This window comes from Mastacembelus armatus, chromosome 3 (assembly GCF_900324485.2).
Source record: "Mastacembelus armatus chromosome 3, fMasArm1.2, whole genome shotgun sequence".
NCBI lineage: Eukaryota > Metazoa > Chordata > Actinopteri > Synbranchiformes > Mastacembelidae > Mastacembelus > Mastacembelus armatus.
The window spans coordinates 9,761,895-9,877,939 of record NC_046635.1 but is presented as its reverse complement, the minus strand read 5'-3'; the positions used below and the strand labels follow the sequence as shown (position 1 = coordinate 9,877,939).

General features: G+C 39.0%; 5 protein-coding genes across 5 annotated transcripts; 2 read left to right on the top strand and 3 right to left on the bottom strand.

Moving 5' to 3' along the window:
- Positions 1–766: 766 nt before the first annotated feature.
- rras2 (RAS related 2) lies at positions 767–24,892 on the bottom strand. The gene is made up of 6 exons (XM_026319961.2): positions 24,450–24,892; positions 7,295–7,382; positions 7,028–7,130; positions 5,005–5,113; positions 3,526–3,644; positions 767–2,814 (listed from the first exon to the last, which is right to left on the bottom strand). The coding sequence occupies exons 1-6, from the start codon at positions 24,549–24,551 to the stop codon at positions 2,727–2,729; spliced, it is 609 nt and encodes a 202-aa protein (XP_026175746.1). The 5' UTR covers positions 24,552–24,892; the 3' UTR covers positions 767–2,726.
- A 2,375-nt stretch (positions 24,893–27,267) lies between these two features.
- copb1 (COPI coat complex subunit beta 1) lies at positions 27,268–36,191 on the bottom strand. The gene is made up of 22 exons (XM_026320425.1): positions 36,055–36,191; positions 34,513–34,641; positions 33,892–34,121; positions 33,112–33,281; positions 32,913–33,027; positions 32,713–32,805; positions 32,481–32,618; positions 32,220–32,339; positions 31,969–32,076; positions 31,708–31,854; positions 31,461–31,606; positions 30,869–30,965; positions 30,619–30,779; positions 30,363–30,483; positions 30,031–30,258; positions 29,601–29,780; positions 29,116–29,260; positions 28,849–28,968; positions 28,583–28,728; positions 28,297–28,386; positions 27,936–28,091; positions 27,268–27,659 (listed from the first exon to the last, which is right to left on the bottom strand). The coding sequence occupies exons 2-22, from the start codon at positions 34,601–34,603 to the stop codon at positions 27,600–27,602; spliced, it is 2,862 nt and encodes a 953-aa protein (XP_026176210.1). The 5' UTR covers positions 34,604–34,641; positions 36,055–36,191; the 3' UTR covers positions 27,268–27,599.
- A 3,002-nt stretch (positions 36,192–39,193) lies between these two features.
- On the top strand, positions 39,194–79,965 carry pde3b (phosphodiesterase 3B). Its single transcript, XM_026319848.1, has 16 exons — positions 39,194–40,232; positions 69,140–69,190; positions 69,893–70,141; positions 71,101–71,252; positions 71,941–72,041; positions 72,147–72,378; positions 72,484–72,575; positions 73,663–73,826; positions 74,098–74,232; positions 74,924–75,035; positions 75,209–75,322; positions 75,732–75,931; positions 77,679–77,882; positions 78,084–78,245; positions 78,659–78,917; positions 79,022–79,965. The coding sequence occupies exons 1-16, from the start codon at positions 39,345–39,347 to the stop codon at positions 79,234–79,236; spliced, it is 3,330 nt and encodes a 1,109-aa protein (XP_026175633.1). The 5' UTR covers positions 39,194–39,344; the 3' UTR covers positions 79,237–79,965.
- Positions 79,966–83,495: 3,530 nt separating this feature from the next.
- Positions 83,496–86,445, bottom strand: cyp2r1 (cytochrome P450, family 2, subfamily R, polypeptide 1). Its single transcript, XM_026320178.1, has 5 exons — positions 86,209–86,445; positions 85,510–85,651; positions 84,758–85,390; positions 84,274–84,603; positions 83,496–83,958 (listed from the first exon to the last, which is right to left on the bottom strand). Exons 1-5 carry the CDS (start codon positions 86,443–86,445, stop codon positions 83,744–83,746), a joined length of 1,557 nt encoding a protein of 518 aa, XP_026175963.1. The 3' UTR covers positions 83,496–83,743.
- Positions 86,446–92,360: 5,915 nt separating this feature from the next.
- Positions 92,361–94,713, top strand: calca (calcitonin/calcitonin-related polypeptide, alpha). Its single transcript, XM_026320218.1, has 4 exons — positions 92,361–92,440; positions 92,714–92,845; positions 94,128–94,309; positions 94,581–94,713. Exons 1-3 carry the CDS (start codon positions 92,361–92,363, stop codon positions 94,288–94,290), a joined length of 375 nt encoding a protein of 124 aa, XP_026176003.1. The 3' UTR covers positions 94,291–94,309; positions 94,581–94,713.
- The last annotated feature ends 21,332 nt before the right edge of the window (positions 94,714–116,045 follow it).

Sequence of the window (116,045 nt, the reverse complement as noted above, 5' to 3'; positions counted from 1 at the left end):
CCTGTACGGACCAGTGAATCCAGATGTTGAAACTCCAGTTATGTAGCGTGATCACAGCCAAGGTTTTAATGTACAAATGCTGCAAATGCACATAGTCATCTGCATAAAGCACTCTCTAAAAACAAAATCACTAAGGTTTCAAAGCACAGTAAATGAAAATAAACTGAATCTTAGTAGTGGCACACACAAAAATTGCTAAGGAGCTTTGAAGCAGTTCATGATGACCTCACACTTTACTGGCACTCTTATGCTGCATGTTCTTCTTTAGTCACCCGTCCATTTGTCTTCATGTTATGTGTTCTATATCATACCCCCTAGTAGTTCAAGAAGAAGAAGATGTTTGTTGGGTTTATTAATCATTTTTATATTATTCTAGTATTCATCGAACTCTCCAGCTCTTGGGGGGAAGTCAGGGGATTGTTGAATTTGTACCTGTCAGTAATATTCAGAAAGCTAATACTACACCAAGTTTTGCTCTCATAGTACAGTAATATATACATTATATTATTTACATACATAAGTATGTATCATATAATTAAGGTGCAACTTAAAATAATGTGAATTGATGTAAAACTGGACTAACCAACAGCATTATAAAGAGATTGCAAAAAATATGATCAGATACTCTGAATAATAATGGGATAGTCCATGAATTTTTCAAATCCATCACGGATTGACTGCAGCACTCTCACTGACACAAGGCTCTGTATGTCAGGTTCAGCTCTTTGCAGCTTTTTGAATCTAAAAAATAAAAGATTCTACCCCATCTGGCTCAATGACAGATTTTATTTTAGCACCAAAAGCTAGACACATGGCAAAAGACACTGATATGGAATTAAAAGAATAAAACAGTATGATTTGGATGTACACTAGAATTTGACTTAAGAAGGGAAATGGGTGTTTCGGATCATCAGTTATATAATAAGTCATTTGTTTGGTTTAAAGCTCCTCTCTAAGGAGCAGATTTATTTCTAAAACTGCCTCCCACCTGACCTGACATTTTACACTGTGAGCATTTGGTGAACACCTCAAAATATATATATTCTCCATTATTAAGCCACAATAAGAAAAACATTCTTGATTACATCTGGGTGATGAATCCAATTTTTCAAATTTGGGCCAACAGTCTCCTTCAATTTAAAATAAGAGAATTAAAGATTCCTCTTTACATATATACACAGCTGGGCTGTGAACATGTATTCACTTATAAACATATAAAAATACTTGTCAACTAGTTTGATAAGAAAATAATGTATAAAAGTAGAGTAGAAACATTTAATCAAGTCCATTACTTCCATCATCATGATTTTCTTGTTTTATATTACAAGATGATGATATGAGAAACAAACTGCAGACTTCATTTTTATGCCCAAACAGAAGTATAGAAATGGAAAGGGATGGCAGAACAGTATTTTGCTGTCTGTGGCGATGATAGCTCCACAGGTGGCAGGTCCGGTGAGTTCATGTTTAATTGGAGATGGGGTTTTTTCATGATGTGCATCTAAATGCTTCCACTTGTCCTGGTGTTCCAACTGGCAGGTCATTGGGGAAAAAAAGTTGTATGACAGAATAATTCAAAGACACAAAACAAAGGCATTGTCACTGTGTTACTGGAATGACATAACAGTAATTTCATCTATATTGTAGACTAAATGTTTGACAGAAATGATGCATTACATTGGAATGATTTCAACTAAACTGAGTTTTGAAAGGATCTTGATTTGCAAATGGATTTGCTAACATTACTTTTCAAAAGTTGAGTATAGAGCATACAGTGTTCAGTGTTTTGATCCAAAATCATGTTAGTATTCAAAGCTACACGATGTGCTATCAATAATTTTCTCTTTGCTGCTTCTTAGAAATCTGAAACAATGTACTGCATGATGTCCAGCTTTGACTGAACCACCACCTTCGAGGAAAGAAATTCAGACAGATTTGCTACTTTCGGTACATTGAGGAGCTGGCAAAGGATAAGAGTCCTTCAAACTCTAAGACTTTTAAAATCTAATACAGTAGACACTCCATATGTAGCAATTGAGATGAAAGCAGAAATCACAGACAAAGTAAAGAATCCACTGTTCTACCACTGTAGCTTTAAGGTCCGTCTAGGCATTATATTTATATACATAATTATATATTCACTTTCATAGACGTAAAACCAAACTCAACCTCACGCACTGTACTGTGGTGATTTAATAGGTCATTAGAAATACACTTCCAAAATCACAACAAATGTCACTTATGTACAGTAGCAGATTAGCACATGGGAGTAACGGTGGATATGGCACAACATACACAAAGCTTCATTAGATAATCTCTCTGCTCTGGCCAGACACTGGAAACTAAAGAGAGTCATTAACATTCTGGATATATAGTTTTCATTCAATCTCGGTAGCAAGTACAAATATCACTACAAGGCAAGAGGAGTCCTTCAGAGTACAAAACATTAATTTGTCAGACTGATTTAGAAGGCAATGTTTAGTGTTGGGACTCTCATGTGAATTAGATTATGGCTGAAGGTAGAGTGGTGTTCAATTTTGGCATTGTCAGTTGTCCATAGTGATGTCCTGGGGACAGCAGTTCCTGGTCAAAGTATCTCAGAAAAGGCTGTCTGAAGTCATGCACGTGGAGAAGGCAGCGGTCAGTCATCCATTGAGGATGTGCTGTCAGGCAGAGTGGGTGGGGTGGTAGAGAGTAGCTGCATGAGTTACAGTGATAAGGCCGACTCAGACGATCACACAGTGGCAGCCGCTCTTGTCTTTCTCTTTTCTTGTGGGTTCTGGCGACGGTGGACATTCCTGTTCTTGGAATTTCCTAGGAGTTGGGAGAGAGACAACTATCAGGACAGACTGAACTGTGTGCTTCTGCAATGATTGCTTTTGTTTCATTTCAACAGAAACCAAAACAGGACAATTTGATCTTTTTAAAAAGCCTTTAGCTTTTCATATGATTGAAGGTGCATGGTTGAAGTACAGGTGGAAAACAGTGATGTGACATACATCCATGCAGAATTTAGTCTTATTTCTATTAAAATGTGATGACAGGGCCTGTTGCTCATGTTGCAAGGTATCACTATCATGAGATCTGATCAAATCACATCCACAGTCTTACTAAAGCAAATATCAGTTTTAAACTGATGATTAGAAACACCTAAAGATGTTTTAAGTTTGATTGTCAAATAAATAAATAAATAAATAAAGTCAAATCCTTAAATTTGATTATTGACTGTTTAATCATGATTTTATTTATTATTTTTAAAGGAGGAATTTATACTTTTGTCATGCAGGCAACAGCAGAGAAATGGTTGACAAATGAGAGAGAGAAACAGAGACTGAGAATTCAACAATGGTCCAGGAACTGAGTGTTCTGTTTATGGCCTAGGACACCAAGGTGCCACACTGAGTTGTGAAAAGTACCTTAATGTTCATCCTTTTAACGACTATATACCTTTGAAAACTCCTAAGTTAAGCTGTGGGAAAAATCCACATAAGGGCGCTATTTGAGATGCCTTTAGAAATCACCTACCTGATTACCCTAACCAGCTCGTGAAAAGCCTGGTCTACGTTCATACGGATTTTTGCTGAAGCCTCCATATATGTCACCTTTAACTGCCTGGCCAGCTGCTGGCCCTCGTCCTGGCTTACCTGAAGCAAGAGGAAGAAAAACAAATGGCTGAAATCTGAATGTAAATTAAAGTCTACATGTAAAAAGGACAGTCACTCAAAGCAAACCATGCTTTTATGAGACAGACACCAAATGTTTTAGTGTGCAAAGTAACATTTCCTGCAGCAAAATGAAACTATCAAACACAAATTCATTATTTGTGCAGGGGAAAGAGCTATAGTATTTACTGTAATACTGCTGTCATGCTAATGAGTGTTAGTGCATGACTTTTTTAGGTTCAGACTTTCACATCCAAGTGAAAGTGACCCTTAATACTGAAAGAAGAACTTTGTTACTTTCCAGTGTAGCTCCTTTGGTCAGCTAAAAGATACACTGACGCATGACAGTATTAATTATTTACAATTTTAGTTAAATTTTTCCAACACTGCTACTTCTCGCATTTTAATTTCCATCCACTTGTTCAAAAATGTCCCCTTACCAGGCTTTCTCCTGAGCCTTCACAATACCACCCACTATTGTTTTTGGCTCTATGGATCTCCTTCCCTTTCAACGCCACAAAAGAGCCAATTGTTACACTCATGTTCCATTTTTAATTGCATTTCATTTTTAATTTCTCAAGTGCAGACTTACTACACACTTAAATTAGCATGCAGAATGCATGTGGGACACAGCTGAAATCTGCCTCCACCCTCTCTGTGACAGCTGTGCATATAATCTGAGGCTGAATAAAAGCTGAATAAAGCTAAAAGTAAACAGGTCCTAGGTTAGATTAGGCTATACAGAGCAGCAAAGGATAACAAAGGCCCTAAAAATGTATGTGAAATACTGAGCAACCTTTGAATATTTGGGTTGATACATCGGCCTACCAGTTTTGGTGGTTATTATTATTATTACTATTCAGCACACTATTTTTTTATAGTATTCAAGTTATGGTTCAGCTATCCAATATAATGTCTTGAGGAAAAATGTAAAAAAAAAAAAAAAAAAAAATGCAGAAAAAGGAAAAACTGTCCCATTCATATTAATTAGCTAAATGTGCTTGTAAGATCCCTTTTCGCCATAAGGGGGTACTGTGGACTCACTGGAGTGAAGTGATGAGCGAATGCATACCAACAGCCAGAAAATTCATCATTCATCACACTCCCTTTTCTCTCCATCCATCCTTCCCTCCTAATACCACAGTTTCTACAGTCTCTCTTTTATTCTTTCACTCACATCCTGATGTATCTTAGCAGCTATGCTGCAGCTGCAACATTTGCGTCCACGTTCAAATATGCAAATGTGAATCTTCCAGGCTGGATGATTATCTCTCTCTTCATGATCAAACAGGGTGGATGTTTGTCAGTCAGTTGACGCATCTCTACAATCTGTCGGACTTACTTGTCTCTGTGATTCCAGATCTGCTTTGTTTCCTACGAGGATCATAGGGAACTCATCTCTGTCTTTGACCCGGAGAATCTGTCTTTGGAATTTGTAGATTTCTTCAAAGCTGTGAAACATATGGCATAAGATGTTATAGGGTCTTTTCTGAACAATCAGGAGACTGAACAGGTGTTTTTATGTGTCGATGCATATATCCCTCTAACGATGCATGTGAAGCCTCTAAGTGAAGTAGCTAAATGACACCCCCACACACAAACACACCCATTGCCTAAAAGTTAGGGACACTACCACTATAGATTGAATCATGGAACGTGTCGGCAAAGAAGTAAAAGTCAGTGACAGTATTGCAGAAACATAAAATGTTTGTCTGAGCCTCTGCGCTGTGCACTGACCTGACTGTTGTCCCACTGTAAAGTAAATGCCATGTGCACTTTTTCAACCAAACAGCAAGTAAAAATGTCAGTCTGCAGGAAAAAAAGAGGTAGGATTCGACCACAAAACCCAGGACGGCATTCCAGCCACGGGCCCACAGACAGCTTGGTGAGCACATAGTAAATCTGGAAAGACTTGACTAATATAAATGGAGGAAGGAAAGACTGTTTACAACATAAACATTGGGAGGGAGTGTTGGTGGGGGCAGGGGAATGCAGCTCACTGCGCTGCTGGGCATGGACACAAAGGCAGGGAGGATGGGGTGTGACAGACTGATTACAAAAAGAATCTATATAGTGTAATGTGAAAAATACTTTCAAGGTGAGTTCAACCCTGAGTTCAACCCCGAAGTAAAATCACTGAAAGCCGAACCTTTTTAACCACTTATCATCTAGTTTACCCCTTTTATTTATCCCACTTTAAGTTATAATGTTAAAGATTTTCATGAAATGAAGCCCAATTTTTGATCTTGTGTCTATTCAATGCATTTAACATTTTCTAAATATTTCTCTATATAGTATTCTTTCTTGGTAATTGCGGATTCTGCCATTCCCATTCTGGATTCAGTTTTCCTACCCAAAGCACCAATGATTCACTGGAAAACAATGCACACATGCAAAACAGTACAATTTTATCTCACTGATAACAGACTTACTGTTTCCTGTTCACTCTCTTTGCATTATTAAAATATCAACCAAAGGTGCTAACGTGCCATATACACATAGACAATTGCCCTTCTACTCTATTAGTAAAGAATCAGCTAGAACAGTGCTTGCTGTAGTATTAAACCTGGTATTATTATTACCCTATTACCCTGCGACATATAAAATTTAAAATTATAGCTGTAAATTAGAAAAAAATCATCTTATTCCAGATTTGTTCTACTGAGTGTGGTTTGGTTTTGTCCGCTTCTTTATGAGTCATGTTTACACATGACTACGCAAAAACCTGTGAATGAACCCTTACGTGGACATATTCTGGATATCTTCTGCATCATTTTATAGGCATTTCCTTAAAATTCAATCTGGGATATTTGGTACCTTTGGCACTTTAAAAAGTTTTTTTTAATTTTAAACAAATTTTAGCTGTACAGCATGAGTTAAGACTTTCCAGCAGGTCAGCAGGGTTTAAAGGGTTAAACGATTTTTAGTACCTGTACATACTGTGCATAACGTCAAGAGTAAAACAGTTACCATATTCTTGTCAAGTGAATGAAGTTTTAAATGTGAATGCAAATATCTCTATTCTACTACACATACTACTATTTCAAAAGCATACTGGCTTTAAATAGAAAGCGAGGGTACGTGAATAAGTGAAGTCGAGAGAACAGGATGAGGGAGGAAGTTCTGCGAACAAAAGAAAACGACAACAAGAACAACAGGGTCCGGAAGTATAAGCAGCAACAAGTGAGAGTATCAGTGCAAGATTTATGGTTTTTAGTAGAGTGAGAGGCAGAGAAGGGGAGAAACAGAGGGTGTAATTGTGAACAGTAAACAGAGATGTGCAAACAGAAAAAAAAAAAAAAAGAGGAAAGACAGAGAGGGTGCGTATGGCTGTGAGTTTGCACATGAGGAGAACTGTCACTCACCTTCCTCTGTCAGTGACTGAGAAGACGAGCAGGAAGCCCTCCCCTGTCCTCATGTATTGTTCTCTCATGGCTCCAAATTCTTCCTGTCCAGCCGTGTCGAGGACTAAAGAGTGTGCACACACATAAACACAAATCAAACGGGCAGAATAACTGCAAGCAAAACAGACTCCTCAGGTTCCTTAAGTACAATATAATGCAACAGAAACATACGTGTGTGTTTGTGTGTATTTTGGCTCTGGTCATGTTTGTTCAGCAAACTGCACTTACTGTCGAGCCTGGCCGCCCTTTCGTCAATCACACACTGTTTGGTATAGGAGTCTTCAATTGTGGGGTCATAGTCAGTGACAAAGTATGACTGCAGGAGACAAAGAAAGGACAAGAGAAGAGCTTGTCAATATGCCTGCGTTCATATTGCATTTTTACATCACAAGCCGTGAGACACAAGCCATGATATTTATCATGCTACTTCTATACAGTATTCACTATATATTGATCTTTGCATTGGATATACAAGAAACCAATGTGCTTTTGTGTTTTATACTAACAGGAAATGAAGCGATACATGCACAATGCAATGGGACTGGAACTGCAACCACGTAACACTCCCATGTCTATTTGTCTATTTTTTTTTGCAGCTGAGCAGATCTTCTACTACTATATACACTGAGATCATGCATTTGGTGGTTATGTACTGTGAATTGGGACAAAGCTACAGTGGCTAAACCCAGCTGGCTTCAAAACGGATGGCTATGAAGACAACAGTCACTATGGTCCTTGTGTTTTTGGTTAAAACAGCACAGACAGCCTCGCTGACCTCTACCTTTATTACCTTACTGCAAACAGGAAGTAAACACGCTGCCTAACGTAACACCCACAAGCTTAGGTTTAGACAGCGGGCCGGTTTTCATCCCCACAGTGCATTTATGAAACGTTTCCTCAGCTGCAAAAGTCCCACCGCTCACTCCCGAAGGCTTTGATTCTTTCATCCGGGGGGCAATATCAGGTCTCCTAGTAACCTAAACTGGAAGGGTGGGGCCAGGGAGCCTGGAGGAGGAGGAGTAATGCATTTTTTACATTTTTCCCATGTTTTGTTGTTCTCACTCTCCTTGGGGACTAGTTAAGTGGTGACAGCTGAGGGGAGTGCTCAGGGAATGTCAAACCAACACCCTAAAACATAGAGTGATCACGAGAAAATAAAATCCAGACAAGATTCCCTGTCATTTTAACAAGTTTTACAGTCATGTTATTTGTGTGTGGAGATGGAAGAAGGCCTGCTTTATGTACATCTTTGAGGAATATGCAGATGGTCGACGCAGATGAAAAAAGCAGATGAATCACTGATGCAAGACACATATTATCAACCAACACACCTTACAGCTATAAAATGCCTTTAGTAAGTGTCAATGTGATATTTTAAATTTCTTGTCTATAGCTCTGTTACCTGAAAAAACACCCTGCTAAGTACATATTCTATCTTGGTACAAACCAAGTGTTAAAGTCATTGACCAAAACAGCACCTCAGAAATAGCCTCAAAAATCTGCCAGACAAAATGAGTCAAGCTTTGCTATAGACATGTGAATGTGCTTCTAGTTAGTCTTCTGTTTCCCCATCCTCCAGATTCTTTTTCCCACCTGCAGCTCTCTGTTGTTGCAGGAGGTTGCAGGTAATTTCCCCCTCTCACTTTTCTGTTGCTCTGCACCATGCAAGTATACTAGTCTGTGTCACATCCACTCACCACTGTTAAATAATTCATCAGTATTACTGTGCATGCAAGAACGTGCTTCACTGCACCGCACTGTCAGTGTGCCTTCAGACAACCAGACACAGACAGAAAAGGAGAGGGGTTAAAAAAGCTGCTTGTGTATCTTGTTCCTCCCACCACCACCGCCGCCTCTCTCCCAGCCATAACTTTAGCATGTGACCTCAGCTTCCCGTCAACCTCTTATTCCTGAGCACCACGTTCCTGAGCACCACGTTCCTCTGGCTATTCCTCCCCTCCCTCCACATGCATGGGCAGCGTAGCTGCTGAGCTCTGTTCAGGCCGAGCTGATTCTCCCGGAGTCGTTTCCAGTGATAGATGAGGCTGTTTTGCAGTGCCAGCAGCACCACAGCCAGCACTAGCAGGAGCTGTGGCTCGGCCTAGCCAGGCTTCAGCTGGACAGAGACATAGCGATGGGGTATATGGGCGAGCGCAACATGACTCAGGAGGACTGCTGATTACTGTGTGACATAAGGCAGCCTGAATCACGTCCAATATGACGTAAAAATCCTTTTATCAGTCTATGACTTCATCAGATGCAACAGCACAATGAATCAGGCTGTATGAGTCAAACAGAGCTGCCGCAGGGATTTGCGAAGCAATAGCACCCACAAATTATTCATCCCCCACCAGCAACTACTGCTGCGGGGGGAAGTCTAACCTCAGTACTTTCTGGCCACTGAATAAAATGTGTGAAATATCAAAGTGTCGAGTATCAAGTTTCCCAAATATTAGGACTGAAAGCTCTTAATCGAAAAATGAAACAATGAATAGATTATCAACATATGCAGATTACTGCAGTAATGTTATCTCTGCTGAGGTATTCATATCAAAAACCAAGCACTGCATTGATGTAAGTATGGAAACACTAGATGATTATCCAGCCCATGTCAGCTGTGACGTCAGCATGTTAAGTATTAGCTGGCACACTCTTTCACAGATACATACTGACTATTCCCAAACACATTTCTATTAAAATATGTCACAGCTGCCAAGAGGAGACAGCTGACATTCACAGTGGGGTCAATAGGCATGTTCTAGACCAGCATCACCACCCAAAGCAAATCACTATTTAAAACAGGCCCAACTTGTGGCAAAACAAATTGCATGAACACCACTGTTGGTATATGTAGTTCTGAGCTATAAAAACCAGGATCATTAACATCCTTGGAGTTTTGTCTCTGCTTAGCAGGATTTGAGATAAACTTTATTTGAACTGGATTGTCACACCAGTGTCTTAACTTCACATTGTAAAAGAAAGTCAGTACAGTATGTACTCAAGCAAAAATTGATAGATCATTTGGAAAAAAAAAAAAAACAAACAAACAAAAAAAAAAAATGCCCAAAACAATGAGAATGAAATGCATTGGCCTGCAGTACAGCTTAGATGTTGGTGGCAAGGTGGGTCAGGCTACACTCAGCCCCGGTCAGCTCTGCAGGAAGGAAACTCCACCTCTGCAGCAGGCAGCTGGTCTGGCCGAGCCCTCGGGTAGCGGTGATGTCACAGACGACATGTTCCCTTACCCGGCCCACCTACCAAAGTCCAAACGTGTCATTCAATTCCTCTTCGGCATTCCAACTATACATCCCAGCCCTCCACCCACACAGCACATGCACGCTCACAGGAGGAAAACATTAGAGGCCTGTTTTCCCCACAAATGCATGGTGGTGGATGAGTCTCAGCTGCAACACAGCTTTTTGTGCCAGGTAAAAGTAACAAAATTAGGGCTGCAACTACTGATTATTTTCAGTACTGATTATTGTCTTTGTTATTATTTTAGATTATTCAATTAACTTTGGTTTAATGCCATCAAATAGTAAAAAAGAATGCCCATCACATTTTTCTCTAAGTTGATGTCTTCAAATTGATTATTTTATTTGACATAGTTCAAATGACAAATATTGCAGCAAGAAGGAAACTGCAACTCATCACATGTGAGAAACTGGGACCAGAAAAATAAATGTAAAATGATGTAAATTGTCAATTGGTTATCAAAGTTGTTGACAAACTTAAAGTAGGTCAACTAACTGACAAACAACAAGCGGTGACACATTTAAGAATGACTAGATTGGATAGATCTTTGCCAAATACTCCACAAAGATTGCATCGAAATCAGTCTGTGGTTTTATTTGTCTGAGTATCAAATGACCTACATGGTCCAGTGTAAAAGGTTTCGCAGTTTCACTTTACACATATATTGCTTTCAAGCACTTGGTCAGGTTTCATTTTCAGCTGACTGCTCTTCAGTTGAGACATGAAGCAATAAATGTCTGTCTCTTACAACTGCTGGTTTCCAGCCTCAAGCAAAGCAAGAATGGGTGATATGTGTGGGCGTGTAATCAACATCATGCTTGCACTATGCAACCACTTCCTCTCCATACAAACAGCTTTACTAACACTAAATATAGATACTTTTCCATCTCTTCAGTTATCCTGCTTGTTTGGTTAGAGCCGCCTCTTTACTGTTAACCAATATAGCAGCATTAACTACACAGAGCTCAAAAACCACTGCTTTAGCACCGACACAGAGAAAACGGAGACCGTCAGAGAAAAACCTCAGGCGATTAATTAAGAGAAACATACTATACCTACAAAGATGAGTGGAAACGGTGTGTCTTCCTACAAAACCATTATTATGAGAGGGAATGTTGAGCTTAAACAAATAGTCATCATCATGGTTAGGAGTTAATTATCATCTGCTTATGGCCCGATGCCCATGAGAATTCACAGACCCTGGCTTGAAAATCATCAGCCATAGTTATTCTTTAATTAAAGTAAACATGTAAATTGACTGCCATTATATTTTGTTAATCCAGGAAAAATTCTGTCAGCATGTGCAGATTTAAAACAGACCCCGACCTCCTAATCCCCACACATCACGCCCTACCTCAACATTTTCCTCTGCTACTGCTGATAGATACTACAAGAGATGCAGTCATTTGGAGGGGTGGAAGCCCTCACACATAAGCATTTCCACCAATCTTATGTCTTTGAGTGCATGATTTGACAAAGTACCAGCATCAAACATTACTGGATTCAAGTTCTTACAGACCCTGGGACCATCACTCAGGCTCACTTGTTTTTCTGCATATTGTGGACTAACAAAAATGAAAGGATGTAAAAATAGCTCTTGATGGAGGAGTGGGTGTGAAAGTTTGAGCTGAGCATTGTTTCATGAGTTTTGCAAAGGACTCAGAAGGTGAGCAACAACTGGCTCAAACACATTCTCAGCTACTATTTGTTCAAGTTAACGCTCTGTTCATGAAAAGATGGGAGAGAAAGTGATTTTGCAAGAAACGTTTTGAACGTTGCATCTTTGTAAACATCATCACTGCTTTTCAACAGGACTCATCGCCCACTGGTTTTTCATGGTGTTAGAGTCAATGAGCAGCCTTTCCACACTATAGAACAGATAAAGACAAATACATCTACAACAGTCAGGAAAAACTAGAATCCTTCTATAGTGAATGTTCAGCTTAACCTTTACCAAACTGGTCCTTGCAAGAGACACCAGTGCCAAGAAGGAGTGGCCCCCCGCACAAGGCGAGGGTTGAGGTGGTGGTGTCAGGGGCTGCCTTCCAGCTGACAGGTGAAACATGCCGTTTGTAAGACTTGTTCAGTGGGCCAGAGCAGAAATTTCAATTAGACACAAACCCTATGCCAGACAGCCTGGAGCCTGCCAACTTGCAGCCTCAGCTACGCAGCAGCGGAATGTGACAGATCATGATGATCGATTCCTGATATCATCATGACATTACCGACTCACACACAGTACACAGTTATAAATGCATCAAGTCTGCTTTTCAAAGATTTCATCTGAGTTACTGAATTACTGATAATTCTCTAAACGTTTCATCTTTTTTGCACATTTAGACTTGGAACTTTTCAGGGTAAAGCTCAGTGCACTGAAATACGTGTGCAGGTCAAATGGTTACCTCAGTATTACACATCAGTGTAGTGCAGCATGGGACGCTGATCTAAGAAAGCAAAAATCTGTCTGGGGGTATCTGTGTGTCACTTTCTGTCCTCAAACCCACACGGATTTAACTTTTGCTGAGACTGGACTCCACACGGCTGCCGGTGATCAAATAGTCACCATCAGGGTTTAATGTTAAACAGATAAAGATCAATTTTTTTTTTTTGTTGTTTTGTATTTTTATATTGTCTGCCCTCCTCCTTCAGTGCATTTCTTCCCATGATTCACAGGGTTTCACACAAGTGACAAGAATTTGTTCAAGGAGCATTGTTTGTTGAGTACTTAAGGGTGCTTGATGTGAGAAATAGTGGAAAAAAATAAGCCAGAATGAAAGGTTTGAGGGGGTGGGAGACTGTAGGCTACATGGAGAGGGAGAGCAAGAGAAAAAGGGGGGGAGGGAAAGGCATTAACTTCCTGTGGAAACACCCACTTTTCCCATGAGCTCATACAAACCAGAAAGGTCATTTATTCAATACCTAATAGACATTGAGAGAAACGGAGCACACAATGAATCCCCTGCCTTTAAGGGCCACTGGGAAGCATTCTGTTAAAGCTGGGAAAGCTTTAAGACACAACACACTGCTACAAGAGTTACTCAATAATAAGGAGTCATTTTCAAAAGTTTGAAATGACTGTAAAGTTGAATGATCTTACAGCACGATCAACATCCACAGTAACAACATTTTGATTGAATGTTTACAGAGAATGCAGTCTGGGTCTAGCACTAAACCTTGGCTTGATGCCGAATTAAATGAACCCATGCATATCACTCGTACAAGCTCTCTTCCTCCTAATGCACAACTGATCAATAGCCTGTCCCTTTAATCATTGCCTTGTCCTTACGTGCTGGCAGACCAGTGAAACTCTTAGTTTAAGGATAATTCCATTTTTATGAGAAGGTCCCCTAACAATGTTCTATATTTAGCATTTATATACATTCATAAATATTCAATAAATATCTTGTTCTTTGTTACTGTCCTTAGTTACTTTCTTTGCAGACTTGAAAGGTGTACACTCTCAAAATACTGATATACATTAATGTATATATATATATGTGTATTATAGATAGACAGACAGACAGATAGATAGATTAACCAGATTGATAGATTGATTAACCATTGACATTCAAATTGCACTTGGCTTTATTGCAGCTATGCTAGGCACATTAGTGTTCTACAGTTGCATAGAGCTGAATGGCCCAGCAAGCTATATGAGCCAGTGAGGTTGTATAGCTGGGGATAGCTCTCAAGCAGAGAATAAAGCAGAGGATAAATGTCCCACCAAGCAGGCCAACTCCTGGCGCAGTCCACCCCCTGTTCTCCTCTACCCTCTCTGGCATTAAGACTTCAATCGCCCGGCTAAATATCAATGTGTACTGGACTCTGAACACTTTTGAACCAGCTCAAAGGCACAGAATCAAAGAGATGCCATTTAAAAGCCTTTTTTTTTCACAAGATCACTGGGCTCGAACCTGTTTGCTCTAAAGTGGTCACACTGCAAACTACTTGTTTATCATCTTTTCAAAAGTACATTTTTTTTAATTATACGTGGAGACCTGTTTAAATAAAATAAAACAATCTAAAGTGCCCACAAACTGATTAAACACTGTAACAACCAACCACTATGAATTGTGTCAACTGCCCTTCTTGTTCTAATTGATCATGTTTTCCCTTTCCCCACACTAAGCCTGCCCCAAGTCCTGCCATTGATGGGTTATCGATGCTGTTTTCTCTCCAGCTCTTGCTTGTTTTACTGGGAGGGACAGGAAATAAAGATTTATTTTGATAAGAGTTACTCTCTAAAGAGACATGGTGATTTCCCCTGACTGTATTTTGCTCTGGTGATTCTGCTTATACGGAGGTGGGGATAACCTAGGCCTATGTGTGGGTGTATGAAAATTGACACAAATTAAATGGAACAGATAAAGAGGATAATGAAGCATGATTGAGTATAATAAAATAAACCAGACATAGTAAATCACAAACTTGCCGCATCTGTAGTTCATCATCTGCCAAAAATATCAAACACAAAGAACACAGTGACATAAATAAAGCCTTGTTCAGACCCATGGTCAGACAGTAGTGTTTGCATATGCTTTTTTTTTTTTTTTTTTACATTCTAGGCTTTATTCACTTTTTCTTCTGCTTGTCTTTGTGCAGAAGTAGTACTGCACATGCTCACATCAACAAAGAATTACTGTGATGGCTCAGTGAGAAGACACCAGCTACTGCCTTGGCTGTGTGGACAGAGAACCTACTGTGTGACTTTCAAAAACCCATACAACGTCACTCATCGGAGTGTGGCTAACAGTGTATAGTCAGTGGTTTTTGGGAAAACTGTATGACGGGCCAATTAATGAGATGCTGATCAACCCTGGAAAACGAAGCGCAATCAGAAGATCCAGTGGGTTGGATTGCAAATTAATCATTTATACTGTACCTAAACAAAAAAAAAAAAAAAGTATGAATGCTGATAGCTGACATTATACACTATAACAAACAATTCATACTGCTACAGACTGATTCTTAGCATGAGGCAATATGTCAAAGTAAATGGGGGCCACTCGCTGGCGTCATGACAGATACACAGCTGCATTACTGTTGTGGGCTTTTAAGTCATCCGTCCAACAACGCAAGCAGCAGAAATGTTATTACTTTAACAGACAACTCCTCATAAATAATACCTAATGGACACATCTTCTCTCTGCTATCTGATGGTTTCCTGACTTCCTGTTCTGTCAACATCATTAAAAATCCTTTTACATGGGGTAAAAAAAAATTATGATAATCAACACTGGTGTATCACAAGTACAATTTTTTGCAAGAAGACAAATACAAATGGGTATAAAAATTACAAAACAAAACCAGAATAAAGGATTGGAGAAGGTTGACAAATGCAATGCTATGTATAAAGTGTTTCTAGATTAACAATAAAAATCATATGCAAATATGAATCACCAGAATAATATACATATATGCATATCCTGCAAATTCCCACAGTTAGCAAGCTAGATAACATGGAGACCTTTCTTCTCCTTTCAACAACTCTTGAATGAAATGAAATGAGAAAAATGCCAGCAAACAGCACAGTACACAGAAGCAGTTAGCTCAGGAGGTTATCAACTAGTCCTGTCAGTAGTCTACGTCACCAAGTTACTTTAAGCAAATATTTTGCAAAAACACAAAGATGAATTTTGCTGCATCACTTTCTGCAGACGCCACCCTTATCAAAATGCCAAATGACTATCTTTTAGGAGAATGGCTTAGAAAAATCTATGCCAAGGTGCAGTGAAGGTTTTCTGGAAGCTCATGATGGCCTAAACTGCATTCGAACAAAATGCAACTTTTAAAATCAGAGACCAGCTTGTCAACAAGGTACATGTCTTCTATGAATGCAGGGGTCTGAATGCCACAGGAGTGGCCATGAGAGGACAATGTTTTGGTTAGGCATACCAAACACACTTTTAGGCAGCTGTTGACACGATGTGCACTGATCTGTGGCAATTTCAAATTCTACACTGGGTTTGCCCACGCCAACTGGTGCTGAGGACACAGTGTCGCATACAGCTGCCTGGTGTGTTAGATCAGCATGACAGTCACACAACAGCTGTGTCAGTGAGTCAACCAAACTCAAATGTTCCTCAGCATGTCAGCACACACCTGATGCTTACTGCACAGCCTTTCTGATTATGATCTGGTATCTTACAGTGGGAGGGAGACGCAGATGCTCATTTGTCTGGGACACAAGTCACACTTGGCCATTGTCACCAGCACATTTGGACAGTGAGTCGTGCTATACTGTCACCTGTTGAGGGGTTGTCTCATTCTATGCCTCACCTCCCCCTGATGGACAGCAGGTGCAACACAGGCCTCTGGACACTGTCTGCACCCTACGTACCAAATGTCCACCAACTGCCTGGCAGGCAGCTCGGGAGGTTTTCTATCAAATCACATTAAAATTCTCTCCTTCAAATGTGGCACATTACAGAACGCACTACTACTGCCAATAATATCACAGACAACACTCAGAAATCCATAATAAACTTTAGTCTATATAATCAACACGAACATCAGTAGTATTCTTACTAAATACAGCTTAATCACATAAAAAGGTATATAAATTTGGGTCAGAGATGGGAATGAGTGGTTAGAATAAGCAGCATGTCAGTTTCCCATAGCTAAAGTTGTTGTTATATGACTCGGAGATGTGAGACCTGATACTGTGGCCAGTTATTCTGAAGCAGACAGATGTGTGAACAACTGTACAATAGCAAAAAACAACAGAGAGGAACCCACTGCCCTCTATGTCTGTCTGACTATCTGAGGGGCAGGGACCAGAAAACAAGTAGGGTTGTTGCCATTGAACACAGGATTTTTTTTTGTTTTATCTTTCAGAAGGAAATGCTCACACCAATTTGAAAGGTGAACTCAGATATAAACAATTATTGTATCGCTCACAGTGCTATCATTGAAATGTATTTTTTTTATGGTAAAATACAAAACCCAATTTCATTTGCCATATTGGGCATATACTGGCTTTATACAATTATCTGCTGTTATGTATAAAACTCATAAAGCAGCAGGTAAAAATCTTTTGAGATCAGGTGCTAAAAAAGAAGATTGCTTCCAAAAAATTGCTGCTGAATTGTTTGTTTTATTCTATTAACACAAGGGACACAAATACCGACTTTTAGAGGTTACATTTGATTTATTTTTTAAAAAGTATGAAGATCATTTATATTAAAAACATTTATTTTCTTCCTTATGTCAGTAATAAAAAGAATTACCTAAACTAATGGAGCTACTTTAGTTTCTTCCTTATTATCATAGTTATACAACTGGCCACTGAACAGTGCAGTGGGACAGTGTGAGGATGAACTGCCTTGCATATGTTACGATAAATGAACAATTAAACAGACATGCTCAGCAGGCGTTTATGTGGACACACTCAGGTAGATCATCTGACGGTTGCCCTTGCTGGTGGTGACTTGCAGGGCCTATAGCTTGTACCAGCAGGAACTCCCCACTCCAGTCCCCCACTGTTTTCTATGTAAACAACATAAATGTTCACGGAGGAAATGCAGCTTAGAGGTAAAACCTAAGACAAAGCAGAAACCTTCTCATATCGAACAGTTTAGTTTTGTTTTCTCTGAGTTACGTTTCTTCTTTGAAGGTATTTTGATCATGTAAATGGGAGATGGGTTTTATGTAGCAAGATCACTGTCACTTTATTCAGATAATCCATGACTAATAGTCTGTAAGTATTTGAAGTGGTATTTATAGTTCTGATTTGACATCGTCATCTCCCACTGCAGATGTGAAGTCAGACTTTAGTTTCCCTTACAATCGGCATCATTATTACTGTTCTAAACTTTTCATTTTTGCTGTTTTTCAAAACTAGAATTATCCTACAAAAAAAGTCACATAAAAACATTTCACAAAGAGCTAAGCAATTTATTTAAGTGAATGTTGTGCAAAGCATGTAGTAAATTTTAAATATTAAAAATATATAAATAAAATCTGCATGAACTAAGAAATAAAATTCAAATTTGTGTAATAGAGGAAGTATACAGGCTGAAAATATTGTAAGGTGTTAAAATTTATTGTATTAATTTATTTATTGTATTAATTTATTTATTGTATAAATTGATTTTCTAGCTCATCACCTTGAAAAATATACCCTTTTAATATAAGCTTTACAAATGATAATAGTTCACTTCAGCTTCCCTGTAACGGTTTTCACTCAGAGCCCTTCTTTCTTTTGCATGCATAGCTGCATATGAGTCAGGGTGTGATTGAATGATGGATATATTCCGATAATCACTTCCACTTTTCTTCACTCGTGGAGAACGTCATACGCTCACATCTGCCAGTTAATAAACCCACTACAGCCTGACGCCGGGGCTAAAGCTCGATTTTCCATGAACAAGGAAATGACTGTGTAAATACTAACGTGATTCTCCAAAAGAACATTGCAAGAGTTATTTTGGAAAATCAAAACAGAGAACTATTTTCTAACAACCACACGTGATAACCAATGCAACAAAGAAGTAAGCAGCATGAGGAAGCGCACTTTCCAACAAAGGTGAACGATTTCAGGTACAAACATACAAGCTTGGATCCAAGCCAACTTTAGTCAGCGTGAGTAAACAGATAAAGGACACTCAAAAGTCACACAAGAAAGGAAAGTGAAATGGTAATAAAACCTGTGTAGAATCACTTGCGTAACAGTATCTCTTCTAATCTCACTGAGTGACTTTAAAACCCTGGTAAAACTAAATGGAATCAACCACAAAAATATAAAATAATCCAGTTGTACCTCATGTTCTAATAATGTCCTTATTTTCATTCAGCTATTACTGATTTAAAGCTGTCTTCCTCCCGTGATGGTCATTAGTTTCTCATTAGCTTGGAGCAAAAAGGATGACCTGCTAGTCTCTGGAGCTTTCCTGGATGAGTGGGAGGGTCTTTACAGAACCCAAACTCCCTTTTGGATGAACATTCCTATAGTGTGCTGCATGGCATTTTGCCAAATTCAAGTAAATCACCTCAGCAACAGGATTGTAATTGTCCATGTGTTTAAAACAAGATTAGAAATGTTAATCCTCACTAGCAGCCCTGGGTGCTGCAATGTTCATCATATCCCACAGTACAAAAATTGGACAGCACTAACTATACACTGATTACACCATACCCAATTACACAGCAGGGGTGGTAGTAGAGGAAATCTCATGGGGTGCATCTTCTTGGCAGCATGAATATACTATCTACATGTACAGTAACACAATGCAAATTTCACTCATGGCAGGGTGTCAAATTATAGGACCTCTTGATGACATTTTTGTCTGAAAGTGGCATAAGAGAAAAAGCTTATAGTGTCCAAATGGAAACCATTTGGAAATGGTTTACCTGGAGTTCAGTATATTTCACGCATTAGATTTAAACATTGCTGATGCACATTTTGGGATGGTGGTGAAAACAAGGCATATGGTCCTGTTGGGTACAAGATATTCTTTCAAATACCACTGTTATTGAGTGCACAAACAGTGTAGCACCACACAGGCACCTTACAGTGGATCCCAGAAAGAACTGACAGTGTTTTGCTTTCAAGCTTCATGATATACACACTGCAAGCTGTTTATGGAAGCATAGAAGTAGTTTTCTTTCATTTTTGTGCGTGTGGACACTGTCAGTTGAATGGATGATTCATAGTCATACCATTAACAAAAAAAAAGAGTAAAAGAGTAGATCTGTGGGCATTAATCATGCTTAAAATATTTTGTAAAAGTCACCGCTTGCAATTTGAAGAGGCCCACTTTATTCTTTAGGTGACATGGTGCTGAAAGTTTTGCTCCTGTATCTTCAAATATAATATTTGATGTTTATAGATTCACGTATACATTTTTGAAACACTGGGGTTAAAATTCCTGTTGTGAAATCCAACAACTTTTGTTCAGAGTATTTGCTCTCATTATGGTTCTGCTCTGTGAGAAATCAACAGGTGACACTCCTACAGAGCTAAACAAACATGATCACCGTCTCTCTCCCCCCCCCAACACACACACACACACACACCCACACACACCTGCCACGGCTGTAAACCCTACACTGAAATAGGAGCTTCTTTTCATATACTTCGGTCTTCTATTAAAAACAACAACAAGAACTATCTCATCACGATAAAGAAGCACTGGTCAGAATAAAAATGGACTTGTTTGCACTCAGCAGTATGGCATGTGACATATTACTGAGCCAGGCAGAAAGTTACAGAACAGCCTGTATCCAAAAATGGACTGAGAGGTACACTGTGTTTAGTGTTACATACAACCAAGTCTCAAACGCACATGCAAGTGTCGCTGCAAATGCTTTGTCTAACCACCTGTGGCTGTTTCTGAGAAACGCATATGAAACAATGCCCACCACAATGTGCACCAACACTAGTATCATTACCACACCTCGACTCCACATGCCTGAAGAGGGCTGCCCTTATAATTCATGTTTATTCTGTAGAATTACTCCTAATGACAACCTTTTATCAAAATGACCTCAAGTCTAAGCATTCAAAGCCATGCTAGAAAATATGTGAGATATGTGGAAAATGAATCAGTGTTTAAAACAGAAAGATTCACTTATGCACTTTAGCTGTAAATCCTGCTGAGGTCTACAAAAATCCTGAACTAATCTGTCTGGACTTGATCAGCCAGGATGTTTTGCTCTTGTGCATTAATCTCCATTGCTGAGGGCTGCCACAACACAACGAATATTAGCAAGCATGTGAGCAAGCATCACCATGCTTTCCAACCAGCAACATTTCATTACAGGGCCATCTCAACACAGTAGCATCTTTTGACTATTAGGCATGTTTTAACAGCTAATTATTACTACTGAGATAAAAGCAAACTTATAGACACTCATAGCACCCCACATGCAGTCTTCACATGGCCAACATGAGTCATGTTTTCCCTTAGATGGGATGCTTCCTCCCTCACAGACGTCACGTTAAACAACACACTGTGTTCCACAACTTTTGTCAGATGACTCAATGTTATGTCACCCAAACGCTATTTCTGCTTGAGTCAACTGCTTGGCATCAGGGTGGTCAGCAGCTCCAAGGGACCTGCCACTCTTTTATTGCCAGCGACATCATCTTTCATCCTCGGACTACCAAAAATCCTGCTTCAGCACTGGGTATCGAGCCTTAGTACTTCTGAGAAATGGCTGAAGAGAATTGAGTATCAAGAACTGTACCAGAAGTTGGAATCAAATGAGTCACTGTGTTATTTACTTACTTGGTCATACTTCCTGATCTAAATCATAACATTTTTACTGTACAGCTGCTGGTGGTGGTAACACAACTTTAAACAGTAAAGCTGACATTGTAAATATTCTGCTGAACTATTTAGACTGAAACATGCTTCTTAAAATGGTTCATGTGTTGTGATCACCTACAACCACTGGTCTATGTGAGATAATAACTGCTCCCCAGACCTGATAACAAGTGATCAAATGACAATAATGATTGTCTCACCAGCAAGAAAGATTAAATAATTTCTCTAGTAATGAGGATGATGGGAACCATAAATCCATAAGAAATGAAAGTAAACACTGGTGGCGGAAAAAGTGTTGCAAGAGATTTTGTCAGCAGCCATCGCTGCAGCAAACCAACCGAGAGATTCAAAGAAATGTTTTTGTTATAAAGAAACATTTAAGTGCTTCTACGAGCACCAAGTTTTAAAATGTATGACATTTAATAATGTGTAATACTGCAGTAATTCTTGGTGAAAGTTATATTAAGTATGTGATATTTTTGGCAATACACAATCTAATACTCTGTAAAGATTACTACTCAGACAAACACACACACACAATCCAGTGATTCAGGAAGCAGGTTGTGTTTTTCCATACAAAACTAGGAGGTCCTAAGAGCAGCAGTAGAGGGACTTCCTTTGCCAAAGGGCCAAATTCCACATGGTCCACGACCATTAACCCACCCAGGCTGACCAGACCCCACCCCCCCCCAACCTCACAACCTCTCGACACTCAACGTGATATATCAGAAAAATGTTCATTTCCCACAATAGTTCTGAGGAAAGCCTCAACTTCACAACCAGCTGTAAGTTTTTTTCCCCCACCTGGCAGACAACTTCTAGAAACATCTGAATAGGATGCAGGTTCACCTCCTGCTCTCACTTTCAAGGCACGAAATGCTTATATGGGTCAAACTGAATAAAAAGATGGAATACCTACAAAGTGAATAGTCAAGTAAAATCCCAGATTAATGATAAAGCAATGCCATTGTATACCAATAATCTTTACAGTTTACTTTAAAATGAAAGGTACAGTAAGAGCATGTTGCGCACAGCTTGGAAAGATCTTGGAGCAGGCAGTGTTTAAGTCACTCACCTAATTACATGTTTTGGATAATTCAAGAATGAGCTTGTGAATTGGTTGATCACTGGTATTCTGGCAGGAGATTCACTGTTGGAAGCAACAGACTGCTAAATCTCCGTTAGCCTCTAAATCCACCTAAATGCAATGATAAAATAATCTCTGCATGATCTAACGAGATACTTTAAAAGCTGACATCAATTATGATCTTCTGTGTACAAACACTACCATGTTTTCTCTGAATTTGAGTATCAGTGACAGCACACAGAAAACCATGAGTAGGAAACTTGACAGTTACAGTATTGATGCTGTTCCCATTTGCATGTTAAATTAGATGACATGTCTTCTGTGTGTGTTTCATATTCAGTTTTCAATGCTGCACTACATCGGGTCAGCAGGGTCAGTAGGCTATGGCAAAGATCTGTGCCACATCTATGTGATCCCTTTTCACATGGTATGCAGTTAATGAGCTTTTTGATCCCCCCCTCCCCGTCCCTATTGCACACACTGACACACACACACTCACACACTCACGCTTTTCACCCCCACTCTGTAACGTGTGCCAGCCCACTATTGTCTGACAGTATGGAGACATGCAGCTGCCTGCAGTCTGGTCTCCAAGAAGCCAGAGCCAGCATCAGTAAGACACACTGACATGAGGGGGAAACACACAAGGCAAAGGGCAAAGTTTGTCATCTCTTTCATACGAAGTGTGCGTGCCTGCATGTGTGTGTGAGTGTGTGTGTGTGTGTGTGTGGGTTTTTTCAGAAGGCAGCGCTCTCCTAAATGACTATTATGAAAGCCTGGAAGGTCAAAGCAAGGCAGGCTGTGTCTGCAGCGTGCTGGAATGCAACCAGAGATAGAGGGAGGTAAAACTGTTTACATGCCTTTTTTATGTCCCACAGACGAGTTTTCAAGCAGACTGCTCTAAAACCCATGAATTGTCTTTAAGTGGGGGTGGAAGTAAGTTTTCATTTCTAAGTGTGCCGGTTGGTATGGTGTGCTGGGGGGTGGGGGGTTCAGATTAGGCTGCCCTTGTTGAAAGTCTACATCTGAGCAAAAAAAAAAAAAAAGTTAATCATCATCCAGTGGACGTTTTATGCTGCTGCTGTTCATTTTACAGTCACTCAGCCATAACAGGTTTTCTGTTTGTAGTTCACATATTTCTAATGAGATTTGGAACAACAGCTTTGAATTTAAAAGGACCTTTATTCCAGTGACAGGGACTAATAACTTTTCTCTGCACTCTCCTCTCTCTCACTCTCTCTCTCTCTCCTGTAGCTTTTTACGCCCTACTCTTTAGGTTTTTCTGCCTTAGTAGGCCATTACTCACTGAATCTTGGAGTTGTAGCAACTTAGCATTGACTCTAAATCCCCTGCTTTACTTTGCAGACCGAGTTAATAATACAGCTCAGCTCAGGAGCTGCGTAGACCCACTTTCCTTTCTCTTTCGACCAGCGGCTATAAACTGTAAAGTGGAAGTGGATGTGTCGGAAATCACTGTGTTAAAGTGACAGCCGTCCTTCCTCGCTGCATTCGTAAAATAAGGCTTCCGACCTCAGCCTAACATATTCCAGCAACCCCTCGGTAAATAGTTGCAGGCCTCGGTACAAGTAGCGGAGTAGAAAACAGACCCCGGTATCCTCTTACGGGGATCCCGTGTCTGGCCTCCCCACCACCACCACCACCACCACCCCTGCTCCTGCTCCTTCTTCTTCTTCTTCTTTCGCCGTGTTTTCGGATAAGCGTGTAAATCAAAGCTAATGGTTACATCAAGGGAAGGCTGGGCGCTACTGACCTGAATAAACTGGATAGTCAGGGCTGATTTCCCGACACCGCCGCCCCCGACCACAACCAGCCGATACTTCTCCTGCACCGCGCCGTCCTTCCAGCCAGCCATCGAGGACACTTTGCTGCGCTCGCCGCCGCCGCCGCCGCTGCCGAAACACCAGTGAGCAGCAAACACCCACTTTTTCCTGTAAACTGTAGAGGCCCTGCAGTGGAGACACCGGAGCGCAGAGAGGTGCCCGAAATGACTCGTCGGTGTAGTCCGTTTTGTGCGCGGATAGGTAGGCAGGGGGTCCCGGAGCTACGGGCGCCTGTCCATACGCCTGACCGTGTTGAGCCTCGATAACGCTGCGATGTTCGAGATGTGGATCGGATAGTGGGAGTAATCAGCCAGGCCAGTACTAATGTCTGGCGCTAGGGGCCCTTCTACAGGGCTGTGTGACTGCCTCGACACCCCTACACACACACACACACACGCACACACACGCACTCATACTCCTGCACGCGTACACGCACATACACACACAGGCACTCACCCACCCTCCTGCTCTGTCCTGAGACTAATATCATACACCCCTGCAGTCACGGTCTGCACACTCACTGTGACCACAACAACTCCATAGTGATAATAAATATTGACCAACAATATTTATAACTGTTGTTTAAGTAACAGTCTTTAATCTGCATATTTTCTCACTATCAGTTCACAAAATAAAGACACTATAAAGGCACTTTGTTAAAACTCTCACCCTCTCACTTTGTCACACATACAAAGACATAAAGGCACATATATCACGCACATATTAAAGTTACAGGATACAAATTAGATGCATAGTATGGAAACTTTTGCCTGTTCTATGCAGATGTGGATGTATTTTTTGCAGTATAGCACAGGTCTCATTCCTGTGAACAGAGTGTAGGCTGGCCATTATGCTGCAGCGGAGGATGCAGATGTCTAAAAATCAATACCATACTATACTATACTATACTGTTAGATGCTATGATTCATTATTTCCAAACTTCAGTGTTGCTCAGTGCCATAAGTACAAATTTATTCAACACATTTTGAGAAGACGTGATATTTATTTTTGCATCACCCCTTTAAAAGGTCTTCTCCACATCAGTTACTCCGCAGCAAAGGTCATCAGTTAAAAAAAGGTACATCTGCTTTCTTCAGTTATTCTAAAGTTTAAGAATGCTTAAAAATACATTTATCCACTAAATATTTGGTGCTAAGATTTTTTTAAAGTATGTTCATTTTATATAACCTATACAGTATGTTAGCGTTGATCTTAATACACAGAACCGATCATTGTACAATACTCTATACTAGATACAAATGTTAAAGTCACTCATCACTGCATCTCTACTGGAACATTGTGAGACTGGTTCCATCTGTGGCTTTTCATTTACAAGTCTCTTTCACACAGTCAGGGAGCTGTGTTGCTCTAACCATCTTTATCAGAAAGCATCCCACATACTGATGTTCACTTTGTATTTTAAAGTATGTAGTGTCATCACAGAGGTGAAAGGAAAGAGGGATGGAATCTGATTTTTTGCCACTGTAAATGACAATGTAGGCTTGTTATTACAAATCCTACTTTAGTGTTTAACTATGCAGAATGCCATCTGCTGTGGCGCCACCTAGTGTCAAAAGAGAGAGACTAGATCTCAAACTGCATTTTTGTATTTTGCAAAGCCTTAAGACTGATAAATACAGACAGTTTCAGACAGTCATATGTATCATTAATTTCTAACTACACATACTGATGGAGTTGCTAAATCTTCAGTCTCACCTATGTGGAGTTAACCTATTAAGGAGAGACTTGTTAATTTTTGTTGAGGAATATACTTTCAGTCTACATGAGAACTTTCCAACAGAGAAAAATCATTACAAAAACACAGGATGCAAAAGCTCAGTCCTTAAGCTATAGGGTTTTCCTGTGTTTGTTAACAATTATGAGTAATAGCTACACTAAATCCAAACAGGCTGCAGTCTGCACACAGTAGCCTGGCTGCGATGGTCCTGCCATATTGCCCAGTGTTTATTTTCACAGCTGAAGCTCTGACTTCAAAGGTACCTTTCACCCTTTATCTAACCCCCTGGAGAGACAGTTTTCACAGTTACTTTAAATGTGTGACCAGGGTTGTGACCCTTTAATGTGGCAAATTCTCAGAAATCTCTTTTCTCATAAATTATGAAGAGGGCAAGCAGAATATGCACTAATCCATCTCTATCTCATTATCACAGTGATAGAAAAGTTGCAGATGGTTCTGAAAGTACCTTTGAAATCGCCGCAATATATTATCTTAGTTTAAAAGACATCGTGTCTTCGCCTAGGCAAAGACACTTAAAGGCATCTGAGGAATTCTAATTAGAGCCTGGAGCTATGAGGCTGGACACAGCAGGAGCTGTGGGATGCAGCCACCTCTGGGTGACAGTAACAAGTCTCTGAAATTACGTACTAAACAGCTACTATCCTGCCACATGTATAGTACGACTACCCAGGAAAAACCACTAAAACAGCAGCTGTTCATAGCTAGACCAAGTATTTATCCAAATGTCACTCCACTCATTAGTTATTTAACGATTTACTTTATTCTCCTCATTCAAAGCGTGAAATTGACTTTTCAGATGTCTTAAAATGCCTATTAACTGGATTCATTTTAATTCAAATTTCATTTTACATGTCAAAGGACCCATTTAACATGAACTTAGGTACAAAGTACTAGAAGAAAATTAGTGAGATCTACAAGGTAGCCCTTCCTCCTGGTTAATTTTAATCTTAACTTTACACTAAATTCAGAAAGGGGAAGCTGACAAAACAGCATTTGTCCACATTAATGTCTTTATTGCAAGCATATCATGAGAACTAATGAAACAAGTAGATAAAGTGTCCAAAATAGCAGTAAAGGCTATGACTCAAAGAATACATCATGAATGCAAAATTGTCTCATTCTTTTAATACATGTTTCTTGGAAATTGAACAGAACATAGACATTACTTAAACGTAGTTTTCAGACAGATGTGATATAAAAAACAGCACAGAAGCAGCGGAGCATTCTTTACTTGCTGTGATGAAAAGGTTGTAAAATGGGCAGTACAGGGGAACAGCAGGTGACTTTTATAAAGTCAGAGGGCTCGGCTGGATCAGTATTCTCAGACATTTGTCTTTTTCTGGGAGAGGTTGATCTTGTCACCGAGGCTCAAGGCCATGCCCTGTTGAATGAAGGAGGAAGATTTATTGTAAGACTGTATAAATAACATTTATTAGATTAAGATTAGATAAATTATAGTGTAAACTCACATGTAACATTCTATTTAATATATTACATCTCCCTGTTGATTCAGTACAGTTCTTCCAATTGCATATCAGATTAAAGTGTTATCCTTTGATCTGATGAATTGGCCACATTGATTTCAGGGCAAATAAATTTAACCAAGCTTTTACTTTTCCAACCTGCAAGGTTTTGTGGTGCAGCAGCTTTGACCCACCTGACTTTTGGCTCTAATGCGTATGTGTCCGTTGACTGGTGCATCAGGCCCCAGGTGGATGGGCTTCTCGATGCTGACATTAGCCAGGGCATCTTCTCCAAAGATAGAACGGGCATAAAGGTTGGCAGCCATGAAGCCACAGAAGCCAGACAGCGCCTGGTTGATAGGATAGAAAAAATAATATTTTGACACACTCTTAATATGATGGGCTAGGTACCTCATCACTACAAAAGGCCACTCTCCAACATGGATAAGTGGAAACAGTTTAAACAGCCTGTTTCATTTATCTTAATGAACCCTGCCCACTTTAAAGCCCCAGTGTACTTTCTTTGCTCTCCTGTGCATTCTGCCTCATACCAACCTTCTCTGGAGTCAGACACTTCATGTTGGTGGACTTGAGGATATGCTGGAGGTATTCATTAAGATCAGTGATGTTGGTGTTCACTGTCACCTGTAAGACAGGAGGACTTAATAAGGACCATTTTCATGTTCACCTTTTTAAAATTTTATATTGTTCTTGATTTGTGAAAAGCTATACATTCAATGAAAAAAGGAAAACCGAGAACTACAAAAAAAAAAAAACATACCCAACTCATGACGCCAAAGTCATATTTTTCAAGAAAGTCAGCCACAGCAGTCATGCTCACCTTATTTTCCCACTCAAACTCTGCCCACATCTGTCTGAATTCTGCGTCGGTGCAGGAGGCTGGCTGGATGTAGTCCATGATGTCAATGTGGATATCACTGAGGACCACACAGTTTCTGTCGCTAGCAGCTCCCGACACATCATAGACTGCGAGGAAATAATCAAGTATCCCGGCAGATAAGACAACATGTTCTGCTCACATAGAGCAAAACAAACATAATGTGAGTTCAATTATAATGTTAAACTGACACAAATTGTGTCTCTTACCAATGTTGCCAAATATAATGCCATTCTCTGTAGAAGCCACCTTGACATTGGCTTTGATATTAGCAAAATCATGAGGGGCCAAAGTCAGAGGTGAAGGCTTCTCAACCAACTTGAGATCACCTGCAGATGATACATGTCAGTTTAATGAAATGCATATAAAGTACAATGCTTAAATGAAATGCTTAAATGTCACCAGTATGAATCAGCATTACAGCAGAAGAGAACCTGTACATTTGTCCAGGGAGGTGGAAAGTTAACTAGACTAACCTAAAGTGGCCAGCTCAAGGGTGCAGTTCTGGAGAGTGTCACTGGTTTGGTTGACCACCAGCACGTCCAGCACAATGTCATATTGATTAACATGAACATAGGCTTCAGCGTACACTGGGTCTGAGAAGCCTGTCAGCTGCGTCACCTAGATTAGGCAAACATGAATTACATTTGATTCTAAATGATGTTAGGACAACTAAATGCAAATACTGTATTTTCTCACAGTAAGAGGTTTCACTTATAACAGGGATTTCACAGCAGAGATGACTAAGCCTTGAGCTGAAAAAACTGTCATGAGTCAAAAATAATACCCATTGCTAAATAAAAATGAAATAAATAAACAAAAAATAACACTAATTGAGTTAAATTTCACAATATAATTAAAGCACAGACAAGAAAAGCTGTGTTCTTTCCCACTGTTCAATTAAAGCAGCATCTTCCACTTGTCTTGCATAGAAAGGTTTCTGCCTGGCCTTGTGGTCTACCTTGTTGAGTTTTGAAGCCAGGGGATCAGCAGCCTCTTTCCTCTGAGTGTTGCCCATAGCAGCCAGCAGACTGAGCTGGAACTGGTCCTCCTTAGAAGTCATCTCATTTTTGGCTGTCAGCTGCATGAAGGAGATGGGGTCGTCTGCCTGTACTGTTACGTTTCGTTTCTCAGACTCTTTCTGTGATCAGAAAAATAAACACATATGGTTAATTCTGGGGGTATAATGCAGCGTAAATTCTTGGAAACAAAACATATAAATCTTAGAAACATGTATCACATGTTCTAAATACACATTTGAAATAATAAACAAGCTGGGTACAAAAACATTTAACAACAAAAATGTGTTCACTTCCTCTGCTCGCTTCAGCTGGGCCTGCTTCTCAGGAGGTTTTAAGTATTGAGCCCAGCCCCGAGTCAACTGTAATTACCTTCTGTGACAATTTCTCTTCCTCCAGTCTGACAGTCAGCATATGTGACAGGGATTTGCGGCACTCCTTGTTAAAAATGTCATTCATAAGCGGTGAGCACTCTGACAGGACCTTCAGGCAGAGTGAGATGCGGTCCACATCATCATCTGTAATTGGCTTCTTGGGCAGGGAAGACTTTCCCAGGTGCAGCACAGTGACCATTATCAGCATGGCCTCTGCAACGAATGACTAAGGGGGACAGTAAGACAGCACAGATAAGAGGAACAGGTAAGTGGTTAAATGCTTTTAAAAAAGGTGTTGTCTTTCACAGAAGTGACGAGAAGACAACTTACATTTTGTTTCTTTTTTTCTGGAACAATAGCAACATAGCGCAGGGCCACTTTGGTTAATGTGGTGGCCAGAGAAGCTGCCACATAGAAATCTCCATCCATCAGGAAGCCTCTGAGTGGAGGCCTGAAACAACAAAAAAAAAAAAAAAAAAAAAAAAATCAGTGTTTAGGTGAGCCGAATGATGAGATGACCAAACTCCAAATAATCCATAGGAATATGGTCTAATAATGACATTGCTCCACAATGTACAGTGTATACCTATCCTCCTCTTTCTTCGAAGGCCTGGAGGAGCTGAGGGCACTCTGTGTCACATAGGTGCCCATTTCTGTCACTAGCTTCTGGGCTGGAGCTGCAGTCACTTCATCCTCTGGCTTCACCTCACCGGTTTCTTTCTTTATTTCATTTTCTACAATTGGGATCTGTCCCAGCACAACACAGATGTCAGATATTTGTGACTAACGGCTAAGCTTGTGTTACATTAAATCCTGACAACAGTCGACAAACATACCTCTCCCAAGGACCTGCGGACTTCTGTCATCACGCTCTGAATGTCTTCCTTGGTGCTGCAGTATTCTCCCAAGATCCACAGCGCTCCCCTGTAGATCCTGAAATACAAAAAGGTTGATGAAAGTCACTAACATGCACAATCTTACAAACTCCTCTATTGATATTATACTCTGAAATGACAGGACAGTAGAAAAACCTTATGACGTGACTTTCAAAAGACAAAGGTTTTATAGATCAAAACAAGTGATAAAGATCAGTCCATTTTCACTGTGCAGAACTTCAGAGTTACCCTGTACATTTTCTATCTTCTTCTTTGCTTCTTAATCACATTATTGTTCCTCACACTAAACCTTTCAAATAACATAAATAATACAGCATGCTCAAATGAGCAGGTCAGTTCACTTGTCTGACAGAGCACTGACTTGTAATTATTAAGCTCTGACTCTGTCGAAAGGCTTAATAAATCATTGGCTGTTTTACTTATTAAGCTAAATGAAGTAAGATAATGTTAATTTCACCAGACTGTGTTAGACTATTAGGACAGAAGCAAAATGATTAAGAAAAAGTCTGCATAAGGTCTTTTTACAACGTACTTGACAGTTTTGATGGCATGAAAGACTTCCAGCATCTTCTCAATAATGAGGGGTCTCAAGTTGTCAAATCTCTGGATGGCCTCCCGTACAAACTCCAGCACGTCAGCAGCAGCCGCCTCATTAGTGTCACTTAGGAATTCCATGAGCTGTAAATATATCAACACAGAGAAGTCTTCATATATAAACCACCATTTGGGTCTCTTGCAAAAACCTTCTTTTCGATGTGTTTCAATAATAAGAAACTCACCACAGGAATGACGTTGGCAGCCATGTCAGGGAATCGCACACTACAAGAGTGGAGCGTGCGCACTAACAGCTGCCTGTATTTATCAGTGTCTTCATGTTCCGTTACATTGTTTGTCTTGATCACCTCTTTCTTCAGAACAATCACCAACTGTAAAAGAAATAGGTGTCACTGTATTTGCAGTATATTCACGTTTTTCTCCGTGCTAATGCTAAGACATGAAAACAACAACAAAAACATTGATATCCTGTGCAGGCCACTAACCTCTTCTACATTGCGAGATGAAACGAGGTCCAGGGCCAGCTGCAAGGTTTTCTTTCTGACTTCCAGGTCAGGAGTGCTGAGAACACGCAGGATGTCCATCACAAGATCCTGAATATAAATAAATAAATAAATAAATAAATAAATAAATAAGCAATAATTTAATGGGTAAGAGTTTCTTTTTTCAAATTTTGAATTATGTTCTTTTTAATAAGACTTTATTTTAAACTATGTACAGCCATAATATAAAGTACCTGGAGTACACGCTCATGGGTGGGATGCTCCTTCAGCTCAATCAGACGATCAAGAACAATCAGCTTCACATTGTTGTCACTCTCTTTGATAATCAAATCAATGTAGCACTGGGCAGCAGCCTGGAGTTCAACAGTGCACAGAATGCATAAGACATTGTGCAAGATCAAAAAACATCCCTACTATTGGTTACAGTGCAACCCCTCTATATTATAAATGGTATATGAGACGCACAGGGTTATAGGCAAAATTTGGACATGTACCTTAATAGCAGTGGGAGCACTGGAGAGAGTTACAAGAGTGCCAGCGGCCTCGTATTTAACAGCCGGGCTGGAGGACTGCAGGAGGTTGTAGATGCAACGGATAAACCGAGCACGCTCAGAGGGGTTAGCGTGGCATACCTAAGAGGAAGATAATCAACAACAGCAACAGCTCAGACATTAATACAACACTTCTGGTAAAACATGATTGTGCTACAAAGCTTAAATAACTCACTTTGTAGATCAGCTCCACAATGACCAGCTGAAGAATGTCACCAAAAGTGTGAACTTGGTCAATACATGTGCTGAGATAATCCAGAGCTCGATCCTGTAGGATATGGAGATGTTAATAACACTATGTAGGTCAGCCTTTGGAGGCAGAGTAAGTATAGTAGCACATAATAGTGGAAACCGTAAGAAAAGGATAATACACACCTGATCTGCATGAATCAGCATCATGAATGCATTTCTCTTACAGCTAGCATCTTTCTCATTGACAAGGAAATCGTGGATCAACTCTGGTGCATCTGGGATGAGATGTTCAAAGTTCCTAAAATTTAAAAAATCTCATTAGTTGAGTGGCCTAGATATATATGGAAAGACAGCTGAACCTAAAATATGTAATAGTTTGTACCTGTAGATGGTGTAGATAGCCAGGACAGCGTTGCGGCGCACGTAGCTGTGGCGGTGCTCCAAGCAGGCCCGGATTGCTGGCATGAGAGGCTCAAGCAACTCAGACTCCTTTAGCTTACACAGGAAACGCAGAGTGGAGCCACGAATGAACTCGTTGGGATGCTGCAGGTCCTGAAATTCAAAGAAAGGTTTCACATGATTGATAAATGACTTTAAAAATAAAACCATCTATTGAACTATCCATTGAAGGTTCCATTTCAGCAGTTACACTGCTATGGCATTATTGATAAAGGAAAGCACAAAATTAAGCTCTTGAACCAGAAATCAGTAGAAGCTTAGTTGAAATGATAGGGGTTATTTCCTCAGAGAGATTGTTCACCAGTCAATCTTGAAAGTGTTCTGGTCTGTCATGATTATGGATGTCCCAGAGCTCTTATTTCTGCTCTGAGGAACAAGGTAGTTACAGACTGTTACAGACTAACACATCTTATTATCAGAAATCAGTTTGTGTTTGGACGCTTCTCATGTCTCTTAAAACATTTTACCCCACTTACTCTGACTTTGCTTTTTTTTTTTTTTTTACCTTGTATCTTTTAAGGGTGGGCCTAAAATCAATAGATGCAGATTTACCATAGTATATGACTATTTTAAAAAGATATTAACATACATTTTCTCATTATTGCTGTTATAAAAAAAAAATTTTTTTCTATTACACACTTTACAAATCCAGAATATGGATCACATCAGTTGAAGAGAACCATTGGAGTGTCAGATAACTCACCTTTCTGTAGGCGTCACAGACCAAAATCATCTCCTGAAGCAGTTTGCCATCTGGAGTGGTTTTGGGGACAATCTCCCAAAAGACCAGCAAAAGCTTCTTGATGGTATGATCCTGAAGTGGCAGCACGAAGCGGATTATGGTCATAAGCAGTCCTGGCAACTTCTCACCATTCAGGATCATGATTATCACCTTCTTCAGGGCTTCAGTCTTTGCCTTGATCTCCCCCTTTTCTATAGAAAGGTTGATAGAATGTATGATTATTATAACTAGCATAGCCACAAACATGTATTGTGATTTTTTTCACCAAAGCTTTTCTTAAAATAATTTTAATTATTTATTTGAATAGTTTATTTGTATTTTAATGAGGAAAAAAATAATTTGAAAAGTTCAACCAACAATGGTTACAGTTTTTCTCAATAATTCACACATCTCTAAGTCAGTAATTTTACTAAACTAAAATTTCCCTATGAAATACTGACAGGGACATTGTTTAAGTAAACAATGTCAGTTTTTCTTTTAAATCTTTCATAGTTCCAGTGCTCTCAGCAACACAACTTCATTTCTATCACCTCCACTGTTCAGAAGAAATCTGTTGAGTAGCTGACCATAAAAAATCTTTACCGAGATCTGCTTTTAGGCTGATTTCAGAAGGGGGCTCTGAGTCAGATGGAACATTGATCAGAGTGTAACAAACGTTCTCTGCAGCTGTCATTTTGCTGCCGGGCTTAAATTTCACTCACTGGATAGGACCTGTAACAAACAGAAAGAAGTGCATATAGTAAACACAGATGCATGAATGCAAGTGCAGCTTATGTGAACAGTGAACTGCAAAGACCAATTAAAAAAAATATATATATACTAAATGTCTTGTGTATTACACTTAAGTTACTACGCATTATGCCTTTTCTCCTATGCCGTCCACAAAACCCATATGATCCAAAACATACTTGGATTAAGTCCATTTCTGTTGAATCAGACAAAACATCCTAATAATAAAGGCCTGGTTAACAAGGCTGTAAGACACTAACACTTTAACTGCCAGCATTAAATATGTTAACATTAACTGCTGGGTTATCTTATTCTGTTAGCACCAATCACCAATTCACTGAAAACAGGAGCTTATGGCACAGGCACCTGTGAGCCCATATGATGCATTTCTCAAATCAATAAGTTAATATAGAAATACTGTAATTCCGAGGATTTTCTATGGATCTGTACTTTGAAAAGGGAAAAGAAGTATAGTATAGTAGAGTATCATCGCTCTACTCAGCCATTACAAAAGGAGGAGCTCAACTAACAGTACTCAAGTAGGGACCTGCACTATAAGTACTATAAGTACTATAAGCAAACCAGGTACCTGGTTTTCATTTATATGTATTTCTATTTATAAACACTGTAGACTTCTATTCCACAACAATTCAAAAGCAAATGATGTTCTTTTATTGGATTACACTGATTTGGCAGCTGTAGATTAAGATTTTACACACAAAGTAAAAAATATGTTAAATTGTAAATTAAATTCATTTAATCAGTCATCAGAAAAGTACTCAGTGACTGTTTTGAAACTGAAAAGTACTCCTCCTTTTAGTGCACGTTAACGTTACATTTCTGCTGATAGCCAATACTGTTTTTGAGGATGGATGGACTCCCGGAGGATTTTTACTGTGGCACTGGCACTTTTCCTCAACTCTACGTAAAAGCTCAAAGACGTCACGTCCAACGTTACAAGGTTTAAACGTCTTTCTACATTTTCTGCTGCTTGACTACAAAACTACAGTGCTGTCGTCACACAAACAGAGAAAACAGCTCAACAAAACACACAGTGTTAAATTATGTTAGTAAAGAAATACATAATCCTGGGACACGCTATGCTAACCCTGCAGCCACCGTTAGAACATGACCGGCTTTCGAATCAACAGTTGTGCAGCACATTTTCAACAAAACGAACAGATGCTGTCGTTAGTCAAAAAGTTATAAGTTAATAATTCAAGATAAATGATCTATAGCTAACTGAGCGAGCAACGGCTAACACCAGTTTAGCCTGACCCAGTTAGCAGTGAAATGGTGGACACTAATGTTAGCTTGCTGTCTTATTTAACAGCTACTACAGATCAGAAACCTGCTTACTGCTCGTGTTGGTGGAAGGTAATGTATACAGCTTACCTAACTGCACAACTGTTATCTCCCGGAGTTGCCTTCGAGATGCAGTTCTGGATATTTACATCTGTAAAAAGACACCCCAAGCGAGCTGTCTCCTCGGCTCTGCGCTACTTCCTAGTGACGTGGAAGATCGCTTTGTCAGCCACGTCACTGCTACCGTGCGCCGTAAGGGTCAAACACCACAGCCACAGTTTCAAACGCGAAAATCAGCAGCCGATGACTCTTTCCATTCAAAAACAAAGACCAAGGCTGGGATTACCAATCTTCCACCAAAAACCCCAGAAAGAGGATTCTGTATAATTTCACTGGTCCCATATGCTGAAGTATAATATCAACTATGATGGGTACTCCTTGGAGGATCTCGTGTAGGAGTACCCCTTCTACACTGATTTATACTGGGTGTTGTTTAAACGTTGTTTAGGCCTGTATCGACTTACTTTATCTTTTCTGTAATTAACGTACCAAAAATCTTGGCTAGGGTAATATTATTCCAGAAGTAGCCTACTATACTAAAGTACAACCAAATTATTTTTCTTATACGTAGGTCTTAAAATTGCTTTAGTTAATATTCAATTGATTGTTCTGTCTATAAATTCCCACAAAGCTGTGAAAAGCCAAAACCATGTTTGTGCTGTCTGATCACAGACTATGCTATCATAAAAACCTGAAAATGACTGTCACTGCTACATTGCATTCAGGATTCAATGCACTTAAGATTTTACTTCCCTTTCATAGAAAAATAAATAATGAATAGTAATTATTTTAACAATAATGAGTGTATTGTAACTGTATTAAGAAAGAGACAAAATATGCATTCAAAAAACAATGTGCAGTTAAAAAAATACAATGTATTTTTACTGATTAGTGTTCTTGTTTTTTTGTTTGTTTTTTTGTAGCTGAAGATTTTGACAGTATCCAACATTTTCCCTGGAGACTAATAAATTCAATTTCAATTTTTTATTTTCTATTGTGGTCTTCTTCAGATTTTGTCCCTGAATGAAAACATGAAGAAATTATTTAAAATGTGAACTCCCACACACATTACTAGCCCACAACTGTATATTTGTGCTTCAGCAAACAGTGCAACAGATTTTAACAGTGTGCAGCACCCTCCAGTGGATGAATCATGTAACTTCAGCTTAGTCCAAATCCTTTATGAAATGGGAATCCATTGAAAAAGTTACAGTTACTTCAATATAGTAAGTTACACTTTTGTTTGTAAGTTGCCCATTTTTAATTGTCACTTTTTTTCTTGTCTTCAAATGAAAATCATCAAAATGGTCAGGACTCGGGACTTGTAAGCTCTGTTGTGTCCGCTCAGGAGTGTTAACCCGATGGTGTCATTTATTTTTAACTTTAGATTTTTGCAAAATAACCTAATGGTGCTAATTACACTGTATGGCTGCAAACACCACATTAAAAACCATTATTTATTGTTCCATTGATCACTTGCTCGATTGTGTCAAGTTAAGAGCAAAGGACATGTCTTGTCAAGCCAAAGACCATGTTTACTGAAAGGGTCTGATTCTGTTGTTGCATGGTTTTTCTTAGGCCAGAAAGACTATATTTTAGCTCATATTAGCTTGTTATCAGATTTCCTTAAAGGAGGAAAATATAAAAGGCCACTTATGGATAATTTCATAGAATTGATCACACAAGGGCCAACCTGAGGTCTTTACTATCATATTGGTTACACAACTAGGAGAGGCAAAATTAGTATTTAGCATTAAATTGCTCGACATGGCAACAAGCAGCTTAGATAAAAACCAACATCATATCAGATATATGCTACTATGTTTAGACACCAATACACTAAGATACCAACAACAAACACTGAATGGGAGTAATAACACTTCTTGATGTTATCAATGGTAACCATTTTTGAGACACATCAGATGCTGTGTCCTTATATATAGTCTATATATTTATATATAGAGCGTCTTTATATTTAGAGACATAGGCTCACAGAATTTTTATTTGCAATATTACTGATGTTATTGATCAATGATCATACCAGGATTAGTTCTTTCTATTTTTGGTTGTTGGTGTATGTTCTTCTGTTTATTTTATTACTGTAGGCCTATGTTATTGGTTTCTGCATGCATTTTAATTAGTTTATCTGCATTGCCTTTTCACAGATGTTTTTTTTGAAAGCAGACATTTTAACAGACATAGAACAAATTTTAATAAAATGTAGATGTTCTCTTTAAAGGCTCCAGTAAGTCATGCAGGTAAGTCAGTGCAAGGGCTCTAATTTCATTGCAGTCATTATTAACATCATTACTTACACCAGTGGTTTTAATGCTGTGACCTGTCAAATATAGGCCTGTGCTGTGAAAAAAAAGGTAGGCTATGTGGTTAAAGTTAAATGGTTTTCATTTTAGAGGAAGACCGTGTTTGCTTAACTTGGCACCAATTCAAAGAGTTAGAAATCTTAAGCTAACACTATGTTTTTCTAGCGCTGCAATGTCAACAAACGAGTTCATGCTCTGCGAAAGCCTCTGTGTATTTAACCAGGCAGTATTGCGTGGGGCTTCTTGTGTCTGCCGCGAACAATGGATTTGACTCTGCTGTATTTTTGTCGCCAAAGACAGGAAATGGTGTTTTCACATATCTTATTCTGTAGTTAAAGGTGGTTAAAGTGCTGGTTTGATCAATTCAATCCACAATCGGCCACTTTGCCGAGCTCAGGGCAGGATAACCAAACGATCCAAGAGCACCATGATGCACCGACACGCATAGACACACTTGGACCAAAAAAAAAAAAAAAAAAATTAGATGAATTCATTTTAAGATGGTGAAATACCACCGCAATTAATCCTTAGACTGTGGTCAAGCTAATTTATACTATATGCTAAGATTGAATCATGGGAGTATTCAAAAACAAGAGTACGGTTCAACCTATTTTATTACCATTTTAAATAAAGCGATGTTCAATTTGTGTACATTGCAATGAAGTGTACAACCACAACACATAAAACTGTACACTGTCAGTTTAGTGATCGTTTCTTTCAGCCTCGGTGTATTGATTATGTTGTAGTGGCGGGATCATTGATCAGGATTGGAGGCGATCCACACTGCAAAGCCCTGGCGTGTGAGTTGTGGCCTGTAGGGGGCGACAGAGAGTCTGGTTCCTGTAAAAACAACATCTCACCTTCTTTCTTTAGTCCAAGTGCTGGAGCACGTTTGAGTGACCATGGAGTGCGTTTGCTGTCATGTAGTTGAGCCTTAACACGGCGTGAATAGCAGAAGAGGGGGACTTCGGCGTGGATACGAGGAGCCCCAGTCGAGTCATGGCTGCACGGGAGGAAGGAGAGGTTTTGCACAGCAAAATAAGGCACCACGACGGAGCTGGAAGTGTAAACAGCTCAGAGGGCTTCAGGAACGGCTATGTGAAGAGCTGCGTCACCCCCCTGAAACAGGACCATCAGAAGGGATTTTTGTTTAGCGTGTGCAGGTTTTGCAACCAAGACATTCTCAACTCAAAACTGCTAAAGGTCTCTGGCCTTTACGTCGGAGCGTTTGTGATTTTCGCGGTTTCTTTTCTCGTTTCTAGGAGCTTGCAAAGTGACTCGCGTTGGGATTTGCGGACTTTTTTGTCGGGCTTCTCCCAGTCCATCAGCCCCTTATTTAGCATAGGATGTGCTTTCTTCTTTCTAACGTTTTACCTGCGGAGGAAAAAGAAGGAGAGCAGCAAATGTTGGCTCGTATCACTGCCAGCATCGTGTTACCTCGGGGATTTTTTGGTTTTGCGGTTTTTACAATGGGGAGAGGACCAGCAGCAGATGCAAATGGTGGGCAGGTTGTTATTCGTGCTGGGATGTGTGGGTCTGCTCACATTGATCCCCGCTCTCAAACTCAAACACAGTGTTGTTATACTGGTGTTCGCCAGCATTGTGTGGCTTGTTTCTTTCACAAGTTTGAGCGGTCTGCCTGCACTGCTCAGACCGCTCTTTGCCTGCTTTGCGGGGGTTTCTGGCTCCCTGCTGGGGCTCAGATTCGAACGATATTACCCGTGGACGGAAGCACCGAGTGGGATTTCCAACACGGAGGAAAAGGTCCCTGTGATCAGACCCCGGAGAAGGTCCAGCTGTGTTTCCCTGGGGGAAACGTCGACCAGCTATTATGGCAGCGGTAAAATGTCTCGCAGACCCTCGCTGCCCTGTATATCCAGAGAGCAGGTAGGTCTTCCCGTGCAGGAGCGCGTTTGTTGTGATAGTTGCAAAAGTAGGCCCTCTGATCTCCCACCGCTGGCCCGACTACAGCATGTGCACCACAAGAGTGTAATCTGTCAGGAAAACAGCCCCCCACCCCCCACCCCACACAAAGCAAATCCAACTACTGTCCCACAGAACAACACCAGCTGAGCCATTTCAGCAGATTATCCACCCAGCATTAGATATGCAATAACTAAATGACTTGTAATTTGGAAAAAGAGAGCATTATTCTTATGAATGACTCAACTAGGTTAGTACAGATTATTCCAGGTAGCAGGCCGTCTAACATTATTTTGCAGTATTTTTATATAGACCTACATATGTAATTAACATTTGCTTAAAAAATAGCAATTTGGCCACTGAATAAAATTTAAAAAGTGTCTTTTACAGCCTATGTATACTTACTACATACATATCAACATTAAGCATGCTAATGTATGCAATCTGTATACCTAGGCTACAGCTATTGCTATCTTTTTTTTATCAGTTTTGAATTTTATAGAGTAAATAAAAGAAGATTATATACTACATAACCTATGAGTGTCCATCTGTGCCATGCTGTCAGGATAACAACACAACCAGCGTGTGGTGTGGCCTACAGTCTCGTATGACTGGAGCCCTCAACAAAACCAAATGATGGAGAACACGCGCAGGGATTATTTAGCGTTCACAGTCCGCAGTCAGTGTGTGTTCCTTTTTCTTTTTATTTGCTTGTATACACAAGCCCTTACAAGCGGTATAAAAGTAGTCTGTTTACATACAGTAGCAAACAGGTCACCACAGAGCGCTGCTTCTTTCTGCTTTGCACTAGTTTTGTAAACCAGTACACCTGTATGGAGAGAGAGTCATATAAAATGAAGATTACCATGTTTCCTACAATATATTTTGGACAAAAAAACACAGTGTATGAAGACAATGTAGACAAATACAAATGTTATTATCAGTATTATTCCTGAACAATGTTTTTAAATGCAAAACATTCAGTGCTTCGTTGAATGCCAAGCCTTCAGTTCACACACATTGTTTTTGAGTCCTTCGAGCTTTGTTGGAGATGATAAGAGAACTAAAAATGTATAGGCAGTTTGTCCCAGTTGTGCTATTTCCAGGAGTTGTTTGTCACTTCATTGTGCTTTAGGCTATTAGCAGATTAGCAGTCACATTGAGTTAGGCCTTAAACTGTGCAGGAAAACTACAACAGAAAAACAGGTTGTGTCATTCAACCATGTGTACGACTATGATCCTTATTTATCTGCTATTCCATGTCAATGTTTGGTTAATTCTATGAGGTGCTGAAACAGACTTCCGAATGTACTTTGCGGTACTGACAATTAGTAAGAATAAATAATATAAGGAGGCTGTCCCCCCCCCCCCCCCCCCCCAAGTATGTTTTGTGATGGAGGCCTAAGCTCTAGGGTTTATGGAGCAACTTTTTCATATGGAAAAGAAAGATATTGACTTTAACCTAAGATGAGGTGTTTTTAAAAATCACAGATTTCATTTTTACATTAAATATGCAGATCCAACATTATTTGCAAAAGGCTTTGATCAGCCTAAATATAACTACTGAAATATTCGCTATCAATACTCAACACTTACTTAACACATTCCCATTATACATTTATATATGACTCTGCTGGTAACTATTGTGTCTCAATACTTAATGTGCGAACTAACACATACTTCACTTCATGTGTTGACATATTCAGGGACCAGGGCTTCATGACGTGTTGAGTAAAACTGAACTGCCTCCTCTTTACCTGGAAAAGTTCGTATTCCTGTCTCTTTGTAGGTATATGTTACCTGCATGTGTTACACTAAAAGTACTACACATGATTATTATTAGTTGGCAAGTTGAGAAGAACATAGTTTTTGTTTTCAATGGAACGAACAATATATTTTTTTAAACTGGTAGCCATTTTTAATTGCTATAATTTTCATGTTTGCTTCCTACAGCATCTTGAGATTGTTGTACGTTTTACATACTATTAAATTGCATAATTGTAAATTGTAGGCAAAAAATTGACAGGAACAACAGAACCCTGCAGAAGCTGTGGATAAGAAGTTACAGATTTTATATAGTCATGTCATCAGTTGAATATCTGACTTGCATTGTAATCCGAGTAAAAATATAATATTACCAAAATAGCAGGCCAGTGATTGAAAAGCATCAACAGCACAAGTACACTTCATGTCTGTTTTTGTGGATTTCCTATGGGAAATGCCAGTAACGTGCACTAGAGTCTAATTACCCATTAGTTGAGCATTTTATGGGTTGAGTGTATATGCAGTATATATGTGTAGGTCTCAGCCCTGTGATGCAGCTTACTGGTGACACATCTGATCTGTTGTGCCCACTACATGCTGGGATAGATCTTACTCACCGGGATAGCGTGATAACCCCACTTGTCTAGCCCAGGAGAGTAGAGGAGAGCTGTCATACATGTTCTTATATATTAATTATTATTGTTTTAGTTTTTCTTTCAGATTTAGTTTTAAATCATAGCTACTGATCATACACAGCTTGTCCTTTTCCTTTTGTGAGTCTGAAGATTAGGAAATACAGTCAGTGAAGAAGACTGACCTGCACATATAAAATAGTATTTGAGAATATAACTGCTTTATGTCAGACTGAAAACAGAAGCCGAGAGTCGGAGGCAGACATAAAAGAAGATTCAAAAGGAGTCACTCAGGGTTGTGTTGTCTCACGTTTTCATCTTCACATACATTTTGCATACCAAACAGTCAACGCCTCTTTCTGTTATCTGAGAGGGTCATTGGTTTTCTGTTTTCTGGCTTCAGTAGCGAAAAGTTTTTTTTGCAACACGTGGTTTTTATATACAGCAAGTTTGCCATCACTGTGGAAAACAGTTGTATAGAGTTTGGCATTATTGTGGATGAAAGTCAAGATAATTTAGCCATCATCTCCCATACAAATGTATGAATTAAAGTATGAAACTACGTGAACTGATTTGAAAAGAAGAAAAATAGTCACAGTTTACAGAAAATTCTCCACGTCATGACAAATACCATGTTCCACCTGCAATGGGTATGGAAAATGCTTGTTTTTTATTAACTCTCAATGCTTGTTAAAATCGTGTAACAAGGCACACCTAGAAAAGATACACTTTAACCAAAGTCCTCAGTTTGTGTGGATTAGACATTTCAGTACTGGTGACTCTATCGACATAACTTGATTGACACAATATAACTTCAACAGACACACTGGTGAAAAGAAGCTTAACCTGTGATCAACAGGCGAACATAAATCTCTGGTGAATGGTATGACCATAGACTTTGAGGTGTCATAACTCAGAACATAATGGAGAATGCAGAGGAAAGGCCACCCAATGTGTGAAGTTTTTTTTTTTTTTTATGGTGTAGAAAAATTAGGAAGTTTGTTTTTTGGTTTTTTTTTTTTTAGATTTTCACCCATTGTGAGGATGTTTGTGAAATTTCATAGTCATGTTTGAACCGTCTGCCATATTTTTCATAACCACTCCATTAAGTGTGAAGATTTTTATATTTACTACATCTTTAATATTCAAACAAGAAGTGCTGCTTAGGACGATGAAGGGAAAGAGTTGTGTCACCACACAATTGAGGTTGTACATGCATTTGTGTGAATGGGGTGTTGGCATTTAAAGTATTTAAAGTGTTTTGTTTGTCCTTTGTCTTGTTCATGAGGGAATTTAAGTTGCTGTAACAGTAAATGTAGGAGGCTGTGATACCTAAGTGACACTTGCACATAAAAAGACACAAATGTCGCAGAATAATTTGCAGTTTGAGTATACGGTTGTATGTTGTTTTTTTTTAGACATTTTTAGATATCCAGCATTTAGATGTTTTATCAAATCTTCACCCGCTGTAATTGCTGACACAACCCTGAGCCACCTAAAGGTGTAATTTAGTATTACTACACTACAGTTTAATTAATTGTTAATCAGTTGTTAATTATATGTTATTACTGGGTGCATTGTGTAGACAAATGCACAACATAAAATTAAACATATCTATTGCGTTTAGACACAGGGTACTGCTGTTGTTTTTGTTAAAGGAACACGGTGGATTTTTTGGCCACTTGCAGTGCTTTAGAAGTGATACTTTGATCAGCAGGCCTTAGTATCGTTTCCCTTTTGTCCTTTAGCAAACAATCAGTTAGGCTAATAAGGCTAACCTACAATTTAATCAATTTAATGCTAATTTAGCTCCTACCTTTGGTGTTTTTAGGACATTCTAGTTCCTAGCTTGGACTGCATGTCAAATTGTCATTTATGGCATTTCAGTTCTACATTGTAACAGTCACAAGAGGAGTAAATATGTTTTTTAAAAGTGAGCTAAAATTTTTTTTATACCATAATTATTGTACCATCTTACAATAATTGCATAAATAAATGTAGTTTTAAACCAAAGTGTATTTAATATTATGTATATCATTGAAAATACAAGCCCCAAACTACAGCCTCAGTGCAACAAATTCGTTATACACTTGTGATCTCCAGTTACATGTAAATACATAAACAAAGTTGTAAAAGACCCTGTGAACACCACAGCTTTTTCCTCTTTGGGTCTCGGTGTTGTTTAATGCACCAGAAAAAGATTTGCGAGAATCCATAAAGATTGTAGAGGGTACAAGAATGTCAGTGACTGAACATGAGCTGAAATACAGTTGCAGCAGTATTGAGGTGTAGGAAGAACCATACTATCAATAATCAAAGGAGTAGAGGCTGTCTGTGAAAAATGATGCCATGTATCGTTTATTATTTATGCAGCCTTACATTGAAAAACAGACGGAGTGTCTGACTTGGTGCAAGGATTATCTATGGAAATTGGTGTTTCAGGCAAAGGTCATTGCATGAAGTCAGTCGCCATGGACGGTGTCCAAGAATAAAAACATTCTTTTTAAAACAACACGCAACCGCAGGATCAAACTTTAAATATTGAAAACTGGCAGCCCATTCTTTGGTCAAGCAAAACAGAACATGCTGTTTGAGGTCTAGTGTCTTTAGCGTGGGCCTGTCCACAGTGACTGGATAGTGCCGACAGTGAGACATGGAGGTGGCAATGTGCTGATGGGAGGCCGCATGTCTGAAGGGTACAGTAGCTGACGTGTGTGCAAAAGGTGTAGGGTAGATGAGATTTATAGGGGACACTATGAATGAGAGTTTGTATACACAAATACTGAATGAAAATATGACTCGCAGTCTCAAGAAGCTTGTCAGGAAAGGAATTTTCTACATGACAATGATCCCAAATACACTCTAAATATCACACAAGAGCTTTTAAAGAAGAGAAAGCTTTGACCTGGCCAAGTACAGTATGTCCTCAGTAGAACACCTTCAGAATATTTTAAAGCCAAAGGTAGCAAAACCCCTCCAGCAAAGAGCAGCTGAAAAGAATCGTCTGTGAAAAAGGGCAGACACACAAAATATTGAAAACTGTTTAAAAGTTTAAAAAGGATTGGGTCTGCTCTGGTTCTGACCAGCACATATTTGGAACTACCAAGAAAATCAAAGTTTTCCTTCAGCCCAGTTTATTGTTTTTCGGTACCTCAGTATTGCCACAGACCACAAGCTTTTCAAGAGTTTAATTTTGAAAGTTGGGGCTAACAAAGGAGTGCTACAGGTTACAACGAACACCAGCACTTCATACAGCTCCATGGATTACATACAACTGGCTCAATGGCTCAAATCTTAACTGATAATAGTTTGTATATATTTTCACCACATTGATGTCACTGTCTTGCACCATTCTCTTATTTAGCACCAAGATTATGTAAATAATATAATGACATTATTGGATTCGCACAGAACGATCAAATTATTATATTGCATAATCCTCCGAAATTTTAGTTGTTTTTTTGTTAAGCAAATAAAAATATTTATATTATATTACAGTCACGTCACCTCTGAATAGGTCATAAAATTTGTCAGAGCAAAATTGTATCCCATGTATTTTATTGACATCCCAACACCAAGATTTTAAAACATCCTTAATCATTATCGGCTTTGATGAAAATGATGTGTATTCTCAATACAATACAATACAAAAAAAAAAAATCAAAATAAGCTTAGGATGGACAGAGCTACTCATTTTCATGTCACGTTATGGCGACATTATGACTCAAAAGATTAGTTTATTTTTCTTAATGGTCGATTTCTCTGTTTTGTTTACTTGTGTTCAGTGTTATGGTAATGTACGATGACAGTCTCTTATTTTTGTAATGTTTCAAACTGTTTAGGAAGGTTGCTGCCATTTTAGAGGCTTTGCAACTATTATACACATTACATCAAAAGAATGTTGAGACTTCTCATCTAGAAATCATAAAAAGGGATTTTGTCTCTGTTAAAGAGCAAAAGACCAAATAGATACACGAAAACTTGAAGTACTGCACTACTACTATAAACAACCTTTACTGTTCGAGACAATTATTTGATTTAGCCTTTTCCAGTTTCAGTTAATGTTAATTGTTGCTTTGATAATTTGACGTCCCAGCTTTGTTGCTCTGTCACAGTAACTCTAAACCTCTTGCACAACCAAAGCTTTATGGATTGACTGCAGGTACCAGGGGTCAATACACACTGAATCCTAGATTTATTGCATGGAGTATGTCACTGTTTGTCATTGGACATCCTAAACAAGTTAATGAACTGTGACATTGTGAAGACAACCTGAAAAACTTTGTATTTAATCCTTTTATTGTGAGATTAATCTTCCACTTTAACAGTTGTCAAATAAGAGTCACAAGGCCCTAAATTTGGTAAGCACTATTTTTAAATGAGAAATATATTTACAAAAGATACAATAATTTGTTGTAGGTCTTAAGAAAAATTTAATTAAATTACTTTTATAAGCACTAATTTTTATTATCTAACCTCAATTTCAAATTCATTTCAGCAAAATGGTAGCTCTACTTCATGATTAAGACCTTGGAGGGAGTGCTGGCGAATTCAGGGAGAAGCCCTCTTTTTGTTAGGTTACCACTCCACGGGGGCAGGCAGGGGTAAATAATACACGTAACTAAGCCCCCATCCAGACAAGAACTAGACAGGCTGCTCAGAGAAAGGGTGGAAGGGAGAGCAGTGAAAAACAGAGCAGCCCACAGCTGTCACGTTCGCTTGCTGTAAAGCCATGTGGAATGATATAACATTGACGTCACAACCCAGTGACGTACTACAGGGTGATTGCAACAAAGAAAAGAAAAAAATGCCAAGTCTTATTAATCGCCCTGTAGAATATAGTGCCTGCCTGTAGCAGTGATGAGAAAGGCAGAAATTGTCTGTCCTCACACGGTGTACAATAGAAAGACTATTTAGCTGGGAAAAGGTGTCATGGAGAATTGTACTTCAGACCACTTACCTCATTCATGCAGAAAATCAGACAAAGCAATAGGGGTTTTATGTTTTCAAAATTCAAATTAATATATTTTCTTATTTTATAATTTTATATTTTTTCTGGACCATTTTAAGGCTGACATTATCTACTCTGTGGTGTACGTGTGTTGAACTTATGTAATGTTTACTTTAATTGAACAAATCCTACCTCATCAGTATTATAGTAATAGAGAGAAAGTAAGTAGTTTGAAATCTAACAGGAGATTTATAGTTTAAAATCTAATAGTAGATTTGTGATGTAGAAAGAAATCCCTATGTGCTAAGGATCAGTGCCTAAAACCAGTTTCAGTCTAAATCTATAGCTGTATATTATAACAATGTGATATTTTTCTTCTCAGTGGGTTTAATTAATTTCTACCTTGTGTACATTGTTAATTAAATTGTATGTTGTGTACTGTTTTTACTGTTTGCATGCTCAGCCTCGATGAAAGCCTCCATTCATTTAGTGAAACTGTCTGCTGACTCTTTTGCCTTTGGTTCAGTAGTTGGTTCATAAATTTTAACCACTGTCAGAGCAACGTTTTAAATTCAAGATGAGTTATTTGTGCACACTTTAAGTTGAAACAATAATCCAGAGTATGCAGTAAATTCTTCATATGCTGCTTATGGGCAGCTTTTTAAATGTATCTTCTTTAAATAATTACATTTATAAAAAATAATCAAATTAAGCATTTTTGGCAGCTGTGGCTCTTATAAGGATGCATCATGAGCAATTAAAGAAAACACAACTGAATTTTACTTTATAGCTACATTTCTTTATTTGGCTTGAAAAAAAAATAAAATGAAATAAGATAACTACACAGGTTTGAGCTGTATTTGCTGACATATGCTGACATAAAAAAGTAAATTGCTGTAAAGTATAAGGCCATTTAATAACTGCTGTTACTACTGGCTTATGTTTTTTATTTTAAAAAAAGTTTATCTTGATAGTATTAGTTTTATGAACTCACTCTCTCTCCATGTGGAAGTAGAAAAAAAGCAGCAAAAATGCAGTGTCATTCATAATACAGTTTGTTTTTTTTTTTCTTTTTTGGACTCATAATTTTAAATTAATTTTAAATCAAAATGGACATGCTGCCATATTTGGGAAAGTGGTGTTTGTGAGCTGATTTTGTTATGTTTGATGAATACTGGTCTAAAATGACCTGTTTAGCTGAAAAGAATGACGTGTGACATTAACCTCAGCGTGCAGGAGCTTGTGTAACACTTCCTATATGAAGGCCAAGATGTCCTAATTCATTGCTTAGTGCTCCTCATCAATGCTACAGGTAGTTGTGGTAGTGGAGGCAAGTATTTTGTGAAATTCAACTCAAGCTGAATTTATGAATGTTGTCTTTATGTGTAAAGGAACTTTTATCTACATAATAATTTTATTATTTTGGGAATTGTACTGATTGAAATTTGGCTTATTATTGGATCTAAGTGGACCGCTGTGGCAGCTTCTTTGAATCATACTCTCATCTTACATCTTTTTAGTGTGAGAACTAGTTTGCATATCTGCTTTTAATTTGTCAAAGGCGGCCACAAGCCCGGTAGAAAGGGTTAAGTTGAGCGAGGTACTGTGTGTTTGGCTGACTGCAGAGTGAAACAGGATGCAGCGACTGCATTGTCAGCCTGCTGGTGTGAGTGCAAACAGATGAGGAAATGCTGGAGCGGGTACTCTAAAACTCGGGTTACCCTGGAAACGGTTTGCGTCATGATCACCAGCAATTAGCTTGCAGCTCTTTAGTTTTCACGATAGGTCTACCAGAGCTTAGCCTAATGACTCTGGTGTCTGAAAAGTCACCATCAACCAAGGACTCATAAAATACTCCAAGACAATTTTATTTTGCTTTTTGCTTCCATGTTTTGCTTATGAAATACTCCATAAATTACAATTTTTTCAGAACATAGCTGGCATAATGGCTTTTTTGATGCTTGGTTTTGAACTGCCTGTAAAGAGCTGTACAGTGTGTCCCTTCTTTCTTATTTTTCTCTAATGAGCCTTGATGTGATGTCCTGACCTCATCTATCTGCTTGTATTATCATCTATACAAAGCTTATTTTTGGCTGAGTCTGTGTATTGTTGAGGCCCAGAATATTGGACTGGAGAGGGGGGATGCAGTCACGTAGATCAACTTTAGTTTGGGCTAATCAGATCTTTTTTTTTTTTCTGCAACTGCTGTATGAGCCTCCCATACTTTGCCTGTCCCCCACAAAAATACCAAACAGTGGCAAATGTGAAAATGCACAGATGGAACATCTAAATAATGACAAAATATTCCTCATGTTGCTGACAGTCAAGCTTTTGTAGTTTGAGGAGTCTTTGTGCAGCTGGTCCAAAAAGATTTTAGTTACACCACAATGTTCCCAAAAATGCAAACATTTCAGGTGGCTTAGTATTTGAGTTCAGGATGAAGTTGTTGAACCTTGCATGTGTTGACTATTTGTTCAGTCCAGTGACGGGGTGAGAGAAGAGGGAGCATGCGTGCGTTAGGTTTGGTCAAGGGGTGGTGTGGTTTAATTAGACTGCTGTGACATAGATTGTCATTGTCATTGAGACCTTGCTTAAATTGCAGCTGTGGGAATATAAGCATTGAGGAATAGGAATAGGTGAAGGCTGTAGTCAATTTAAGTTTTCTTTAAATTAGTTCATGCCATAGGTTTTATTGACTCCTAATAGTCTCCAGATGACTTAACTGATATATTTTTTTTAACTTCAGTATTCTTTATTAGGCTTCATTAAGCTGCAGTTAGCATTTTTGCATTTTCTCTGAAACGTCAAATTGTAAATTTTACTTTCCCCCACTACTTTTCCTTCCCTCATTTTATTCTCTCTATCTCTGTTTCTCATTTTCTCTGAATTTCTTTCTGTCTCTCTCTGTGCGCTTCTTTTGAAAATGGTGTCAGCACTGCTGCTTTTACACCAAAAGGCTGTTGCTAAGTGACGGTTGACGTCAGCCACAGCTACAGAGGAGGGCTTGTGTGTGTTTAGCAGCTGAGGGCAGATCCCACTGAAAAGGGCAAAACTGTGAAGCACTATTAGTCACTGCAATGAAACCTAACTTTAACCAACAGGATCACCATTTCCAATAACTGTGCACAATTTATTCTAAGTGTCTTTTGGTTAAAGTAAGTCTTTCAGAGTGAATTGGTGAGGTTTAGACAAAAAAATTTTGGAGACACTGCACCCGGCCAATCCCCACCCCCTTTTCTTCACTTTTGCTTTAGTCTGTCTCTGTCTCCTTTTCTTTCTCACTCTAAACCCCCCCCCCCCCCCCCCCCCCCCCGTCGTCTACCCCCCCCCCAGCACACACGCACGCACACACACACACACACACACACACACACACACACACACACGTGCGTCATATACACAGGCGGAAACTTGACCTGATCAAGTGGATCAAACAAAAAGCTTATCTACATTTCCAACTAAATTATCACTTAGTTAAATTGCTATTAGTTATCACCTTGCAAGAGTTTTGTAAAATTTTTGTTGCCGTATGAGACAGTATTATAGTTTTGTATGCAAAAACAGTGAGAGAGCCATTACTCAGTACATTACTAGTCCACATGCAGCAGAGGATGTGTCATGTCTGCTGCATCTGTGCGCTGAAGACTGTGATGTAAGTTATTATGGCTGATGCGAGGCTGCTCCTGGAGATAAACCAGCAGCAGCAGAGACTAGGTGTCTATGGGCAGAGATAGGTGTTTGCAGCAGTCGTAAGGAGCTCGCTGATGGCAGACTGAGTGAGTGGAACATGCAGGGTTTTAATCGCACACCTCCTCCGCAGCTAACGCACACTGTGCAGTTCAGATACAGCTTGAGCTGTGGCCCACCCAAAACTGTTACTGCTGTCTGTGAAGGCCTTGACATGATATGCTCATATGAATTTTTTAGAGGGATATCCAGGGATTACGGCTTTATGGACACTGGTTTAGTGGCTTAAGAGAATTTCCTTTAAGGAGACTAGTGAAACAGTTGAAAGTGTCTTTTAGTAAGACATTGACTCTCTCTCACCCTCCCTGATGTGGTGGAATTAGCACGCCAAAAAGGTATTTCCTTATACTCTAAAAAAATGAAATAGGCCTATTAATGTATTTCGACCCTATAAAAAGTTTGAAAAGTTGTTTCTGAACTTGATGCAATGCAGTGGATTGCCTGCTACAGTTTGACCCTCCTTTGTCCTTATCTGTCCCAACCCTGTATCAAAGGATAAACTGGATCAACAGTGGACTTGATGCCATATATCAACAGCAGGCACCCTGGCATGGGGCACTGGATACTGGGTGCTCAGCTGCTCACAGCAGTAGTTGGCTGGAAATAGGCCTGGATTAAAGATGCAGGATTTGCGTCATAAGGTGAACTCTAGCATGCATAGTGATCATATAGAAAGTTTCTTGTTGCTGTGTAATGCTGACTCAGGTTTGCTGTTTGAACAGGTAGCAAAAAACAAGCTTAAAGCAAATTAATGATTAAAAAATGTGCAAAATGCATGTGAGGTTTTTTTTTTAAGGCTAGTTAGCCATTAGGTTTTATGTCTTTTTTACATGGTATTAGTTAAAAACCATTTGTCGACAAGAGAGTTAGAAGAGGGATGTTATTGTTCACAAAATATTGTTCATTAAGGGCTAAATTGCCATCATTATGAACATTTCTTACATCCACCTTTGGGAACGAAACACCTGATTGTATGCAATTATTGCAGTATTTGTAGTGGACAGAGTGAATGTGATATGATACATTAGATCTGGCAAGGGGTGAGGCATCATTGTGTTAACAAATCATCTTTTAATTGCTTGTCGAGCATGACATTTCTAAAGTTAAAGAGAATAGTGTCATAGGAGTGCATGTTATTTATCATATTTTCAGATTGACACCAAAAAATATCCCCTTAAAGGTGACTATTTTGCATTCTCACTTTGTTTGGCAGACCTCAGCTTCTTCATGATAAGCGTCATCCTTTTCTTATTTTAAATTAGTTAAGTCTTTCAAATCAAGTTGCACCAGTTCAGTTTTTGTACCTATTTGAAGTTGGCAACATTGTTAGTGAACATTTGAGCTGGTAAAATAAAAAAAATTGCTGGCACTGTTTTTGAGAAACGAAACATTACATTTAAAGTAAATAAACAGATGATCCTGTGCAGAGCAATGTAATTTCATTACATTTTAAGCACAGACCTCAGCAGCCCATTGTCCAAATGACTCCAAAGTGGTGACTCATTCATTTGCACATCATTTGTACTCGTTTGTACAAGCAGAACAAACATTTTTTTCGTAGTTCATTCGAAAGTTATGAGCATTGCACATCACATTAACAGAATTAACTAGAAACCATTTTACCTGGCTTGTAACAATCACTTTGTCATGGACATGTGGAAGCATTCATTATGTTCAGCTCCTTTCTGGTACTTACACTGCCTTTGACTAAGAAGTTATCTAAGTGAAAGACTTTCTTTTAGGAGGGGTTGGCAGGTCGACCTTGTTGTACCTTGCTGTAAACTGGACCGCTGCTACACACGCACGCAAACACACACACACACACACGAACCACCTATGCGTGACTGCTAAATGGTAGAATCTAATAGGAGAGTGAGTACACACCAAAAGTGTGTGCATGCATTTGTTTATGGGTGTGTAGTAGGTTCTTTGTCATTTTTACAGTAGCCCCTGCACACAGTGCAGAAAATGCAAAATGTAGTTGTGTTTTATTATTAAAATGAATGAACCATTTGAAGTTTTGGCAGCACATTACCTCTGAATGCATTTAGGGGAAACAGTGAAACTGAAAAAGGATTGTGTAGATTGTTATTTTACAAAGCGGACTAACACAAACATAGTATAAAATACTGTACATTGTGTGATGTGTGCAGATGGATACCATGTGTCTTTTGAGGATCAGGAATTCTGCCTGTAAACAAATTTACTTTTTATAGTTTTCTCTCTGTTCTTCCACTATTTTGTAATATTGCTGATATTCTTGTCGGAGTTGTCCCACTTAATGTGTTGTTTTTCAGCAATGCTATAACATTTTAATACCTGGAAATGTAAAATCCTTCCAAAAAATGATTGTGTGCAGCAAGAATCTAGGTAAAGTGGGTACACATACACCTCACCTTTGCTCTCCTTAACTATTTTTTTTGTAAATCTACCTCAGGGCTGTTTGTGTGACTGTGACTCATCTGACAGTCAGCCAGTGTTCCAGTATTTATGCCATGTGGCATCTGTCTCACGTGATGCAGACAGAGCTCGCAGAGCTCTACCTTTATATTTACAAATGTAAAATGCTGATCCCAGGTTCGTGCATTATGTTTTAACCAACACTGCGCTCTGTCAGCCCTACCTGCTGAGTCCACTAGTGCTGGGATATTGAGATATCGTGACAGGATATTGAAGGAAAACTAACTGACCCTAGTCTCTCTGAAAGCCACTTTTTCTGCCTGGGTGCTGTTTAAAGTGCAAACTGCATGTTAGGATTTGTAGATTTAAAAACAGCAACTTTTTGGTCTGTCAGTTGTTGCTGCAGTTACATATAAGTCAACTTTATCACAGTTGTTTTTACAGTTTTTTAGCCCTGCTTCGTTTGTTACATTAATTGTATTGCATTTTTGCCTTAATTGCATTTTTCTCTCATTTTGTTTAGCAGACAGTAGTGACTGGGTGGAATTTATTTTTATTGAATGCATCAATAGCAGAAGCAGTTCAAATGTCTAGATACTCTGCAGTCTCTTGGAAGAGGCATGTGATTGAAACCGTGATGGTCACCAGCATATAGTTTATGTGAAATGTTATTTGCTAAATGGCAGAAATATTTATTACATTAAAAGGAAAATATTTTCAAAGCAGTCATTTTTAAAGGCAGGAAGGAAAGTGTGTTTCTTTGTGATGTCGCAGTAGTACATTTTTTTCTTGGACAGTATTATTTTTTTCTGCTGGACGTCAGTGGTTGTGGTTATGTTAATTTGTAACCGTCACCCCTTTTTCTGTGAAATTCACTCCTTCTCCTGGACTCATTCTGTTGAGGCATGCTTGAACGCACGCTTTTCCTCATTTTTCTCACTTGATTCATAAAATTTATGTCTTCACTCTCAGTCTCATTCGGTCTTCTCTGTGTTGCTCTAACAGCAGGGTCTCCAGATCTGTCACAGACAGCATATTGGCCTTCATTTTTTGTGCGTTAACACCAGGGCCTCCACACTGTGAACAACAGACACACCCCATCTTTGTACCAAGTTAGGGTGGATTATTCTAATGAAACAAAAGACAATCTGTGGCCTGGCACTGGTGTAGGTTTTAGTCCCTGATCTATGATAGTGTTGCAAATTGCTGTAACAGTGCTCCCACATGTAGTGGAAGGTATTCAGTTGTTCATTGTCTGGCCATACCAAGTAAACTGGACTGTTATACACTCATGGGTGATTACCATTCTCTGAAGCAGGGTGTTTTTGTTTTAGTCTTGTACATTTTATCATTTAGAAATGCCCATACTATCCAGAAATGATTTTTTTTGTGTGTGTGTGTTCTTAAGGATTTAAATAAAATCTATGTGAAAAGACACACGTGGCATTAAACTCTGACCCAAGGCTTTTAAAACACAAACTTTAAAACTGCATTGTTGGATTTCTGGCCACCACCTTACACCTCACCTTATTTATGACACACCACACAACAACATTTAGAGTCGTTTATGGCCTTGTGATACATGGAAGGCCTCTATTCACTTTTTAATTTTTTTTAAATTTCTGGTTTGGGCTCCATGAACTTCTGCAAAAAACATCTGCATATTTAGATACATGTTTTATTTCATCACCTGCCTGACATGTCTGCTGTTTGCCGTGCATTGTACAGTGATTTTAGTAAACAGCTTCCTGCTGCTGTTTCAAATAGGGGCCCATGAGAGCAGTGAACCATGCAGTAAGTGTGCAACTGTAAAAGCAAAAATCTAAAAGATTTTAAAGGATATGTAGACTGTAGACATTAGTTATAATGCCGTCTGCATTTGTGTGTGAGATTGTACTGATAAGTGCAGCTTTTTTTTTTTTTTTTTTACGCATATATACAACCACCTAATTTATTATATTATAGGACCTAGTAACGTTTTTGTAGCCTGTCACACCTTGTCAAGATAATATCCATCTAGAATTGTCAGTGAAAAAAAAAAAACAGGTAGCTGCAAGACATTTTGAATAGTACATGTAGGAGCTCTGTATGATGCTGACCTTTACCACTGTGATCCACACACCATGATCGGGAGAGCAGGAAAGGACAGGCTGCGACATGCTCTTTGTTGCTATGGTGCACACAAACAGACTCTTGACTATGAATTTGCCCAGAAGGCTGTATTGAATTTGGTTAAATTACTCCCATACTGTATAACCATTAAGTTCTTTGAGTGTGTTCTGAAACAGCTTTTAGAACAACAAGACTGACAGATGTTAAGGTGCTTTAGAAATTACCCTTTCCATAGGGATTTTGACCTTTAACTTGACATGTATGACTGTAAACTTGTTTTTAAATGTAACACCCCTGTCACCTTAGCTTGACTCGTGAATCTGACACGTAAACAGAAATAAGAAGTTCCCCACAGCCAGTGTTGGTTGCTTACTCGTAAATGATCGTACTTACACACTTTCTCTTGTGGTCGCTTCTCTACTGCTCTTTGTGGTTGTCTCACTCTCTCTACTTCCATGAAACTCCTCCTTCTGCTCGGCCTTAATGGATGGCGTTTGTGTTCACATGCTTGTTATTGGCCAGGGCTCCAGGGCTCAGGTTGTGTTTATGAGAGGAGTCTGCACTGATTCCATGATAAAACTAGATGTTCCCTTACAAGGCTTCGAGCCTCCCTCAACTAGCTCTCATGTCCATATCAGGTATAACCTTCCTGTTGTACTCAGGCCTCTCTCAGCTTCCACACTATGGCTTGCTCTTGGGCTCCACCGTAGTCAAAAAAGGTTGTGTGTGTGGACATAAATCACATGTTTGGACTTTGATAAACAGTTTACCGGTACATTAGAGTATGCTTGGAATATGGACTTTTTTGTTGTCAAACCTGTTTATTTTCTGTCGATCAAATAATCATGTCAGCACTGAAGTCAATATCACCATATCAGCAGAGATGGAATTAAACTTTTTTTTTTTTTTGATAAATTTTGATTTTTATTTAAAGGTTCTTGTTCTTCTTGCAGTGTTTGTATTTGTGCCTTTAAAGATGCACAGAGATAGGTGACCAAGTAGAAGAAAAACCTGAATGTTTTTACTGTGAGGGGATCCAGTACTGTGGTTGTGATTTGGATCCACATGTCTCTTAGAGGGAAGAGTGATTGAAAATCAATATGAAGTCGTCCTGAACAATCACCTTTATCCTATGATGAAACATTTCTATCTTGATGGGAGTGGTCTCTTCAAGAATGACAATCCCCCTCATCCATATAGCATGAGGGGTCACTGAATGCTTTGTTGAGTATGAAAATCATGTGACTCATGTGATGTGCCCTTTACGATCCCCAGATCTCTACCTGTAGGAGATTTTCTAAGACATGTAGACAGTAGTCTCCACCACCACCATCAAAACTGAGGGATTATCTTTTGGAATAATGGTGTCCAACCCTCCAATAAAATTCACAGACTTGTATAATCAATGCCACAAAGCATTCAAGCTGCTACCCAATTGTAAATCAGCATATTATGTGTATGTAGCTGTTACTTGTTAAGTAGTTCAGTTAGAGGGGCATGATGTGTAACAGGTCTGCTTTGTGGAAATTAAGTTATTCCAATGTTGACAAATGGATTAGTTGAAAAGTAACATAGAGGAGAGCTGGCTATAAGAGTTTCCTTGATTCATCACATCTTTTGATGATGCAGACCTGTCTATGGGACTCTTGTTTCACAGGATACGTAGCTGATTCTGGTTATATCAGATCAAATCTAAAGATTGCATCCGTGAGAGTGACAGACTGAAGAAAAGACCTGCACACAGCTCTGAGCCCTTGTTAAAAAGAGATAACATCTCTGACTAAGAGATCTGAGGCTGAGGACGTCAGGTGAACAATGTGTGAACTCCACTTCTCTCAGGCTGTTCCTGCCATGGAGCTAATACTAGCTAGCAGTTCTAATGCATTAGTGAGTAGACTTTCAGTTTCAGCCCTGTCTGTAATTATTTAAGCACCTGGTACTGACAGTCTATCCATTTGTTTTTTAAACTGTGTGTAATGATGGCGCCCTTGTAAATGGTGCAAATTTTCACATTTAGGCCTAGAAAAAATAGATATGAAAGCTTTAGTGTTTTTGCTTATGCCAGAGTAATAAATGCTTGGTCCATGGTTGTGTAACCAGGAAATGTGAAACCCTGTAATGCTAATATAACTGAATGCTCAAGCAGAAAGGCTTCTGGACTTTGTGAATTGAAACTGAATTGTGAGATCAGTGCCGATATCTGGCATGTTCTAAAATGTTCCTACCTGTCTTTTTCAGTAAAGGCTTAATACACAGAACATGTTGCAGCTGCTATGCACAGCTAATTTACTAAAGACTTCCAAGGTTTGGAACATAAAATGAAATGTTATATAGTTTCTAACACGCCGTAGCCTCAGTGTTATCAGGTCTGTCACCACAGTTGCATCATTTAAGCCTCTCTTCTAATGATTGTGACGTGCATACTAGAACTATGCTGTTCAGTTTTGTAACAGTCTACCTGGAACGTGTGCTTGCACATGTTTTATTTGCCTGTTAAGTGTGTTGTATAATGTTGTATTTCATTGTTATAAAAGTTGAGTCGGGTTCAAAGATTTTATCAGACAGCCATCCGTTTTTGTGCCAGAGTCCAGAAGAGATCTCAATAAAATCAATGAGGAAGCTGCAGTTTTTGACACAGCATTATTGTTGGTCTAAATGCAGCATTAGAGTCTTAAGGCAGCACTGCAAGGTCCCGTGTGCATACACTCGAATTCCTCGAGCACTACCAGGTTACTTTCTTCTTTCAGCTTGAATGTTTGGAGTAATGAGTTTCATACCTCTATGATAAATGGTTGTAAAGAAAGATTGTAAACAAATAAACAAATATGTAAACATGTATGGATGAATAACAAAAATTATATTACACATCAATGTTTGCAGGTTGTTGTCACAGACAGTAAAGCCCTCTGGTGCAGAGCTGCCTGGTCATGGTCTCAGCGGAAAAGACTTGAACTGAGATCATCTCTGTCATCTGAGTCTAGTGCAAACTTTAAACATCTTGTTTAATAAGCGGAGCAATTATCGCTGAAAGAAAAGGGAAACAAAACTGAGTGGCCGGACATTGGCAGATGCAGTTACTTACGTTAATATACAGCTGTTTAATTTATTTTAATGACATATAAAGTAGTCATCAGGCTCATTGTATATTCTGCACATCACAAGGTCAATGAATCTTTTAATAATTACTGGTGTTAACATGGGGTAAACCTGGGATATTTATATGAACCTGCAGATTAGTGCCAATAGAAAGGACTTTGAGAAGAACTATTCAGAGCATTTACACTTGGGCTTCCTGCCACCACTCTCCAAAGGTCATACAAGCCTATGTTCTTGCCAATCTCCTGTGATAATAATGACTTCTCGGGTACCAGGTCAACAAAAAGTTTTGAGTTTAGATAAAATATAGACTGCAAACATGGCCTGCACTGCAGACTGCCTGCTGCTATTTATAGGGGCAGGATTTACTGAGTGGTTTCCAGTAAATGTGAGGTCAGAGTCATGGTGAATTAAATCCCTTTACGTGGAATATGTTTTCTTGTGTCAAGTTGTCATCCTGAGCGTTATAGATTTTTGTCCTATTTGACTTGATTTGACGCTCAATTGGAGCTTTCTGATGCAGTCGCTAACTTGAATTGAACAGGTGTATGGTTATATAAATTCATTTAACCATATTAACAAGTCAAATAGACATTTTGAATATTTGTGAGTGGTGAAGATTGCATTCTGTGACAAGTCCTATGCGAACAGATATACTCTACCAGTCAAAAGTTTGGACACACTTTAGCATTGAATTGAATGAGAAAGTGTGTCCAAACTTTTGATTGGCACTGTACCTACAATATAAATTATACTTTTAAAGTCTTCTGGCATTTCTGATTAACTAGATTAACTACTAAGAAAAAACAGGGAATAGAACAATGCATGCTGTCAGTCAGATTTAAAGAGTTTCATCTGTTTTTCTGGGGCAGCCTGTATTTTGCCAGCATTGGTGACTGGCTTCCTACTGAGTGTTAGTGTAGAACAGTCAGAAAGTTACAGGGCCTTTGAGAATGACACATACCATTGTGGGAAAAAGTTCATCATTGACGTACTAGCATTGACCTTACTCCGATTGTGGCATTTATGTTGTTCCCGCATGTTGTGTTTGTTATTATGCAAACTGCTCAGTCTGGCGAGCAGCCAGCTGCAGAAACTTGATCCGTGTCAGTGAACGCTACTAGTTATGCTGAGATTTTAGTTTCTTCTTGAGCTGCAAATTCTTTGTCCATGTTCCTTCTCATTCTAGTTCTCCAAAAGCAAACGGGTGTCGTAGCAGACTGGTTACTTTTTTACACATTTTTTTCTAGCACTATGAGAGGTTCTACTAGTATGATAATAGCTTCATATATTCAAAAGTCGTGTTTCAGAGTAAGAATTATTAGGGTTGTTTTTTTTCCTTTTAAACAAATAAGATGCAGAGCAGAAAGAAAATATATAGAAGAAAACTATGATTTACACGGAACATTTTCTAAACATTTTTGCTGTTAATAATAATGCAGAATTTCTAGATCTTTATTATCAAATACAATACATCTAAACTCTGAACAGTCTCAATAAATCAACCCGTCTAACTATTGCTGAACATCAGCTACAGTGACAGTTACAGACAAGAAATTGCAGTTCCACAAGTAAAGAAGCACCATAAAGTCACCTAAGTACTAATAAAGTTGGATCAGCAAAAGCCATTGTATGTTGAAGGGTGTGTTTCATTGGCTCTAATTTTAACGCAACTCATTTGTAACAAACTTTATGGGCTATTTTCGTTTTCAAAGAAAAAGAAAAGTGAGACAGTTTTGCTTTAAATTATGCATATGTCATATTCACCCACAACCAGAATTTTTATGGATTTTTAAATTTTTTTTATTTTGTATTTTGTTGTTTTTTTTTTTTATATGTGAATGTGATACATTTCTCTCCAGAATGTGTATTGATGATAGAAATACTGACATATTATTCCAGGATGGGATCAAGAATCTTTTGAGTCATCATCTGCACTGATGTCACGCATGACGTCTCAAGCATTTTCTGCAACACAATGTACCCAAACAAAGATAAAATACTGTATTATGGTAACAGTCTGTTCGTGCTTAGAACTGCAAGTGACCACAATAAGTAAAGTGAAAGGAATAGATGAGAATGAATGGCTCATTTCTTGTGCATCACACAGACGTAAATATGTGGAGCAATGCAGATATCCCCAAGCTCTGTCAGGGCAAAGCCTTTCCATCGACTTAGAGTACATATAGGCCATCACGATACTGTAGGGACTAAAGCACAGTCATCCAGATCGATTTCTCATTATGTTTGCAATTTTCGCAAAATTCAAAACAGCTTAGATGCTATAAAGAGTGTAAAAAGTATAATGGATTATAAATATAAAAACAAAAAGCTGTCATTATTTAGGATTCTTTGGACAACCAGTATAGATCTTAGTGATCCATCTTTATTACTGTCCTTTATCCAGCAAGCCAGGCAATCTCTTACAAAGCAACTGCCTTCATGCCCTTCTGGAGGATGATCCCAGGTCAAATGATAGTAGATAGGGATGTGGTCAATCCAACAATGTGGAAGGCATTTTCTGAGACTTTCTCTTAAAACTAGGGTACACCTGCAACCCTACTGGTGTCTTGTGTTGCCTTCCCTTCCTTAGATATCCAATCCTTAAAGAGAGGGAACATTAACATGAAATATCAACGTTTTATTTGCAAAATGAATGTAGAGTAAAGAGAGTGTGAGTGTGAGGTTGTCTGTCTTTGTGTGTCTCTATGTGGCCCTGTGATGGACTGGTGACCTGTCCAGGGTGTACCCCTGCCTTTCACCCGAGAGAGAGCTGGGATAGGCTCCAGCAGATCCCCGTGACCCTGGCTTTCAGGAAAAAGCGGGTATAGAAGATGGATGGATGGATGTAGAGTAAAGAGCAATTTCCTCTCAGCTGTCAATCATAGTTAGCTAAATGAAATAGTTATAACCCCTCTCCATTGTAATTGTATTACGCAGATTGTTTTTAATGTTGTAATGTTTGCAACAAAATGTTAGCTCCATCCAGTTGCATAGCAAGGATGCCGACTGGATAGTCCATTAGAGTATAACTGAAGTGGAAAAACCCTTACTGGGAAAATTATTAGTCAGTATAATTTTGTAAATAATGTTTCTGTAAAGTGACCAGTTACTTTAAAACAACTCCATCTTTATCCATTGTCTTGTCAATGTCAAATGCCCAAACACATAACACATATGTGCAGAATGTCTTCCCCTACTGTATTGTCTAAGGAAACCACATCAGTGTCAATGCCCTTGGACTTATCCAGTATCTTGGCCTTGACAAACATGCAACAAGGAAGGGGTGGCATTCAACTTGGTTTAGCAAACAGAATTTTCCTAAACCTTCCTTTAAGGCCTGTGTAGCAGTTGTTACTCTTCCATTCAGTTTTCCTGTCAGCCTAATTCTAGTCCGTTTTTTCTGGGGACACATCTGGTTGACAAAATCATAACAGCCAGGAAGCAAATAGCAAATGCTATCTTTCTTGCTTCAAAGGAATTAGTGGTTGTGTGTCTATAGGCCATGTGCTGTACATCTCCTGACTCATGTAAACGAAAAGACAGAGCAAAGCCACATGCTTTGCCCCTGAGATAGAAGATGAGAGATTTATGTTGGCTACTCCTTCTGCAGCAACAGGCCATGAGCATAAGTGAGTTTACCCTGAGTCTTTGAGGAAAGGGAGCCTTGCTGACATAAACCAGACAGACTTGGATGTTGAATGAGTGTTGTATCAGTCATTTGGTTCTGTCCAAATTCCTTTGGCCAGTTCTGGTGTTATTCTTGTGGCTATTTTTAGATTTTGTTTTAGTATTGAAATCAAATGGTTTTGCAAGTTTTAGCCATATTAGCCTCATTAACACTAACTTCTTCTCATTGCATCTCTAGGAATAAAACTAGATTTCTTATCTCATTTAATGCACAGTCTCATTCTATCACTTCATCTTGCATATGATTATATGCCACACACGTTTATTCAACTGATTCCTAATGCAATCTGGAAAAATGAATACACTTGGTCACATCACATTGGAAAGTCAATGAAAAACAGAAGGTCACTTGATTATATTTAAATCCTCTGTACTATCTGACTACATAGAAACTATTGTATACATCTACACAGTGCAGAAAACCCTTACCAGACTGTGGTTAAAAAACTACTTAGGAATCTAGAAAGCCACCCAGTAGAATTACAATACGTGACCACAAACCAATGATATTTTGAGCAGGTTCACTTATATCCAAGTTAAACATAAAACATGGTTGCATGGAAATTTCTGAAAACTTATTGTTGCTAGATTTTCACTTAATTACACTCCAGGCTGGGGGCAGAATCAACATGGAACCTCAAATTAATGTAGTATAATCATCAACGAATAAAAACAGTGGCTGTCTGGAGAGAGAGAGAGAGACAGGCTAGCAAGGATTAGGAAAGTTTATCTCACTGTATTTTGCACTATGACAAAGGTCAGGCTTATGACTTTGAAGTGGATGTAGGCATGTACTGTATGTACAGTTTTCAAAGCCTACTGTATTACAAGATAGCAATCACGATTTGCTTAGTTTAGAGATTAGTGATATTAGCGATATGTGACATGATGCTGGGATGTAAAGAGGGAACAAATTTGTTTCAACATTTTCCAGGAAACTGATTTCACACTGTGTAATTGTGGCTCAATGTAAAAAATGGGAAGTCACCAGCAAATTAAGCAGGCCAAAAACATGTTTAGGTATGTAACATGTATATTATGTTGGAGGGTTTTGACGCTCTAGAAGTTTGAACATGTACTCAGCAGCATTATGTGAAGTTACATAATACTTGCAATAATAATACTAATATTAACACTACCACACTTTTAATGTTGTTATTGCATGGTCAGTAACCTGAGGTCAGCAGTATATAGAATATAGTATGACAGCTGTGATGATAGCTAGTCAGACCCAACGATGTACACAACATTTTACTTGTAATTTCCAGTATGTGTCAGTTGTTGATTGCAAATAGTTGGGCCAAAATAATTTTCTGAAAGTAGGTCAATTGGTAGTTGTTTTGGGCAAAAGAACACTGGTCCACTGGAGACTATACTGGTTTTAACAAACACTTGATGGTATCATGTCTTAGTGGTACAACAGAAAGACCTTTTATTATGTGTTAAAATTCTGTACAAGGGAGTTTTGAATGCGGCAAAGTTGACTTTGGTCTCGTAAAAAATTCTGTGGTATTGTGTTCCCAAAAGTAGAGTTTATATCCTGTGCTTCATTTGTAAGGAAACATCAGGTGTTGACAAGTATGGCTGATCAGCCCCTAAAATACCCTGAATGCAGTGTGATGTGACATTAACTATAAAGCCTATTTCATGGTCTTCAATAACTTTGGTGTCTCTCCATTGAGTGCACTTTGGCTTCTATAAATACCTATAAATTTTTCCTGTGAAATTCCTGAGTGCCATTTACAAATGGCAGCTTAGTGTGGTGGTGTTTATGGAGCTTCCTAGGACTGAGAGACAGTAAGAAACTAACTACTTTGAAGCAGTAGTTTGTTGTATTTGACAGTAGTAGCGAGGGCTGTCATTTGGCAGCACATAGAAGAATAGCAAATTGTATGTTATAGTTATGGAAAATGCAAAGTAGCCATCATTGGATTATTTATTTGTTTTGTTTTGTTTTGCTGTTCCTTAGCTCTCTCCCTATTGTAATACAGATTTTTGCAGCAGTTAAACTGGAATTTTTCCAACCAGACTAACAAGACATGAAACAGGTATTTGTTAACTTATTCATGCCTTAGATATTTTGAATTTTTTTTAACATATGTTTGAAGAGATATTCTTGGTGTTTGTTTTTTTTTTTTTATCCACTGGATTGATGCCAAATAGGATAAACACCACGCAGTATGAAAAGCACCAGATCTTGTCATAGAAATACCTAAAAATAATTCAAATGACACTTACAGATGTTGGCTTTTGCAAGGCAAATGCTGAACAACACCAGTCCAGTGAAGTGGTAGGTCAGTGTGAAAGAGGGGATGACATTTTGCACAAGCTCCTTTCCGTAGTCAAAGAATTTTCCATGGTCCTGCCAGGTTGCATGACGGCATTGGTAACAGCCATAGGCATACCAGCCTTGGAGTACCGTGAGTTTTCCTGTCGGGCCTGTTTACCATTCTTTGGCCCTGTAGATTTTCTGGCTGGTTGCTCTCTAACGTAATCTACTGTAAAACTCTTATACTGTCTGCCTATTCACTGCTGTGGTACCTTTTAGTTGTTTTTCCTGTCTTCATTTGTGCTTGGTACAGTTTTGGTGCCCCTTTTGGATGGGATTGGTCTAAATTCAATGTTGCATTAATTCTTTCTTTATATCCCTCTTGTGTTAGCCATTATCTGTGGCAACCTACAAGGAAAATGTAGCATGAGCACATGACCACTGAGGGCCATATCAAAATGTGTCTATATTTACAGGATCATTGCTATCAAATCCCATTTTATGGAGGGTTGTTGTTCATTTTATCACCAGCAATAAGTTCAGAATTGAGCAACCCTGAAAGGTGGAGTTTAATATAAATATTTGTTCAAACTTTAATGAGTTTGATTTATTCCAAGTGCTAAAAAGGCTTATTTTAATATTAATAGTTAACATGATTTATCAAATAAACAACACTGGAATATTTAATGTTATAGGTTCATTTTGTGTGTGTTTGAGTGGAGGATCCATCTTCAGCTGTTTGGTTGTAGAGTCAGTCAGGGTCAAAAGTTCAGACAGTCTTTTAATCCCTGTCTGCTGCTTCCTTCAGTCGCCTCAGCTGCTGGTGTGTCGTCAGCTGACCTGCCTAAGCTCTGGCACTGTTTTACAGGCTCAGGCAGTTCAAGCTATGTCACACACTCATGTGGGATACACTCACTCATTCACATGGACTTAAAATAAACAGTGTACACCTTCTTTTCCTTTCTCCATATCATCTTTTTGTCCTGTTTGTGTCTTTTAACAGCTAGAGCCCAGTCGTCATTATCAGCATATGCATGTGCAGAGGGCTGCTGACGCTGTTTGTGTCGCTGCAGACTGACGTTAGCAGTGCCCTACGCCTTTCCATACAAATGCCCTGCCTGCCTGCAATTTATTGCCTTTTCTCTGTGCTCCACACTCTTATTGGCATGTTTTTATCAGTTCTAGTGCTTCTCACACCGCAGTGTTAGAGGCTTGCTAATATGACACGCAGGTGTAACTAACCAGCCATTTGATACCATGCAATGGCTTACTGACTCAGGTTAGGAAATATGTACAAGTTGTCTCCTGTTTGAATGATAATAGTTATCTTGATATTTACTATTTCTGCAGGGTTTTCAATGTGTGTGTGCTTGTTTTGTCTGCATGGGTCTGACCCTGTTTGCTTCTTATCTCTATATTCTGGCAGGTGTCTATAAATATAGTGCAGTTATTTCCGTTATGGAAATACCTGCAGGCACATCTACAGGCACGTGTAGGTGTGTACACAGTGTTACACAGAAAATGAAAATTAGCAAAGTGTAAGAGGAGTTATAAAAAGCATGGAACAGGAAGGACATCTGACATGATTGCAGAAATATTCTCACAATCAATAATCAAAATACAAAGGCTAGTGACTGCCTAAGTTTTGGTGATGAGGAAAGTTTTTGCAGTGTGTATGCGTGTTTGTATGCTTATGCATGTGTGTACACGTGTGTTAAGTGTCAGCAGCTGCTGTGTGTGTGTCTCTGTCCATGTGTCCAACCTAATGTCATGTTTTCATAACATCACTCAAGGAAACATCTGTTCATCGAAATTGATTTTAATCACATCACTAGTTGTTCCCTGGCGCACACTTTAATGGTAGTGGTGGCAGCACTAATTCAACCAGTGTTTCCTCTGTCTGAGCTGTTTGACAAGTACCATATGACTCCGTAAATATACACCTATACAGGTTTAGGAGTGAAAGGAGGACTTTAGTGAGTGACCGTGGGCAAAGACGGCACATTTCTGCATGTTTGTGTTCTCCCTGTTCAACAGGTGTTTGACAAATTGCTTGTTTAGTCTCTATTACTGGCAGATTTTGTTGGTTGATAAGCACTATAGTGGTTTCTACTAAAAAAATAACCTCCTGTCTGCTCCAATCTCCTCCTCCTCCTGTCCGCTTTTGTTTATGTGAACGCTCCAGGAAAGAGGAGGGTGAGATTAAGAGACCCCTGGGTTAAAATCCGTGGCAGTGGGGTAAAAGTAAATAAGGGTCAGCTTTATTTTAGCCAGTACCGATCCATTAAATATGCCCAGATCAGCCCTGATACCGATCCTTAGACTCTCCTCAGACAGTGCTGACAGATTGTACACATACTACTCTACAATGTGTATATACCCACTGTCACTGGGTGTGTGATCAAGAGGGCCAGTAGACAAATTGAAATGCTAACAAAACTCAGTCTTTTGGGTGAGTTAAATGAAGGCCAAGTGCACATCATGTTTAGCTTGGTCTCCATTTCTTTTTATCTCTGTCTGTGGTTCTCTGTCCTTTACTCTCCATCCCGTTCTTAATGGCATCCTCTCCTTCATCTTTTAACAGTCTCCCTCTGTGTTTTCAGCCTTTCTGTAAACAAGCAGAAGGCCAACAACTCTGTCCTCCGGCCGTCTCCTGCCATCCTGTTGCCATGGTGTATGGAGCATTGTTTGCCAGCCTCTATGTCGGGTTGCCATGGCAGGGCTTATTTGCCATATTAAATGTTTGGCAGCATTGTACAGATGCTGATGACAAACACCCAACATCCCACTTTGATCAATGAAACATGATTAGAGGAGATGAGATCGAGCCACTGATCTATTTAACAACCTTAGCTATACAGTTCATGTACTCTATGTATTGTATTCATGTTAAACATGAATATGTGTAAAATCAAACAATAATTTTACAGACAGATGGAAATAAAAACTTGGGGAAAAAAAACACATTTAGGGTTGCAGTTTAAATGTGCGACTTGTTGCCATGGTGTACTTTGCTTAATGGATTAAAAACTTGATCTTGTAGCTTTTGAAAATTGGCATATGCTGTTTTTCATATTGAGACACTGTGGAACAGCAGTAGTGTTAGTGCATTGCCCATTTTCAACCCATTGTCTAAAATGAAGTGAATTTGTTTCCCAAATTATATCATAGTGTTTTATCAAGGTTCTTGATATTTTTTTAATATCAGTAAATCGGATTCACATGGCACATTTAATATGACAAGATGTATCAGATTTATTCCTGACAAAATGATGACGTTGGTGATGTTTAAAAAGATATTACAGTGTTTAGGTTGAGGTTCCTGATGTTTGTGGAGATCATGAAATAGGCCGTAATCTGTCTCTGCCCCTTGTGTTGAAGCATGAGAGGGCATTGCTTTTAGTACAAGGATTTTACATGATAAACTACTATATTTCCCCCCAATTAAAACAAGAATGTAGAAAATCTGCATGTGACCTTTCAACACCTCAGAAATGTATGATTGGAGACAGATTTATTAGTTAGTAAATTTTATGTTTTCATGTGTTAAGCTTTCAGATTAATGCACACACTAAAAATCTGAAATGCATATTTAGAAAAAATACTGTGAAGATACAAAAGTATAACCAGACTAAGGTAATTGGCATGTTAACCTATTTATCTTAAATCTATACTGAATTTATACCTAACACAGAGGATTGGGTTAATGCACATCCAACTTAGTGCTACTCAGTCTGCACCAACTTTGATTGTACTCTGCTGTAATGTGTGAAAGCTGTTTGGTTACCAACAGATAGTGTGGAAAGGCAGCCAATTGACGTAGTTAGAGGTTGATAAGATCTCATAGCTCCATTGTAGACGTACCATGGTGGTTTTAGCGGTTTGCTTTCTTTCTTTTGCTTTTACTGAAGGGCCCGTGACGCTGAGGCAGTGCATTAGCATACCTGTAGTAGAAAGTGCATCCTGTGGTGCAGGAAATCATTAATGTGAATTTTAACACACAGTGTGTTTAGATATCAAGCACAATAGATTAACAGACGCTCTGTTGACCTGCCCTCACAGAAAAGTGGTCAGGCAGTGTACAAAAAGTGGAGCATATGTTGAAACCTGAGCTTATTCTTTGTAAATGTGTTTCAGATTCTCTGTTATGCACAAACACATATACATTGATGCCATGTGACCGTTACTGTGTCTCTCCTGTGCTTTTCAGATGATCTTGTGGGACTGGGATCTGAAACACTGGTACAAACCACAGTATCAGGTCAGTACTATGGTTATTTCAGTTCTCATGTTTGAAATTGTGCATGATACATTCAGGAAACACAATTTATGGGAATGATCTCCATAGTTGATCTGGAGAGGCTGACTGGAACCTTTTGGACTTATTGTTCCTTTCCTGATTATTTTTATTATTATTTTTTTTTTGTATGGCAAAATCCAGATTGTGTAAAACGTGACATACAGTGACACTGGAATTGTTGTTATGCCACATTTTTATCTTAGTTAGACATCCTTCGTCTTATTTGAACTGTTTTGGTAATCTGTGAAAGAATTTAGCTCCCCAAGACCAAAAGTCATGATTTCTTCCTGTTAGACAGGGCCAAGCCAGACAGATCATTTTCGCTCATCAAACATGCTCTAAAAGGCAGGGATTAAAGCAATTTTGTTATAGACTACTTTTACACTTTATTGGATTTCACTTTAGATATTTGGATAACACATATTATATAGGTTCTAAGTGTATTTTAATTCCAATATATTGCAGTTGTTTCTGTTGTGAAAGAGGCTAGAGGAAGAGAAGAGGAGAAAAGATGAGGAGAAAACAGGAGAGGAATGAAGTGGGTGAGGAAGTTATGAATAGTTCTCATCAGAAAAGTCAGCTGTGGGAAAGTGGGATTTCCAAAAAAGGATGAGCCTTCTCTACTCTGTTCTAATGTGTGCAATGCATGTGTGTATATGACAGGGTGCAGCAAGCGGTAATGGTGTGGACCTTTCAGTCATCAATGAGGCCAGGAACTTGGTGTCAGACCTGCTGATGGACTCGTCTCTGTCGCCACACACCATCTCAACTCTACGCAGCATCTCCAGCCTCATGGGGACGTTCTCAGGCTCATGCCGTCCCAGGATCAATCCCTTCACCCCCTTCCCAGGTTTCTACCCCTGCGATGAAGTGGAGGACTCCGTAGAGAGGGGGGACAGGAAAACCATTAAGGTGTGCACCAATACTCATGCTACTATTGCACCAAGCTAGTGTAGATACAAATGAGTAATTGGCCATTTCATTTAAAAGTTGAAGTCCTGGGACGTAATGAGCCTCAGCATCTAAAGAAGTAAAAACTAAACAGTGAAAACATTAGTTCTGCTTTATCATTCAGTGAATATCAGTTAAATCAATTGCTTATGTTCTATGCACTATGCTTCTAGCGTTACCTGAAGGCACACCTGTCCGGCTATAGTTCAGTGTAACAGGTCACAGAATATGATGCAACACCAGTGGTAAGCTGAGGCCAAATATTCACCCACCTGAAGTTATCAAAAATGTCACAATTCGTACTTTAATATGTTGTATAGTAAATAAATGTTTAACCCACGAATTTGTCATCCTCACTGTTGTTATTAGTATTTTCCTGCAAATAACTTGTTTTGCAGTTGTTTCATTGACTTTGGAAGTTGATGCTGGTCCACCATATTTGCATTGCAAATTTATCACACTATTATGTATGTTTACCATCTTAAATATCCTGGTATTTATTTAGATGCAAGCGCTTGATCATGCAACATGTACTGAAGCCATATCCAAAATCGATCCAGCTGTAGGAACCCTTCTCTAGATTAAGATTAAGAACTGCTTTTATTCATCCCAAACTGGGAAATTCCCCAGACACACACCCAGAGCAGTGGGCAGCCATTGATGCAGCGCCCGGGGAGAATTTGGGGGTTCGGTGCCTTGCTCAACGGTCTCATCTTAGTGGTGGTATTGAAGGTGCACGGGCTATTCACTCCGCCCCACCGACAATCCCTGCCGGTTCTAAGACTCGAAACCCGCAACTTTCGATTCTCTAATTATGTTTTCGTTACAATGTGCTGACACACATGCACAGAGGTTGGGTCATATAACCAACATTTTTAGTTTGTGTATAAATTGAAAATCTATATTTGTTTCCCCACCAGGGTTTGAGCAGCAGAAACAGCCTCCCCACCCCACAGCCCAGGCGCAGTTCCGCCTCCTCCTCATCCTCTGCACTCCCGACTCTTGACTGTGCGTCGTCGCGCTGGGAACGCAACAATGGCAAGAGACCCCACCCTGACTTCAACTTGACCAGGTACCAACAAAAACACTCCACTTTGCCATCTTTCAGAAATGCACAGATCATCTGAGCTGTACAAGAGCTAATTTTCCCAGTTCATATTTTGAACTGTGAACACTGAGACTGAGAAGCCCAAAGATAGCTAGCTAACCTACAAAAACTACTTTCTAACATAGTGGACGTTGCTGTGATATAGAATATAGAATTTTTGCTGTATAGTACGAGTAGTCTGAACATTACTGTTAACCAAAAGCAAGAAAACAAAACCAGATAAAGTGGACATGTCATAGTCTACAAAGGAAAATGAAGAGACAGATTTGCATTTTACTCAGTCATGAAATTAGTTGAACTGGATATGAATAATAATCCCTGCTGTTCACATGCACTGACAAATTCAAGTTCTTTCAAATTTGGTACAAAGTATATTTTGCTTGATAATAAAACATGATATGGTGACACTGATGTGTAGTCTCTGTATGTCTCCACAAGATGGCACTACAGGACTATAACTACACTTGCTTGATGAGCTACTTTGAGTTTAAGACCATTATGCTCTTTATTTTCAGAGGTGATAGTTGGCTGATTTGACAGTGGACACCATAGCCTTGGTCTATAAACATCTTTGAGTGCCTCAAAGAATATTCCTTGTTGTGCAAAAAGTTTGGTAAGAGTTATCTGAATGTGTGTGTGTTCTGTTTTTCAGCTCTGGTCTATCCAATGGGCCAAATGCAAACCTGCTCACTATTCCCAAGCAGAGGTCCTCCTCTGTTACCCTTACATACCACACAGGGCCCAGGAGAGCAGGTAACTATAAAAACTTCCTGAGGACACTTTGTTTTGTTTACATGTTCAGGTTTCAACTGAATATTGTCCCTTTCTCATTTTCTGTACCCATTTCATCCTCTCCAGGCACATCTCCTAGCCTGAGCCCAGTCACTTCACCAAGTCACAGTCCTCCTGCAGTGGGCATGGGCTGTTCATCATCTCTTGTCACTCGATCACCTGTGGAGTTCCCAGACACGGCTGACTTCTTGACAAAGCCAAGTGTCAACCTGAACATGCATAAGACCTTGGGCTACACACTCAGCTCGCCTGATTTTCAGCAGGCCTCCCGTAGCTCTGCCTTCCCTCTCTGTACCAGGTAACACCTAAATACTGAATTGGCATGTCTTATTTAATCCATTCTTTGAAGTTATGTTATAACAATATATTATGTGCTACAACTGGGCTTGTATCTCCATTCTAGCTGTGGTCGTCAGATGCTCAAGGGAGTCTCCACTGGTGATACAGGGGAATCTCATCAAGCATTTACCAGTGAGGCTCAACGCAGGCGCTCAGGTATGTAGAGTTACATATTGTGCACGTTATACAGTGTAATGGAGTGAAGGTAGATATTCTCAGATATTCTTGACTAATGCTGTAGTGTAGAGGAATGACAAAGAAGCACTTAGATAAATGGTTTAGGGAGATAATGCTGCTCTCTGCTGGACTCCAGCAAAAATGCAAGCTAATACACACCGACAGGTGAAAGAATGAATCTCTCACATTTTTCCTGCATTAGTCCCTGTTATGTTCCAAATAAGGATTGTATTAGTTAACCAAAAATTTGATTACATCAATTTTGTTAAAAAAGAAAAATGTTAAAAATAGCTACACTTACACACTGAAAATATCTGCTATGCTTTGTTTTTCAGTGGTTGTTTGCAATCTGATTAATGTGGTTAATCATATTAACCGCACTAACCAGTGTTAGCTTCTGGTAGCCATCCATTAGTTTTAGGTTTCATTTTTGTTTTGTTTCAAAATACACCTTTTAAATAAGTAAAATACACAGTCTTTATTACATATTTTATTACAGTAGCAAAAGCCCATTAAAATACCTTTGGAGTAAATCATGTTATTAAATACCTTAAAAAACTATTCATTTTGTGACTGCAATGTCCATCCATCCATTTTCTATAGCCTGGGTCACGGGGATCTGCTGGAGCCTATCCCAGCTCTCTTTCGGGTGGAAGGCAGGGGTACACCCTGGACAGGTCACCAGTCCATCACAGGGCCACATATAGACACACAGAGACAAACAACCTCACACACTCACACTCACTCCTATGGGCAATTTAGAGTCACCAATCAACCTGACATACATGTTTTTGGACTGTGGGAGGAAACCAGAGTACCTGGAGAAAACCCACACAAGCACAGGGAGAACATGCAAACTCCACACAGAAAGGCCTGGTTGCAAACCCACGACCTTCTTGCTTTGAGGCAATAATGCTAACCACTCAGCCACCATGCTGCTGACTGCAATGTGTTTACTCAAATTAAGTTAAAGTATCTAACGGTAATGTGATAATGTACATGTGTGTCTATATGGATGTGTGTTACTATACTCATGGCCTTCCAATCCCTGTGCTCTGTTATGCAGCAGTTGAAGGGCTGGAGTTCACAGGAGAGCCTCTGATCAGGGAAGAGAGCGTGGAGGTGGACATGTCTGGCGATGGGAAGCCAGATGTTGCAGCGAACCAGGGACAGGCAGAGGAGGAGAAGGAGAAGAGCCTAAGCGTAGACCTGCAGACTCAGGAATCAGAGGTGATCAGAGGGCTTCTCCTTATAATGCTATGGTACTATGGCACAGCAGAATGAGTAATGATTCCATCTCACCTGTCCTCCCTCATTCTGTCCATGCCAAACACTTCATTACGGGCTTATTTTTATTGCACTACATATTTGTTGATTGTTCTGTATTAAATCGTACCATGTCAGAGTCCATTGTGTCAGATGTATAATGCATGTGTTTGTAGAACAAAGGATGGCATGATACTGTCATCTGAAACAATATCTGTTCTGATTGTCTCTCCAGGCTGAGCAGGAGTTCAAAGTAGATCCTATGCTGGAGGACCATGAGGCTCTCATGGAGAGGATGAACACCTGGAACTTTCAGATCTTTGACCTCGTAGACAAAACAGGAGGAAAGACTGGAAGGATACTCAGCTATGTTAGTACAAAAGCCCCAAATCAGCCATCTATTGTAGCTTCACTAATACTGTAATTGTTTTAATTGGCCTGTAAATATCTTAAGAAAGCCAGTTCCAATTAGTGTAGCCTATGGGACTGGTTAGCAGAACTTTTAGCCTCTTAGTCTAAATTGAATATGTCAAATCTAGTTAAGTAAAGAATTTAAGAGATGTATCTTATTGAAAACAGATGTGTATCATTGTGTGATCAACAAATCTTTGTATTTTGGATATTCATAGTGACAAGTGCAGTACTGCTTAGGCTTTGTGCAACCTGCAAGAGGGTTGGGACAGGAAAATTATTCTGTAACTTTAACACTATGCAGGTGGAGTAGGTGTGCACTTTAATAATGGCCACTCACATCAGCACTTCAACAGCAATCGTTTCCTAAAGCCTCCCAACAGAGAAAAGTATCAAGACACAGATACACAGCACTGCAAATGTAAATATGCAACACCTCAAATATATTTATTACAAGTATGAATAAGTGCAATTTATGCCACCTTTGAACTTTTAGCTTAGTTTTCAGCAGGTTTTAAACATCCTGTCTATGCATTATGATGTGCACAGAGTTATTTTAGTGTTGTATTTCAGTGTCCCACTGAGCATGACTGATGCTACTGGTTGTGTCCTGATTGGTTTTTCAGTAAAATTGATTTGTGTTTCCACAGGTAACATACACCCTTTTCCAGGATACATGTCTGTTTGAAATTTTCAAGATTCCTATCAGGGAATTCATGATGTACTTCTGTGCTCTGGAAAATGGCTACAGGGACATTCCCTGTGAGTGTTACACGGTGCAATGTTGAGGAAATTCAAACATGAATGTTAATGTGTTATTCCATATAAATTAAAAAGCAATTGTGTGGCTAGGCTAATAATCTCAAATATGAATTAATTGCTGGTGTAGATGGTGAAATAGACAAGTTTAAACCATTATGGTTAAAAACACACAGATCACAACCGGGTCCATGCAACTGATGTGCTCCATGCTGTCTGGTATCTGACCACTCGACCAATCCCTGGGTTCCAGCAGATCCACAGTGAACATGTGACAGGTAGTGACACAGGTAAATACCAGTGATGCAGGAATGCAGTATTCTCTGCCCATTCTAATGAACAACTTGTGAGAGGTCATTTTGTTAGGAAGAACTTACTTGCTTGAAAGATATGAAGAGATTAAAAGATCCTTTTAGAAAATTAGGCTTAGAAATAATCATTTCAACTGCATTAAGAGAAAAGCTGTCTTCCTCCACTGAGGCTGTCAGACCAGCCGTGATTTGTCTTTTTACATGGCCATTTTATTTTTTGTATGTGCCCTGATTTTTTACATTTGATCTAAATTCTATTTAAACTGAAGAGAAATGTTAACAATGAAAGAGCTGCAATTCTAACCTGATCTTGCAATACCAGGATATATCTACACATTGTTTTACATCACTGTGACATTCATTGGCATCCATTTTGTTTTTGTTTCAGATTCAGATAGTGGGATTTCTCCAGGCAGGATATCATATGCCTCCTCTAAGAGCTCCTCGATTTCAGATGACAGCTATGGCTGCCTGGCCTGGAATATACCTGCTTTGGAGCTCATGGCCCTTTATGTAGCAGCTGCAATGCATGATTATGACCACCCCGGTCGCACAAATGCCTTTCTTGTAGCCACTAATGCACCTCAGGTAACCTGCAGCTATTATTGGTACTTGAAAATGTTGAAGATCGACACTTGTAACTTACCAGCACATATAAACACACTAATTTTTTTAAGCAGTGTCTGTGTCACATTTACATATGAGTTTATGTAAAATCACATTTGGCCACAACTGTTGAAAATGGTGGTAGAAAATACTATATGTGCATAAGTAGCTGAAGGACTGACATTACCTTTCCAACATACAGTAGATACCGAGCAGGCTGCTGACACACAAACATAGACCCAGGAAGTCTTGGTGTATATTTGTCACACAGTGTTCGATGGTTTTTATGAATCTTCTCACTTGTTGACCAGTTTGCTTGCTATCCATGTGAGCACTTTGCTTTTTTAACTTGAAATATCTTGAATGTATCTTACATATACGGGGACTAGCCCTATTATTGCAGCTGCTCAAGCGTTCCATAGAAATAAAGAATATATTCAATGGATAATCCTGAAAGCATCTTGGATCCTGCATTTAAGTGGGAGCATTTACCACTTTATCTGGACTTTATTGACTTATACACTCAGCAGAGGGTGCAATTGTTCCAAGCCACCAGAGCAAGGTAAATACCACCGATGTCCCTGAGACGAGGACTGTGTACAAACACAAAATCAGATGTCTGTCTCTCTGCAGTACTGACAGAGTGTGTCTGAGAGCTCCCTGGTGGCTGTTGCATAGCCATTTCTTTTTTTTTTTTTTTTTTCTACTGACACCAGCCGACTGCAGAAAAACCACCACTCAACACAAATAGTAATCAGTGATCGACGCACTCCTGCACTATATCAGGAATTACACAAAATTGGATGCTTCCATATCCTGTGTTTTTTCTTTAAATAGTTGCATATTCATTATAATCTTACACATGCGGCACCTTAGTATCACTGCAACTGCCTCAGATTATATTCATCAAACTAGAAACGAGTCACTGGAAAGTGTCATTGGTGTCAAAAATAAACAAAAGCTTTTTCATGGTTAATCTTTAACTTGAAACAATTTACTTACATCAGTTTTCCTTACATGCTTCATAATGTCAAGCTAAGTATATATTTTTTTAAAATAGCTGTTTTAAGATGCAACATTTGTGCTCAATTGACACAAATATACTGTACACTCAAGGACAATCATTTGATGTTGAGACAATATTTGATGTCCAGAGATGAACACCAAGCTAAATGGTCTCTCCAAACTGTGTCTCAAAATTAGATCATGATTCAGATTAACTCACACCACACAGCTATTTAAACCCATTGTGTTCTTACTGTGGTCAGTCTTGTAAATGAGGGTTGGAAAGGTTAAGTGAATGCCCTAGTTTAAATATTGTATTTTCACAACATGTCCAGTGATAGCACTCACACTGGGTTTTGTAAAAGTCCCAGGAAAATGGGTTAAAAGAAAGAAAATGGAACCCTGAACTCATTGATTGCTAATGATACTGGCAACCATTTACTGGTAAATGGATCTTTCTTGGTGTCTAATGTTGTAACTGTTTTTAACCTTTTCCGTTCAGGTGTTCATATTTCTCTACTTTATTGACCAAATGCCCCCATGTTCCTTTTATCTCATTTATTGAGTGCTTACTATTTTTAATTGCACTATTCAAAATGTGGGATCTACATGCAGACACATAATGTAAACACTTTACTACTGATGTTTTTCATTAAATTGTAGTTCAGAAAACTTAACATCTTCCTCTCTCTTACCACTGGGCGTTCCTTCCTGTGCAATGTAGGCTGTGCTGTACAATGACCGCTCTGTGCTGGAGAACCACCACGCTGCGTCTGCCTGGAACCTCTACCTGTCCCAGCCCGAGTTCAACTTTCTGGTCAACCTGGATCACGTGGAGTTCAAGCGTTTTCGCTTCCTTGTCATCGAAGCTATACTGGCCACAGACCTCAAGAAGCACTTTGATTTCCTGGCTGAATTCAATGCCAAGGTATGAGATGGAGAAAGCTTAATAGATTGTTGAACTATATGATCATAACATGATACCTACCTATTTATTGACCCTTTAATTTCAGGCAAAATATGAATTGAAACCTTAGGATGATTGTTAAAGTGTAGTTCATCAGATTGTAGCATAATGGATGCAGAATTAACCATTGGTTTTAATAAAGCATCAACTTTTGTTTAACAGGTGAATGATGTGAACAGTCCAGGAATTGACTGGACCAATGAGAATGACAGGTTGCTGGTGTGCCAAGTGTGTCTCAAGCTGGCAGATATCAATGGACCGGCCAAAGTCCGTGACCTCCACCTCAAGTGGACAGAAGGCATTGTCAATGAGTTTTATGAGCAGGTGCAGACTGCGTGCTAATGCTGCAGAGTGTATTCAATTAACACCATTTTTTTCTGACTTTATATTGTATTTTGTAAAGTGACTTAGATAAAAAGCAAAACCATCAAAGTTTTCTCATTTTTGTACTCCAATTCCATTCCCACACACACACATAAAACAGAACGTGTCATACACTTCACATGCAATTCAACATGCATTACAAGAGGCATGAATACCTAAAATGAAAAAAAAAAATATATAATAATAATGCAGAGTATAATAATAATTATTATTATTATTATTATAGTTTTTATATTATTTATTATATCATAATACATTTTAGGTATGTATGCCTGTTGTAATACACATTGAAATTAATTTGAAGTGTATGACACATGCTGTATAAATAAAGTTTGCTTGATTTTGATCTGCAGGGAGATGAAGAGGCCAGGTTGGGATTACCCATCAGCCCCTTCATGGACCGCTCACTTCCACAACTAGCCAAGCTACAAGAGTCCTTCATCACACATATTGTAGGGCCACTTTGTAACTCCTATGATGCTGCCGGCTTACTTCCTGGCCACTGGATTCATGAAACAGGATTAGATGAAGATGATGATGAGGGACAGGTGGATACAGACACAGATGAAGATGAGGATGAGGAAGATGAGGTAGAAGATGAGTTGGCACCAAGTAAGCAAGATTAACAACTGCTCATTATTTAAGTTGGGTTTATGTTACTGTTTTGCTAGTCTAAATTTAGATTTAAATATATTTTTGGACTTTGCTTATTGCAGAAAGGAGAAAGAGCCATCGCAGGTTGTTCTGCAGCATCATGCAGCACTTGTCGGAAAATCACAAGGTGTGGAAGAAGATCATTGAGGAGGAGGAGAAGAGCAAAGAGCTGAGCAAACAGCAGCAGCCAGACAGCCTGCCAGCCAGCATACCCACCTCCCCTTCAGATGACATCCAGGTCATCCACGAGGAAGAGGAGGGAGAGGAGCGTCAGTAGCGGGAGGATGAAGGGAAGAGCGGAGATGTGATGAAACAGAAGAGCAGTGGCACTATAACCACACAGGTCCCTCTGCCTTCCCTTCACCGACACAGACAGACACAAAAAACATAGACAGTTGATGAATGCACATAAGGCATTTTGCTCCCTCTCTCTCTCTCTCTCTCTCTCTCTCTCTCTCGCTCTCTCTCCCACCCTCTCTCTCTCACACACACACATATGTTGAACGATTCACTGTGCAGACACTCGGATGCTTAAGCAGTCACATTGTTTTTTTGGAGAAACATAAAGGCCTTACTACTGTGAGCGGATCCTAGCTGCAACGGTGGGAGCCAACTCCTATGCACTTTCACCCCATGGAGAGTCAAGTGCACCCAGACATAAAGCACCAGAACTGAGCAAAAAGGTGCAGAAGAGTGTGGACGGTTTCCAGCATCAACTTGCCCTCCATGGTAACCTGGCTGTGACGCTGCCTTGAATGCAAAGCGCTTACACCTCCCTTAGGTACAAAACAAATCTTGTCTATTTAAAAATGAAAGGTAGAGGAAAAATAATGAAGTAAGCGACATCATGAAGTGATTGACACCCTTTACCAAAGTGAACAGTTCAAACATGGAAAGACAAGAGACTGAGACTGTGTCAGCCTCAATGTCAGGTATATTTTTGAATTATATATGTACACACACACACACACACACACATATATATATATATGAGGAGTCACATATATATATATATATATATATCAAATGTGCCTGTCCTGAACCTTTACTGAGTCCATATTGGCCCAGAGCCTAGGCTTGTGTAGTTCTCTCTCCTTGCTGGTGACACGAAACACTGTATCAGACTCAGTCACAGAAACATTATTGAAATGTTGACTGATTAATAGCATTATATCTGCATCATTTTTGATGCTTTTACTCATGTGTACCACCCGTCGTTTGTTTTTTTTTGTTTGTTTTTTTTCCTTTAATTCTCCTTGCTTCTTTTTGTTTGTGTGCAAATATTTTCAGCGGGAATGTGATAGAGAGAATGAGTAGGGAGAAAGCACATTTTTAATTATTTTAGTATGTAATCTGTGTGTATGTTTGTGTGTCCTTTCAGTAATGGTTGGTTTTTAATCAGTGAAATGTCCAATGGCATTTATCAATTTTTTGCATTCAGATCAGGAGTGCTGTTTCAATGAATGGATTCATTTTCCTTTTTTGATTACAAGTATTTTTTAAAGGTTACTCAGGATTCACAAATAATTATTTTGCAAGAATTTATGTCATTAATATGAAATACACTTTAAAATCTAAGAGAATTAAAAATCTGAGTGACTGAAGTAGTTTGTAATCTCTTAATGAACAACTTGACTACAAACAAATTCAAGCAATTGAAATCCTCTGTGACAGAGGGGCATACAGTAAGTGCTGTCTCTTGACCAATCATACACTGTTTGCATAATATTTTTACAACCCCACTGGAGAGAAAAGCTTATCTTGATTGTCAGCAGAATGTCTCAACCTGCAGCAACATAACTTAATTTTGCAGTTCTCTAACAATAATTGTGTGTATATGTATATGTTGTGTGTATACACACACACACATACCGTACTGTGCAGAAGTTTTAGCAGACAATTCCATCAGGTGTGTGATTGATCCCAGGCTAATTGTGCAGGTCAACAAGCCCGTAAAGAACCCACTAGTGTTCTTAAAGAACTATTATCAGAGGCAAGAAGAACCAGGAGTCCTGCAGCAGATGGTCTCACCCCCACAGAGCCCTGATCTCAGCACTGTGGAGTCAGTCTAGGATCATATGAAGAGACAGAAGAGAGTTGGACGGCCTGATTCTACAGAAGAACTGCAGCAGCTTCTCCAAGGTGCTGCAAAGTATCAGGAGAAACTGTGTGCAGGTCAAACCAGAGAGAACTGCTGCTGGTTTAAGACCAAAGGGGAGAGCTGCAAATACCGATTAGATTTAGGTTCAGTTCCCTTTACTGCACTTTGTATGAAGTTAACTGATAAATGAAAAAAGTATTTATGTAATTTATTTTGAAAGCATCCCCTGTGTGTTTTTAGTGCCTGAAACTTTTGCACAGTACTGTTGTCTGTGAGAACTCTTGGCATTCCACTAGAATACAACGTTTTATGAAAAGGGAAGGCAGAGTTGTTGCCTCGCTCCTTTACCACCTTTTTAACTCATAATGTCTGGAGAAAATGTTAAGTAAGCAGTGTAAATTGAGATAGTAATATTTAAAGACAAGAATAGATACAGGTTGTGCACATTTTAATACCAAACAAGTGTTTAGCCGCTGTACAAAAGAATATGTGCATATAAATATATATTTTTTAAATAATCAAATGAATGCATCTGTTTTCTACATGCTGACATATTGTACATTGAAATCCTGTAATTACCATTGTGTTTCCAGAGTTTTTTCTATTTACAGGTGTGGAACTGTGGGGTTTGGTGTTTTGGCTTTATTCACCTGTTTTCAGCCTCTTTCTGTTGTGTGTCATAACCACTCTTGTATTCTCCATTATTTCTCGCTATTACTGTCACCTCAGTCGAGCCAACTGGTGCCAAACTTGAGCAAGATACGATATATAAGCAGATTGGCAAAATCTCTCTGGACTCCAGTATTGTTCATGCAAGAGAAATAACCCTTGAGTCACCTTGAGTCGTCCCACCAAGCTCAAAGAAGCAGTGACAGTGGCAGGAGTCAGAGTTGGACTCCGGTCAGAGCCATGCAGTGTGCGTTCTGACACCGTCAGTTTTTTCACACGGACCCTTACAGGATCATTAAGCCTAGGTAGCTCCCGAACTGACATATTCTGCCTCATTAAGTTGTCAAAGTTGGCTTCTCACTGTGCACTCTTTCAAACCACAGTGTCCTCTGATGATTGTGCCATAAATATATCTATGAATGGTTGTTACCCTTATGTAGCATCAGTATACGTACATTTGTCTATGTAACCATTCACCCTTATCTACAATATGGGGGCGACTGATTTATGTTGTTATTTATAGCTGTCATAAAACACCATCCCTGAAGTATCGGTACTTCTCATTGATGTTTACTGTTGTGTGTGCGTGTGTGTCTGTATGAACTCATAATGCATGTTTTTTTCGTCCAAGTAAACAAGTACGGTTTTGTACAAGTAAACAGAGCATAATTGAAATATACAGTCCCTACTATACATTCACACAGGCATTTTCACCTGGTAGATCTCAGAATTGGGTGTGTGCAAACTGTGATTGATTGACATCTCACTCTTAATTATGTTGCACTTGCTAGGGTGAGGTCTAATCAGCCATAGTAACATAAAAAAACCTGTGTATGTGCTGAACCTTAAAAGCTGCTGTTATTAATATTTTTACGTCAACATTGGATCAGTTTGCAATGTGAAATATGAAGTAAGTTTCTTGTAATCACCACCTAAGAAAAATTTCACCCAACTGGAAAATAGCTCACAGCATTTTTAGACTCTTAGAGCTAATTATTTTGTTTTTTTTGTCCAAAACTTTACTGTTTCTCAGTGCTCTCAGTGTCATTTTTGGCTTTCTAAAAAAAGCTGGAATAATTCAAACATAACAAGCAGTGCTAGAGGGAGAGTAAATTCTGGACTTAGGTTTCCCAGGGTGCCTGCAACAAGAGACAATTATTGCTCATATTTTCTGTCTGCTTGATTTGTAAAAAAGCCATGTTGGCCATATTATGGCAAATATTTGTGAATATGTTTAAAGCTAGTTGTGTCCTGTCAAGTCTGCAAGTACTGGATACAACCAGTATTGCAAAAAAAAAGGAGAAACCAATGTTAACCTTGCACATAAATGCATGACTCTGTTAATACTGATAAGCACCATTTAGTAGAAACAAGTGTTGCATAGTCTTCTTCTAAAAATCCACCAGGATTGCATTTGCATTCTAAGAGAAAGATTTTCCATAGAGAGCTATCCCCAGAGAAGGGGTCAGAGTCAGTCCACATGACGTTAATTTTGGCCCATGCATGACACAGTGCTCACAACTTTCTTGGAAAGCCTGTTAGAAAGTCTATTTCTATTTTGTCGTGCACGTATGAATCGGTGGTGTTATTTGATTGGTCTGAAGCTGTCCTGAAAAGACAGGGTTATCATAGGTGTCCTTACTATCAATCATTGACTTGTGCCTAACTTCATCTCTATTGCACCAAGGTTCACAGACATTTCGTTGTCTGGGCTCAGAGGACCTCTCGGATACTGAGAACTAAATCAATAGCACAATCGTGTTTCCCAGGATGTCCTTTTAGCACTGAATCTTATCACCCTTGCTGCTCAAAAGTGCATATTGCTCAGTAAAATAATCTGTCACTGAGTAAACTGGATCACATGCTCATATGTAGAGACCCACCCTGATCACTGAGCATCCTGGGCGCTCCGTTCCAGAGTGATGCAGTATAATGCACCTGTATTATTTGGCTGCATTGTTGTGCAAAAACAATACAGCTGTGGCTAAACAAGCTGTAATAAATGCTTGCTTGCCTACTTGTGATAAGTGTCTCCATGGCAGGGAGCCTTCTGCTGCCTGCGGACAGCACAGATGGAGTAAGGCTTGGGCTGTAAGGTCATGCCCAGTTTGGGAGTAACAGTGGGAACAGTGCCTGGAGGGAACTGAAGGTGAAACCTTTGCAACAAAGTGGTGAAAAAGAGGAACATCTCCATTCTGGCTAGTTGTTCGCCCAAGCAATTACGCCTACCTGGAAAAAGAAAATTCTTTTAGACTGTCTCATTCACACGTAGCAACAACATCTGAACAATATGCTCAAATCCTAAGAAATGAAAGACATTTCAGAACAGTATAGATGAGAAAATTTGGTTTAACTAAGTACGGTGGATGCCAAGTGGAATGTCATGCGATAAAAGCTATATGAGCATCTTATAACTCAGTTTAGATCTCAAGAGAAAGTCTAAATATGTGTTGTCTGAAGCGATTGTATTTGTTCAGTATATGGGAATTTACTGGATGTATATCAGGAGTGTTTGCAATTTTAGAGATGCAAAAACAAAATTACCCAAAGAGAACGGAAGGAAGGCCTCACGCCTCACAAAGTTGCCATTGCTGTCCAGAAACCTCTGTGGTGAGAAAACCCCCGGATCAGTCCAGTACTTCTCATCAAAGTGCACTGAGTAGAGGTTTGTGATCACCATAGTGCCTTTGGGAATCGAGTACCCATTGACTTTTGCGTCCTGGGAGGTGGCACGGAAAATGCCGAGTGGGACAATGTTACAGAAGCGAAGGATCTCATGGAGAACGGCCTCCACATAGGGCATCTTCTGCTTGTCCTCCAAAGTGGGTGCCCTCCCATTGGTCAGCACAAAGTCAATTTCCCTGTGCACCCTCTCTTTAGGAGGGAAAAAAACAGACATCATCAGGCATTTAAACATGAGTGACATTACATAACTATTAAATTTATATGAAACCCAAGTCTACAAACTGATGAGCATCCAAGTTCTGAAATGTTCTCATATTGGGATGATGCTTTATCCACAACTGACCTTGTATATTGGGGTAGAGGGCCATGTACAACATGGCCCAGCGCAGGGTGTTAGTCGTGGTTTCTGTGCCAGCAATAATGAGCTCACCCACTGAATAGATGAGGTTCTCATAGGAAAAAGAGGCACTAGGATCTCCCATATTCTGCTCCAGCTCATCCAAATAGGCGTCCACGTAGTGACGAGGTGCATGTGGGACCCTGCCCTGTGAAAAGCCCTTTATAACCTGCAGTAAGAAGTCGTAAACTTCTGCGGCATTGCGGAACAGCTTCTGGTGTTTTCCAAAGGGCACATACTCAATCCAAGGGAAGGCGTTGTAGAGGAAGGCCCAGCCGCTCACTGCTAGCTCCACGTTCTCACTGAATATCTCAATCATGTGCTGGAAGTTGTGGTCGTCGTAGGTGAAACGCTGTCCAAAAATGATCAGGTTGGTGATGTTGGACACAGCGTTGGTCACAAGGTGTTTCGGGTTGAAGGGCTTTCCCTTGTGTTCATCAATGGCATCGACAAAGAACATGCACTCCTCTGAGATCTTCCTCTCAAACAGTCTCTGGCCGCTGCCAAAGTAACGAAAAGAATTGCACGCCAGCTTGCGGTGTTCGATCCAGCCTTTGCCATATTTACAGTTAAGAAGGCCTGTGAAAGTGCAGGTAAAAGAGGAAACATAAATAACCTAAAATACAAAACAAAACACAACTTTTTAATACTTTTTGCTTAAAAAAAAAAAGCATTGTAATCATTTCACAGCAGCTTACCACCCATTTTGGTCATTTTCTTGAATAAAGGCAGTGACGGGCGATCAGCAAAGACCTCACTCTGATGGTAAAGGCATTCCCTGACACAGTCATATCCATTTAATACTACGGTCAAGATGCCCCCCAGGTCAAGACTGAAAATCTGAAAAGGTACACATCGCACCTTGAGCACTGTATTCCTGTTGGTTGCACACATTCTTATACAAATGAATGCTTCTGTCAAGTGACGTGGGATTTGTAGGCACAGTCTTAGGCATGTTCCAACATTTGTCAACCCTCTGGCACTCCTCTACAAGGAGAGTTCAGGTTTCAGTACAGTACAGCAGAGTGACATTTTTTTTAAAGGTTATCATTCAGGTTTACACCTAAATTAAGTTTAGAGTTCCATTTTTACCAGAAAGGAAGTCTGTGTCCTTATATGTGTTTGTGGGAGGAGGCTTTATTTTATTTATTTATTTATTTCATTTTTTGCCAGCCCCTGATTTGCCAGTTACTCTTCTCAGAGCAAAAAGCTACAGGCCAAAAAATTAGGGCGAGGATCTTTTGTTCTCCCCCATATAACTCTTACCCAGCGTGTGCGTGTGCGCGTGCACGCGTGTCATTAAAATCCCAAACCTCTTGTATAGTGGTGGTGAGCTGCAAGTCACAAAAGCATTGCAGCTGCAAAACGCGCCGCGGGGTGTTAGTCCGAGCCTTTACCTGTCCATGAACTTCGCTCTGCTTCTTGAGGAAGACGTGCGGCTCTGTGGCCAGAGACAAAATGCTGCCTATCACCGGGATGGGAGACGGGCCTGGGGGAAACCCCGGGGGTCTTCTCTGCTTGACGAGCTGGCGGATCAGCAGGAAAATGAGAAGGGCGACGGTTACGCAGCCCAAACCGAGCAGAGCCTGAGCACCGGATACCGGCCCAACAGACTGAGATTTAATTGAAACCATCTCCTCAAAAAAAAAAAAAAAAAGTATATATGCATAAATGTATGAAAAGGTAAAACCCTCTTCTCTCTCTGCTCCGCTACCTCCTGCAGATTTCGGCTTCTTTCCCAGAGGAACTGCAGCACATATGTATCATCTTGCACATGTCTATCCCCCGCCTCCAAGGATAAGATTGGCCAGAAAGTTAGCGAACTGCTGAGTGAACTTTACCCTGCTCTCGGTCAATCATCGGGATCATATTGGCGATGCTTTCTAGCTGTTTCACATTAACCCACTGAAGTTCTTCATGCCCATTGTTTGTTGTTAAGACGCATAGGCTACTAAAGTGTATTAACATTGAAAATAAGGGCATGAGACGTGCAGACTGTCGGGTTGATGCAAGAATAGGAGCACTAATTGAAATCAGACAGTGGAAGTATGGTGGAAATATATTACATTATATTTCTAAAGAGCAGCACATTGTTTCACGGAAACCACAGACAGGCCTGGAAGCGTCTTTCCTGTTAGGGCGCACGGGGAATATGCTGTAGTTCAGCATGTAATAATAGAGGCTTCTTCGTATTTTGGCACTGGATATTACTAAAGTACACTGTGCACAGGAGTTCTGAGTACTTTATCTGTAAAATTGAAATACATGAAAGATTGAGGGGGAAATTACAGATTAAATGTAAATTTGTTTTCAAAAATGGCACTTGGCAGACACAGTGCAGATTTCAGAACTATTAGCTTTGAATAGAAAGATGAACACAGTTACAGGGTGTTATGGATCAGCATGTTAAAGAGGTTTTGAACTGCCACTGCACCTCCTGGTTCTCTGAATCCTCCTACACCTCTTAAATACTGAAGCTGGATTTCACCTTATGTTCAGGTTTACCTACATGTACAGGTGCTTCCTCACCATGTGGAGCCATCTACCATGAGACACAAACCAGGCCACAGGTTTTTCATCACCTCTTTCATGCAGTTCATGCATCAACTGGAAATCACAGGTGTAATCACTGTCCTTGCAGTGGTCACAGGGAAATTGACTTGTTGCATTAAGGCTGCACTTTTGGGGCCATGTTCCATCCATCCATCATCTATACCCACTTATTCCTATTTAGGATCACAGGGATCTGCTGGAGCCTATCCCAGCTGTCTTTGGGTGAAAGGCAGGGGTACACCCTGGACAGGTCACCAGTCCATCACAGGGCCACATAGAGACAAACAACCTCACACACTCACACTCACTCCTATGGGCAATTTAGAGTCACCAATCAACCTGACATACATGTTTCTGCACTGTGGGAAGGAACCGGAGTACCTGGAATAAACCCAAGCAAGAACAGGGAGAACATGTAAACTCCACACAGAAAGGCCCCTGACGGGTTTCAAAAGACACTTTCTTGCTGTGGGGCAACAGTGCGAACCACTAAGTCACCGTGCTGCCCCAGTGTTTGCTTTTAATTCTTCAACTTAAAACAATACAGTTATTGTAAGAACTTACAATTTTGAGTCATGTAACATTTTAGTGATATTGCACTGGGGTGTATGCCAGTGTCTTGTTGTCTACTGTATGTGCATATACTGTATATACTGTAACAACCATGCTCAAGAAAGGACAAAAAGGGCAGGCTGCACTTTTTTTTTTTTTGTAATTTATAGTAAATGAGGTTTTGCCTCAGTGAAAGAAAAAATAAGACAAATATAAACCAAACAAGTAAACAAACCAAATACAAAAGCTGCAGGCCAGGATAGAGAGAGTGAGTACAGTGGTCACTGTTCAAGTGAACAGATCCTTCAAAATAATCTGATTCTACCCAAAATGCTCTTGCAGAGTAGGCTGCAAAGTGTACATCTACTTAGACATATTATTGCCATCCTGAGTTAAAATACCCACTAAGCCTACAGTACTATACTGCTATACTGACAGCAATCATGGTTTTGTACAGTAAAAAAATGTACACAAAAAGTGTGTTGCCCTATTTTCGTTAAGCTAATAAACTTTGTTCCAGTCAGCTGCCACTGGTTCCTTTACCTCAACATGTTAAAGGTTAGGCCATGCACTACATTTAGAGGTGAAAGGTTAAGGAGCACAGCACATTCCAAACTTATATAGCTGTGTGACATTTTTCAAGCTTCTGGGCTAAAAAGCTAAAAACTCACCCACGTAAGGACTGAACTATGATGTTCTAAAAATTGGTATTGAAATAAATAAGTCTGACAAATGTATAAACAGACACTTATTTAATTAAATAAATCATATATATATATATATATATATATATATATATACTATTGTTATATATTTTAAAAAATTTCACTCCCATATAGCAAGCATTCAATGATTTATTTATTCATTTATTTTCTACACAGTTTTATGGTCTGTCGATGGAAATGGAGACTAGTCTGAGGTTGCAGAGGTTAAACCAGGTAAATATTATCATCTCACGCTGTAGTTTTGAACTATAAATAATTTGCACTTTTGCAAAACCCTGCTCTCCATTTTGCTGTGTGATCAGTTCATCATGACTGGCTCCTCATTAGACATCGAGTTGTTTATCCAGCCGTTCCTTCCTGCTGTGGCAGCTGGTAAGCTTTTTCTTTTTTTTCTCAGATGCCTCAAATGGCCTCTAAAGACCTCTCCCAATCATTCTGATTTGTTAGGGCTACCTAATGAGGAGCTGCTTGCAAATTACTTCTTTGCTTCCTGCCAGCACCCCAGACTCAAAAGCTATTCTGGAAGCATTAAACACATCTGTCAAATTTAATCAAATAAACATGTTCTTGCTGTTGTGTTATCTGGTTGGGTTAATCAAAATACCAGTGAGACGTGAGTCCAGGTGGTTATCTGGGACTATGTTTTGTCACTGTGTGGATTTAAATAAAAAACAACATTATTTCAAAAATATTTCACATAATCACAATTGCTGTTACAAGATAACCTAAAATAAAAGAAATAAATGATACATTTGATCTGGAAATCAACAGGGAATGGTATAAGAGATGTTGAAGATATTTAAGTGCAACATTTAGAGGGACAAGGCATTTTCATCAAAAACACAAAAAATGGTATTAATAAACTCCTTTTCACAATATATGCAGCCTCAGGATGTATGAATATTATAAGATGAAGCTGGGTGTGGCAGATAATTTTTACCTCTAGACCTGTGTCTGAAATAAAGATATTGCTCATAGACGTGTCGCATATTTTATAAGGTTTGTCCCTTGACTGCTGTGGTTCTATGGTACATTGTTGACTAAAATATCAAGCACATGCGTAAAATTTAATTACAGTACAGATCTTGCGTTATAATAATAATGCTATATATCCAGAATCTCTTTTTCTAACAATGTGAGGGTAGTGATAGGCACAACTAGCATCTGGTTATCCTTCTCTAACCACTAGCCAGGTGTTTAAATGTTGGACTGGCGTTCTATTGGAAAGCAGCAGGTGGAAGTTGCTTTGCTAAACAAATATGTTTATAATTCCACGAGCATCAATGTAAATTTAATGTTCTGTTTGCAGATACAAAGCCCAGTCTGTAAACATCCTTATCAGGCTGGAAGATCTTTGAAAAACTCTGGATTTTGGATGTCCCTGATTAAAATTTCTTGCCAAGGTACTCATATGACAAAATAGACATTAAACAGTAATCACTGCGTGTGTATAGTTGGAATCTCATCTCACAGCGTGTTTAGCTGTTGCACACAAATTTACTGTCTCTGATATAGGTCTGCAGGTCCACTCAATACTACTAAAAGGCTCATCTAGTCTAATGAGTTTCCCTGTGATTCAAAAAATAACAGGGAGGCAGGATGCATTATGATACATCCAATATTGTTACATAGAACTAGATGATGGCCAGAGACCAGCAACCAGTGATTAGCTCAAAGAAACCAGACGCACATCATTGAATAATGTGGGAAAGTTTAGTCTATCCACAGAAAACTCACAATGATGCTATTTCCCCATTAAAAAGCCGTATTCCATCCGACCATATTAAACTCACAAGACGTGCACGTGTCAGAGATGCTTTATGTAACTTTTTATGGTGCCACTGAGTTAAAATATTGAGGTACTGCATTTTATTTTTGTCAGGTTTAAGGAACACTGTGCTTCAACAGTAAGAAAAATCCGAGGACATATTTGAAATGAAGTAGTGTTCTCAACCTAACATGCTGAGTTGCATGTGTGTATGGGTTAGCTGGTTGGAAGTGGTTGAGGGTGGAGCCTCCCATGGTCTTTTATGTTCTGACAACATGTATATTTAAGATACATCAGGTGTGAAGTGTCTTCACTATGATTTCGACATGCATGCCTGTATGTACACTGGCCAGAATAAACAGTATGTTTTGGAAGACAACTGTGATGTTTCAACCTGAGATTTTCCTCATCACATATATAAAGTATGTAAACGAAGGGGATCAAACTGTCTAGCCAGGTAAAATAGATAATAGAATAGAAAATAGAATTTCAAAACAGTGTGTAATTCAGGTATTACACTAGAAAAAAAAACATACCTTACTGTGGTTTCCAACCAACTTAGTTTTAAATTGCTTGGCAACGCCTAATAAAGCAGGATTGTATTAAAATATGTGAGGCAATAGTTTGTGACCACCAACAGCTGACAGCAGACAATTTGGGTAAAATCTTAACCCTGCCCAAAAGTAGAAAAAGAGATGAATAACAACAAAAGAAATGCTTTCTCCAATGCTAAGGACTCCCTACACCAGATTATCCATGGTTACAAGTGGATGTCCTGTCATAAATACTAGCTCTGTACAGCTTAGATTGAATATATTTTGTTTTGGACTGTATCACTGTATTATTTATACAGTTCTGGATATTTTGTAGTTTGTAGGTTTTGTGTGATTTACAGTAGTAACTTTCAGTTAAATATCTCTTGAGGGAACAGCGATTGTCATAATGAGCTTTCTCTGCACTTGGCAATGCATCTTGAGTGAATGAGTGCAACAAAGGCTGTTAGGTGGTCCAAATTCACAGGGGTACAAGTTTAACACACATTGCTAACTAGTAATATGTAAGATAATGGAATGTGACACACTTATGAACACTCATTGTCTTTGTAAATGTGAGGAAATCATGGTATTTTCTATTGTTTTCCATCTATATGCAAATAAATGTGGACACTGCACACCTTTGGAACCCATGTCTCTCACTGGTCCTAGCCCTGTTCACGCTAAAATGGCACAAGATTAAAAATATACTGGCATATCATAGGAACAGAAGCAGTGAGGAATAATGTTCTGATGTGATTTTCAGTATGTGGTTTTACATACATATACATCACTTATTACAGGCTGCAGACTGATTCAAATACCCACCACTAGCTTTTTGTGAATTAAATTTACATGGAAGCTCTTTTATGAGCTTGCTGTAAGTACTGAAGGGCTTCTGATTGGTCAGCAGTTTGAGGTAAACCGTTCGACTGGCCAATAGACTATGATCAAGTGCTTACTCGGTTTATTAACTGAATGAGCACAGAAACCCATGAGGAACATATATAAAGCCCTGTACTGTTTGAGTGTTCAGCATATTGAAGTGAGACCATCATTTAACTCTTCATTACCAGGAGACCTATTACCTCACGGTGAGTAAAGATAAAATATCACTTCTTTTGATGCTAGTGCAGATTATGTTGTTGTTGTCTGAAATATAAAATATAATGCTGCGGATGCTTTTAGCTGCTGTTTTTCAACAGATGTTATAGCTGCTGGCAAAGCTTCTACTATCAGTATATTAGTAATAACTCTACTACCTGTGTGTACAGCTGCAGCAGCTCTAACAGTGAGGCACTGTGAGAGAGGGAGGATTCATAGAAAATGCACAGGTCACACAAAATGCATTTGAAAACCTTACCTTGCAACAACTTTTATTACCATGTCTGGTATTGCATTTGTTTTCCTCAGGAATAATGCTGAAACTCTGGACTGTCCTTCTTGCATATGCGCTGATCGTTTGTAAGATGTACATCTCACAGGCAGCTCCAACCAGGTGAGACGTCTAGCATTACACCTAAAATCTATAAAATTATTATTACCTTGTAAAAAAATATGAATGTTTGCTTGACATGTTTTTAAGATTATAATATATAATGCATAAAATATGTAACATATAAACTTTTCCTTGAGTCCCAAATATGATTTTTCATGCTGAGACCTTCATCACCACAACTCAACACAACAGCCTTACAAGAACATCTGATTGTTCTAAGTTTTCCTTATATCCTTACTGTTTTGTTCAATCCATTTGATTATGTATTTTCAGAACTAATAATGAGTCCTTGTTGGATGGAGTCACACGCTCGAACGATGATGCACAAAGGTTACTCAGAGCTATCAAGGAGTTCCTGCAAGTAACCTCAGATGAGCAAGATCCCCAAACAGCTGATGAGAACAGGTACGGCTTTGAACATTTTTCATTCTAAATTGACATCTATCTATCTATCTATCTATCTATCTATCTATCTATCTATCTATCTATCTATCTATATCTATCTATCTATCTATCTATCTATCTATCTATCTATCTATCTATCTATCTATCTATCTATCAGAGTAGTTAAGAGAATATAACAAACATTTGCTCATAAGCCCCAACAGCTTCAACTTTTGGTGCTTATTAATGGTGAAGGTAAATGTAAATGTACTCTCTGTCATAATCCCTCAATGCATGGACGGCATTCATTCATTCATTCATTCATTCACTCATTCATTCAGTCAGTCATCCATTCAGTCAGTCATAATTGAATGATGTGCCTGAAATAGAGTGTGGTTATTCAGAAAACTGAGGAGAGCATGATTTCAAAGAACATAAGAGAACATTGCATGATATATGTTATCACAGAAAATTAAACTAACCACAGCATGATAATTCTGCAACAATATTTCGGGTAACAACATATTTTCATACTCTTATCAGCTCTGTTAGCATGCCTTTAAATTGTTGGTTTATAACAGACTTTCTGTATGCACGACATTTTGGAAAAGCATTTTCGAAAGAATCATGCATGTAATAATTCACATTTATCAGCATGCCACAGTTACTCTAAGCCTGTTTCTGCATGTTTGTCTCTGTCTCTAACAGCTTGGATAGACCAATGTCTAAGCGCTGCATTGGATTAAGCACTTGTGTGCTGGGCAAACTCTCCCAGGATATTCACAGACTGCAAACGTATCCACGTACTGACGTGGGAGCAGAGACACCTGGCAAGAAGAGGAGTGTATCTGAACAATATGAAAACTACAGCACATACAATTGAAAGCATCAGTTTATAGCCTGTTTATTTTTTTTATCTGAGTTAACTTTTGCTTGTTCATTCGGCTCTATCCATACACAAGACTGCATGTGAATCCTACTTCATTTCATTTCCATCTGATGGACATTAGATTTTGACAGAGAATTGAAAACTCATAATCAGCAACAAAATTGTTTTAGACAGATATGTACAATACAATAAAAAAATAAGAACAGCTACCAACTGTTCTGATATATAAATGAAAAATTTGGAATAACAATGGTAAGCATAACTGTCTACAATGTAAACACCATTATTACAAAAATGTCCCTCATATATCACACATATTTTTATTGTGTTTAATTTGTTGTTAATAATTTTAGACAATATTGTTCAAAAGCTGTCATAGCAAACTGTATTCACTAACTTTTCCATTTTTACAAGTAATACAACGGCACAGAAGCGGGCATGCAACACAGCCACCTGTGTAACTCATCGCTTGGCTGACTTCCTGAGTCGATCAGGGGGACTGGGGCACAGCAACTTCGTTCCTACCAATGTTGGTGCACAGGCATTTGGCCGACGGAAGCGGCACGGCCCTGTGTGAGTGCAAAAATGGATACACGGTATGTTCGTACACCATAATTTCACATCAATATCATTGCTGGACTTGTAATAACTAGTAGTAATTTATACTGTGTGTGTTAACTGTAATTCATTTCATTAAGCTTCATGGGTCCTTGTGACCCAGCAGGTCTACTACTGTATGACCAAAGAACTTTGTGTCATTGATCACCTTATCTCTCCCTACCCATATTTCCTGATGCCAATTGCTTTATTAAAATCTGAATGTGAAAGTTTAACAAAGCTTTTGTTTTCTCACCTGTGTCTCTCTAGGACTCTGTGCCTCCTTTAAGTGACAAATTGCATCATCATCCACCTACAAACACTTTGAAATGAAATCATCATTTAGAAAAAGACCCTTCAATAACATGGACTGATGTTTTACTTTTAGATTACCACAACGTTGTCAGTATTCATTGTTAGCATGTACTTAAAACAGTCAGTGCCTGTGTCACTGTCATGGCATGGTATGAGTGAGGCGCAATGTTAGCTGTGTTAGTCTTTGGCTCAACTTCTGACCTTTCAGAAACTGTAATTCTCAACTGTAAAGCTCTTCATTACATCTCATCATTGTGCACAGTGGAAGTGTGTAAAATACTTATTCATCTTATTCAAAACTGTAATAACTGTGACCTGAAAACCGGAATAAATTGTATTTTAGCTACATTTGGCTTTCATGTCTTACTGTTTTTTTTTTTTGATAGATTTGGCGATGTAAGATGAAACTCATATTAAATTTGTATTTGATATAATTTTGCTTTGGGTACATTGGTAATACTGTTACAGACACTAATGCTACATGATTACAGTCAAGTCACTGTTTTTTCTTTGTTTCTAATAAAATATTTATGTTGTTTTGTCAGTAAAACTCAAATGCACTTCAAGCACTATTTTCCAAAAGTTCATGCCCCACTTGCACAAATACAAAACAATACTGCAATAAGATAACACAGTGTACAGTACTGTAGAAAGTTTTTAGACACACCAAAAGGGAGTCATGATCAGTTCTAAATTCATCCTGCAGCATAACAACATCATCCCAAACAAACTAAGCTGCAAACTACTGAACTAAGACTTACAAGAAAAACCACAAGCCTAAAATTTTTCTGCAGCACTATTGTGATATAGTAGTTTTCATGAGGTAGTAGTAGTTGTTTTCATAAAATTTATTGTGACCCCTTTTAACAGACTAACTAGACTATAAGGTGTATTTTTTAATAATTCCACAAATAAATTGTCAACTGATAGCATAAGGCTTTTTACAAAATGAATGCTTAAATGTATGCAAACTTAATTATATGCACAAAGAATACCTACTCACTGACTTAAACACTACCTACACTAGAACATTACATCAAGAGTCATTGAATGGCAAAATCTCTAAGAGTTGAAATTTTTATGATGTCTCACAATATCAGCCAATCATGTCATTAATCTGCACACATTTTGTACCGTAGTTCTTAAATGCTAACAAAAACTAATAATAAAAGTTACTGTCTAAAGTTGGAGAGATGTAGAATATAAAAGACAACTTTAAGGAGACATTCACGTTTTCAAAAAACATGATGAAACAATTTGAGAAGATCTTATTTAAATCACTGCAGAGATATTGTCTTTTCTATTACATGTATCCCTCTTCCCTGTTAAGACCTCACCCCTACGTTACCCCCAGTGTGACTCAGTTTGATTCAATCTTCTTCATTTCCTTTCGGCTGCTCCCTTCAGGGGTCGCCACAGCGAATCATCTGCCTCCATTTAACCCTATCCTCTGTATCCTCCTCACCCACACCAACTATCCTCATGTCCTCTTGTCCACCTTTCCTTTCATTCTTGCTGACACTCTTTTGTCACACATCACACCTGACACTTTCCTCCACCCGTTCCAACCTGCTTGCACACGTCTCTTCACTTCTTTTCCACACTCTCCGTTGCTCTGGACTGTTGACCCTAGGTACTTAAAATCCTCCACCTTCTTCACCGCTACTCCCTGTAACCTCACCGTTCTACTTGAGTCCCTCTCATTTACACACATGTACTCTGTTTTACTGCGGCTGACCTTCATTCCTCTCCTTTCCAGAGCAAATCTCCACCTCTCTAGATTTTCCTCCACCTCCTCCCACTACAGATGACAATGTCATCTGCAAACATCATGGTCCACGGAGATTCCTTTTTAACCTCATGTGTCAGCCTGTCCATCACCACAGCAAACAAAAAGGGGCTCAAAGCCGATCCTTGGTGCATTCCCACCTCCACCTTGAACTCCTCTGTCACTCGTACAGCACACCTCACCACAGTCTTACAGCTCTCCTACATGTCCTGCACCACTCGAACACACTTTTCTGCCACTCCAGACTTCCTCATACAAAACCTCAGCTCCTCTCTCGGCACCCTGTCATACGCTTTTTCCAAATCTACAGACACAGTGCAGCTCCTTCTGGCCTTCTCTGTACTTCTCCATCAGCATTTTCAAAGCAAATATTGCATCTGTGGTTCTCTTTCTTGGCATGAAACCATACTGCTGCTCACAAATGCTCACTTCTGACCTCAGCTTAGCCTCCACTACTCTTTGCCATAACTTCATTGTGTGACTCATCAGCTTTATTCCTCTACTCCTGCCCTTCCTCTTCTCTCTTTGCCCACGAACACACCTTCCTCCTCTCCTTCTTTGACCAACAGCAGTCCAATTTCCACTGGCACCAGTGGCGGTTGTTGTTAACCTGGGCCGCGAGTGATGCGGTATGGAAGTCATATTTACGTCAGATGCCCTTCCTGACACAACCCTCTGCATTTACCCAGACTTGGGGCCGGCACATGAAGACACTGGTTTGTACCCCCTGTGGTTGCATTACTCAGTTTGATTCAGTACAGTACAGACATGGGTGTGTTATGCCAGTATCTGCTAGTGTAGTCCTTAATTGCTAGCTGCAAGTAGAAGCCTGTACAATATTAGTATTAGGGCCACATTAAGAAACAATGAGAGGATTAAGATTTTTTATTTACTATTTCAATAGAAAAATAGAAATATAGGCAGTGTGGTAGATTGGTGGTTAGCACTGTTGCCTCACAGCAAGAAGGTTCCAGGGACCTTTCTGTGTGGAGTTTGCAAGTTCTCTCTGTGCTTGTGTGGGTTTTCTCCAGGTACTCCGGTTTCCTCCCACAGTCCAAAAACATGTATGTCAGGTTGATTGGTGACTCTAAATTGCCCATAGGAGTGAGTGCGAGTGTGTGAGGTTGTTTGTCTCTATGTGGCCCTGTGATGGACTAGTGACCTGTCCAGGGTGTACCCCTGCCTTTCACCCAAAGAGAGCTGGGATAGGCTCCAGCAGATCCCTGTGACATTAATTAGGAATAAGGAGGTAGGCTATAAATAGATGTTAAACTATAATTTAAAATGTCAAGAATAAAGAATAAAGTACATAAAGAAAAAAAAAATCTCTATCCTTTTATTTTTTTCTTATTTTGGCCTTAATTCTCCATCGTAGAAAGGAGTCACAGAGTTCTGGTTATACTAAAAGATTTGTTTTCTTATTGATTTATTTATTTACTTTTATTTACAAATAAACTCCCACGTTTTCAACAACATCCGCGATGACGTCGGCCTCAAGTGACGTCAGATGAGAGTGTCCAGCTACAAGTCACACTCCACACAACCCATGAAGCCTTTCGTGGAGCTGCATGGAGGTCACGGTGGTAAAGCAGCAGAGGCCGGGACTTTGTTACACTAATTAACGAAAGTTATAGGTTTTTTTGTTTTGTTTGTTTTTTTAAGGAAACTATTTAAATCAATAACCAAGCAGAGAAAACAAAAGATGTATGTTGTTGGAAAGCAAAGAGCTACAGGTGTCATCAGCACAGCAAACACCTGACGTTACATAGGTAAGCTGGACCTCCTCTGATGAACTGCTAGCTGGAACTGGTTCCCCTTGGTTCTCAACAGCAGGAAGCACTGCAACGTTAGGATGCGAGAGCCGGCGTGAAGTTTCATCTGCAGGTAGGCCCAAGTGTTTTTTTTGCTTTTTTTCTCTATCACGCTATTGGCAGCACAGTGCGGTCAGTTAACGTCGCTCTTAATGTGTGTGTGTGGCGTTTGTTTTCCTTAAATGGGCAGCCTCATGTCAATATGTATTGTATATGATGGGATGTAAGTATATGTTTGCATATATTGGAGTGGTTGTTGATGGTTTATCACTGCTGAGCATTTGTTTTTGATTGAGTTGTTGATAGATTGTGTGTTTATTATCAAATATGTGGTGCAATACCAATGCAAATGACTTTTGCATTGGTATGTAAATACACTGTGTAAACAGCCATTATTCTTTAGATTGAAAAAAGTGATGTGCAATATTTGTGAATGGCTGGAGCTTGGGCATTGTGAGAAACTAGAAAATGACAGAGAAACTGAACTGAGCATTAGAATAAAACTGATTATAGGTTTTCCATAGTTTACTAAGTCCTGTCTGTCTTGAACTAACAGAGCATCTTTAGGTGTTGTTTCTGAAGAGCAGAAATATGATATTTGGGAGATTGTCCTTTTTTTTTTTTTTTCGTTTTTTTTTTTTTTTTTAAAGCTAAACTGGTTTCTGCTGTTGAACATGGGTACAGCAATGACGCTCCAACAGACTGTCTTGGTTCAGTTCATGAGATTATAGAGGGTTATCAGCTCACCTGAGCCTCCAGGACTGTGAAAGCTGCAAGATGTGCTTATTCTTTTCTCTCCTCTCTCTTCCTTTAACTGACATTCACACAGCTTCTTTGAATTTTTCACCTTTATCTCTTCTACAGCACAGACCTCACACATCATTGCATTGCTGACGCTACTGTTGACGGTGATGAAGTTGTTTATTTTAGTTCAGCAGTTTGATATTTTTAATCATGGATTATATCATTACAGAAGCCGGTTTGTGACAGCTTCTGAAGGGCTACAGTATATTTTTAGATGATTTCAGCAAGGCGTGTCATCAGTCATCTTGCCATTCCTTGAGTCTTTTTATAAATGTTGGCTAGGTGTACAGACAAATATTTTTACAGCTAATGCAAGTACGGATGATGGATTTGTCCCCTTGGTCAAAGGCACAACATACACTGTGTCTGTTGTATCTAATATCTGTTGAATAGTGTAGTTTGTCACTGTGAGGCATAATGACTTTCTTGCAAATGTGTAATCAATAGCCAACCAAATTTGTTCTCTCTCAGTAACATTTTCCACTTTTGCACTTGTTCCATTAAAGCAGCAGTTAGTTAGACCTTCATATGCAGAACAAAGGATATTCCCAGGAACCATTTGTTATAAACCTAATGGCTCCCTTGAGTATTGCGTCTATTCTTTTAGAGCCCTGTGTAACAGACCTTGAGCTTCATGGCTGCTGGTCTTCCCTAATTGACATGCATGTTCTACCAGTTGTTTGACTCTTCCATTCTAATGTCTCTAAGGGACATCTTCAGTATGTGTTGTTCTCAGTTTGTAATATCAGCAAGACATGGGATTATTACAACATAACTGATATGCACAGTGGTGCATCAGATGGATGCCTGTACAAAGTATGCATTAGTCTAAAAGTCATTTAAAATCAGTGGTATCAGTGTCCATTTAGTGTGTACAGTTGAATAACATGGTATGTTTTAATAAGGGTGGATAACTTTCATTATGGGCATTATTAACAATAACAATGAGTGTTGTTGATGTGATCACCAGACACCTGGACCAAACAGTATCATCCAAACTATTTCAGATCTGACATACATATGCAGTCTAAAAGAAATTCCCAAAATTCTAATCCAAACTTGAACACTGTTATAGAGATTGAAACATGTTCAAAAGAAGGCTGTGTTTAGAGTTTTGCATCTCTCTCCCCTGAGTGGTGACCAACAGCACATCTTATTTGAATAGACGGGAGGAGAATGGGGTTATTGTTGGATGTGAGTAGCCATGTGCATATCCCCAAACAGTGCTAATGAAGGAGATGAGGGCTGGCGTTAGTTAGTTTTAAGCCTCAGTGGAGCTGTTCAAGATAGCAGATCTCTTGAGTGTCTTGGGACAAGCATCTGTCAATTTCGCCTCATCACCATCTGGATGACTAACCGGGAGTCTGTTAAAGTTGCAGCATCTTACTTTTCTTGTTAAAGGATCACAGACTTTGTATGCATACCAGCTGGTTGTTTGGTACACAACATTTCTGTGCATATGTGAGTGAACTTTCAGCCTCTATTGCAGAGAAAAAGAAAAACACTGTCACTATGGTTCAGCCCCTGTCAGAACAACACTAGGACAATGGGGAAAAACTGGTGAAAAGCAACTTACAAGTTTGGTGCATGTTGTGCTGACCTTATGTGTGGTTAGTTTTAAGACACAAACAAATAACATGGATGACCCATGTCATAACCTGTGGTCTTTGTCTTGCTGATGAGGAAGCAGAGCTTAAAGAAGTTTTGGTCCTGAGGATGTCATCCAAGTCTCTCTCTTTGCAGGTGAAGTGTTCACGTTGTTTGATTTTCCAGTGAAACTTCACTGAAAGCACTTTTATTTCCTTTTTTTTTTTTTACACAAATGTTCTTTGTGTAAATGTTTTCACACTCTGTTACTAACATTTACTCCAGTAAGCTACCCACTGCAGTGCCAGTCTTATCTAAACATCTAACATCTCCATCCGAGAAGGGCATTTCAGTGGCAGTAGTGAGGATGTGACAATTTTCTTCAATCAATTTTCTTCTACTACTTTTTCTTGCAGTCTGGGGTTTAAACTGAATGCCAAAATGCACTTAACATTTTGAATCAACCACTGCATATTTATACATGGCTAAATGAAGCCATGCTATGAGTTTCTGTTTAACTTCTTTTCGTGTTATTTTAGTATTACAGCGTCTACAGTTGAAATTGACTTATGTTCACCATCTTGTTTATTGTTTCTCATAAAGCATTTAGAGCAGTTGTGGTTTAATGTGCAATGGCATGTGTTAAACTGGCAAATTTTAAATCTATGGCCAAATACATATGAGTTCTAAAATTAGGTGCAAATGCATAACATCCAAACCCATAATTTGCTTCCCGTTGTGTTGTAATGCCACCATGTGGGTAAATGTGTGGTGGAGGCAATGCTTAGATGTTCTGTGCTGCATGTACTGTACATGAGGAGTTGTTCGTCAGGAAATAGACACAGCAAGTGGTAACTTCATAAATGCTTAAAGAGACAGAACTACATTTTTATGGAAGTTGTATTGCAACTACAAGCGCTTTTCCCTACTATGTACAGCCTGAAAAAAAAAAAAGCAGATGCATGAAGTTAAATATGGCATTATTTCACTTATATAGCCGACAGTCAGGGCAAGCTCATCTGTAAAAGATAATTCAAACCAAAGGAGCCAACATGTCCAACTTGGCAAAACACCTTGCTGACAGGCATGCTAACTTGTGGAAATAATTTAGAGTGACAGGTTAGCGATTAGTGAATGTGATGGATAACATATGCCAAGTCAAACGAGTGTGATTTATTTTGTGACAAACTTTTTTCACCATCAGGGTTTGGCATGGAAAATGAACATTATTATATTTTTGGCTGTTAACTTACCAGTGTGACTAACATAATTCACTCCTGTCATTTTATGGCCTTTTTTCACGTTCTCCATGACAGTAACATTGTCAAAATATTTTTTCTTTGTCTTGTGTTTAAGTTCCATGTCCTGTCATCGCTAACTTCATTACTTTTCCCTACTTTCTCATGGTTTAGTTTTTTTACTGTGGTATCATTTCAGTTTTGGTATCAAGTTCTTAGTGAGGTATTAGTAAACACTAATTTGTTTGTCCATTGTGCAAAATTTTTAGTTGCTATTGTCTATTAATATGGTCCCACACACTCAGCAGTAAATATCCCTGGCTCCAAAACACATTCTACCAGCTTGAAGAGCCTTTTCAATAATACAACACTTTCATATTATATTCATAATGCACTACGGTGAACACTGCAGCCAAGTCTGCTGGGTTTAATTTAATGTAATTTCAGGGTCTAATTTGACTTCCTACATGCCAGTAGTAGTGAAACATTTGTATTTGATCTAGATACTCTTTGGCTGGATTATCCCAAAGACTTTCAAGATTTCAACATGAACGTTGTGCATAGCATTCAACCGAAAGATAAACCCCATGGCTTTTAATTGTGCAATGGAAAAATGACGATTTTAACATCAAGGAGGTGAAAGGAATATAGGTTTTCCAAAATATTCCACCATTTCAAATAGTCTCCAACTATACTTTTCCTAGACTTCCTAATCTCTGTTTTCCTATTTTCTATTTTCTATATCCATGTTACTTGAACAATAACTTTTATTTATCCTACTGCCTATCAGCATAAGTGCAGATCGAAAGTAAACAGCCTTTCAAAGAGGAGCAAAAAGAAGATAGTTTGTAAATGTCAGAAGTCCATTTACAATGTAACAACTTAGAGCTCGATTGTTTAAAAACATGTAATGTCTTTTGAGATACTCAAGATGGCAGCAAAGTGCCATACAACTTCACTACTCAAGCCATCAATTTCTTATTTATGAAGTGTATTTAAAAAATACTGCTGTTTTCATTTGTGTGCCAGATATATACAGTACATCACAGGCCTTTCTTTCACTGAAAGAAAACTAGTGAAATGACATGGAGTGTGAGAGTAGCTAAATAATTTGTGTGAGGCTGAGGAAAATTGATAATCTCTCAAGGTCCATGATGAATATATTTAACCAAAAATAGTGGTATGTTGTTTTCATCCAAAATTATTGTTTTTTTTTTTTCTGTGACAGTAGAGCTGGTCTGTCTCAAAATGTCAGTATCTTCATGTGCACTGCAATAAAAACACCAGTGTTTACATCATTAAAGGTAGCCTTAATGTAAAGCTTGCGTTAATCACTCACATCTGCTTTTTTCGCATTTTTGATTGCTGTTATACTGAAATTATTAGAGTAAGAGGCCTTTGCTCTGAGGCTTTCCTTTAACCTTCCTAACACCCTGAATATCAAGCACAAGCCATCGCTGCTCGGTCACATTCAAAACTTCAGTCATCACTGGGGCTTATTTACTGTGTGGAATATATATTTCGAAAGACAACATTAAAAAGACCCTTGAAAGCCTGCGTTGTGCACAGCCAAAGATTTAGCTCCTTGCACAATCTCTCTCTCTCTCGCTCTCTCTGAAGGCCCCCTTTGTAGGCACAGGAATGTCCTCCATGCACTCTGAAACATAAAGCAGTTCTTCTGTCCAGATCTGAATGCTGCTGATGATGATCTCTTTTAATTGTAAATGACACAGGGGTTTATACAATACTGTGTTTCATAAAGATGCATGTCTGATTTTCTCTTAAACAGGACACACACAACATGCAGTCCTAATTGTTAGACTTCTCATTAGGGAAGCATCATGGGACCTTGCTGGAAAATGAATTGTAAAACTGTGGCTTTTAGCTTGTGTTGTGTCCTTTGATCATACATGCATATGTGTGTGTGCTTGTATGTATATGTATGTATGTGTATGTATATGTGTATAAAAAAAAAAATATATATATATATGTATATATGTGTGGGTGTGTGTGTTTTATATGGAGATTTTCTGTCTATCAGAAAACCATTAATTTTAACAGTTTCATTCATGAACATAAACCAGGACATTGTTTCTTGCATGGTCATTTTACTTAGAACTCAACTATTGTGACACCATCGTACATCCATCTTTACCCGTGATTCACACAGCACACACTGTGGATAGACGCTCACAGGCTGCTCATATTGTCTCCCAGCCACACTTTTAACTTCAAAGCCCTGCTCACCCTTGTGTCTCAGGAGGAATGGAGGCACCACAGCAGTCAGCCTTCTCTGCTTTGCCATGGTTAACTATGACTGCAGGCTGGAGCACCTCCCTGTGTCTCCTGATACTGGTGGTGCAGGGGTGGGTTGGTGCCCTGTACCTCGACAGCACACCGCTTTGTGGCTTGCCACCATATAACCTGTCCCAGCAAAACAGAGGTACATTATATACTCTGTTACAAGGCTACACTTGTTGAAAACAGCGTAGGTGTAATGAAGACAGGAAACCTGTGTAGAAAGGTGTTTATATCTAGATTGGCCTAGTGCAGATTTCTTATTGAGAATACTGCAGTTGTTTATTAAAGGCTATAAAGAAAAAATATGTTAGTGCATCAGAGCAAGATTGTAAAGGTTGCACTGTGTAACTTAAGTAACGAAAGTCACACACATAGTCCAAAACTGATGAAATTAGATTTTTAAATTTTGACTGTTTGTGGTGTTTTTTTAGGTACATTCATCCTTTGCCTAGGTCTGGAAATTGTCCTCCATGTTGAAATGGTGATGTTCAGCTCAAAGGAACAATATGGTGGATTTACTTTATTATGAACAAAGCCTTTGTCTGAGGTGCTCACATACTGAACGGGGGTCCAGAGTCCAAGAGCAGCTTTGAACTACCAGGTCAAAGACTTCACAGAACTGACGCTCTGTTTCGCATTCCTCTTGTACCTGACACAGGAGGCCCGTCACATTTGTCCTTTTGATTGTCCTCCATTTCTTTAAAGGTCTGGCTGGAGCCATAGGTCATCTGGAGGCTTTCATGTGGAGAAAAACAAACGTTGTATTCTTATTCTTGCTCTTCACAAGGGGTGAAGGCTTCCACTTGTTAGTAGGGCTTCTTGATAAAGAACAACAATTGAAATTGAACTCCAAATCATAACCAAAGATTACATTTAGCAAGAAAAACATTTTAATTGAAACATAGGGATGGGTTTGCACATATCAATAGAAAGGTGGGCCTACAGTAGATATGAAATCCACTGCCATGAAATATGCAAAGCAAGCCCACCACAGAGAATAGCTGAAAACACAGGTTCTTTTGATGTTAAGTCCTTTGGTTGTGCATGTCTTCATTCAACTAGCCTGTGGATGTTTTAACCTTCTGTAAAACTTGCTCTAGCACTGCACTCCCCACATCAGAGTAATGTGGATCTGCACTTCTGCCCATGATTTTTATTTCATGAACGGTGTGTTTCTCTTTGCCAAGGTTTATGAGTGCCCACCCTAGCATTTCACTATAATGTTATGAATGTGGACAGCAAAATTCTGTAACGGCTGTGATTTGCCTCTCAATGTCTCAGGTGTTTTTGCCACTGTTTTCCTCCTGCACAATGTTTAGATGGTCTCAGCTGTGATGTACTGAGATCTTCTGCATTCATTCGTTCTTAAATATTCTGAACAAGTAATGGACTTTAATAAAGTCAGTAAATGTAACAGTAATTACTTTCTTTCCATTTCTCTTGCACACATGCAGAGTCACTCTGTCTCAAACAAACAAAATAATACCAATGGGACTAATGATCGATCAGTCAACCATGGCACACGTATCCTTTGACTCCAGGCTATTATTGCTAGGGTGAGCCTGTGTGTGTTGTGTGGTATTGACTGTTTATGAGTTTTGATGATCCATTCTAAGATGACAGGAAGCATGTCAGTGCATCAAGCATCACAAAGGACAGATAAAACACAATGCTGCATGTGCTACAGCTGACAATTACACATAAATATTATCTTAACTCAATCTGTGTTTTCCCCTCTCATTTTCCTTGTGATGTATACAAGTCTCCTGTCGGATCAGTAAGGACCTGGCAGGGTCACAGCAGTGTACTAGACACTGCTGGGACTTGGAGGCTTTAGATGCTCCCAACGAAAACCTGAAGATTAGTTAGTATTCACTGGACATAACAAGGCCTTTGATGTACCCAGTATTCTCTTTACTCACCAGGAGCATCAACATTTAATGAGACCTGATATCAACCTTTTTAGGGGCTGTGAATATTTCAGATAAAAGCAAATTGTATTCACCAATACCAACAAACCATGAGGTGGTCAGAGGTACATTGTCACCTGTGTGTTCTAAGTGATATACTGGAGCTATGCCTTTGTGTAATGGGATATGTTCATTAAAGTAGGCCCATTTCACTCTCTCTTAATCAGCACCACATATGTCATGGGAGGATACTGCCTGGAGCTAAAAACTAGTGCATAATTTATAACTCCAGGTCAGGCTGTGCAATGAGTGCATATTATCTCAACAAAGATACATTACTGTCCCATCAGTTCATATTTACTGTTATGACTTGAAGCTCATTTAGCACACAATAGTTGAATAAGCCCCTGGATGAAAAATCAGCATGTAAAAGATTCGAATATCAGCTATTTGTCTATCAGTACACATTTAAATAAGATCTTGATATAGGCACCTTTTCTCTTTTCAAGATCTTCTGCATCTGACACAATTTACATGTGTATCTGTGTGTGAGAGAGCCACAGAGAAGTGTGAGTGTGTGCAAGAAAGTGTCACAGTGAGCTGTGACACTGCAGGTGTTTAAACTGTGGTGATGTAATTGGTCACAGGGGGAATAGAAACAAGAGCTTCACAGTCCTTGATTTGATCCCTTGGTTATTGATTTCTCAGTCTGCTTCTAACAGAAATAATTGCCACATGTAATGTATTATTCAATTACAAGACACTGCTCTCAAGTTTGGGTTTGATGGACCTTTTTGAATCACTGAGACCTATAGATAATTCAACACTGTCAGCCCATTAAGCAGTGCGGATATTAAAAGGTATGCGTTAATCCTGCCATTTATTAGCAACTGTGACATTCACCAGTTCCCAAAGTTTCCCATTTTCATCCTTTGTATAGCTGAAGGAATTAGGCTTAACTTTGGTTAAGACAGACAAAATTTAGAGACCTGTAGTCTCAGGTTCACACTGGATCCTTCTTTCAATAATGCGACTTGATCACATCCTTCAAACTTAAAGGTTTGAAGTAATTGAAATATAACTTTCCTTAGGTGTGTAATAATGTACATGTACACTGATCATCCCTAGTAATATAACCACTGGCGGTTAAAGTGAATAGCATTGACTATCTCAATACAATGGCACCTGTCAGTCAGTCAGTACTAGGCAGCACATAAACATTAAGTCTCGAAGTTAATGTGTTGCAAATGTGAGGATCTGAGTGACTTTGACAAGGACCAAACTGATGTCTAGATGACTGGGTCAGAGCATCTCCCAAACTGCAGGACTTGTTGGGTGTTTGCTGGCTGCAGTGGTTAGTACTGATCAAAACTTGCCTAAGGAAGAACAAACCAATCGACAACAGGGTCATTAGTGCCCAGGGCTCACTGATACAAGGTTTGCCTACTGTAGATTAAACTTTTAAATTTCATTCATCCTTTTCAAAAGCTTCCTTTTTGTTTGGATTTTTGTTTAAGTTGTTGAAAACGAGAAATGGTGTTTGTTGATCTCAAATGTGTGTTGCTCTTCCTGATCGTATATATAAAGAAGCAAACAGACTCACAGAAGATGCACAGGGAGCTGCAGTGTCACGAGTGAACACCAAATGCTGCATTGATTCCTGTGTACACAGTTTAGGCAAGTGGTCATAATGTTATGGCTGATCAGTATACAATATTGTATACAACCACAGTTTTGAAGAACATTATGCAGTTCTAAGCATAATTCCCTCTGAGATATTTCTTATCTTAGAAATGGCACAGAGCTATATTTGTTTCAAGAGCCGGTGTGTGTGTGTGTGTGTATTTTTTTTTTGTAACCATTACATGTAATTTTGCTTTACTGTCAAACTCGATATAGGTAGTGCAATTTTCATTTTCTTCATTTTGTGAACTAGCCCATCCTTACCAAAAAAAATATTGGCTACTTATTTTTATAAACTGGGTCATGACTTCACAGGTGAATGCTGTAGCACCTTCAGTACTGACCAGATTTGGTTCTGTTCACAAGAACAGTTACTGCTTCATTCCTGAAGAAAGATCTAGTGTTGTCTTTTTCTTGCCAAAGCTGTGCACCACTATGTGACACAGTTTTAAGGATCAGCCATCCAGAACTTGTTTACAGTTTAGCCTCCCAGTCATGTTCTGTTAATACCCGAGCCTGTTAATATTTATCGTCATTCTTAATTGGTCTGATATCAGTACACTGGTGTTGCTGTCGGCTTGCTTGTTGACTGGCCTTGGTGTTGTTTCACAGTCTTTATTATCATGACAGTCAAGTCCTGTTCATTACAGTTCCACTTTCCATTTCATTTGTATGAAACTCTTTCTGTAAATGCAAGGGAGCTGTAGAAGAGTCTCCTACAAGCGATCACAGGGGAGGTGCATAGTCTGTATAAATTAGAAGGAATATGAACTCGATCGAAGATGTTAATTGCACCAATGGCTAGTTATGTGGGGAATTGCTACACATTTCATGCAGCGATAATAAAAATGAATTTTTGAACAAAGGGATCTTAAAATAATATCTAATCTGCAGAGAATACCCACATCAAACGAATAATTCAAAGCTTTGAAATTTAGCTTTGTGGTCCGAAATGTTAAGCACTAGCCTTGTGAATATTGTACTGAATTCAAGTTTGTATAAGGAAAAAACAAAACCAGAGTTAATTAACTATTATTACAGGCCTTTTCAACTTTAATTTGACTTTCAAATATTAGCTCTGATATATAAACTATGCTGCTGGCATCGGTAAATTAGCTTAGTGTATCTCCTCTAATTAGGCCTCACCGAACCTCACACCCAGTACTATTAATAATTTACCAGCATTAGGATGCAGCAATGAGTCACCAGATTGCATTTTATTCACATTGTATTTTTTGATACACATAACATTTAATGTTTAGTAAAATCATAATCTTAGGTCAAAAAAAAAAAAAAGATGAGTTCATCATGAATATTCAAGCGGGAGTATTTTAACAACTGTCAACTGTCAAGATGTTGTCATTATGAAACAAGACCTTTCTGTTTAGGGTAAGCCCTGTATTTTATGTTTAAATTAGATTAGTTGATTGTTACAATATATTTCTCTGTTTTTTTTTTTTTTTTTTTTTACCACATTAAAACAGAATATTACACTGTAAAAAGATTCAGTTCTGAATAGTTTTGATAAATGTAATTTTATAATAACCAATATCACTTAAACGCACCACCTTGTCTTTGGTGTCTGTGGTCTAGTAAAAACTGCTCATCAGCCCTCACTCTTCTCTCTCTCCTCCACCCACTTGCCCTCCTATCTCCAGCCTCCTGCCATCTCTTTCTGTCAACAGTGATTTTGTCTCTTGCCACAGATCAAACGCACCTGCCAAACCCTGCTAACATTCCCAAGCATGTTCGCTAATTACCCACAAAGCTTTGCAGTTTTATACCCCTAATAGGGTATTTGCCTCAAATTGGGGCAGGGTTGTGCATTACAATGGTATTTATTTACTGATTTCTGAAATAATCTCTAGGGATAATGTGTATTAGAAATGCTTCAAGGCAAATGAACTTCTAATTTTTACATGACTGTGCCAACAGTCTGAATAAGTGTCTCCTCCTTGCGTTCTTCATTTTTGAAATGGTAAACAAGGGTAGTAAAAAGGATTAGAGACATTGTCATAATCATCTCTTGATTTAGAAGTTAACAGTTATGTTCAACAAAGGCATGGCATTACCATCGGGGAGATCAACAACAAAGCTTAGCACTGATTATAATCCTCTTGTTTCAGTGTAATTAGACAAAGGGGACTCTTAACTATGCAGTTATGGGGGAAATAATGGATTAAGTGCTTAGCAAATTGGCAATTACTTTTATGTTTGAACTACTACAGCACAATTGAGAAGAAAAATGGCTCATAGTCCTGATCAAAGACTTTCCCAGTGCAGTTGCATTCTATAAGACAGAAGACAAAAGCATCATAAGTGATGGTGAGACATTTGATGGTTAGTGGGGAGAGATCCGAATTGGTAGTGTACAAAATAGTCTGTGCAAACCGCCTGATAAACATTAGATAGGTGTCAGATTGCAGGAGAAGCATCCATGAGCTGCAGATTTCTCTGCAGGTGTTCTATGGGTTTTAGGTCAGGACTTTGGCTAGATCACTCAAGGACAGTCGGAGTCTTGCCCTGAAGCAGCTCCACTATTGTCTAGGCTTTTTGCTTTGGCTTGTTGTAGTGCTGAAAGATGAATCGTTTTCCCAATCTGGTCATCTGCTGATGCTGATACTGTTGATACTGCCACCACCCTGCTTCACTGTATGGATTGTATTAGCAAGATGATAAGTAGCGCTGGGGGTGAAGCGGTGCAAGTCCTTTTAAATGTACTCACATTATAATTATGGGTTATAGTTGTGATTGACTAACTGTTCTGTTTTGCAGTGGCCAATGGAGCTGTGACGTGTTTGGTGAATTCACAGGATTCATGTGATGCTAGCAGTCAAATTAAAGTGCTCACTGCTTTAAAACCTAGATAATAGTGACACTTGTCATAAAACATCTCATGCACCTATATTTTGTTTGTGTAATTTCTTATATTATTTCTATTGGCCTGTTAGAAATACTGATGCTGATATTTGCAGTTAGCTTACATTGGCCGATAACATCATTTGGATTGAGCTAAATCAAATAGGTAATTGCAGTTGAAAGCCTTTTTCCTGTTTGTTTTTAAGGGGTTGAGGTCAGGTGATCTGTTATATGGAAAAAATGTCTGCGTTTATTTTGAGCAAAGGCACAACTCAGCCCTGAGTCTGGCATTGAGGGCTTCATCTGGGCCTAGTCAGTTGGTATAAGCATCAAATATCGTTTTTGTCAGGAGAAAGCAATCACTAGGGAGAGTGTTTACAGGCTATCCATTTAAAAGAGAAACAGGTTTTCCTTAGGCCTGCTGCTTTCTGCATGGTTAGTTCCCCAATGCTGTTTTAATGGAAAGCAACTCGCTCTGCCAGTTCTCAGCAGTGGTAACAGCAGCATGGTGTGGGGAGAGGAAGAACATGTTGTGGAAGAAGTGCTTGAATGCTCTTCAAAACAAACAAGCCCGACTTTCAGCTGAGCAAATACTTGGTCACCATGCCATCGTTAGTGGAGGGGGAAAGTGAGGCAGGGGCGCTATGAGATAAAGTCACCTTTAGGTGTGTTTATTTTCACACGTTGTCAGACATGTTTCATTTATAGATCCATGGGCAGTTCAACAATCCACTGAAGTTATTAGAGAAATATCAGAATTGCAATGAAGATATCTAGTCACTGAGGGTATTGTATGTGAAGAGCACAGAAAAAAAAAAATTGATAACAGCATTATAATGGAGTGTTTGGATCATCACAAAAATTTATTGTTTTTACAGCCAGTTCATTTGTAATTGTCAAGCAAGCTAATTGGTTGATCCACCTTCGGGTGCGAGGTGGGTCAAAAATTAGATAAGAAACTATTAACATTTGTTTAAAAATGTTAGTGCTCTGCATTTAATACTTCTGCCACTCATATTGTTCTCATTTAAGTCAGTAAATCCAACTTTTCTTGACCAGTGACAGTCATTTTTGATTTGTTCATGCTGTCATTGAGGTGATTTTGATTTCAATTTCTAGGTTCATTCATCATGTTCTTTGAACTGTGCCTTACAGGTATCAAATAAACACATATGCCAATGTCTCTGAGGATGTCCAACATACAGTGTGTTCTTTTACATATAACATGGACAGGCATGCATCTGGCTTTAGTTTACATAGAGGACCAAAATGTGGAGATAAAGGTGTTTTCAGTGATTTCTACATAAGTCTGGAAGTGGCCTTACATGGTGGCTTATTGGTTTCGGCTGGTCGATAAACGGTTACATACTTTCCAGACTGCTCACAATCATATACAGGGGTTATGCCCTTAATTGTAACTGAGAAAGACAAGTAAACACCACAGATCTACAGATCTACCCTACACCTACAGAGCTTAACGCCTGATTTTGCTGTGAGGAGACAATTGGGCCATCAAACCAGCTTTTTAATTTATGTGTTTTCTGCAAAATCTTAAGGGAGTAATCTTTGAAAGTGAAAATCAGTTACCTAATTTGTATAATGTGTAGATTTATATTTCAAACTCATCCTTCTGTGAAGTGCTCAGCTACTGCACATTTTTCACACAGCTTTAAAAAGAATTTACCAATTGCACTTACCTGCATGTTTAAAAAGAGGTAGTGATCTCAACATTGCTATCAATCCCAACATTATTATTGTTCAATTGGAAAAGCAGCAATGGTTAATGGTCAATATAATAACAAGCAACACAAGAAATATAATTGGTGTGTTTCATTTTAAATATCTTTAACCCTAGAAATGTGCGATGGTTTGCGACAGATAAAACAATTATGATCTTAATTGCTAAATTTGCCTCTACAAGATGCAGTTTCACAAACAAAAACACACATAGATGCCTAGCTGTAAATCTCTCTCACACACACAGAGTGTGAGAAAAACAGCTTTCTTTGCATGTTGTCAGTAGGAGAATACGCAATGGAGGCACTACAAGTCTGTAACCTGCCAGGACCGATCCCCCCAGCCTGTCTTCAAAAGCAAATGAAGAGTCTTAATAAAGGCTGCCATAACATGAGATCTTTTTAAGTGAGACACCCTCCTTCCGTTACCAGTCTACCCCCTGGTGAGCAAAAAACCTCTCTTCACCAATCTCATTTCCACCAATCAATAACCTTAGTCTTCTGAAGACAACCATACAAAGCCATGGCTCCGGTCCTTTTCTTCTCTTCATTGCAAAAGAGAAACAACTTATTTATTATGCTGGACTCATTAGATGTTGGTCTTAACAATTTTTCAGAATAATTCCTGTTTTGGCTGTAGTATTTCATGTTTTCATAGCATTTTCTGCCTGTGATCTGTAGTCTTTCAGGTTATTACAACTAAAGTCTCCTAAGCATTTCATTTAATAGCATTTTAATTAGAATTATTTAGATTCTGTAAGAAGGACAAAATCCTGTTAAAGGTGTAGTGTGTTATGTGTTATTTGTAATGTATATGTGCAAATGTTGTAATGGGACTGTATCAGTAAAGACCAGATGGTGGAGCCAAAAACTCAGAAGAGAACAAGTCTGATTTCTAATTTGTTCTGATTGTCAAGTTTCTTAGATGTAGTTTGTAGTGTGTGTGTGTGTGTGTGTGTGTGTGTGTGTGTGTGTGTGTGTGTGTGTGTGTAGTTATGTGTAAGAGAATGTGTTTATGAAAGCATGTGTGCATGTGTGTTTATCTCAGACTAAAAACACTCACTTGAGAAACAGAGAACAAGGCTCATTTTCTAACCAACCCCATCGGCTGGTTCTAGGCTATGGATGAATAATGGCTGAATTCAACTGTGCTGAAAGAGAAACACATTCCACACACTCTGCAAAGCTAATAGCCAGAGCAAAACAACCACATTTGAACATTTACAATTAAGAAGGCTCAGTGATTGAATATCCGGGTGACTGGTAAGTCACGCCTTAGAGTGAGATAAAATGCTGCTCCTGGATATTGCTGAATGCTTCACAAAACCCTAACTATGTTTTAGATGTGCCTCAACAACACTGGGAAATGAGTCAATTTGACAGGGGAGCAACATTTTGTTTGCAGTGAGAGAGAGCATATGTAATGTAAGCACTGGCATGTCTAGAGAGAAAATTTCTATGATGGCAACACTTGGTTTAAATATTCAGATTCAACCAGTATGTTGCAGATAAGAATTTCTCGTATGTAACTTAAGTACGAACTCTTTCAGATTTATAGGCACAGTTACAAACCTTAAAAAATATATTAGGGAAAACAGCATATTCTTTACTGTTATTTTCTGAAAGATATAATCTTAGAATCATACAAAAATAATTATATTTATTAATGTATGGCAGCTTCTGGAAGCATCTGGCCAATAGCAGGTTTGGTACATGCCTTTTAGAAAGTGCTTGTTTTTCACATTATTTTGCAGCTCATTCCTTTGCAATTTAGTGGGCCTCAATGGATTTTTACACAGTTTTCCAGATTCTGCTAATATTAAGTCTGGAGCAGTTCAGTCTAAAAGACAGACGCAAAAAATGTTAAAATGTTCAAGTACTGAGAAAGCAAAACCTCATAAAGTCATCATGCTTCCACTGGGCATAAAACAGACAAATATTTTACATTAAGACTCCCACCTGAAAATTTTTACTTAGAGGCCATGAGGGGAAAGTCCCTGAGCAGATTTTACCTGTGTATAAGCTTTCTCTGGTACAGCACCAGATTCTTATGTTAACAGATCATTAGTAAGCTGTGTTGACAAAACTACAAATAAACACATCTAATTAATGAAAACTTTTTCGAGAGACTCTTGGAGGCAGTTCACATGACTAGACGAAGAGGATTGTATCTGCACAGGCTATATTCTTACAGCAAATCAAAGTGAAATTTGTCTGGCAGATCAGTAGAGGTTATATTACAGTAATCTTTTGTATAATTAAGAATTTCACACTGTTCAAATGATTTAATTTGCAAGTTGATACAAAAATTACCACTGATTGGCTGTAACACTGAGCAGTCAATCACAGATAACTTTTTTTCCCCTCCCACTACAATACAGAAAATCTGTCCTCTAAAACTTGAAGGACAGTGTTGCTAAAAATTACTTTAAAATAGCTCAGTTCTGGTAAATTCCTTTTGATATAAGCAGTCCCATCTCACAGGTAAATTTGTTATGTTTGGTATGAGTGTATTAAAAATCCCCACTGTGACAACAGGCTCAGGAGGATATTCAGGTCAAGCACATGGAAGATCACAAACAATCAACTTTGTGAAGAATGTTTAGAGAAACATCTGTGGATTCATTCACCCATGGCCTCTCAGATTGCTGTGGCCATCACGAGCCCTAATGGCTTTACCTGGTGGCCCTTCATTCACAGAACTGACATTTCATGTAGTTTGATTTGGCAGGTGTTCATTCCACAGAGCATCAGTAGCTGACTTCTCCGTTTTATCAGCCCCTGGTTAGAGAGCTGGCCAGAAAATAATTCTGCAGCAATTACCATATGTTGTGATTGTGGTTCTGGAGCAACACTACAACATCTGTGTTATACTGGTATCTGGGGCATCCTGAAAGATACTTCCCCAGTATGCATTCCTTCCCCGCATCTACTGAACAGGTGCTCCCTGCAACGCTGCTCTCCTACAGAGGGGCTCTGAGCCGAGCACACTGTTCCTCCCTGTTAAAGCTTTTATATACACACAGCTTGTTTGTAAAAGAGTAATTACTGACTTGGAGTGTAAGAGGGTTTCACAAACGGCACAGACACCACTATGTGTTTGAAGGTTTGATAACAGCTCTTGTATTTACTCTTGACTTTACGAAAACTCTTTAAAATTTCTCTGTTTTTCAAATTGTTGTTAATCAACACCAAATTAAGTAAAATAATTGAGTTTAGGATTAAGGTTTAAGACACAGGCCGTTCTTAGACTCCACAAATGTCAGTGAAGCAAATCTATGTAAGTGTGTCTAAATACACACTTTCAAGAACACACAGACTCTGGTACAAGCCACAGTTAATGATGATGGCAAATTGGCAAATGAAAAACAGGCCGTTGGTGAATGAAGCCTACATATGGGGATTCCCTGGCTTAAACAATCAATTATCTCTATAAACTTGTAACATCTATCAAGATTTGTCACAAACCATACAGCAGAGCAGGTGGTAAGTTTAAACACCGTCCACAGGGACAAGGGAGAGAAGCCAGCAGGCTCCCAGTCAGGGTGGCATGTATTCCTGTGTTAAGTGATGTCTCCCACTGCAGGGCTGTACTGGTCTGTCACACAGCCATTCAGACCCTCAATGTACATGTCATTATAGTGCAGCAGAATGGGAACTGTCACAGAACCTGGCTATCTATTCGAGACCTGCTCAATATTG

Bases quoted from the DNA above. Each gene is read 5' to 3' on its own strand.
- rras2 (XM_026319961.2), bottom strand. From the start codon at position 24,551: ATGGCTGGCTGGAAGGACGGCGCGGTGCAGGAGAAGTATCGGCTGGTT. The intron at 7,383-24,449 runs GTCAGTAGCGCC...TGTCTCCTGCAG, and splicing joins TGACTATCCAGTTTATTCAG to TCATACTTTGTCACTGACTA. The intron at 7,131-7,294 runs GTAAGTGCAGTT...CACACTCTTTAG, and splicing joins AAGGGCGGCCAGGCTCGACA to TCCTCGACACGGCTGGACAG.
- copb1 (XM_026320425.1), bottom strand. From the start codon at position 34,603: ATGACAGCTGCAGAGAACGTTTGTTACACTCTGATCAATGTTCCATCT. The intron at 29,781-30,030 runs GTAATTACAGTT...TTCTGATCACAG, and splicing joins AAGAGAAATTGTCACAGAAG to AAAGAGTCTGAGAAACGAAA. The intron at 28,729-28,848 runs GTAAGAGACACA...ATTTCCTCGCAG, and splicing joins CATTATATTTGGCAACATTG to TCTATGATGTGTCGGGAGCT.
- pde3b (XM_026319848.1), top strand. From the start codon at position 39,345: ATGGCTGCACGGGAGGAAGGAGAGGTTTTGCACAGCAAAATAAGGCAC. The intron at 75,036-75,208 runs GTGAGTGTTACA...AAAAACACACAG, and splicing joins TGGCTACAGGGACATTCCCT to ATCACAACCGGGTCCATGCA. The intron at 78,246-78,658 runs GTGCAGACTGCG...TTTGATCTGCAG, and splicing joins TCAATGAGTTTTATGAGCAG to GGAGATGAAGAGGCCAGGTT.
- cyp2r1 (XM_026320178.1), bottom strand. From the start codon at position 86,445: ATGGTTTCAATTAAATCTCAGTCTGTTGGGCCGGTATCCGGTGCTCAG. The intron at 85,391-85,509 runs GTAAGCTGCTGT...GCACTTTCACAG, and splicing joins GAAAATGACCAAAATGGGTG to GCCTTCTTAACTGTAAATAT. The intron at 83,959-84,273 runs GTAATTTTGTTT...TTCTTTTTCCAG, and splicing joins CTTCCTTCCGTTCTCTTTGG to GTAGGCGTAATTGCTTGGGC.
- calca (XM_026320218.1), top strand. From the start codon at position 92,361: ATGCTGAAACTCTGGACTGTCCTTCTTGCATATGCGCTGATCGTTTGT. The intron at 92,441-92,713 runs GTGAGACGTCTA...ATGTATTTTCAG, and splicing joins TCACAGGCAGCTCCAACCAG to AACTAATAATGAGTCCTTGT. The intron at 92,846-94,127 runs GTACGGCTTTGA...CATTTTTACAAG, and splicing joins CAAACAGCTGATGAGAACAG to TAATACAACGGCACAGAAGC.